Here is a 120,104-nt window from a genome sequence, read left to right as displayed (position 1 = left end):
TTCTCTTATGCAATAGTCCTTGGTACTTCTAATATCTTGGTAAGAGAAAATTTTCTGTACCAGAGTCCTCCACTGCCAGAAATACAATGCCAGTAAAATGATACGTAATACTGACCATCTGCTTGATAGACTATTTTTCTTTGGGTGGGACGTTAGCTTCTTGTTATAAAAGCTCAACTATTATAAGCAAGAACATGACACCTAGAAGAAGCACAGTTTTGAGCACAGGATGTGTAAAAAATTAACGTTTTTTGAGGTTCAAAGATCTCTTTAAACTAGATAATAAGTAGATTTATACAACTTTATTTTAGCTATGCTTGGTGCCCTGCATTTTGAAAATGAATTTTCTTGAACAAGCAGTAGATGACAGGAGACTTTTTCTTATACCTATCTGGGCACCTGCTTTGCTCAGCTGCAGCTTCACGAGTGTGCCATTTTTAATACGTGAAAGCCGTGCTAAACTCGATACAGCAGCCTGGTCAGTATGTTCGGGTGGACGTTGGCTTTGCTTAACGTAAGCCTTTTGCAGACTCAGCTGAAAGTGATCGTGTTGCTGACAGACAATAGTCCACACTTGAGCTGGCATGAGGCGTTTCAATGTTGCAGCAGCTGGAGCCAAAGACAACTGTGGTTAAGGGGGACAAAATGTGTCCTCAGCTGGGTTGGGCTGTGACTAGCGGGCATGCCAGCTTTCTGGATGGCACCTTTAACCTCTGCAGATACAGCATGCAACACCGAGCTGCAGGCCGGTCTAGTTACTGATGCAGCTAACTCCAGTCTCTCTTCAGGTGGGGCCACAGACAAGGGGACACGGCACAGACCCGCTGGGTCAGGAGCACGGTGGTTTGTGTTTTTTTGAGCCTTTGCATTTGATTCCATCTCTGGGTCTGATGCCACATGAAAGGAAGCCCAGAAATACTTACTAGGAAAGTCAACATTGAATATAACTGACACAGGAATTTATTAATGGGGATTTCTGAACCAACTCTGGAGGCTGGGGGCTAAACATTTTGCACTGTTTTTATACTTGTTTTCTGGATCCTCTTATCACCTCAGACTCAGACACAGGCCTTTTAAATGTAGATTTTGTAAATTACTGCCAGTTGTGAAAAATGATGTCCTGTGACCAAGTTGTCTAAAAGGAAAATAAAGTGCTTTCTTTGCAGAAAATATTTGGTGTTCCTTGGTGTATCTGCCCACCAGTTGCTTTAAGAACTCCCTGCTTTGGAGTTATGTTGCCTCGTTAGCTATCTAGATATTCCCACCCTATGACCCTGGCTCTAAGCTGTCGTTTTCCTGTTGGTTATTCTTCCTGTATGGGCATAAAATTGAACAGTAAAATTTCAAATCAGATATTCATGACAGTTCAGCAAGAAACAGCATCAAGATAATTATCTTTCCATCTAGGTTTTTAAAAGCCTTGCTGGCCCAATCAGAATATGGGCTGCTATAAATTTTTAGTTGGTGCTTGAAGTGAAGCAAAAGGAAAACTTAAGCTTTATAGTATCTGTTTAGGCCCCTGGTGTATTCATTTACGAAATTGATCCTTCCTTACAGTTGGGCCTGATATTAAACGAAATTGGAATTTGTTTTCTCAGTGTTTGTATCGGGCAGTATTCATCCTTTAACTGTACAGCAGATAGGTATAAACAGTGAATTCGATGGAGAGAGATGGGATATGTTACTTTTTTAGCCCTGTTCTCTCAGTGGCCTCCAGTCTTAAAACCATTCTTTTCAGATGGCTCCTGCAGAACCATATTAGAAGAAGAGCTGTGTGGGGACAGCTCATGGTGGAAGTGCGGTGCACTTCAGAATCTGTGCTATCGATCCCCAATACAGCTCAGGGAAAGGGGATCCTGGTGGGTCATCTTGCAGGGAGCAGAAGTAGGAAGCTCCTGTAGGAAGCACGAGACACTGACAGCAGCAGTCAACCTGAAGAACCCCCATGGTTTATTTTTCCAGCTCTACCAAGTAGTAGCAGTTGCCTCAGGCCCGCAAGGGGCTTCCTCATTTTATCATATACATTTATGGACTAACTGAATGTGTTCTATTAAACATTTTGTACTAAAAAATTTTTTTATAGTAGTTAATTCTGAGAACATTTCCATCAGTATTCATGACACCTTAAAGATGAAAACATTCTTTTGATTGAAGACAAGCAGCTCAGTGTCTAGATCAGACTTGAGCTGAGGACTGGAAAATAAATAGTGTGTTATTTAGAAGTTGCAATGGGGAACATGAACAGACATTTTAATGAGTTGCTGGTTTGTCTTTGATGGAGTAGCTGTTTCTGGAATTTCCTTTGGGCTCATGAAGGTACACTAACAGAAACAAACAAAAAAGTGTCTCCTAAGTCGGCATACATTGCTGCTGCCCTTCTGGGGCCTGGGTTGCCAGCAGGGCTGGGCAAAAAGGCACAGATTGGCTAGGATTCCTGCTGCTGCTGCTCAGCTCGGCTCCTTTTCTAACCGCGCACTACTTCTTCCCATTTAATTAAAGGGATGCTTGTCAACAACTCTCTTTAAGCTGTAAGGACATATTTTCTCACACAGGGTCAGGCAGGCATAAAAGTCCTTTTTAAAGCTTACTCCACTGAAAATAAATGACAATAGGATTCATTTGAGCAGTACAACCCTTAACTGTTTAGCTGACCCCACAGTGAGTGGTGGAGTGAACAGAACTAGGAGTTTGGGAGAAATCAAAGGGGCAAGGACAAATTCTCAATTCCTCTGATCCAAGTGGCATGTACATGGGAAGCGGTGGCATGCACATGTATCCCCAGCCACCAGAGATCGCTGCTGTCCTGCGCAGTGCACTGGGCCAGGTCCACTTGTCGCTGGGACAGCCAGGAATCACAGTGGTGATGGCCGCTGGAAGTCTGGCAGAATTTCGGCTACCTTTCTACGGAGGTGTTCTCGCCTTTCTTCTTTCTTCCTTTCCTCTTTCATAAATTTCACACACTTCTTCCATGTTTGAAATGTGACCTGGAGAATCCTCCTTTCAAAATAAATAGTGAAAAAATGTGAAATAGTGATGAAAAGTAGACTCTCCAATAGATGTACATTGAACACTTTGTAGAAATGGTTCTTTGGGCCAGTGTTGTGATGTATAGTGGGTAAAGCTGTTGCCTGGGACGCTGATACCCCAGGTGGGCACTGGTTTGTGTCCCTGCTGCTCCACTTCTGATCCAGCTCCTTGCTAAGTCCTGGGAGGACAGCAGAAGGTGGCCCACGTGCGTACACCCCTACTACCCACAGGGGAGAGCCAAAAGAAGCTCTTGGTCCCTGGCCCAGCCCTGGTTGTAGCCACTGGGGCGTGAACCACACCACACCATCCACCCTTCCTTCCTTCCCCCTTTTGTTCCTACTGGAAAGGAAGATGAGACTTATAGAGAAAAGGACAGACAGAAGATCCTCCATCCACTGGTTCACTTCCCAAATGGATGTAATGGCTGGGGATGAGCTTCCTCTGGGCAGGGTCCCAAGGCTTTGGACCATCCTCCATGCCATAAACAGGGAGCTGGATGGGAAGTGGAGCAGCTAAGACATAACCCAGTACCCACATGAGATCCCGGCACCTGCAATGTGAGGATTTGGCCATTGAGCCGTTGCGCTGGGCCTAGCTCTGACTTTCAAATAAGTAATCTTAAAAAAACAATTCTTACATGAATAAAACATTATATTTAAAAGTGCAGAAATTATAATTGGGATTCTGTGTGAAATGTCATGAGGAAAATAAAATGACAAGAGAGTTCCTGATAGGGTATTTTTATATTTGATTATTTTCATGCCTTGACCAGCTGAGCAAGGAAGCTCTCTCTGAGGGGCTGACGTGTGAGTAGCTGTCCCTGGTGGCCTGTGACAGTGCAGGCCACAAGATGCTCTGATCTGGCCCAGTGATGTGGCAAGAGCAGCCCTAGGCCTCAGGGCAAAGATGGCTGGGAACTGCAAGCAGAAGGTGGCACAAGTTCCGAGGAGGGCGGGAGAGAGCGTGCGGGGGAGCAGCCTGGTCTCAGGCTGCAGGGAGCAGTAGCTTAGGCTCCCAGGGCTTTCCTAGGAGAGGCCAGGTCAGCACAGCCTGGGTGGGGAATTGAGGTGAGTTCTGTAGTTGAAACAAAAGTGCACAGTAGTTTTTATAACTATAGGCAGAGATGGGATTTGTTCTGGCTCTTTAACCCTTTAATGAAGCCCTGCAGTGCATTCCAGTGCTTAATTTTATGACTGTTGGTTGGTTGTGGTGTTTTTGACACTGTTGATTTTTGTTGTTGAAAGCATTGTAAAATGAAGCCTACAAGAAGCAGAATTGCTTTGTGGCTTCTGTTTTCTATCCACTCACTCCATGTTCACTGAAGCTGTGCTGGGCCCCAGAGTCCATTCTCAGTCCTTGATCCTATCTGCTGCAGTTGGCTGCTGGTCACATCTGTCCTCTCCTGGCTACATCTGGATTTTCTGACTTCTACCTGTTAGCTCCCTCTGTGTGCCTAACTTCAAAATGCTCTGCCTGATGGGGAGGGGTCAGCCTTCCTGGACTGTCCTCATTGGCTTTCTGAATTCCCAGAGCATTTTGTCACAATCACTGATTAAATACTTCTCTCTCTCTAATCTATTATGTTTTCTACTAAATTATGAGCCAAGGACCATGTTGTTAGGTATTCTTTATGCTTGGAAAATTTCAGATTAATTACACGTAGGTATCTTAATGATTATTATGACTTAAGTTATCAAGACGAAGGTTTTAACTTGGGGTCCAGAGGTCTTAGATACTCTGTGTAAAGTTGCATATAAAATATCTGTGTGCATGATATGGGGCTCAGGCCTGGGACTTTTACCACTACTTCTTGCTGGTATTGTGGCTAGTGACCACAGTGAAAAGATAACATTAGAAATATGAGAAGTGCCCACTCAGCTGAGATGAACTGGACCAGGAGGCAGCTGAACTCTGAGGTAAAATTGCAAAATAACTGCTAATAAAAAGACATGAAGGCCTCATGACATGTATTAGTCCCACTGTGTATAAATACCAGCGACATGGAACTATACAGAAGTGGTATAGATTTGTGGAATTAAACTTAATATTCTTATTAGTCATCATCTTTCGTGATGTTATTTTATTTTAAAGAACATGCCTAAGAGAACAGAGATGTCTTCCCCTCATTCTCTTTTACCCATAGCTTTTTTTACATTTTTTTACTCACATAGGATTAAGGATTTTTAATATCAATCAAAATTTTAAATTTTGAGAGCAAGAGAAAGAGATAGATAGAGCTCCATCTTCTGGTTCACTTCTCAAATGCCAAAATGACTGGGACTTGGCTGGGGTGACAGCCACCAGTTGGGAACTCAATGCAGCTCTCCCACATGGGTGGCAGGACCCCCATGTATTTGGATCATTACTGCTTCCTTCCCGGATCAGCACTGGCACGAAGTTGGAGTTAGGACCCAAAGCCAGGAAGCAAATTCAGACACTCTACCATGGGACTTAGGCAGCTACAACACCATCATCATCATCCTCATCATGGTGAAAGGCGCAATGATAAAGAGTGAGGGAGATCCTCCATCTGCTGATTTAATCCCTAAATACCTGCAACAGCCAGGGCTAGGCCAGGCCAGAGGTAGGAGCCAGGTTCTCTTACACGTGGCAGGAACTCAAGTACTTGCGCCATCATCTGCTGCCACCCAGGTTTATCAGTAGGAATCTGGATAAGAAGCACGTGGTAGCTGAGACTTGACCCAGGCACTGATATGAGATGCGGCATTCCCAGTAATAACACTGTCTGCTCTAGCAAATGTTGGGTTAAATGCCCAATTGCTAAATATTAGTCTTAAAAAATATATTAAAGTTTATTTGAAAAGCTCTACTACTCTAAATATTAGTGTCCCTCCTGCAATAAAACCAATCTGTTGAGTCATTTAAATATTTACTGCATACCATGTACTAAGCACTGTCACGACCTGAGAGCACAGTACTGAACAAGTGGGGGCCCTTCCACTCCACTGGGAGGAGAGACAATCATCAAGCAACAGGGAATTATATACTTTGAGAGTCTTTGGGGCTGTGAAGGAGCTCTAGGTAAGCCAATGGATAGGCAGTGACTGAGGGAAAGCGGTCAGGGAGGAGACATCCGAGCAGAGCTGAACGGAGCGAGAGGCCGTGCGAATGCTCTGAAGCACAGGTGGGCCTTGTCAGAGGAGCAAGAAAGGAAGGCTCATGGCATGGGGACAAGGACAACAAGGAGCGAAGCGGGAGGAGGTGAAGTCAAAGCAATGCTTTCAAACCAAGTTGACACGAAGGAGAATTCATTTGTTGTTGACTGCATGTATCCTACGCTGTTCATAACCTCAAACCTGGAACAAAATTCCTTGCCCGAGAATGGAAACCATGGCATCTGCTCCTCCCCTGGGTTATACTGTGATCACGTGAGATGGTTTATATGAATGACCAAAATGAATCTCAGCCTGCATCAGGTGGCTGAGAAACAGAAAGAGAGCAAAAGCAGATAAAAAGAATCTTTAACAATGATACTTTCACAACGATGCTAAGCTAAAAAATATTAGCTACCATCTTTGGCCATACAGGGCTTGAGTCCCTGTATTTCCTTGTTGGGTCGTCACCACAACCCCATGTAATGGCTTGTGTTGCTACTCTAGGAGAAACAGGGATGCTTTGAAAGTCTATTTGTCCAATGTCAAATGGATACTGAGTCTTAAAGTTCAAAATCTTTGGGCCTGGCGCAGTGGCCTGGTGGCTAACGTCCTCTCCTTGAATGCACCGGGATCACACGTGGGCACCAGATCTAATGCCGGCAGCTCCACTTCCCATCCGGCTCCCTGCTTGTGGCCTGGAAAAGCAGTCGAGGATGGCCCAAGCCTTGGGACCCTGCACCCGCATGGGAGACCTGGAAGAGGCTCCAGGCTCCTGGCTTCAGATTGGCACAGCTCTGGCTGTTGTGGTCACCTGGGGAGTGAATCATCAGATGGAAGATCTTCCTGTCTTTCCAGTCTCTCCTATATCTGACTTTGCAAGAGAAATAAATCTTTTTTTTTTTTTAAAAAGGTTTAAAATCTTTAGGCTGGCATTGTGGCACAACAGGTAAAGCCATATCCTGTGATACTCGCATCCCACTGGTGGTGGTTCACATCCTGGCTACTCACGATACAGCTCTGGCTAATGGCCTGGGAGAAGCAGTGGAAGATGCCCAAGTACTTGGAACCCTGTCACCCACATGGAAGGCCTGGAAGAAGCTCCTGACTTTGGCCTGGTCCAGCCTCAGCTATTGCAACCAAGCAGGGAAACGAACCAGTGGATAGAAGATCTGTCTCTCCCTCTCTTTCAAATAAATACATAATTGGGGGGAAAAAAATTCAAACTCTAAAGAGCAAATATTTTATTAAAAGGCAAGTCCCTCATGCTCAGTGCCTGTTTGAGATAAAACTATAATCAACTTCCTTTTTTAGTTATTTGAGAAGGATGAAGAGACGGTGCTCCCCCATCTGGTCTTTCTAGATTGGCTCCCTTCCCAGATACCTGAAATGGCCAGGATGGGACCAAGGCCAAGGCCAAGGCCAAGGCCAGCTCTGTCGTCACTGCTGCCTCCCAAGGTCTGTATTCCCAGGAAGCTAGTCTTGGGGTCACCTGGGAAGTAAACATGGGTTTTCCAGTGTAGATGTAGGGCTCTTAACTACTAAGGCTAAACACTTGCTCCATAATCCACTTTCTTATCTATTTTCTCAGCCCACTGATTTCTAGTGCTGGTAAATTAAAAAGGGATGAGCAGGTTTTGCTAGAGATAGAAACCCTAATGATAACAAGAGAGGAAAACTATCATAAATGGAGATGCACAGGTACATATATAGAGAATGAAACCAAGCAACCAGAATGAATGTCAGAGTGAAAAGGAAAGAGGTACTTAACTACCTATACAAATTTTCGCACATCAGAACCCAAAGGCTTCACTTTATTATGCCTGCCACATTAACTGATGCTCTTAAAAAGTGATCTAAAAAAGACATTGTTTACTTTTAAATAAAATGTATAAAGGTAATAGCATTTCTGTGCAATAAGCCTAAAGTTAGAAAACAAAGAAAAACTTACTTGTGTGGAATATCTTAATTCCCAAATACTTTGGATTGATGTATAAATGTTTCATAAATGTTAATATGACATTGAGTATAATTTCATATATATAAAGTTCCAAACCAGGAGAAGAGTAAGTTAAAGTCCTGAAGACTACATACTTGGGAGATAAATTTAACAAGGAGAGCAAAGAGGCAAGCATCATACAAAGATGGAGAATGGTTTACCTTTAGGGGGCGCTCTGAGTGGGAAGGAGCAGCATTACCCACTGGGCTATGCTCTCATACTCCCCTGGGAGGCCTGAAACTGCAGATGGTTCCTGACCTTATGTTTTTAATCCACACATATCCATGATAAAATTTAATTCACAAATTAGGCACAGTATGAGATTAACAGGGTTAACAATATATACTATAATAAAAATGCCAGCATCACCATTCTTGCACTGATGTCACTGAAAGATGGGGGTGTGGTGGGTGGTTACTGAGTTGGTTTTTCCCACTTGTTGGCAGGTGGGTTGGAACTCCAGGTCCTGCCTGGGTCCTCTGAATGCCCTGTGCTCCTCTGGTTTCTACCTCATCTTTGCAGACACACTGTAAACAGGGCATTTTCTTGGAGTTGAAATCCTCACCTGTCGCTGTGCTTTGCGGCCGTCTTGTACTGATGCTCAGCCTCCTTCTTCGCCTCCCTGACCACGTCAAGCCATGCCCGGAAAGTCTTCTTCTGAAGGAAATGTATACAAAGTCTTCTTTCTTCTTCCTCCAGGTCATGCATGTACTGTAGATGAGGGCATGAAGGAAAGTGACACAAAGAACTGGAGCCAATAAATAACACAAATGAGAGAAGCCGAGTAGAAACAAACAAAAGAAGAAGGTCACTAAAGGCATAGAGAGAAAAGTCTAACGTGGTCAAGATAATGCCTTCTACAATCTAGAATGAAAATAACAACAACAAAAAAAACTAGTGGAATTAGCCTTCTAATCAAACCACCTCAACACTATGATAGGAAATGAGTACAGAGCAAAAGCTGATACAATGATGTGACAGCTCTTCACAAAGATCATGGATATGTGTATTACAAAGAAACCTGGCTTGGAATTCAAAATTATTCACAGCTAAATAAGCATCTTTGATCCCATTTTTCATGAACTTTGTGAAGTATCCTTGTACATTATGTTTCACAGACTTATATATCATGTGAGACGAACTAACAGAGAACTGACTTGACATTTTCAGATTCATGTCAAAACAGTGACTTGGACTGACCATTGTCCTTGAAAGCAATCGTAATGGCCATGGATGTTTTGGCTTCCATCCGGTTCTCCTCCATGGCCCTGAGCTGCTGTGATGCACTGAGAGCCCCCATCCCTGTTTCCTCACCCAGAGCCAGCTCCAGAAGACTCTCCTCAGCAACATACGGGAACAAAACTCCTCGGCCTGGGCCATCTTCCTAGCCAGGCTCTCCTGGCTCCTGTGGAACCAGGCCAACAGGCATTTCTTCTGAAGGGCCAAACGGTGGTGTTCCTCTGCCACCTGGATGGTTTTTTAAATGAGAAAAAAACAAAACGATTCCTCAGATTCTAAGTCATTCATGGAAACATGTCAGCCTAGCAAACAGTGCTACAACCAACATATAGGAATTTACTGGAACGGACTGATCTCAAGATATATACAGCCTACTTCCAGAATGCTTTGCTTATTGATCGTGTAATGCACAGGTTACAGATTCACAGCATGTGTGGCCTTTTAGTGGTTACTGCTTGAAGACCACAGTGGCTGCCTACGGGCATGGAAGGTACAATCTTCCTAGCCATCCCTTCACTTCTGCGGACAGTGGAGTGGCTGGCTGGCACCATTCTCAGGCTGCTCTCCCAGAACCTGGACAGCTACTCTGTAATACATCTCTCTTTGTCATGTACTTATCCACTGTCCAAATTGAGGAAATGCCAATACTTTCAATTAGTTACAGAATGAACTGTCCCCAGCATTAAAATTTAGATATTATCGATAAACCACAAAAACCATTGATATTAACAGGATGAATAATTTAATTTCTTACTAAATTAAAAGGTGTAGAGTGTTTAATCAAAATAAACACACAACTCACTGTTTATAGGTCTTAAAAAGTGATTCTTGTATTCTTTGAAGGGAGGAGGGTCTGGGGAGAGGAGCCCTCTCTTTTAGTCCTTTGCAGACCACTGCTCATTTTTCTAAGCCTGCCTAGCCATCGAGAATGGGGTAGCTACAAGCCAGTCTCATGCTACTGGGCAAAATGACCACCCACGGAGGTCTGTGTGGTCCTGACAATCATAGCCTGAGAGCTGAAATGCAAGACAACATTTTATCTATTTTGCACTTCTTGATCAGTTAGTGGGATGCTCTGTTCTTTGCACTGGACACAATCACTAGGGACATACTAGAAACTCCAGTGGTGTTTGGTTTCATGTATCTCTGGGCCACAAGGGCGATTACTGGTCCGTGTAACGGAATGATACACCCCATCCTTTGCTATGTGTTTGCAGTGCTTTCCAGTGCAGTGGATGGAGACTCCTCTTCAGCGCCCTTGACCTTGGCCCTGTTATTTGTCTTGGCCAATGCAATGTCATGCACATGATGCAAGCAGAAGTCATATGAGCTTACATAACTTGGTCTGGCCCTTGTGCCCCTTGCCAGGTGAAAAGCATGCCTTGGGTAGCTGCTGGGGACAAAAGGAAAGACATGGGGAGAAACCTGAGCCTAAGGCACAACTGGGCCGCAGACATGTGTCAGAAATAAATGTGTTGTAAATTACTGCTATTTTTGGACTTTTTAAATACATAACTTCACAGCAGAAATCTGATCACTGTGATGCTGTTTTGTTCTCTTTCAAAAACTCTACTTGATGTCTCTCTTCATCTTATGCCTGAGTCTCTAATCCAAAAACTCACCCTAGTTTTTTGTAATGTTGAATTATAAAAATCTTTATCAGACCAAATATAAATTTTTATGTGAAACAAAGAAACATACACACTTATTTCTGGTTTTTAAATCACCTTTCTACGTGCCTGTTATTGAATAACATTCCATTTCTAATGGGTCAGGGGCGGGGGAAGGGGATGGATGGGGGAGTTAGTAGTACGATGCTGCACCTGGATATTTTGCTTGCTTTGCATTCTGAGTCTCTTCCAAGGTTCCAGACCTTTCTTAGTTAGCAACACCTTTTTATAATGTTCTTTGGCTATTGCCTCCAACTGCTGATTTCTTTTGATTCTCTGCTGCTTCTCTAGTTCTTTCTGGAAAAAAAAGAGAAAAATATCATAACCAAAAAACTAATGAAATTCATTTAAACAAAACAGTGTGTTAGAGCTTTGGAATTAAAAAAAAAAAAAAACTCCTGAGAAGCTCAGAAGTTGGTTATAAATGCTACAAGAATCATGGCTTTGCATGTTACTGGTTTGATCAGTATCACTCACCGAAATGATTTACTTCTCACCAAGATACTAAAAAGTAAATCTCATTAGGAGAGCAATCAGAGTTTTTTGTCATTATCCTTGAAAACCCAGCAGTGCAGCTCCTTCATTGGAATTATGAGGTAGAGATGTAGATATAACGAACCCTACATAGATTAAAAACACTCCACTAAAAGTCTGGTAGCCAGCACCACGGCGTAGGGCATAGGAGGCCTGTGGTGACAGTTCAAGTCCCGGGAGCTCCATTTCCCATTCAGCTTCCTGCCAATGTCCTGGAGAAGCAGTGTTCCCTGTCCCCAAGTGGTAGACCCAGAAGAAGCTCTTGGCTGCTGACTTCAGACTGGCCCAACTCTGGCTTTTGTGGCCATTTGGGGAGTTAAACAGTGAATGGAAGATCTCTTTGGGTCTCCTACTCTCTAATAAGTTGGCCTTTTCAATCAAAATAAATAAAATCGTTTTTTAAAAAAAAGTCTGCAGTGCTTTTTTTTTTCTTTCAAAGTGATGGACAATAAGTACAGAGATAAATAACAAGTATTTGTCACCTTGAAGCAGCCTTCCCTCCACTGAGGAGAAAGATGGACTCTGGTGATACCTGCTGTGCCTCAAGGGGACATGCACCCCTGAGGGGTAAGCCTGAGACAGATGTCTGAAACTTCATGGTGCATCCTGCAGATAGCATCATTTCTTTCACTTCTTTTTAAATGAACCTAGCTTACAATAAGGGTGACAGAAAAAAAAAATCTACCTAAAAATACTGACACCTACTAATAAAGGGACAAGAGCAAAGACTACAGACATCTTCCCAGTCATCACTTAGGCAGTATAAACACAGAGACACTTTAATTTGGGTTTCCTTTTCTCTGTTTCCCATAACTTCAAAATCCTTTTGTCTAATGCTGTGGGAAAAGTACCCGAAAAGAAAAACTTTCGGATTGGGTGAGTTAGAGGAACAAAATCTCTTCCCCACCAATGTGTTTCTCACTTAAGAGATTTATTTCCAACAAGAAGCTAGAGAGATAGCAAATTAATTGCTTTTTTAAGTTTATCAGAGGCTTGAAATGGAAGCCCAAGCATTTGCTTACCTGAGGCAGATGCTACCTGATGCCAGGTGAGCCAGTCAGGCAAACCAGCCACTTTGTTTTGCTGCTGGCAGGCAGCTGAGAGTGGACTAACATGAGCAGGGTGAAGTTCTTGGGAGGTCATGGTCATGGGGTGGCTCTCACCCTTCTGCAGGCTCTTCCTCTAGGAATGCCACCAGGTATTCACAGAGGAGCCCTGGGAGCCTGCCTTCTCTTAGCAGGAAGGGGTAAGGGGTGCTCTCACCTAGCGCTGCATCGGGGAACACTAACCACTCAGGACTCTATTTTTTTTATACTTAAAAATCTGAGTAGACAACAGTGTGTGAAATCACCTGGAGTTGCTGCATATGCGTACTGCATACCACTCCTGGCTCCTCCGAAGAGGTGTGAGGGGATGGTCTTTACAGAGTGAATTGGGATACAGGGCATACAAAAGAACTGATTGGTCAAAGTAGAACAGTGGTCTTACTTAGATTATTCCACTGGAAAGTCTAGATATAGGTTAGTTGGTGGTTTCTGATTGGTTAAAGGCAGTTTAAACTAAACTGTGTTTTGCATTGCTTCTACTGAAACGCAGGGTGAAACTCTTGAGAGATACAACTGCAACAGAGTACAAAAGACTGCAGTTTTATTGTCAATGTTTAAATAACTGACAGCAGCTTTTGGCAGTTTTTACCTTGTTACAATGCATAATTAATTTATGTAAACTCAAACTGCGTGTTTTCATTGCTTTTAAATGGGATATACACATAGCTACATACCCTGGAAGACAAAAATTTAGTAAATATGTTAACAAAAGAAAACAGAAAATTCCATTTAGTAAAATTGAGATCCTTGTGAAAGCTGCACGTTAGCACCCTGAACTTCACACACATGTCCAGACACATTTTTAAAAATTTATCTATCTATCTATCTATCTATCTATCTATCTATCTATCTATCTATCTATCTATCTATCTATCTATGAGGCAGTAAGATAGGGAGTTCCCGGGGTCTCAGGACAAGGCATCTCATGCCTGGATCCCACACGACAGCCACCATGTGCACAAGGTAAGCTGTCCCCGAACTGTCAGTTTGCCATTTGGTGCCAGGCTCCACCTGATGGCCACCTGGCCAGGACCTCTGGAGTTTTGTTTCTTTGAGTCGCTGCTTAGGTAGCTTCAGGTTGAACCCATTGTGCTTCTGGGATGTGAATCAATCCTAAAGATTCCCAATGACAGTAACTCCTCCTTTGGAAAACATGTAATCACTGAATAATGCTGACCACCAAACACCAGTCCATGCAAAAGCTATGTCTCGGGGCTTGTCCAGCAGAATCATACCCTGTTACCTGACATGATGATGGATCAGGAGAAGGGTCACATTAAGCAGGGCCATTACATTAACTAGCACTCAAGAACCATATCCAGGGGTAGATTCTGTGAGGGATGTGTGGGCCAAACCCTGTGGAAATTCTAGCCCCACTGGTTAGCTCAAGAGTTGGGGTAGTGATGGACTATGCTAGGTGTGACCAAGGAGCCTGCCATCAATCAGGTAAAGGAACCAACAACAGTCTGGACTGGTCAAGGCAGCAGCACCCAAATGTGCATCCTGACTAGGGTGTGGGGTGGACCAGGCTGCAACATTCACCAGCTCATATCAGACCAAATGAAAGGCCAGACTTTCCCGCAACCTGGCCTAAACCCAATGACATGCATGAGAACAGGGTTTGGGAGTGGATCAAGTGGAGGAACTTGGGAAACTCCTTTGGCGAGTCATAGCTCCCACTGGTGATCAAGTAGTCCAGACCTGGGGGTTGGACAAGCTGGGCTAAGTAGCTCCAACAGGGCCAGACTCCAACACCCTCTGGTGTCCTGGAGGACTGGGATAGATGTGGGATGGACTAGGCAAGGTCTCAACACCTACAGACTGAGCCATATGTGAGCTGTATATGGGTATGGATGAGCCATGGCTGGGCTGAAACATCCAACAGTAAGGACCAGTTTGGGTTGAAGGCCAGTCAGGAAAAGCCACTGTTCCTGCTAGGACAGGAGTTGAACTGAGTAGGGCTGGCTCATGGACCCACTGGTATGCACAAAATCTGGCATTGGGAGAGGTTCTGATGGAGGAGTTTGGGCAACTCCTCTGGCAGGACACAGTCCCTGCAGGTAAGCACAAGAAACATGATAGGAAACAGCCCAGAACAGGCCATGGAAAGTTACCCACTGGCATACATTTGGCATGGGTCGGGGAAAGACCAGGCTGAATCAGTTCACATCATATACTGGTGAATCCAAGCACCAGAACAGTGTGGGTCGAGCCAACACTCAACCAAGATGAGGTTGCCCGTACCGGATATGACTGCAGCACCCAACCAGCATGCGTGAGAACCAGAAAGGGAGGGGGCAGAGCTGGCAGAGGGAATAAGGGGTGGTTCCTTTGCTGGATAGCTACTCCCAGTGGGGAGCGTGAGCTGGGATGGGGGCAGACCAGACTAAGCAGGCAACACCTGTACAACACTTGTACACCTCATGCTGACTAGATCAGGGAAAAGCCAGACTGAGCTGATTATTCCTACTGGTACAAACAAAATTAGAGTGGGTGAGGGTTGTCTGGGCTTTGCCAAAGCATCAGCTGGCAGAAGCTGGCACTGGGGGCTAGTTCTGTCAAATCAAACCACAGAGCTACCTGGAGAGTGCATAATCCAGAGGTGGGAGAGGCCTGGGCGGGAAATAGTGGGCTCCTCCCTCTTGGGTTACCACTTCCATGGGAGGGCACGAAAACCAGGAGGGGCTGGGGTGGATGTGAGGTAGGACAGACTGTACAAGTCTGATGCACATAATGGCAACCACAGGAACCAGGATAGTGGTCAAGCCTAGTGGGGTTATTGTAGGCTGCAGCTCCCACTGGTTTATGCAAGGGCCAAGTATAGGCTGGGAAGAACCAGGCTGGACTGCAACACCCATTGGTTCCAGTGGAAGTTGGGGCTGAAAACAGAACCAACCCAGTGATTGCAACCACCAGCTGATTGGGGTGATGGACTGTACTGAGCCCTGTATTTGCTAGTACATACAAGAATCTGGTCTGGGAATACCTCAGACAATGCTTCTTTGGAGATCTCCCCAATTGAAATGATGGACTCAGAACCCTAACCAAGAAAAGACAGAAGACAGAACAGGTCAATCAACCATCTCAGCTATATGTTGGCAGCGAAATACTGGGCAAACAGAGACTGTATGATGGACTATGTCAATTAGTGGATTCTTCAAAGACCTGATCGTGCTTGGAGTGGCAAGATTGGCAGCGATTCATAACTGGTGAACTATCAAAACCACTTGAGCAAGAACCTCGGAGCATGCCCCACATCTGGGACCTAAGATAGGTGGGAAACTGGGTGGGCTTTCTCCCTTAATACCCCCCTTTAAACATGAAAGAAACAATATGGAAGCAATAGTCTTACCCACTTTCCTATAGCCCTTGAACCTTTTTACCCTAAATAACTAAGTAAAGATTAACAACAAAAAAATTTTTTTTAATCCTCACGATAAATAAAAAGGGAGTTCCCATCTGCTGATTAAATCCTCAGACATCCTCAACAACCAGTGCTGGCCTTATCAAAGCTGGGAGAGGGGCGCTCATTCTGGTTCTCCCCTATGGGTCACAGTAATCCAGCCAGAGCCATCTCCCAGAATACCCATTCATAGGAAGCTGAAATTAGGCACACATCTAGAACTTACAGTCTGTCACCATGGCTTGTGATTGTGGGCATCTGAACCAGTAAGACTCCCAGTGATCATACATAAAGACATAAGAGTTTATCCTCCAGCGGGGAGGGCTTCAGGGTCACAAACTGGGTTTAAGGTGTACACCTGCTTTAGCTGAAAAATGGAGTGCAGGAAAAATGGGTCCATCCCTAAAGCACAGACCCAAGTGTTTTTGAGTGTCCAATTCTAGGTTTCCAAAAACGGAAACTTAACAACTTAACTCCATATTGAACACTTCCCCTTAATCAACAGCCTACCACCGCACTTGTACAAGCTTCCAGCAACAACAGTGGATTACAGCTGGGTGAACTGTAGGAGACAGAGGCTCTCAGGGGAGCAGCACAAAGGAAAGATCCAGTAGGAGAGGGGAGACAAGAACAAAGTCACCAGAGGGAATCTAAATCTCTGGTGCCCATAGCAACAAGAAATGTCAACAGTGGCAGCCATGGCAACAACAAACTTCAACCGAAGTCCAATTCCTGACTAGACCAACACAAATCTCTACACTAAAGGCCTAGTTACCTCAGTTTCTATTGCTCTGAACACAATTAGCTTTTAATAACAGGAAAAAAAATACAAGTTATACCAAAATCCAAAAAATAACAGTGTGAAAAATAAAGCAGTCTTCACAAGACCCCCAATGTAACAGACATGTTGGAACTCTGAGAGAGGGACATTTAAACAACATGATAATAATGTTAGAAGTGCTAGTGGAAAAGGTAGATGCCATTCAAGGTCAGATAAATAATTTTAGCAGACACATGAGGACTTTGAGAAACATTAAAAAGCCCCAGATATCAAATGTACACAGTAACAGAAATGAGTATTTTCAACAGGCTTACTGCTAAACAAAACAACCAAGGGGTTAGGAAACTGAGATAGGGTAATGATAAGTGTCACAACTGAAAGGAAATGGAAAAAACAGCAAAAATCAGCACATGTGAGAGATGCAGGATAACATGGACAAAACAGGAATTCCAGAATGTAAAGACAAATAATGGACAGATAGGTTAGTGAAAGAAATAACAGAGAAACTTCCCCAAATTGGTGACAAAGCACAAAACCATATACCCAAGAAGCTTAATATCACCAAGCAAAATAAAGGAACCAACCAACAAGCCGAAAATAATCAATCATATTTGAAATACTGAAAATCAAAAACAAAACTTTGGGGGCTAGAATCATGGCACTGTGTATTAAGCTGCTACCTGTAACACTGGCATCCCATATGGGTGCCATTTTGAGAATCGGCTGCTGCACTTTGCAATCCAGCTTCCTGCTAATGCTCCTGGGAAAGCAGCAGATTACCCGAGTGTTTAGGCCTCTCCTACCCATGTGAGACCTGCAAGAAGCTCCCAGGTCATGTCCTGGTTTCAGCTTGGCCAAGTCCTGGCTGTTTTGGCCATGTAGGGTGGGAATTAGAGGATGGAAGGTTCTCTCTTCAGTAATCTGCCTTTCAAATATATAAATACATCTTTTAAATAAAACAGTCTTGAAGGCTGCTCAGGGGAAGTCCACATAACCTGCTGTTTTGGACTATCTGCTTCGTGCTCTCTGAAAATTCTTGTTGAACCCTAGTCCTCAAGTGGTTATATTTGGACCTGAGGCCACTAAGGAAGTAATGAATGTTTAAGAAGCCATACAGATAGTTCCCTGACTGGACAGGAGTAATGGCCAGAGTTCTTGTGCCCTCCACCCCACTACTTCTCTCTCCCTTTCTCTCTTGATGTACACACGCCAAAGAAAAGTCATATGAGAATATACTGAGAAGGAGGTTGTTTATAAATCAGGAAGAAAGGCTTCTAAAACCCAACCATGATGGCATGAATTTTGGATTTTCCAGGGTCCACAATTGTGAGAATATAAATTTTAGTTGTGTAAGTCATGTATCTACTCTAGGGTATTTTGCTAACATACCACAAGGAAAATAGGATTTCTACAGAGGAACAAAGATAAGAGTTACAGCAGATTTCCTGCAAGAAATGTTGAATGTAACATGGCAACAGAATAACATTTTTAAACCACCAAAGAAAAAAGTCAACTGAGTTCTCTGTTCAACGAAGGATAAAGGCATTTCGAATGACTTTTTTTTTTTTAAAGATTTATGTATTTTTTATTGCAAAGGCAGATATGCAGAGAGGAGGAGAGACAGAGAGGAAGATCTTCTCTCTGATGGTTCACTCCCCAAGCAGCCGCAACTGCTGGAACTGAGCCAATCCAAAGCCAGGAGCCAGAAGCCCTTCCGGGTCTCCCACACGGGTGCAGGGTCCCAAGGCTTTTTTGGGCCGTCCTGGACTACTTTTCCAGGCCACAAGCAGGGAGCTGGATAGGAAGTAGGGCCACTGGGATTAGAACTGACACATATGGGATCCTGGTGCATGCAAGATGAGGACTTTAACCACTATGCTATCGTGCTGGGCCCCCATATGACTTTTAAGATGCCATTTGGGATGCCAAGCTTTTAGCCACCTGGACCTGTCTCCCAGCCCAAGTTGTTGCAGTATTTGGGAAATGATGGGAGATCTCTGTCCACCTTTCAAATAAAATAAAATAAATATTTAAACTTTTAAATAAAGGTGAAAGGTAAAGAAAAACTGTCTTGGTCTTTATTTCAAAGTTAATTGCCTCAAGCAAATAAAAAATATAAGAATTCACTGCTTTATGACCCTAATCTTTAAGTAATGCTCAAGTGGGCCTGGCGTGATTGCTTAATTGGCTAATCCTCTCCTTGTAAGCACCAGGATCCAGGATGGGTGCCAGTTCAATTCCCAGCTGCTCCACTTCCCATCCAGCTCCCTGTTTGTAGCCTGGGAAAGCAGTGGAGGATGGCCCAGTGCCTTGGGATCCTGCACCCGTGTAGAAGACCTGGAGGTGGTTCCTGGCTCCCACCACTTTCTGATTAGTTCCAGCTGTTGTGGACATTTGGGGAGTGAACCAGCAGATAGAAGATCTTTCTGTCTTTCATTCCCTGTAAATTTACCTTTCTAATAAAAATAAATATTTTTTTAAAAGAGAAATGTTAAAGTCCCTCAGACAGAAAAGAAAATGATACAGGTTAAAGACATAGATCTACAGAAACAAATGAAGAGCATCAGAAATGAGAGAAGGGCAGAAGTTTGGAGAAGTCTGCATCCCATATCAGAATGCCTATTTGAATTCCAGGTCCAATACCTATCCAGCTTCTTGTGACGCCCAGGCTCAGAAGCACTGATGATGGCTTAAGGAGTTGGGTCTCTACCACCATAGCTGAGCCCTAGATTGAGTTCTGAGCACCTGTCTCAATCTGACCATCACTGGCTCCTGCAGACATCTGGGTAGTGAACCCATAGATGGGAGATCTACAGCTTGTCTGTCTCTGTTTCCCTTTCTGCCTATTTGCCTCCAATTAAAATATATTTTAGGGCAGGGAAGGAATTGGGGAGGGGATAAGGGAATATGGAACTGTATCATATAATGATAGCAATAATAATAAATGTGAAAAAAAGGATTAATTAATTTATTATTTGCAAGGCAGTCACTTGGAACAATGGACATCCCATATTGGAATGTATGCTTTCAAGTTCTGTCTCTGCTCTCAGTTCTGGCTTCTTGCTAAGGCCTGCCCTGGGAAGCAGTTGGCGATGGTTCAGGACTGTGGAGAGCTTCACAGAGCTCTTAGCTCCTCCGCCTGACCTATCCCTGACGATTGCAGGAATGTGGAAAGTAAACCAGCAGATGTGAACATGCGTGCTCTCTCTCTTCCTTTAACATAATGTAACACAACATAACATAAAAATAGAAACTTGGGACTGGCATTGAGGTACAGCTGGTAAAGTCTCTTCCTTTTACACTGGAATCCCATATGGGTACTAGGTTTGTATTCTGGCTGCTCCGTTTCCTATGTAGCTCCCTACTAATGGCCTGGGCAAAGCAGTGGAAGAGGGCCCAAATGTCTGGGCCCCTGCTCCCCATGTGGGAGTCCCAGATGAAGCTCCTGGTTCCCAGCTATGGCCAAGCCCAGTGCCGGTCATTGTGGCTATCTGGGACATCAAGCAGCAAATGGAAGCTCTCTCTCTCTCTCTCTCTGGTTCTCCATCTGTCTTACTCTGACTTTCAAAATAAACAAATAAATAAATAGACAACTCCAGGAAGAGATATTTCCCTAATAAATTCTGGCAAGCATTCAAGGATAAGTAATATCAACTTTCCTTCAGAAAATATAGAGTAGTACACTTTGCCAATTTGTTTTATGAAATTATCATTTCCTAATACCACAAAAAGACAAATATAGCATCAGAAAAGAAACTACAAATATCTTTTATGAGAACAAGTACAACATTCTAAATAAATGTTAGGAAATCATATCCAGTATTTTATATGATGGATGAACTGATAAGAAAATGCAGTATGTATATACAGAATGTCACATTATTCAGGCATAAAAAGGAAAGAAATTCTGTCATTTATAACAACCTGAACGGAGCCAGAGGATATTATGTTAAATAAAATAAGACACAGAAAGACAAATACTGCCTTCATATGTGAAAGCTAAGTTCATCTCAAACAAGTAGAGATTAGAACAGTGGTTAACAGATCCTGGGGAGGGAGCAAGGGAGGAAGGGATGAAGAGAGAATTGTAAACAAGGTACAGAGAGAGTGTTGGCTAGGAGAAGTAACTCCTAATTTTCTGAAGCACAGTGGAATAAAACAATGAACAACAATTAACTGAACATTTCAAATTAGCTAATAAAGAGGATTTTTTTTTTACTAAGATTTGTTTTTTTTAATTGGACAGGTAGATTTACACCTAGGAGGCTGCAATGGCCAGAGCTGAGCCAATCCAAAGCTTTTGGGTCTCCCATGTGGGTACAGGGTCCCAAGGCTTTGGCCCATTGTCTATTACTTTCCCAGGCCACAAGCAGGGAGCTGGAAGGGAAGTGGAGCAGTCAGGATATGAACCAACACCCATACGGGATGCTGGCACATGCAAGGCGAGGACTTTAGCACTTGGTCCCAATTTTGTAGTTATAACAAGTACACCATGGTAATGTAAAAACATTTGTGGAAGCAAATAGAATGAGAAACTCTCTGTGTTACCTTGTCATTTTTCTGTAAATTGACATTATTTCAAAACCAAAAACAAAAAAAACTCCTTTAAAAACCTGTTCTGTATATAAATGGAAATGCATTGAAGAATTCTAAATGACAAGTGAATATACTTATGACAGACTCTTAGCAAAACATGTGGCTTACACACATACCTATCTAACACAAATGATCAACATATTAAAAGAGAAAGACATTAAGGAAAGACCAGAAGTAGATATATTAATATATTAAGTATGATTCCAGAATTTTGCTCAGAGATTTCTTCCATCTTTTTGTTTTGGTTAATTTTTTATAATGAAGACATAAGAGAGAACATTTTTATACTGTAAAATTTGAAAATTGTCTCACTGCAAGGCAGCAAATTGTTAGTGATGTGTTACTCAGTGTAGTATTAAAAACCAGTTATATAGATAAATGCTACTACCTGACACAGCCCCTCTTCTGGAAGCTTGGAATACTGGGAGGATTACAGATTCCGAGAAGTTAGCTGAAACTAGACTACCTTGCTTTCTTGTGTTCTTTCTTTCTTTTTTAAAGGAAGAGTTTATTTATTTTATATATATATATATTTTATTTTTTTAAAGATTTATTTTTATTACTTTTTTATTGGAAAGGCAGATGTACAGAGAGGAGAGAAAGAGAGGAAGATCTTCCGTCCAATGATTCACTCCCCAAGTGAGCACAACGGCTGATGCTATGCCAATCCGAAGCCAGGAGCCTCTTCCGGGTCTCCCACGTGGATGCAGGGTCCCAAAGCTTTGGGCTGTCCTCGACTGCCTTCCCGGGCCACAGGCGGGGAGCTGGAAGGGAAGCGGGGCTGCTGGGATAGAACCGGCGCCCATATGGGATGCCGGGCGTGCAAGGTGAGGACCTTAACCACTTGCGCCACCACGCCGGGCCCTATTTTTTATATTTTTAAGTTTTTTTTTTTTTTAATGGAAAGGCAGATTTACCAAGAAGAGAGACAGAGAGAAAAATCTTCCATCCAATGGTTCACTCCCCACATGGCCACAATGGCTGGAAGTGAGCTGATCTGAAGCTAGGAGCCAGGAGTCTCTTCCGGGTCTCCCACACAGGTGCAGGGTCTCAAGGCTTTGGGCCATCCTCCACTGCTTTCTCAGGCCACAAGCAGGGAGTCGGACAGGAAGTAGAGCAGCCAGGATACGAACTAGGGCCAATATGGGATCCCAGTGGATGCAAGGCAAGGATTTAGCCACTAGGTTATATTACCAGGCCTAAACTAGCTTTGTTTCAACCAACATTACCAAACTTATTTTGCCACAGAAAGTAAATTTTCTCAATACAACTTAATTTTTCTCAGGAACCAGTAGGATTACACAGAACGTATGTATTTCTATTTTAGAAGCTCTTCACTGTAGTTTCTAGGGGAGAAAACTGGTATGTTTTTACAGATGTTTTAGGCTTACTTATGAATTATACATATGCCTGGGAGGCCAGCATTGAGGTGCACCAAGCTAAGCCTTTACCTGTAAAGCTGGCATTCCATAGGATGGGTGCTCTCTTCTCATCCTCATCTCTACTCATGTACCTGGGAAAGCAGCAGAAGACGGTCCAAGTCCATGGGCCTTTGCTGCCCACATAGAAGACTTGGATGGCAGTCCAGGCTCCCGTAGCCACGGGAGGAGAAAACTAGTGGATAGAAATGTGTGCTCTCTCTTGTTTTTCCTTTCTTTCCTACCCCACCTCTCTGTAACTTTTCCTCTCAGGTAACACATTTTTAAAACTAACTAATTATATATGACTGGATCTTTCACTCCATAGACAAGATGGACCATTCTGTGGGTACTTGTCAGCTTGTTTTCCCCCCAGGTAGCCCTGTCATCGCCCAGTGGACTCATGAACAAAGGGGGCATGGTGGCAGGGATGGAGGCAATGCATGGTCTTAGCAATGTGGACTTCAATTCACCAGAGCCAATGAGGGTGAAGGACTGCAGAGTGCCCACACTGCCTGCAGTAAGAGAACCACTGAGGCCCTAATGTGGGACTATTTCCTGGGGAGGGGAGCAGTCAGCGCTTGGTGGAAGGTCCCTTACACTGACCACTGCTATCACAGAGAGAGCAACAATTTGTTCTTACTTGAGCTATGGATTGGTTTTCCCTTCAAAAACAGATACCATCTGTATACTTAACAGTACCACCAACATGGCATTCCAATAGCTCATTTCATTGTGCCGGACCCCAAGTGCTCATTTCTGATAAAAGACCTCATTTGACAGCAAAGAAGTATGGCTATAGGCACATGCTTAGGGAATTTACTATATCACCACGTGCTCAACCATCCAGAAACAACTGGCTTGAGAGAGAATATTGGAATAACCTTAGGAAAATTCAGCTATCCCCCAGCTATACCTGCAGGACTGGGGGAAGGTTCCCCCAGAAGGCTTACACACTCGGAATCAGCATGTAACACACGCTGCAGTTTCTTCGACCGTCATGGTTCACTGGTCCAGAAACCCAAGGCTGGAAACAGGTGTGGCACATCATTATTACCTTTAGTGACCCACCAGCAAAACATTTGCTTCCTATTCCCATGACTTACACTCTGCTGATTCTGAATGCCAAGGAGAAATGGAGCTACTATTCTACGATGGAGGAACAGACAAGTATATCCTGCTTTCTTAGCATGTCTCTTAGAATTATAATGTCCTGTGATTAGGGTCAAAGGAAAAACTGCAACAATCCAATCCAGGCAGGCAGAAACACTAACGCCTAAGACCTTTTAGGAACCAAAGTCCGGTGCACCATGCCAGATAAAGAGATGCAAGCATCTGCCATTTTTTGCTGAGGATAAAGGGAATACAGGTTGGGTATTATACCAGTTAGGACCATCTGTCCAGTGACAGAAATGAGAACTCTTGAGACTGGCTTTATGGCATAATGGCTTAAGCTGCTGCCTGTGATGGTAGGGGGCAGCATTCCATATAAGAGCAAGGGTTCCAGTTCTGGCAGCTCTACTTCTGATCCAGCTTCCTGATAACACCTTTCAGAAAGCAGCAGCAAATGGCTCACGTGCTTGGGTCCGTGCCACCTCTGTGGGAGACCTGGCCCAGTCCTAGCCATTGCAGCCATTTGAGGATAGAAGCGGAGGATGCATCTCTCTCTCTCTCTCTGTATGCGTTTTTCCCTCTCTCTCTGTAACTCTGGCTTTCAAATAAATACATCATAAAAAAATTATAAATGAGGACTTTGATAATCACAAATATTTTCTTCCTATTTTGCTATGAATACGTTGTGTCCTTTTACTGATTTCCTCCCATGCAACATAAAACAAGATGCATTCCCTTTGTATTGTAGTGTTTAAGCACTGCTAATTTTACATCATAATATTTAATTTATGTGATTTCCAGAAGAGTGATCATCCCTGAAGGACTTTACCTCCTCTTGTGAGGAAAAGGTTAGCACATTTTCAGATGTACACAGGGTGGCTGTATGATTCTGGACAGGATTAGTCTTTATTTGCAGATTATACACTATTTAAAGAGATGTGAATGGGTGCCAAGTTCACAAGGGTGGATTTGTGATAGTTAATTTTGTGTCAACTTGGCAGACAACATGAGGGGCCAGAGGAAACACTATTTCTGGATATGTGTGTGTATGGTGAGCCTTGATGAGATTAGCCTTCAAGCTGGTAGACTGTATAGAGTAGACTGCCCTCCATAATGTTGTTGGATTTCAGCCAATCTTTGGAGGGCCTGATTAGACAGAAAGAAGGAAGGCATTGCTCCTGTTTGCCTACAGTTTTCCACTTAAGCTGACAAATGGGCATTCCCCTATCCTTGGTCCAGGATTTTTTTTAAATATAAGATTTACTCATTTTTATTGCAAAATCAAATATACAGAGAAGAGGAGACACAGAGAGGAAGATCTTCTGCCCACTGATTCACTCGCCAAGTAGCTGCAATGGCTGGAACTGAGCCGATCCAAAGCCAGGAGCTAGGAGCCTCTTCCAGGTCTCCCACACGGATGCAGGGTCCCAAGGTCCCAAGGGTCCCAAGGTGTGGGCCGTCCTCAACTCTGCTCTTCCAGGCCATAAGCAGGGATTTGGATGAGAAATGGAGCTGCTGGGATTAGAACCGGGGTACCCACAGGGGATCTCGGCAAGGACTTTAGCTGCTAGGCTGCCACGCTGGGCCCTAGAGTTTTCATCACTGATACCTCCTGGTCTGTAGCCTTCAGATTCAGGCCTATTTATATCTTTAGCTTTCCTGGGTCTCCAGATAGCAGATGGCCAGCCTTGGGACCCATTCTGCTTCTTTAGAGAATTAAAATTAACAAAGTTTTTAATTAAAATTCCCTTTCTGTGAAAATACTTCTAGTTTCTCCAAAATCCTCATGGATCTTGCTTTGTATGATCTGTTGGTCTCTCTTGTTCTATGTAGCATCTTTGGGTCTAGGTACTGCGTTTGACAGGTATAAGGTTTGCTAAATTTAGAATTTTACAATCTTGAAAGTAAGAATTGGGCCCAGTGTGGTGGCCTAGTGGCTAAGGGCCTAGCCTTGACGCACCAAGATCCCATATGGGCACCAGTTCTAATCCCGACAGCTCCGCTTCTCATCCAGCTCCCTGCTTGTGGCCTGGGAAAGCAGTCAAGGATGGCCCAAAGCCTTGGGACCCTGCACCCACCTGGGAGACACAGAAGAAGCTCCTTGCTCCTGGCTTTGGATTGGCACAGCACCGGCCTTTGCAGTAACTTGGGGAGTGAATCAGTGGATGGAAGATCTTCCTCTCTGTCTCTCCTCCTCTCTGTATATCTGACTTTCCAATAAAAATAAATAAATTGTAAGAAAAAAAGATCCTTGATCATTTCTTCCATTTATCCACTTATTGATACACTCATTTATCTTGCCTGCTGAGTGTCTGGTATATTGTAGGCACCCCAAGAGCCAGTTCAGCAACACCAGACTGTCACCTTTACCGTTTTTTTTTTTAAAGATTTATTTTTATTATTTTTTATTGGAAAGGCAGATATACAGAGAGGAGAGACAGAGAGGAAGATCTTCCGTCCGATGATTCACTCCCCAAATGAGCGCAACGGCTGATGCTATGCCAATCCGAAGCCAGGAGCCTCTTCCGGGTCTCCCACGCGGGTGCAGGGTCCCAAAGCTTTGGGCTGTCTTCAACTGCTTTCCCAGGCCACAGGCAGGGAGCTGGAAGGGAAGCGGGGCTGCTGGGATTAGAACCGGCGCCCATATGGGATCCCGGGCGTGCAAGGCGAGGACCTTAACCACTTGCGCCACTGCGCCAGGCCCATGTCACCTTTACTGTTACAGAGGGTACAGTTTATTTGGGAGACAGACATGAATAAACTAACCATAAAAAAAAGCTGCATAATTATAAACACCAATATTGTTCTGAAGGAAAGAAGTTTGAGGAAAGTCAGTTGCAAATGGGTCTAACATAATCTTGAGTAGGCAGGACAGAAAAGTCTAATGCGAAGAAAGTCTAATGTTTGAGGTAAGACTGGAAGATGAGCAGAGTCTAAATAAGATGGCGCAAAGGAGTGATGATGACTCTAGAGTGTTCCAGAGTCTCTGGGAAAGGCAGACAGCGCCACAACCTGAAAGCTGTTAAGAGGTAGGTGACTACTAACCATCTTCTTCAATTTCTCCTCTTCTCGCTTTTTCTTCACTCGAGCTTCTTTTTCTTCTGCCTCCCGTATCTGACGTTCCTCCTCTTGGGCCTTTAAGAGGGCCTAGGAAAGATCAGAATGAAAATGATTAGAATTCTCGATCTATGGGTTTAGGAGTTTTCGTGCTTAGGAGAGTCAAACATCTTCCAACATATTTTGCTGTTTCTGAAAGAAGTCTGTGCTTTGTGATAAAAGTAGAAAATGCAACCAACATGCGGTAGGTTGTGTGACGTGAAAGTCTCTCCAAAAGCATCGCTTTTAGGCTTGGGGAGATGAGTCAGCATGAAAATGATCATTCATCTTTCAGCATTAAATGATTACTTGTTAGTTTTTAATTCTACCTGTAAATACTAAATCCAAATTATAAATAGTATGAAGGAGAAAATTCATTTTCTGTCATTTCACCAAAAAGATTCACAAACTGTTAACTTGATTTTTTTTTCTATGTAGGTACAGAATTTACTTCAAAGAGTTAGGTCGAAATTAATTAGTTTGGACACCCACTTATCACAAGCTAATGTTAGTTCTGTGTAAACCTCCTGATTTGCTAGCTGTCAACAAATTTTACAACATATCCTCCCTGTTATGCTCATGGTGTTGACTCTTTCTCCTTTATTTTTCCTAATATTGCCACAGATTTCAGGTCAGTAGGCCAAAATCTATTTCCAAAGTTGGTCTAACTTGTTCTTCTGCAGGCTTAACCAAGCCAAGGCTTCATAAAAAAAAAAAAAAAAGACCTAGACAAGTTTCTTTGATTGCCTCAGATTGCATTTTGAATTTATTACCAATTTCTCCTCTTCTTGTTTTTTCTTCCTCTCTGCCAAGATTCGCCTACGTTCAGCTCGTAGAATTGCTCTCTCTTCCATGGCTAGAAAATAGTAGCAGAGTTGCAATATAAAAGAATATGAGGAATATTACATAAGAGATGTCTTCATTCCATAATAAAATTTTGTGTTATTGTTTGAATTTTCTGGTAAAGTTGAATGTTCACAATGTCAGAATACAAACAGATAACAATATTGAGAATTTGTAAACTTGGTACAGATGAAAATACCTAAAATCCCATCCTTATCAATGATGAATGATCTGTGGATTATCTATGTTTTGCTTACATCTTTATGAGAATAATGTTTATCATTCTAAACAAGATAATGGTACTGAGAATAGACTTTTAGTATGTGAAATCTCAGAACCAGAATTTCTGTTCAATTACACCTTAATGACTAAAGAAAACTTTTTATCTAACAAGTACTTGAGGACAGAATCATTCCTCAAATCTCATTCAAATGAATCAGCTAATTTTTCTTAAGTCACTGTACATATGTCTGTATATGTACAACAACAACAAACAAACTAAAGTTTGGGGTCATGATGAATTCATTTCAGTCTAGTTTTCAGGCCTGGCTATCCAGATGGGCAGGAAATGGAATTGTACCAGGCGTTTGAAGAACTGGCATCTGAATGAATTTGAGTGTCAGACTCCTGTTCTTGACAGTCTATTAAATATCGATCCAAAAGAGACAAATGTGCAAGATGGTCTGATAATGTGACTCTGTAAGCAGTTGGGCCTCTTGGAAGAAGGGCAGGGCTGGGAGGAGTATCAAGTTCTGCTCATCTCAGCTAGCCAATGGTTACGTCCAACTCCCTGTGCCGTGTTGGAGAGAGGAGAATTTAAGGCCAAGTTTTAAGAATTAATAAACAAAAAACTCAGCAGATGATTTCCTGTAACTATTAAGTGCCTGCTTTGCTGCAGCACAACAGTGCTGGTTCCAGAGATGGCAGCAGGGAGATTGTCTTTAAGAGGGTGGAAAGCGACTCAAGGATTAAAGGGAGAGAGCCCTAAGAAGCTGGGTCTGGTAATACGCTCTTTCATTAAAGCCTACTTGAAAAGCAGGCTGGGATTTCAAAATAGTTACTTGATGATCAAACAACAATTTAAAAAAAAAGCTGTTACATGAAACTAGGCACTTCTGATCATCCTTAGTGCTGGACAAAGATGGCATTAACTGTTGTCCTGGCAGGCAATTGAGGCAAAGATGGTACAGTTTTGTATTAATGGGAACAGGCTGTAGGCACAGTGTTATTCAACTGTGATCACTTTTTGTTCAGGCAATAACCATAAGTTAAAGAAATCAAAAGTTATGACTACCAATAGAATCGTCAGCATGCCAACCACGACATAAAAACATACATATGGTGAGTGACTAAGTGTATAGTAAAAGCTATCTGTAGATTCATTTGCTGGGTGAGGAGTGGTCTCAAACTATTGTTTAGTCTAAATAAAAGTTATTCTATGCTCATAAAAATGTTACCAAATTATAATAATCTGATCAGTGGATTTCATTACTAAAATTCTATCATTTATAACGAGTATAACTCATTATGAAACAATGTAACAACTCGATGTGGATTTCTGTAAATTCACAAATCTTCTAACAGGAACAAAGCACAGTGATCTTTATCAGCATTTTTTTAGCCTTGAAGGTTACTCAGAGTTTTCTCGTTTACATAATTGTGTCTTGTTTTTACAACTGAAAACTCAAAGTAAAGAAATATAGTGTACCTCCCAGCAATGTGTTTGTTGTTGTTACTGCTGTTGGCTGGAAAGGCCAGAAAGGTTGAGAAATGGGGCAGGGGCCACACAGTGAACCTTCCTCGTGCATTTCTACCTCCTAGGTATACCCATCTTAGATTTGAACCAGGAACTTCCAAATCTCAAAACCCAAGAGTTGGCGGGATTCAATCCAGTCATATTCTACTCTAGGCAGCAAGGCAACCACCACCAAGGCTACCATCAAGACAGCCCTGCCTTTCAGGATGGGATGAGGAGCCGTTGTCTTTTTCAGTTTCCTTCTGGGTCCAGGAAGAGAATCTGGGGAATCATTTCTTCTGCCTTTCATCACAGGGGAAGCAACAGAAGAACTGAAGGAAAGAAAAAAGCAAATACTTCAGACTAAGACCCATTTCCTTCAGAGTTCTTTCATATGAGTAACTTGAAACATTTCAAAACTTTGACTCTTGGGCCTGGAGCAAGGTCCAGCTGTTTCACTTCCAATCCAGCACCCTGCCCGTGGCCTAGGAAAGCAGTAGAGGATGGCCTAAAGCTTTGGAACCCTACACCCACGTGGGAGACCTGGAACTCCTGGCTCCTAGCTTCGGATCAGCTTAGTTCCAGCCATTGCGGCTACATGGGGAGTAAACTAGCGGACTGAAGATCTTTCTTTGTCTCTCCCTCGCCTTGTGTAGCTGCCTTTCCAATAAAAATAAAACAAATCTTAAAAAAAAAAAAAAGCCTTTAACTCTTCTTCTCTGGCATAAATGCATGTTATTGCCTCTACTCCATAAATTGGTGTAGTGAGGTAGGAGAAGGCCGTTGAGTCTACAGTGTAAGTCACACATTCTGACTCCATCCTCATGCTGCTGCCTAAAAGGTCTTATCTCAAAGATGTTTAATTTTATCCCAAACAACTACAAATTTATGTGAAGTAATTAGGGGTGGGTGTGTGGGGAAGACATCTCATATTGGAGCACCTGAATCCAACTCCTGGCTCCAATTCAATTCCTAGCTTCCTGCTAATATACACTCTAGCGGGAAGTAGGCCACAATGCTTAGTTTGATCACTGTCACCCACACAGGAGACCTGGATGAAGTTACTGGCTCTCAGTGTGAACCCAGCCCAGTTTCAGCCACTGTAGGCATTTCAGGAAGAGATCATAGGATGGCAGCTAGCTGTCTTACTGCCTCATAGAAAAAGAGGGGAGGGGAGGGGAGGGAAGGGAAGGGAAGGGAAGGGAAGGGAAGGGAAGGGAAGGGAAGAGAAGGGAAGAGAAGGGAAGAGAAGGGAAAGAGGGAGGGTGGGAAAGAAGAGAGAAAGAAAGGGAGAGGAGGGGGGGGAGAGAGAGGGAGAGAGAGAGAGAGAGAGAGAGAGAAGCAAAAAAAGTTATTCTAAGTAACTATGCCAGGGATTGCTCCCTGTAGATCTGATGCTATCTGACCTGGCTTCTCTGCACATAATTAGAAACTCAGAAACCTAGTGAGATGAATTAAGCATTTTCCTCTCTTCTAGAACTCTATCTCCTAAAATGAAGGCAGCCATGGTACATGCTAACTGCAAAACTTGGATTCTCAGAGGCAGCCATATTTGCTTTAAATTATGTCTCTCTCTCCATCCATGCATCCATCTATCTATATAACTGTACCTTGTACCAGTGGACCTTCTCTTTTTTGAAGAATGCACAATAAAACAAAGGAAGATTATAGAGTTTAGAAGTTGGATAAAGAAGTACAGGAGCCTCTGTACTTAAAAGTAAAAAACAAACAAAACCACCAAAAAATAAAACAAAGAAGCTAATGTAATGAGTCCAGGGTGTGCTCTGACACAAAGGATATACCTCAGAAGCTTCTGGCAGGTTCCTTTTGGTTCTGCTACTCCTTTGGGGTTTGGCAGCAGGTGGCTCTGGACATCTGTGACTGCCGCAGCCTGCTCCGATGCCCACCGAGCCTCTGCCAGCCGTTGGGCCTCTTTCAGCTCGAGAATTATTTTCTGCTGTTCCTGAAGCTTCTTCTTTTGTTTCTTAATCAGCTGTTGCTGAAAGACATGGCGGTTATGGAAATGACCCAGGCAGATGGGTTCTGCTTTCTGACTGGTTCCAAGCTTTTCACTGCCAGGCTGTTGGGAGGGCTCAGTGTCCAGGGTCCTGTGCAGCTTGCTGTCAGCTATATTCTGAGAGCCAGCCTGAAGAGAATTCTGCAGATGGTCCTTTGTTCTTCCTTGCAGAGGGCTGGGCATACAACCACTGCTCTCCATGAGAGGCTTTTCCCGCAAAGAGGACCTGGCTGTCACCTGAGGGAGAAGGAATGTAACACAGTCCAGTCACATAAAGGATTGTACTGCTAAGATCCAACACTTGCCCAACCACTGTAGTTTTGATCAAGGATACAACTGTCCAGCACCCCCGCTACAGCCACCCTGTTCCCCAAGCCACCCTGTTCACCAGGCGTGGCCCTGTGAGCCACTCTTAGCATACACACTGCTTTTACTAGAGTCAAGAGAGGTTACAGCTGTGTGAACCATCCACGGGTCAGGGCATTTGCAAAAGGAAAAAGTTTCCTTGTATAAATGTCTAATTTGCACTGTTCATTTGTAAATTAGGTAAAATTCTCCAGCTATATATTTTAAGAATGTTAATTAACACATGAATTAACTGAATTTTGTCAAAATTTTAAAAATTTTGTGGTGAAAGTTATACTCTTCTTTCAAGAGGTTTGACAATTTAAGAACACCTTTTATAAACAGCAGTGCTTTTCTTTTGAAACCTCTCCTTCCACTAGTATATCAATAATTTTCCATAACATAGGGTATTTATTTCACTATCAAGTCTGAGTTAGCCATCTATAGATGTGAAATATTTGTGAGAAATATTTGGAAGCCTAGGGTTACTGAGCAAATACTTGTATTATATAAGAATAGTATCAACTAATAATATTTTACATGAGCATAGGAAGTCACAGTTTTCAGGACTTTATCATATAAAGTTCATTCAATAGATGAAGATATCAAAGGATATCAATTACAAGTTCTATATGGTTTGATTACATAGTCTGAGATCTGACCAGTTTCTGATTCTATACCTACAGTGGTGTAAAAAGAAAAAGTCTGTGAGCTATGCAATATCAGAAGCACAGCTTATGCAATATCAGCAATGTGCTAACCTCAGGTACTAAACACTTTCTCATGCTGATGCAAGTACTTTGTATAGACTTTATAGACTTAGCTGAAGTTAAAGATGTGGTATATGGGAACTCTGACATGTTAAAGACCTTTAAAAAGAATCTTTTGTTTCAGAAATGTCAGTGGACATTTATTCATAAGAACACCTGCTTGAGTAATTTAGCATCAAGCAGAGTATGTGTTTTGAACTGTTGTAAACTTTGTGGCGATGACATATCATTAACCCAGCAAGATTGTATAAAAGGCTTGAGTACAAGAACAAGATTTCTTTGGGACATGGTAACATTTTAAGGTGAAAATGAAAGAATGAGAGAAAAGCTTAATGGTACAGATTGTACTTAATAAAAACAGCAGTGAATAGTCTGGTTTAATCAGAGAAAATCACCTGTTAGATTACTGCTAATTTTGAAAAATTTCAAGGTACAATATGTACATTCTTGGCACTTGAGTTCTCATGATTGTATAATTAATGAGCATTCAACTAAAAATTTTTATGTTTCATTTACTCTACAGTCATGGAAAAAGATTATTTAGTAGCCTTCACAGTTCATTACGGCCCTCTATTTTCATTTGTTCTACATTTTCTTACAATATTATCATTTATTGATGGAATCTTTTCTTCTTGATTTCACAGACTTGGAGACTTTTCTTCTTATGAAAAAAAATATATACACACATATATGTACATCTATAGATGCAGATATAAATATAGATATACAGGTGGGGAGTTGCGGGGGAGTGATGCTGCAGACCGCCAGGGAAGCAGGTCTGGGGATGTACTGGGGTCTGAGGGCATGTTTGACAGGGGAGGAATGATTTCTGTGGTCTTTCACAGACCGGGTCACTTGCTCCTGCAGGAAGGCAAAGGGAACTGGGATGGAGTAGTTCAGGTATTACTTCTCTCTTTTTAATTTTCATTGGAAAAGCAGAACAGATTTATGGAGAGAAGGAGAGACAGAAAAAGATCTTGTGTCAGCTGGTTCACTCCCCAAGTGGTCACAATGGCTGGAGCTGAGCTGATCCGAAGCCAGGAGCTTCTTCTGGGTCTCCCACATGGGTGCAGGCTCCCAAGGCTTTGGGCAATTCTTTATTATTTTCCTAGGCTACAAGCAGGTAGCTGGCAGAAAAGTGGAGCAATATGGGATCCCAGCACTTGCAAGGTGAGGAATTAGTCATTGAGCCATTGCACTAGGCCCTAGAGTGGTTTAGAGGAGGAAAACTAGAAAACTAGAGGACATGTTTGGATCAGGCCAAAGTGCTTGCACACGTGGGAGACTTGAGCTGGGCTAAACAGCATCTACACCCACCCACTTGCGATTGCCAAAACTGGGGACAGGGACATGCCTAGTTGGGTTAGGCCACAGAACTTGCTCACAAATGTCAGAACAGGGGGTGGGCCATGTCAGACTGGGCTGCACCATTCCAGAATTCAAGAGAACCAAATCTGGGAGCAGATTCTGTAGGCTATTTGTGGGCTTGTCTTTATGGAACTGCAGCACCTACCAGTTTACACAGAGAACTAGGGCTGGTGATGAGCTGGGCTGGGCTTTCATACCTGATACCTGCCAGGAATGGGCACCAGTCATGTTGGGCTTGACTGTAATACCTCCTAGCAAGTTCAAGATCTGGGGTTAGAAGCAGGCCTGGTAGGGGAACTGTGGGAATGCCCTTGTTAGTTTGTAGCTCCTGCAGGTGAGCATGAGACCATGCTCAAGGGGCAGACCAGGCTGTTCAAGGCAGCAGCACCCATTGGTATTAGTGGGGGCCAGGTCTAGGGATGGGGTAGGGTGGGCTAGGCCCCCAGCAGATGTAGGCACATGTAAAAACTGGGGTTGGGGCCTCTTGGGGGTTATTCAGACTCGCTCTGACTAGGCCACAGCACCCATCAGTGCATGTGAGAGATGGGGCTGGGGCAGAACTGATCAGTAAACTGTATCTACCACTGTGTGTGTTGGTTGATGCAGGTGACAGACCGTACCTGAGCCTACACTTGGCTGGCATATACATACTTGTCTGTATACATACAGACAAGTCTGAGGTCACCCCAAGCGAGGGTTTTTAGGGGACTCCCTTTCTAACTAAATGGTTTGACTGAAACTCTCTCCACCACCATCATATATGCGGTTCAAGCTTGGAGTGCATGTGCTGGGCCTCTTCAGTTGCTGAAGCCTGTGCAGTGGACAGCACGTCCAGATGCACATAGGGGACATGACAGCCAGCTCATTTAGGCCAGGAGATATTGAGTGCCTTGTCAGAGCATAGAAAGCAGCACAGGCTGGACCATGCTTCTGAAAGCTACACACCATGTCCCAGGGCCTGTGGATGCACTAAGATGGACTTGGTCAGCTAACAGACCTTCAAAAGATTTTCTCAACCCTGAGGCAAAGAAAAAAACAACTTCTCAGAACTATCAAAACCTCTTAAGTAACATTCTCAGAACACTCTTCCCCACATTGGGGTTTCTAAGGTGCCATCAAATAACTGTACCCCCATGTAGTTTGACAGCAAAGAATGCACAGCTCTCCTTCCCCCACTGTGGACACAGGAGGAAAAGACTGAAATATTTGTTCCACCCATCTTCCTCCATATCTCAACCTGACCATCCTCTCCCTAACTGGAGATCCATATGGGCATGCAAACCTCTCAATTATGTAAGCAATATTAAAAATAAAATTGAAAAACATTCTGATATTAGAGGAGTTAAACAGATTTTAGCTTATGGTTCATGACAGAATACAATGCAGCCATTACAAAAGGATGACGTACAACAGTTGTCCTCAGCAAAGGATATTTATGAAATTTACCCATGGAACTTAAAAAAACTGCAGGTGTCCCACACTCAGAAATTCCAATTTCGTAGGTCTGATTCTACAACAGTCTCAGTGGTAACTACTGTGGCAGAAGTGTATGTTATCACACAGAAAATTTTCATTTTGTGAAAACTGAAAAACATTGTTTAGAAAATCAGAATTATGTTAGCATGAAGAAGAAACAATGGCTCTTCTTTTTCTGAATTATGGCAAATCAGATTTTCCCAATAACAAGTAACTGAAGAAAATTTGAAACTAAAGAAAATTTGAAACTACTAAAAGAAACAAATTTGGATATGCTCAAATGAGAGTCAACTCAATGAATGTCAGCATGCGTTTTTTTCCTTTTTTTTTTTTCTATGATTTACTCTAAGGCAAACTGATTCAATTAGTGGGCCAGTATGGTGGCGTAGTATGCTAATCTTCTGTTTGTAGAGCTGGCATCCCATATAGATGCTAGTTCAAGTCTCAGTTATTGTACTTGCAATCCAGCTTCCTGCTTATGGCCTGGAGTAGCAGCAATTGATGGCCCAAGGCCTTGGGACCCTGCACCCACATGGGACACCTCAGAGGAATTTCTGGCTCCTAGCTTCAGCCTAGCATAGCTCTGGCCATCACAACCATTTGGGGAGTGATCCAGTGGATGGAAGATCTCTCTGTCTCTCCCTCCCTCTCTCTGTAACTCTGACTACTCTTCCAAGTAAAATAAATAAATATTAAAAAAAATTTTTTTTCAAGGGTTGTCAACAGTGCTTTATATTTCTGCTCCTAAAGGTGTCTTCCACTTGGTTGTAATTTCCTCCTCTAAATTGTATCCCTAACAACTAGCAAGTATGTCAAAGTGTATATGTGATTATAAACAGAAGATGTGGTTCAAGAAAATAGATACTAAAAAGGAACCCTTATGACCATGCCCACTATACCTGAGGTTACAGAAGTATACAGCTCAGCTGCAAATGTTCAAGAAGCTGGATGACCCAACAATGGAAAACATTACCCTCTGCTTTTGTCACCTGTGGATCCATCGTGGCTGCAGCTTCCTGGAGCGGACTGCTGCCTGAGGTCCCCTTGGCACTGAGTTTCCCTAGTAATGCCGCACTCAGCAGTTCATCCATTTTCGTCCTAGTTTCCTCCTTCGCCAGAGCCAGCTCTCTCTTTAGGAACTCTGCACCGTGCCAATGCTGCCACTTTGTAAAGCAGTGTTGGAGAACTCGTTTCCGGTTAAACTCAGCAGCCAGTTGTTGTTTTCTAAGCAGAAAGGAACTCCAGTTAAAATAAAGAGGTCATGAGCAGTTTGCTAACTGACATGAGTGAAGCACAAGTACGTGAGTCCCAGAAATGCTCTACCTAACTCCAGAGTATGCTCTTATAATAAGCCATATGGAAACAGTTTATGAACCCCCGGCACAGAGTCTCCTTATAAAATGTGCTAACACCTAAGACATTATCTTCAAGAGGAGAGCCACTGTTCTATCATGTTCCAGACTTGGGAAATTTCTTTACTTCCAAACAATAGCTTCTAATAGCTTTTAGAGTGGAAGGAACAAAAAAAGATTGGTACCTAAATAACAAAAATATGAATGCACAGGACAGATTGATTCAGTTACATGTTGAAATCTGATTGAAATTTGGAGAAAAAGGGAAAGGCACAAAATACTAACTTAATAAGTGAGCTGACAAAAATTACATGTAACACATTTAAAAGTCAAATGAAACTACAAAGGTGTATCTTGTGAAAGAAGGACTTCATCAGAAAAACAATCGATAAAGAGACAGACTCATTGATAGAAACAGATGAATGAAGAAACTTGCTCATGAACTGGGAACTGTGAAAGGCAAAACAATACACTTGCTCTTCTGGCACTCATTGTTCATGTAGCCATTACTCAGCAAGAGCTCCTTTTGATTCCTAGAAACTTTATAAATATTATTCCACTTAGTGCAGTAGGCAGGTGGCATCTCTGCCAGCCACATTCCCTTTCCAATGGGCAGCTCTGTTAGGAGACACTTGGGTGGCAGTCAATCAAGAGCACAAGCTCTGTACTGATCTATAAATGAATGATTAGCATCTCTGAAAAATAAGCTATGAGACTGGAACTTATAAATGGTATCAGGGATCAGTTTTGAATGTTATATCTGGAATGGGCATTTGGCACTGCAGTTGGCAGGTTGCTTGCAACACACACACACACACAGTAGTGGAGTGACCGGGTTCAAGTCCCAGCTCTTCTCCCAATCCCCTTGCACATATCCTGGGAGGCAGCAGGTGATGGCCCAAGTAGTTGGATCCCTGCTACCCACAAGGGACACCCAGACAGAGTTACTGGTGGCTAGCTTTGGCTTGGCCTTGCCTTGACTGTGGAAGGTGTTCCGGGAGTCAATCAGCAGAAGGTGGATCTCTGTGTGTCTACCTTTTTCTCGCTGCCCTTCTAAGTAAACAAATCAAAAACAATTTGTCAGGTTTAGCCTTGTTTCAAACATATACTTGATTTTATCTTATTAAGGTGACAGAAAGGCCTCAGCAGATACCAGCATGGTACTTTTGGACTTTCTATTCTCCATAAGAAAAATGGTGAGCCAAACACCACTTTTTTTTTTTTTAAGATTTATCTAAAAATTTTTCTTATTGTAAAGTCAGATATACAGAGAGGAGGAGAGACAGAGAGGAAGATCTTCCATCTTCTCATTCACTTCCCAAGCGACCATAACAGCCAGAGCTGTGCCAATCCAAAGCCAGGTGCCACGAACCTCTTCCAGGTCTCCCACACAGGTGCTTTGGGCCATCCTTGACTGCTGTCCCAGGCCACAAGCAGGGAGCTGGATGGGAAGCAGGACCTTCTGGGATTAGAACCGGTGCCGATATGGGATCCCAGCCCATGCAAGGCAAGGACTTTAGCTGCTGAGCTACCATGCTGGGCCCCAAATACCACTTCTGTTGCTTATAAAGTATCCAATTTATAGCATTCTGTTACAGCAGTAGAAAACAGACTAAGACATATGCTAACCATGTATTTCATTGCATTTAACTGCTTCCTTCCAATACATTGATAATACATGTTCAATAAGACTTGGTGATTCACAACAGAGGACAGAGAACAGAGCAAATCGATCATCTACCCTGCCATGTGTTGGCAGTGAAAATCTGGGCAAATGGAGACTCTAAAGTAGACTATGTCAGCTGGTGGATTCTAGAGAGATTTTATTGAGCTTTGAATGGCGAGATTGGCAGCAATTCAGAGCTGTTGAACTATCAAAACCACTTGAGCAGTGCCCTCAGAGCATGCCCCATGTCAGGCACCCTGGGATGGATAGGAGGCTGGATGGGGTTTCTCTCTTTATCTCCCCCACTTGCCCCAGATACAGGGGGAAAAAAGAGGGAGAGAATGTGGAGAAAAAAAAAAAAACTGGGTGGGGTTTGTAATAAAACCCCACTGATGGGGTTTGTAATAAAAGTATATTGTGGGAAGTAATAAGCATTTTTATATAATATTTTGTTATGAAAATAAGTAACTGTGACTGAAATAAAAATTTAAGAAGAAAAAATGATAAACCAGGTATCATCAAAGGTAAGAACAAAGCTCCAGAAATGTTAGAGCATAAGTGGTGAAACAAAGAAAACACCCTATTTAATGCTTAATTCAAGTGAAGAAGAAGTCATACATTTCCTCAGGACAGAAGATGTAAACTGTACACTGCTTTCTGATTAATGTGAAATCCAATTTACAACAATCTACTCAGGAAGGTGTAGTGTGAAATTTATCTGATGTGTTAATTTCAGATTTATACAACATTAACAACCAAATGCAGCACTGAGGTTGTGACCATCAAAGAGGATCTTATTTGGACACCATGGAAAGGCAAAGAGAAAGACATCTGCAAATATACCAAGAGTAAAAATGTCATAAAATGAACTTAAAAATGCACGCTTGCTCTGATGCTTGCTGCCATTTGTTTTAGTCTGTTTTCTGTTGCTATAGTGAACTACCTGAGACTGGGCAATGTATAAAGAACAGAAGTTTGTTAAGAGCATGGTTCTGGAGGAAGGGGAATGCATGAGCGTGGCACCAGCATCTGGTGCGGGCCACCTTGCTGTGTCTTAACATGACAGAAGTCAGCAGGTGGTGAGGCAGAACAGCTGTGTTAAGCTCAGGCTCTGCTCCTCTCAGGAGACCCACACTTTGGGTTTCACCTCCAAGAGACTGGATCTCTTCCCATCCCAATTAACTCCCCAAAGCTCCAGCTCCAAGCACAATTAACACATGAGTTGGGGGAACAGGTTTATAATACATGCACTTTTAGAAGACACACTTCACACTTTCATGTCTGCAGGTTGTGGTTGAACAGCAGTCCCGAAGCCAAAGATCCTGAGGGGAGTATGTTTCTGCTCTACTATATCCTTGCAGTTTACTTCAGCACAGTGACAATATTTCAGATAAGCAGATTTCTATACTTTCTAAGGAATGACACTAGGAATACAAATATTTCTGAAAGTGAAAAAAATCATGTATGTTTCTTAAAACTTTAGTCATGTGCAATTGGCTTGGGTATGCCTACCTAAAGAAATGATTTCAGTCTCTAGATAATCATAAAAAGAAAAACAAGGCTAGGCATTTAGCCTTACCAATAAAGACGCCAGTGAAAGGGCCAGCATTGTGGCACCATGGGCTAAGGGGCCATCTGTGATGCTGGCATCCCATAAGGGTATCAGTTTGAGTCCTGACTGCTCCACTCCCAACCCAGTTCCTTAATAATGTGCATGGGAAAGCAGCAGAGGATGGCCCAAGTACTCTGTCCCCTGCCACCTGTATGGAAGATGAAGCTCCTGAGACTGCTGGCTTCACTATGGCCCGGTTGAGTTCCAGCTGTTGCTGCCACAGGAGCATGAACCAGTGGAGGGTAGTACATCCTCTCTGTGTGTCTCCCTAAGATACTTGCATCCCACATTTGAGAACATGGGATTTACACCTGGTCTGGCTGCTGATTCCAGTCTCCTGCTAATGTAGATCTTAGGAGGCAGCACTGATGGTTCAAGTACTTGAGTCCCTGCCTCTCATCTGGGAGACTTGGATTGATCCCTGAGCTCCTGAAAAAAAAAAATGGTGCCAATAAGCCCTATGCTGCATATCCTATAAAAATGTTTCTTGAGGATCCAATTTAAATTTGCTTTGTTCTGAAGATACAAAATAAAATCTACATGTAAGAATAAAATAACACTATTGTCTTGAGTTTTTAAAAAGGGATTGAGAGATGATAAATAACCACATAGCAATTATCTGAATGTGAATAGAAATCCGATGCAGAGGGTAAGAATGGCAGTGACAGGCACAGCTGCCTTTGGGAAGAGGTTTGGGAGGAATGGAAATGAAGATTGTTAATATATTCAATAATGTACCAGGTACCTCCTGTGGGTTGGGGAAAGTGGAGGGTAGCACAATTTTGTTTTAAGAGTTTAAGGCGGGCCAGACAGGGTAAGGCTAGTCCTTTTGCCTCTGAAAGACAAGCATGACCTTAACCAGCTGCAGATGCCAAGTGGCTCTGGATGCCCCCACCCCAATACCTTCTCCTTTTGAGTCCAGGGCGAAGGACAATGAACAGGACTGACACAGGCAGCCCCCAAATGGCTGCTCCGGAGACCGTACAAGTCAGGAATGCAGGAAATTGGAAATATCTGATGGTGATCTGTTTTCACGTCAGGTCTGGATTCTTCCTCCCCTGGCAGGCAAGCCTGACAGTTCACCCCCGCATGTTCCCACACAGCCTGCCTCGTAAACTGCTGGTTTACCAGTCTTCCCACAACTGAAAAAGCATGCCCTTTTCTACAAAGCCACATCCTGTCTCCGTCAGAAGGTGTGTGTGAGGGGGAGATAGGGTGCCCATGAATTTCTTATTTCTAAAAAGCCCCTCAGGGGATTTTAATACACAATAGCCAAGTCTACATCATTCCTGAGGGTTTTATCTTATGGGTACGATTTTTAACTCCTCCATCTCAACTGAAAGCTGCTAGCAGACAAAAAAATATTTAATACTTTTAGCCCTGCCCTTGGTATTGTTGAGGAGAGGGTCTAGTACAGAATAATCATCAAAAAGGCTGGTTGGCTGAATGAAGCTATTCCATCAAACAGAATGAGTATATAAAGAAATGAATGAGGGTGTTGGAACAGGTCGGGAGATGGCCGCATAGGAGCAACCGGGTAGCCGGTTAGTAGAACTGCTGGAAGCCGCCAACCTGAACGTGTGATGCCGACCGTGCCTCTGGCAGACTGAATTTTGGTCCTGACGAGAATTCCTTCTGAATGTCCTTTCCCCAACTGATCAGTGAGGGGGCGGTTTTGAACGTGAAATCAAAGAAGCAGGTGCTTCAAACGGTTAAAAAAAAAATAAAAGAAATGAATGAGGTGCGTGAGGGAGGTCATGTGGCAGCTTTTCCACTGGCCTACTATGCAGTCTCATGCCTCCGCCATTGACAACTTGGGCGTGTAGGAGTATGTTTCCTGAGTGGGATAATGAATTAGTTGAAGAGTACAGTATTAAGGAAGAGGGGCTTTTGGGACACAGGAAGAGATCAAAAGCACATCCTAGGAAGGACCCAGATCATTGTGTAAGAGCGTGGAACTGGAGATTGTGTGGAGGATAATAAACGGACAGAGGGCCTCCCAGGAAAGCTGTGATCAGGGAAACAGGACTCAGGAAGGGCTGGCGGACGATGCTGAAAATAAACTGCTTCTTCCCAGTTATGTCTAGGGCTGGCTGCAGAAGCTGGGAGGAAGTGAGAGAAGAGGAATGGAAAATCTGTTTTATAAAGTAAACATGCTAAAGAAATTGGAAAAAAAAATTCAAATTTCAGTATTACGATGACACAACAGTCTAATTGAGTGTGTGTACTAGAATTTTATGTGTGTTATTTAAGTGAATCCTAGAAACATTTATTTTTTTTAAAGATTTATTTATTTTTATTACAAAGTCAGATATACAGAGGGGAAGATCTTCTGTCCGATGATTCACTCCCCAAGTGAGCGCAACAGCCAGTGCTGCGCTGATCTGGAGCCAGGAGCCAGGAACTTCCTCCAGGTCTCCCACACGGGTGCAAGGTCCCAAGGCTTTATGCCATCCTCAACTGCTTTCCCAGGCCACAAGCAGGGAGCTGGATGGGAAGTGGAACAGCCAGGTCCATAAACATTTCTTAATGTATAAATTGTACAACAATGCAATATTGAAAGTTGTAATATTATTTCCGTAACGTCTTTTAAAAGAAAAGAGATGGGGCCTGGCGGCGTGGCCTAGCAGCTAAAGCCCTCGCCTTGAACACACTAGGATCCCATATGGGCACCAGTTCTAATCCCGGCAGCCCAGCTTCCCACCCAGCTCCCTGCATGTATCCTAGGAAAGCAGTCAAGGATGGCCCAAAGCCTTGGGACCGTGCACCCACATGAGAGACCTGGAGGAAGCTCCTGGCTTTGGACAGGCACAGCTCCAGATGTTGCGGTCACTTGGTGAGTGCTTCATCGGATAGAAGATTTTCCTCTCTCCTCTCTGTATATCTGATTTTGCAATAAAAATAAATAAATCTTTTAAGAAAAAATAAGGGACAAAACCAGAGTGATACAACTCCTATTAGGGAAAGTAAAATGCATTTCTGTAAGTAGACGAACCCTTAGAGCAGAGGTGAGACTCTGAACACAGGATCCATAAGAAAAGACAGCCACTAAATTATGAATAAGCAGAAGACAGGAACTGTTTCTCCAGTACAATAGGCAGAACAGTAGACAGAAAGGAGGGGGGAAAAATACACAACAACCCACAATCCTAGGTCCTTTATGAGAGACTGGCCAGCGGAGGAAGGGCCCCAGAAGGCAAAATCAAATATGGGCGTAGGAGCTGGAAGATGACACAGTGGACACTGAATAACATATAACCAATGATTGGAATAACATCTTAAAATTCTCCAGATTTTTCTTTTATAAGTTACTTTTGGCATGTAAATCTCACAAGCCATTATGAACTTCAACATTCCAGCTTCCACTCACATCATGTCCTCACACTGCTTCCACTTAGAATCCTCCATTTCCTCTCCTTTATCCAACAAATCCTGCCATCATCCTAACTCCTCCCACCAATTCCTTGTTGCGGGTTTTAGAAACAAACAGTGGGAGAGTTTTCTACCTCTTTTTTAAATTTTTCATTGCCGAGTTCCCCCACCCCCAGCACACTGTAAGATAAAGAAACTCACGAGGTAATATCCCTATTGAAAAAAAAAAAAAAAACAAAAAACATAAGGTTTCAACTCCATTTACCAAAGAATATCCAAACTCTTCCTCCTGGCATTCATTGTCTTTTAGAAGTTGATAAACTTGGGCCCGGCGGCGTGGCCTAGCAGCTAAAAGTCCTTGCCTTGAACATGCCACGATCCCATATGGGCACCAATTCTAATCCCAATAGCTCCACTTCCCATCCAGCTGCCTGCTTGTGGCTTGGGAAAGCAGTTGAGGACGGACCAATGCTTTGGGACCCTGCACCCGTGTGGGATACCTGGAGGAAGTTCCTGGCTCCTGGTTCCAGATTGGCACAGCACTGGCCGTTGTGGTCACTTGGGGAGTGAATCATTGGATGGAAGATCTTCCTCTCTATCTTTCCTCCTCTCTATATATCTGACTTTGTAATAAAAAAAAAAAAGTTGATGAACTTGACAACATGTTTGAGGGTCTGCTGCCAAGCTAACAGTCCACTTAGAAATATCCTATTTACCATGTAGAGCCCAGATCAACATCAAGAAGCCTCCCCTGGCATTCTTTAGGAAGATTCTGGTCACAGCGACACAGCCGTCCTTGTGTTCTCAGCAGCAGAAGGGGATGCTTTCTCAGTTTACAATGCTACTACCTCTGCACTCCGGATTTTGCTTTTCCTGTAAAATGGAGGGATCTTGGAGGACAAGGGGCCTTAAGCCAGGCTTCTACATATTCAGGACTGATGCTGTCACAGTGTTGCACAGCTCCAGGAGGTAGCAAGACCATCAACGTGATAACATTCCCACATACCATCACTGAAGTTTTCATCCTTGAATGCAGGTCAGAATTGCCAATAGAGTACTGACTACACATAAACACATGAGCCCTCCTTTCCCCCTGTAAATAAATGAATCCCTCTGTAAATTTTAAGAACACATTTAAGAAATGAGAAAATATGTAGAATTTAAGATGATAGACCAAAGAATATTTCATCCAAAGAAAATTCCTGTCTTATGCTAGCAAGAGCTGTTACAAAGGTGTCAAGAATCACCTAAAGGTGTAGAACAAAAGACAGAGGAGTGGGAGGAATCATTCTTGGCAGGATGTTCGCTCCATCCTTAGTTAATGTTCTTTGTATACATGGTAATTTTTTTCAATGATAATTACTCTGGCAAATAAACCCAACTTCCTCTTCTGACTTAAAAGATGGTCCCGGGTGTAGAGCTAGCTTCACCAGAGAGCAAGGAGAAAGCCTAAACTTACTTCTTCTGAGCAACAAAAAAATCATATTTTAATTATTAAACCTTAATAAAATGATTTTGCTTGCTCATAATTTTCAGCTAAATTTTTCAAATTTGAAATGGAACACAGAAAAACCAGGATTACCATGGTCTAGAGATGGATAAGGTGATTACAATGATCAGCATTTTTACAGTTCATTTCTATGTTCAGGCAGATGTGCTGGATAAACATACTAGAAGGATTTCAAGATATAAACAGTGGTACCTGTTTTCTTCCCTAAGATCATTTTCCAAGGCCTGTGTCTCTCGCTCAAGCTTCTGCGATCTTGTGTAGTTTCTCCAGGCCCGCAGGACCTTCAGCTGAAGTTTCCAGTCGGACAAAGTCCCAGCTTTTCCCAGCTGGATCTGATGATCAAGAATCAGCTTGTGCCAGGCAGAGAAATACCGTTTTTGACACTGCAGTGAAAACATTGTAATATAAAACCATGTATGCAAAACCAGTGAATCAAGAGCCCTCTCCCTCTGGTTTTCCAGTTCTATTCTAACAATTCTAGGAACAGCTCTCTTGATGAAAGGGGAACAAAGCACAGTTCCTTTATGTTAACAATGATGAAAAAATATTCAAGTCATACAACTAAAGAATTCTGTCTTACAACCTAAACCTAAAGTCCTAATTCTCAGTGTAAGTTGCCGGATCTCCAGAGAGCTGGAATATCAAATTTATGACAAAATGAAGGGATGTGTTTACTAGATTTGGAACCTCTGCTCCCACCAACCAACCTCCATGACAGGCTGTCTTATAGAGTGAAATGGCAATCATCAGTTCATTCCCAGCACTGACTCCACTGATGTCCTTGATAGGTGAATACCGAGATCCCTTGACTCTAAGGATGCCACCAGATAAATACTTCAGTCAAGATCCTAAGAATATCAATAAGACCATCACTATTGACATGGTCCTTGCCCCTCTCAACTATATTCACAGCAAACTTCATTTTCCTTCTAGTTCAAATTACTCATAGTTCTTGCCCTTAATACCAACCATCATTTTACATTTCCCTATTTATGTTATTATTTTAAAGAGTTATTTATTTTTATAGGAAAGGCAGATTTATAGAGAGAATGAAAGATCTTCCATCTGCTAGCTCACTCCTCAAATGCCCACAATGGCTGGAGCTGAGCCCACACAAAGCCAGGAATGAGGAGCCTCTTCCCAGTATCCCACACGGGTATAGGGCCCTAAGGCCTTTGGCCATCCTCCACTGCTTTCCCAGGTCACAAGCAGGGAGCTGGATAGGAATTGGAGCAAATGGGACAGGAACTGGTGCCTACATAGGATGTTAGCATTTGCAGGTGAAGATTAGCTAATTGAGTCATTGTGCCAGCCCCTGTATGTTCTTCTTTTCTGTCCTCTCTCTACCAATTTCAGGCGTCAGTTCTTTTGAGAAGGCCTCCTATTACCAAACCCTCTTCTCAAATTTAAGTGTTCATCTACTGTGTTCCAAGAGCAATCTCTGACTTATTGAATCAAAATACTCATCCCGCTGTATCATAATTGCCAATTTATCGACTTATTTTAGAGTGTGAGTCTCCTGAGAATAGAAAATAATTTTATTATGGGAGTGGCAAATCAGAGTTGCACAAAATATAAGGAACATTAAATCTGAGAGTAACCTCACAGAAAGGGGCTTTGTGGAAAGGACGGTGACTGATAAGCAGCTTCGAGGACTTGGCATTGCCAGCGGGACCAGCCTGTGCACTGCTTCCATCCTTATAGCAACATTTGGTTTTTACTGCTTCAGTTTTTACTAAGTACTTAGCATTGGGGCTGAATTTGAAAACTCTGAACAAAATATTTCTGACATTTTTACTTTTGAGAGGTGATGAGGAAAGGAAATAAAAATGAAAAGATTAATAACATAGGAAAATATATGCTAGAATTCTTAGAAATAGTCCGTTTGGTCAGCAGCTTTTCCTATACAGAATGCTAGTTGTATTTCCTTGTAGACAAACTACACAGTATTATTATAATTCCTCATTAGGAAAAAAACATAGCAACTCAACTAAAAACAAAACAAAGAAAACACCCAAAACTGTTCCCTTCCCATTATGTCAAATGAGAGCACATTTCCTAGACCTTTACTTTACATCCTAAGGTGTTTAGGCAGGAAGAAAGGAAGGAAGGAAGAAATAAAGGAAGGGGAATGGGGAGGAAGGAAAGTAGAACTGCTGGATATAGGATATGCTTTCAGTCAAAACAGAAGACATACAGCTGCCGGAGGTATGCTTTTCACATTATTATTAACCTATAACACAAGATACAGAATGTAAAAATATCTTCCCTGTACGCCATAGCTAAGTACACACACACACACACACACACACACACACACCTATTTACTTGGTTTGTTCAAAAGATCCCTCCTAAATGATCTGGTAAAAATACCCTGTATAACTACTCTAAATACTAAATTATAACTAATGATGAAATAGTACAAATATAATCCACATTGACAACAACAACACTATTAATGGTGTTCTTGGATTTCTATATTCCATTTCTCTGTCAAGTTAAAAGAAGTTTCCCTGTTACTATTTTATTTACTTTTTTCCCGCCCCACGAGGTTGTCTACATTGACATGCTGGTAGGTTCACAAGTCACTCCTTTAGCAGAGGATACTATGGAAATGCCAGAATGAGACAAATCCGGTGATACTCCAAAGGCAATCAAGCTCCAACCGCAAGACCAGGTCCAGCTCTTTTCCCCTAGTAAGGCCCCCGCAGATGCATTCCTACAGGAAGGCTGGTCACGGAGGAGCTGTACTCATCTTTCTGCAAGTGTTTCCTGCCCCACCTCTCTTGCCTTTAGCTATACAGAAGAAAGAGTGCTAATTGTAGCTAACTTTCATCTTTTTGTTTAAGACTTTTTTTTTTAATTGGAAAAGCAGATATACAGAAAGGAGGAGAGACAGAGAAGAAGATCTTCTACCCAATGGTTCGTTCACCAAGAGGCTGCAACAGCTGGAGCTGAGCCAATCTGAAGCCAGGAGCCAGGAGCTCTTCCAGACCACCCACACGGGTGCAGGATCCCAAGGTTTTGGGCCATCCTCGACTGCTATCCCAGGCCACAAGCAGGGAGCTGAATGGGAAGCAGGACTGCTATGATTAGAACCGGTGACCATATGGAATCCCCATGCGTGCAAGGCGAGGACTTTAATCACTAAGCTATGGTGCCGGGCTCCAGTGGCTAACTTTCATCTTAAGTTATTATTAAGTTAGGAGAAAGAGGATGTGTTGATGAAGGAATATCCTGTACAAAAGGATTCCTGAGAGGAGTGTAGGAGGACATTGTGACCCTGGAAGGTCAGGGAGTACAGGATTGCAGTTCATTGGACAGTATTTGCATGAGAACAACCAAATGGCTAGGGGAGATAATTTGTATAAGTTGAGTAAACAGCATGTAAATGAGAACACCTGGTGGAATATACAAAACAAAAGGAATTCCAATCAAGAGTAGGGAAACAGCTGATGGGCTTTGTTGATGAGCTCAATACTTCCTCCCTTACCCCATACCGACTCTCAGTGTATAAAGTCTGATGCCCCTAATAAACTTCGGCTTTGAACATCAGTCAGGGTCCATGCGTGTTATTATTGGATCTGTGCACCAAGTCCATCGCTGCGGGACAGCGACAGAGGAGGACCCAGTGGTGGGTGTTTTTTGGAGTTGAATTTAGGATGAGGGTGGATGCCCACCATCCTATTGGGTGGACTCCTTGGGTCCTAAAGTCTTCATGGTCTGGTGGGTTAGTGTGGTTCAGTGAGAATTCAGTTTTGTACTCCCCTGTTTGGGAAGTTCCCCTTGGGAATTTACATTAGTAGTATGTCTCCTTTGGGGACCACTGGTGAGTTCACATCCCTCCTCTGGGAGGTGGTGGTTTGGCAAGTCCTGCAGAATAATGTGTTCCTCCAGGAGCAGTGGTGGTCTGATATTCCTCTAGGGGTAAACTGGTGGGTCAATTTTCTTTTTATATTATTTAAAAAAAAAAAACATTTCATTTTACTTGAATGTAAGAGAGAGAGAGAGAGAATCTTTCATCTGTTGGTTCATTCTCCAAATGGTTGCAATGGCCAGATCTGGGCTAATCTGAACCCGTCTAATGGGTGTATGGGCCTAAGCACTTGGGCCATTTTCTGTACTTTATCAGGACATTACCAGGAAGCTGGATTGGATGTGAGCACCGTTTGGTGCTCATATGGGAGGCCAGCGCTGCAGGTGGAGGGTTAGGCTGCCATTCTACCATGCTGGCCCCCATACTGGTGGTTCAGTTTTCTTCTTGACAACCCCTGGAAACATAATGTTCCTCTTCAGGGGAAGCCTTGAAGGTTTGGGGTTATTCTCTTTGGGGACTGCCGTGACAAAGAAGGAATTTAGGTATTAGAGGGGTCCTCCATAACTCACTTTTTTTTTTTTAAATTGTAGGAAGTGTTTCTTGAATGTATTTCTGAAGGCTTAGAAGCCCATGATCAAGTTGCCAACAGATTCAGTATCTCATGAAGGGTCTCTGTTCCATTTAATATCTTATACATTAAGTACTTTATTAATTCTTAATTACATGCCAAAACACACTGTGTGGGCCTGTGGCTGTGTCTGTGGCACGGCAAGTTAAGCTGCGCCCTATTATGCTAACAACTCATATTGGTATGCCGCTTGGAAACCCAGATTCCCCACTTCTTATCCAGCTCCTGGCTAATTCACCTGAGAAGCAGAAGAAGGCCCAAATCCCTGGGCTCCTGCCACCCATGTGGAAAACCCTGGTGGAATTCCAGGCTCCTGGCTCTGGCCTGCCCCAGTCCTATAAGTTGTGGCCACTGGGATGAATGTAGCCACATTCCGCTACTGCCAGTGAATGAAAGGTTCTTCCATCTGCTTCTCTCTGTGTAATTCTACCTTCCAAAACAATCAAAGTTTCTAAAGATCTTATTTTTAAAAAACGTACAGACTGTGCTAGTATTGATTTAGTTTACCAAGCAGAAACTTGAAGTGTGAAAAGCTTTACTGAAAAAATAGTTAGTAGTTCACTTAAGGCTAATGCAAAATCCTGCCAACATCCTGATGACTTTCTGAAGGAAAAATTCTCCTCTTTAAAAAAAGGAAAGGATAAATTCTTTACTTCTCAGATAATCAAAGAAAACTAAATATCTAACTTGCTGTGGTAGAAAAGTACCGATACGGAACATAACTGAACTAAGGAGGGGAAAATTTCAGTTCATAAACTCTATAGTTGATACCTTTGTTTAAAATTACCTAAGTGGAGGCGCTGAAAGCAAAATGATTGATTTTACAGGTCGATATCCAGTTTTGCAAATGCAGAAGTTAACAGCAGCAGAGTGTCAGATCCCATATAGCAACTCCCTCTTAAAATCAACTTGCTATTAGTTTTTCTATTTCTGCTGTGAGAAGCAATCCCTTTAACATTTAAATTAAGAATATAGTATGAATCAAGAATAGCTGTTTAGTATTTTCTGGTTATAGCAAACATTATTCAGGTCAATAGGAATACCATACATATGTGCTTGGGAGACGAGGTTTGGGAAAGGAATATACCCTCAGTCTGCTGTTTTTATTTAGAAGGGACAAGAGTTGGCATGCTCCCCTAGACATGATTGATTCACTCTTCCCACTCCTCTCTCCCCTCAGCTAACTCCCTGCTGTTGCCATGCTGGTACTACAGTAGTGCTCCATTTCCAGGGCTTTTTGAAACAAAAATGACTATTTACAATCATAACTGGAAGAAGAATTCATTGTGTTTAAGTCAGCAGAATTTAAAATTTTCAGTGTCCAGGTAACTGACCTTCCTCCATTACTTGCCATTTCAGTTGGTTTTATATCAAGTTTTTATTTCTGATAGGTTTCTAGATTTAGTCATGCATTCCTATCTTAACTCTTACAATCTATCATAATTGCAGAAACAATTAAAGCTTGACACACGTAAATAAAATTTTGAAAATCACTGTGGGAAGGACTATTCCCAGGTGTGAGAGTGTGTGTCTGTATATGTATGTATAATTTTTTTGTATGTATAATTTCTAAAATAACATGGTACAGTATGATACATAGAAAGTTTCAAAGCATAATGTTTTCCTCTCCTCAAAATCTTCCACAAGACAGCATTTGGTTGGTAAGGACTCCACTCAAGAGAAGAAACGACAGCTCGCCATACTAAATTTATTACCTGCACTGGAGTTGCCCTCGTTTTGTTGGCAAGAAAAGCTCTTCCCTGAAGTGTAATCACACTGCTGTCACTGGGAATGATTGACATTAGGTGGAACAGCAATTTGCTATCTAATCTTCATTGTAATTCCAACCCTGTCACTAGAGATGCTTGTTCTGATTAATGAAGTGGGTAACTCATCAAAATTCCTCAGCTATTTCCCTTTTGTCAGAAAGCTCAATGATAATTGCATCAAAATTCTCCGTCATGGAAAAATAAACAAGGAATTGTAAAGAAGACAAAAAATGTCAACAAGTTTACAATTTATCTTTGGTGAATGGAACTAATTGTAGTGCAACTAGCAGTCTAGGGGAGTTGGCCAAGGTTTGAATGACAAGAAAGCTACACTTCTCCCAAAACCCCCAAATGACTCCTTGCTGCTCCTAGGTCAAAAGGAAAGGACACACTATTGCTATAAAAGGGAGCCACCATACCTAGGCAAAAGACTCCAAAGAAACTATGAAAGTTCCTGGGGACCTAGAAGAGGAAGATATTTATTACAGCTAAATACATCCTCAAGAAGTAGCAGCACTAAATAGCACTGAAATTTGCCATGGAAAAGCAGCTCTCTGCAGCCCATCCTATTCCTGATTTTCACAATTTTGTCCCACAACAAAAGAAGAAATTGCATTACCCTCCCATCTCTAACCATACACACTTCTGAAACTAATTATATTAAAGAAAAATCATTCTATTTCCAGAACACAGTGCTAGAATTCAGACTTGCTATTGATTTCCATGGAAAAACCTAGTGGCCCAAATTTTGACAATCATTGTTGTATGAAAGGCTATAGATAAAAAATTACTATAGTTATGTGCTAGAATACGTGATGCTCATTTTAGTTTTGTATTTAATTTTGTTCCCCTTCCTTTGATTTTCTTCAGAAACATTATTAGAGAAATTTAACAACTATACCCAAAACTAGAACAAAGTAATAAAAACTTTACCTCGCTTCAAAAATGATCAACATTTTGTCAATTTTGTCTTTTCTTTTCCCCACCAACTTTCCTTTCTGGAGTATTTAAAAATAGATCCCAGAAATGCAAATCAAAATGAAATATCACATCCCCCCTGTCAGAATGGCTAACATTTTTAAAAAAAGAGTAACAAATGTTGAGGAAGAGGAGCACTTATACAGTGCCGGTGGGAATGGAAACATTGTGGAGATTTCTTAAAAGATGAGAAATAGACTGACTCAGACAGACAAATACTTCATGATCTCTTAAAATGCAGGAGCTGAAATGTAAAGAACAAACACAAAAAAAGAAAAAAAAAAGAAAAAAGGTGTCTGTGTGGATCAGTATCGTGGCAAATATAGTTTCGTAAAATTTTGTATCAAACCTGTGTCAGATTAAGGATGTTATATATTCTAGTTTTAATGATCTGTGATTCCTTTATAATTTACTGTTTGTGAGCGAAATGGTCATTTTTCTATTTGGTTATTGTTCACAGCTATTGTCTGTATTCTGACTAAGGCCTTTTTGCTTTGTACCTATTAAACTTAACTGGTGAAGTATTATGTCTTTTACTGCAATGTTATATGAGATAAAATATGTTATCTCAAAAGTTAGAAAGAGAGAAGGAGGATGAGAGGGAGGGGAGGAGGGAATATCATTATGTTCTTAGAACTGTATTTACAAATCACATTGAATCTGTTAGGTACTAATTAAAAATTGAAATTAAAAAATTTCAGAATTCTGAAAAAAAAATCCCAGACATCAGACATTATATCATTTTACTCATGAATGTGTCAAAATGTGCCACTAACATGAGTACATTTTATAAACTCTTAATTCTGCCTAGAAGGTTTTTTTTTTTGAATTTTTAAAAATTTTTATTGGAAAGTCAGATTTACAAAGAGGAGAGACAGAAAGATCTTCCATCCACTGATTCACTCCCCAAGTGGCCCCAGTGGTTGGAACCAGAAGCCTCTTTCTGGCTTCCACATGGGTTCAGGGTCCTCTACTGCTTTCCCAGACCACAAACAGGGAGCTGGATGGGAAGTGGAACAGCCAGGACATACGGGATCCTGGTGCATGCAAGGCGAGGACTTTAGCCTTCACACTACTGCGCAGGGCCCAAGAAGTTTTAACGAATAACACTGCTTTATGTATCTACTAGTTCTTCTGTTTCATGGTAGAAGTTGTAGAATTTCAGGACATAATTGCTTAGTCTCAGCAATGTATTATCTATACCTGTGAAATTTCCCATTGCTCTTTCACTTGGAGATGCGTCCCTTCTCCACCAACCCTAACTCTCTGCCTGCCCCCAACAGGCACACTAAGCTGAGAACACAGCTTATCTCAGAATATATTAGACAAATGCTTTCTTCACCTTGAGGGTACTTTCACAGTGAGATGATGATGGGATATCCTTTATTCTTCTCCCACTCAACATTCTTACATTCACATGAAATGTCTACTGTTCAGGGCAAAAGATATTCTACTATATAAAATGTAGTGGAATTAACTTATGCTAAAGGCCTTCACTTTTCAAATACAAACTCAGTTATTTTTCAAAAGACAAAAAGTCATAGGTTTAAGAATAGGGCCTGCATCCCCACCAGAGTGTCTGGCTTCATTCCCAACACCAGTTCCAGATCCATGCTTTCCACCAGTGCAGATCCATGGGGACAACAGTGATGGCTCAAATAATGCATTCCACCATCCGTGACATTCCTGGGTCTCAGCTGTGGAGAGGTTTCATGGGATTGAAAACCAAAACATAAGCCTTGTATTTTGGTTAACTGGCCCTCACTGTCCCTTCTGTGAGAGTGAGAAATAAACAATCCCCTTACTAAAACTAGTAAAATTTTAGCTGGAAAATCCCTCCTAAGTGCCTGTTAAAATGTATTAAAAATATTTCTCATGACAGTCAATCTAAAAGAGTTGCATGAATCCCAATATTCTTCACATACATGCAAGTGTTTCTCTTTCTTTACAGTTTATTTGCAAATATGTTCTCCCTTCTTGCCCTCTGTAAACATAACACAACATTGTTAAGAGGCTAGTTGCCATGAGTCAGCTCAGAAACGGTTTTCCTTTAGGTGTGTAAGCAGCTAAAAAAAAAAAAATCAGATCTTTGGGAAAGGAACCATGCTATAAAAATGGAGTACTTAAAGTAGGAAACTGCAGTGTAAAAAAATCTAGGCTTCTTTCCCATCTAGCCCCACATTTCCTTGGTTTAGTTTTGGAAGGCACTTTGTCACAAGCATGTCATTATGAGTCCTCTGGGTCATGATTATCTTACTCTCTGACAGAAAACCCGACCAAACAAGCAAACAGAAAGCAACCCTGGGTTTGTATCACCCCAAGTGACTGATGATGAGTTGGCTAGGTACACAGTTTTTCCTTGTGTTCTTCAAATTTCACAAGCAGAAAAGATCACAGGATGTCTAGTCTAATTAGAACAAAACTATTTGAGAATAGGGTGAGAATTAAGAAGGGCATTTTCCAAACTGTACAAGAAACTCATAGCTAGTCCCTTGTTGCTTCTGCTAATTAGCAATGACATATAGATTGCCGAGTCTCCTCAAGGGATATGAATTGCAAGATCAAAGAAAAAACAGGAGGGAAGGGAATAGGAGGGGGAAGGTTTCTATACAGAAGCAGATGTTTTTGATAAAACAGTGGACCCTGACATGAAATATGTAGGGGAAATTCATGAACAGCGCTGTACCTAAACTTGTGTTTTGATAAGACAGCTGGCCCTGCTTCTCTTAGAAAGTCGCCTGTTCCAAATGTGGCTCAAACAACATGAGATTGTTTAGGGGAACAGATGAAACAGAATCAAGTCACAAAGGATTGCATGAATTAAAGGAACTGGACTAGAAACGTCATCTGCAGGTACGCTCTCCATCTATTACTGTTGGGTTTGTGTCACTCAGACATCTGGAGAGTGCTAACAAGAGGTTGCAGTCAGCTAGCTGCTAAGACAAAGTCAGGTAAGCGCATGCTCCCTGTTTATCCTGTGGTTGTATTCAGGCTTCTGAGTTTCCAAGTTTCATTATCTACAGCAGCCCCTGGCTAGGAATGTGGACTAGGATGAAAGAGTCCAGAGGGCCTACTCCTTTGCATTCATTCATTCATTTGTCGACTGACTCTTATGTTTTATTTTTCTTTTTAAAATTTCTTGCTATTTTTCATGATATGGTGCCAAAGGGACAAAGATCCTGCCCTCCATCCCCCATGACCTCTTATCCTTTTCCCGCATATTGTTACAATAGTACAGTCCTTCACCCTCCCGCTGCATTTAACAGAGGACTGCCATAGCCCCAGCCAAGTCCATGTGGACGCCTTAACAGTCTGCCAGGCAGATTCTGATCATGTCTCAGTTATACACACTGTAGAAATCTAAATCAGAGATTTACCAACCATACCACAAATGAAAACAGAGTCACAATGAAGGGGAAGGAAATGAAAGAAATATAATATGAAAAACATATTTCCACTGAATATCATAAGATTAAAAAAAAAAACCAACCTACAAATGCAGGTATTATGTTCTAGTTAATACATTTATTACCACAGTGGTATGGCTTAGACATTCTGAAGTCATCTTTATAGTTCACTAGGAATGAAGTAATACCTAAGTGTAATGCAGTTCATGATAACCGAGTTTCTCATGGTCAGAAAAAGAAGTTGCAAATGAAAGAGAGGCAAAGACTATACCGAACCCTATGATGCTGGATTAGCACTTACAATATCGTTGTGCACTTGTAATTATTTAATATGTCTACAGATAGATAAGGATTAAGAGAAGGGAAAAGAATGACATGATCCTTTTCTCTCATTGGAATTGGAGGTATCAACATGAACTCTTATAATTTAATATGTATAAAGATAGAGAACTATAAGGTGTGCTATGTCTGGGTAAGTTTATATGCTTATATTTTAGTATCTGCTGAGAAGACTTGGAAAGAGTGACACCGCAGTGGAAATGAGCACACCTAGCCCCCAGATTGGTTTCTAAAGATCATTCTGCTAAAAATGAACCCAGTCCCAGATCTAGGGGCATTAATATATAAGATGAACCTGCACATGTCTTGTGATGCCAGAAAGAAAAAAGTGTTAAAAAATGTTGGAAGCATGCTAAAAATCACAAAAGTGTTGACCTGAAAAATTTCCCAGTGGCAAAAGGTAGAGCAGTTTGAAGAACAAAGTATACAATATTATCTTACTACCTAGAGAATAAAATAATGAATCCAAATTGAGTAAAATGAACGATAATGTAAATATATGGGAGAAAAGGGAGACAAAATCATCATTAAGCAATACCACATAGTAACCATTGTAGGGTGGATCTGTGGCACAGTGGCTGAGCCATGACCTGAGATGCCTGCACATAAATCAGAGGGCCCGGCTTCCAAGTTTGCACTCTGCTTTGATTCCATCTTCCTGCCAATGCAGCAATCATGTCTCACGCACTTAGATTGCTGTCACCCACGTGACACCCACGTCAGGTTTCTGGCCTGGCTCTGCCCTGCTCAGCCCCAGCTATGGAGGGCATCTGAAGATTGAACTGGAGGATGGAAGATCTCTAATGGATGAAAGTTGTTTAAGGAGAAACAGGAAACTTGCACAGTCTCACAATACCTCCTGTGAGACAGCTACTACTCATGAAGGGGAAAACAGCAACTCCACATGGAAAAAGCAAGCCCAGCAGATAAAAAACTTAACCAAATAATCAATGTTAGTATCAGTCTGACATGTTACATTCTGTCTCTAAGAGAAAAAAGACATTACTGGGAAAACAGGTGATATCCTAACAGGGTCCATAGTTTAAGTAATGGCATATTTAATGATGTACCAACATTAATTTTCTAGTCTATCAAGGCCAGTGTGATGGCTCAACAAACCAATCCTCTGCCTACAAGTGCCAGCATCTCATACAGGCACTGGTTTGTGTCCTGGCTGCTCCACTTCTGATCCAGCTTCCTGCTTGGGGACTAGGAAAGCAGCAGAGGATGGCTGAAGTCCTTGGGCCCCAATATCCAGGTGGGAGACTCAGAAGAAGCTTCTAGCTCCTGGCTTTGGACAAGCTCAGCTCTGGCCATTGTAGCCAATTGGGAAGTAGGCCAGCAGATGGAGGAACTAACTCTCTCTCTCTCTCTCTTTCCTCCTCCTCTATGTAAATCTGCCTTTCAAATAGAAATAAATTAATAGAAAAATGTTTTTCTATTCTATCTGCCCCGCCACCCACTACCTGCTACATTCTAAATGGAGAGGCAGAGAGAAAGCTCCTACCTGTTGGTTCACTCCCTAAATGCAACAATGTTTGCAGCCAGGATGGGAAACTAGGAGCTGGCAGCCAGGAGTGAGGAAGTAGATTTAGTACTTCCACATGCGTGGCAGAAATCTCCTAACTGGGGCTGTCACTCCTGCCTCCCCAACAGTCTGTATTAGCAGGAAGCTGGAATAGGGAACTGGAGCCACATATGAACACAGCTAGTCTGATGTGTGGCACAGATATCTTACAGATAGATAAAGAGATATAGATAGCATATTAACTGCTAACTTAAATGCCCATCTTTTTTTTTTTTTCTTTCCAGGGGAGAGTGCGAACACAATCCCCCACTACCACAAACTATGCAGTCGAGTTCCCCACATTTGGGGAAATTGCAGGGGTCAGGACACCCAGAGTGCAATGGGTGAGCCTCGCCCTGAAAACCACCTTCATGATCATGATATTTCCCCTGCCAGGTTAGTATTAAATGCGCACCTTGACGGGTCGTGTGAAAAAAATATTTTTGTGTATTTGAAAGGCAGAGTTCCGGAGAGGATGGGAGGGGAAAGACAGAGATATTTCATCTACTGGTTCACTCTTCAGATGGCTGCAAAGGCTGGAGCTGAGCCAGGCTCAAGTCAGGAGCCCAGAGGTTCTTCTGGTCTCCCACATGAGTGCAGAGCCCAAGCACTTGGACTATCTGCTGCTGCTTTCCCAGAAACATTACCAGGGAGCTGGGATGGAAGGGGAGCAGCCGGGTCTTGAATCAATAGCTAATTACAATGCCAGTATTACAGGTGATCAATAACTATGCAGCAGCAACAGCTCCAGCTGCTTTTTAAAATCAAGTAATGTTTTAGATGGGCTGCTAATTTTGTACAATTCTGCAAGAGTGTCTAACATTCACATCCAGCAGTCCCCTGCGATCTCTTATTATATAATGGATTTTAATACAATTTCAAATTGTTTAGGGAACAAATGTCTTATTTCTCTCCTTGCTTGAGTAACATACTATGGCACTTTATTCTGCGCCTTCACAAAATGGCCTCACAAATACCCATTTCTCTCATATTTTCTCTTAGAAATCTAAACTTTCATTATAGAAGAATATAGCAATTCTATGTCTTACAAAGGACACAGAATGTTAGAGCTCCAACAAATATCCCTCAAACAATCCCAGTGACCAGTTCTGCGGTAGAGTGGTTAAAGGCAGGGCTGATATCCTACACTGGCACCAGTCCTAGTACTGGATGTTTCACCTGATCCAGCTCCCTGCTAATGTGCCTGGGAAATGAGTGGGAACTGGCTCAAGTGTGTAGGGCCCTGACACCCATTTGGGAGACCCAGATGAAATTTCTGGCTCCTAGAATAGGCCTGGCTCAGTCCTGACCTTTGAGGCATATGGGAAGTGAGGCAGCAGATCAAACACCTCTGTCAATCTGTCTCCCTCTGACTTTCAAAATAAATAAATAAATAAATAAATCATTGAAAAACATATTAATCCAAGGCTCGTGTTGTGGTTCCGTGAGTTAAACTGCTGCCTACAGTGAGAACACCTCATATGGGTACTGGTTTGGTTCCCAAATGTTCCACTTTTGATCCAGCTCCCAGCTAATGTTCCTGGGAGAGCAGGAGATGATTATTGCCCAAATCCCTGAGTCCCTGTATCCAGGTGGAAAATTCGGAAGAAGCTCTAGGTTCCTGGTTTAGCCTGGCCCAGTCATGGTTATTACAGCCACTTGGAAAATGAATCAGCAGATGGAAAATATCTTACTTTTTCTGCTTTTCCAATAAATAAATCTTTAAAAAATTAAATTACAAATCCTGAAATGTCTTTTTTGTTGTTTTGAGATATAGTTCCACAGGCTCTAGGATTTCCTGTCCCCTTCCCCAAGTCCCCTCTGCCTCCCTATTATTTGCACACTAGTATTAAAATGGGTAGTCCTTTATGAATAGTCATAAGTCCATCTTTCTGCTATTGAAATTTTTCCCAACAGGCAAGGACAATGTCAGAGAGCCCAGCATCCTATTATTAGGATATATTTGACTGTTTCACTAACAGTCCATCTTTGGTCTGCAGACATGCCTTTCTGCCTTCCTTCTTTATTCCTGAGGCCAAAATTATGACCTAATTTTGCTACTTAGTAGCTAATAGTCTGTCTGGCTTATAAAAAATTATTTATTTTTTAAAAAGATTTATTTGTTTTTAATTGAAAGGCAAGTGACAGAGAGAATCTTCGATCTGCTGGTTCATTCTCCAAACAGGCACAATGGCTGTAATTGGGCCAGTCCAAAGTCAGGATCCACAACTTCCGCTGAGAATTCTATGTAAGAGAAGGGGTTCAAGTCATTTTCTGCTGTTTTCGCAGGTGTAATAGTAGGGAGCTGGATTAAAACAGGAGCAGCTGGAACTTAACTCAGTGGCAGTATGGGATACGAGCATGACACAGAAAGGTTTAGTCTGCTATGCCATGCTCCAAATTTTTATTTTTCAAAGTGTTTCCCCATGTCTTAATCATCTTTATCACATGAAAATTCCTGTTACTGATTTCTAAGATCTTTGTAAATCTATTATCAGATTTATAAAGCTCCATGTAACATTAACATCTTTTTAGCATTTTCTTTTTTCTTTTAAGATCTATTCATTCATGTATTCATTACCTTGACTTTAAGGATGTTGTAGAATAAATAAAATACATATATGAATTCCTTCTCATCTAATCTTCTCAATTATATATCTGATATAATTTCTTTCATATAAAATGTATAAGCCCCAAATTCAGACCTTTAGCAGAACCACTTCACTGAGAAGACTGCCTAAATAATTTGAGGAGGATAGCTGTTGATCAATAAAAAAAAATCCACCATTTATTTTTACTAACAGGGAAAGTAAAAGGAAAGAAAAAGGGGTAAAATAAAATGTAGACTATTAAAAAGAGAAGGAAAGAGAATCAAGATGGCAGAATAGCATGAAGACACGTTTAAACAGATGGAGAAACATTAGCCAGGGTGAAGCAGAGAGGGCACATTCCAGGAAATAGGAGAGGACAGACTGACAGCAGAGGGGCACCTGGAGACTGCCAGACATGGGAAAACAGCAGAGACAACAGGGTGGTGTTGCAGTGACCTGACATCCCAGCAGCATTCAGCAGCAGCTATCTGAACTGCACTGGCAGCTAGAACCGCACCAGCAACCACATGGGAAGGGGAGTTCACCGAAGCTCAGGTGAACCCAAAGAACTGTTTGACCTGCTAGTTTGATTTGACCAGGAGCGAGGCAGAGCAGCAGATCCCAAACTAGCGGTACAGGAATAGGGTAGATTTCACAGCCCAGTCCCCTCCAGCCCCCAAGCTGAATTGGGTGCCATTTTGTGTCAGGAGGCCAAGGTTATGGAACAGGACTGGCATGCACTAAGATGGGAGCAAACTAATTTCTGGTTCAGTGAATTACAACAATGTGGCATCACACAGGTTCTACCCAAAACAGGTCCAGGTATCACCCAGAAATTATGGCCAGCGGATCAAGAATTCCATGCATGGCACACCAGGCACCATTTTGCACAGTGTGGCAAAGGCTTTAAGATTGCAGGGACAACAGTGAGCTGCACATGTGCTGAGCTGGGAGCAAACTCACTGAGCTCAGTGCATCGCAATGGTATCACAGGGAAAATAATACTGACTTCGGCATCTTATGACACAAAATAGATCCGTGTGGCTGTAGGACCTAATGGTCAGCAGGTTCTGGCAAGATCAGCACTGTCAACAACCTAGCTATTTAGCACTCCTGGTATCTCCCTAATCCTAAGACCTGCTCCAACTGGAAGTGGAGAAAAGTACAGACAACACTGCAACCAAAGCACAGGACCATAGGAGGTAAAGTGCTAAGGCAGGAACTGAGGCTATGGAGACCATGGTGGAAGTCTAACATAAGTGCCCAGATCTGAAACTCGCTGGAGGGAGTGGCACAAGCGACTGCAAACAAAGAAACGTGTACCAACCGCAGCAAGTAAAATTGAATTGTAAACCTGTGGGTGACACAGCTTAGACACCTGCCCTAAAAAAAAAAAAAAAAAAAAAAAAAAAATGTGCCCTAAGGAGAAGAATGAGAGGAAATACAATAACCAGAGCAAAAGAAGAGACAAAGACACAATGAACATTACTGAAAACTCTCCTGCAAAGGAGCAAGCCTTCGCCAACCTTAGAGTTAACTGGGCAAATACATCGAGAAAATGAGGGATATAGATTTCAAAACACTTGTACCAGGGCTTCATATCAATAAATGCGAAGTACATGCAGGAAATTTAAGTAATATGTCACACAGCAAATAGCAACACAGAAAGAAAATCAAACTGAATTAATGGAAATGAAGCATGCAATAGAGCAAATTGAAAATTTCAGTGGAAAGTCTCCATAATAGAATGTAGGAGGTAGAAGAAAGAATCTCAAAATTAGATATTTCGGGCCCGGCGCAGTGGCGCAAGTGGTTAAAGGTCCTTGCCTTGCACACCCGGGATCCCATATGGGCGCCGGTTCTAATCCCGGCAGCCCCGCTTCCCTTCCAGCTCCCTGCTTGTGGCCTGGGAAAGCAGTCGAGGACAGCCCAAGGCTTTGGGACCCTGCACCCTCGTGGGAGACCCGGAAGAGGCTCCTGGCTTCGGACCGGCATAGTATCGGCCCATTGCGCTCACTTGGGGAGTGAATCATTGGACGGAAGATCTTCCTCTCTGTCTCTCTGTATATCCGCCTTTCCAATGAAAAAATAATGAAAATAAATCTTTAAAAAAATTAGATATTTCTTGATACCATGGGGAAATAATCAAAAAGCTGGAATCAGAGCTCAGTAAAGCTAAAAAAAGCTTTCAAGAATTAAGAGACACTATCGAAAGTCCAAATATAGGAGTTACGGGAGTTCCTGGGATTAAGCAGAACCTGGGATTAAAGGTGTATTCAATAAAATAATAAAATTTCCCAAATCTGGAGAATGAATTTGAAAACAACATCCAGAAGGGGCACAGAACTCCCAACAGAGTTGACCAAACGCAATCTTCACCACAATACACTGATAATCAAGCATTTTCCAATCGAACATAAGGAAAAGATCCTTAAATGTGCTCATGAAAAATAAATCAACTAACATATAAAGGAGTACCAATTAAACTCACAGGAGACTTCTCACAGAAGCTACAGGCCAGAAGAGAATGAAGTGAAATATCCCAGATTCTAAAAGCAAAAATTGTCAGCCAAGGATAATGTACCCAGCAAAGCATTCCTTTGTCTTTGAAAATGAAGCAAAATTCTTCCACAGTAAAGAAAAAGTAAAAAGAATTCCAAACCTACCCTGCTAAAGACACTTAAAGGTGTTCTCTTGACAGAGAAGAGGAATAGCACCTACCAAAGCCAAAGGGAAATGCAAAGAACATCCCAGTGAAATAACAGCAGAAGACTAAAGCAATGAACAACCCATTGCTAAAATGACAGGACCAAAGTGCCACCCATTCATATTATCCTGAGTATAAATGGCTTAAACACATTAACCAAACATCATACATTTGCCGACTGGATTAAAAATCAAAACCCATCTATCTGTTGCCTACAAGAGACATATTTCACCAATAAAGATCAGCAGAAACTATATCTCATGGATGTTGATGTTTTTGTTTTTAGTTTCATTTCTTCAAAACACTTTTTTTCTAATTAAATTCTTCACTGACTGATAGGTCATACAGTAGCATCATTTTCTTCAAGAAGGTTCTTGATTTTCTTTTTCATTTCTTCAGTGACACATTAGTCATTCAGCAGCATGTTATTTAACTTCATGGTGTTATAAATTTCTTTTTTTTTCTTCCTATTGTTGATTTGTGTGGCTTTTTTATTTAAGCGGGTACATAGTAACTGTGTAATGGAGACTATCATATCCAGTGGTGTGTTGTTTAACTTCATGGCATTGTAAATTTCTGTTTTTCTTCCTGTTGCTGATTTTGTTGTGGATTTTAACTTGGGGGATTTATAGTGACTGTGTAGTGGAAACTGACATGTCCAGATGTGAGGATATGAGGCAAAGTACATCTCTACTTCTGGACTGAGGATGGACTCCTAGTGAAACTGTTAGCTATGTCTTAACAATGGGATGTTGGACTCTCTGTCATTGTCCATACCCACAATGATGGACTTAAGACTGTTTATGAGGAACTATTCTGTTGTAATGATGTCAGAGAACTGTGTGTGTGTGTGTGTGTGTGTGTGTGTGTGTGTGTGTGTGTGTGGTGGAGGAGGAGGATTTGAAGAGGGGGCAGGGGAAATCCTGCCTATGGAAGTGTATCACGAATGATAACAATAATTAAAAATGAGGATAAAAAGAGAAGGAAGGACTCCACAAAGCACTGCTTTAGAATCTGAGCTACTCATGGGAAGTACTAAAAACAGAACTTTATTTTTTGAATAGTAAAAACAGAACTGTCCTAACACCTCAAAGGAGAAGGTAAAGTTTCAAAAACTGCCAACACATTACCTTGGTAGTAAAATGCTACTCTTAAAAGGATAGTTTAAGAAGTCCCAAATTTATCCCCCAATCTCCCAAGATCCATCAGAGTATATAAAGAATAGTCCCAGAATCCAGAACATGGTCCTCCACACCATGCCAGCTAGATTACACAAAATAAATGGAATGTGTGATTTTGACACTTGTAATGTGGTTTAGAGGAGCATGGCATTTATTTTACCCCATCTCTTATAGAGCTCCTGGTCATTTATTTTATACCACAGAATGCCAAATAAGGAGATATTACAGTTCCCACCTGATGATTTTCCTTGAAAGTTTGGATCAATAACTTCTTCATTTCCCTTTTTCTTTCTCTTGCCATTTTTCCTTCATCTAGTTGAGTGTCTGCACTCTGAAATGTACTTTCTTCTGGACTCTTTCGAGAATTCTCTTCTTGCCTTGCCTTCTCTCTATTAAAAATAATATACATGTACAATAGATTTAAAAACAAGTAATTACAACCAACTATAGTGGAATCACACTGATTTTCATCAGAAAACATATATTTTTCTTTTGAAGGATTATTCCTTTATAAAATACAGATTAAGAGAAAGAAATTATCATAAAGTACCCTGAAAAGAGAAATTCCAATAGATATTTTTATCAAAGTATTTCTGTAAAGTTCAATTTGGACAAAATTTGAGAGTTAACGACGAGTAAGTATTTCCTAATATGGATTAATTTCTCTCTCTTCCTATAAGAGCTCAAGTAAGGAAGAAGTGAGATTATAACTACATGGATCTTACAAGGGTTTATGGGAAGAAACATGATAAAGCAATTAGGTGTCACTGAAGAACAAAGAGTACACAATGCCATTTATCACCATTAGGATGTTTTCCAGTGTAAAATTACTATTTTCTCCTTTGTAAAGACCATGTGTTTTGGAAGATATACTCTAAAACTATGCAATGAACAGATTTAGGATTGCTTACAAATAAGTTTTAAAAAGTCCAACCAATAGGAAAATTTTACTGATTCTTTGCAAACTATTAATGTTAATAATTACATTAGATGATTATAGGTAAATCATACTGGGCATCAAAAAAATGTAATACTGACATTATAAATCTGATTTTTTAATAAAGTGCATTAAACTACACATGCATTTTCATCTATTATGAAAGTACAATCTGGAGATGTAAAAGCCATCCACATTTCAATTCAGAAGAAACTGATGTCAGTTCTAATTTTTTTTTTATTTAATAACTTCTCCAACATTTCCTAATGTCTGTTATTATGAAGTTATTTTAATTACTTTTGAGCATAAATATTTATTTGAATTTCTGTTAATTTTCTTAGGGCAGTTTTCCTAGGACTGGAATTGTCAGGTCAAGAGATAATGCCATTCTATGGCTCTTGCTGTTTATTTCCAAATCACTTCTTGGAAAGTTTAAATCAGTTCATCCATCCAGAAGCAGAGCATATTATCTATTTCACTGCAAGCAGGGATAAGATTCTAACTTTTAAAAGAAATGACTGGTCCATGAGTTATTTGCTGAAGTGTTCTCTGTGAACACAGCATCCCGCTAACATCAAATTCACTTGCTTCACAGTTTATTTTAGGTCAGCCTAGATATTCTAGGGCTTGGGTGCAACCTAAAAAGCAAGGTTGACCTTAGAAATAGCTCACTAAAACACTGGTGATTGCTTTCTGAAAGGCATAGCATCTGGAAGAGGTCTGAACCTGGCACTTGAGGGAGTGAAAAGCAAGTCCACTGCCATGTTACTTTAAATCCAGTGGAATAAGAGCAATCAAGAACACAGGAAGGAAAGCTCTGTAGGCTGATGAGGTGGAAGGGATTATCTAACAGATGTTTCTCGCCTCTCCGTTTGAGTATTCACTTGAGTCACGGTGTTCCAGAGGACTTTCACAGTTCATGCATCAGTGCTATTTCTCAGAATAAACACGTTAGTTCTCTTACGCAGCTCATTATCTATGCGAAGATGAATAGCAGTACTACATCCTGTGAGGACTATTTCATTCTCCTTTTGTCAGATTTTTTTTTTATGTTATTTGTAGCTTGTAAGGCAATGGTGACTTTCCATATGATTATCAGAAAAACAAGACACAGACACAGCTCAGAATAGGACAAGGCACAACTGCTGAACGTGCATTATGGAATATCAAACCTTCAAATACCATTCAGCCAAAGAATTGCAAACCAATCAATAGAGTAACTATTAAAGTGTGAAACAGTGGAAATCATTATATTCCCAAGTGAAGAAAAGACTGTAGTAAATTGGCCCATTGCTGGCAATACGGTAAATAGATATAACCCATTCTAAAAGCCATTTGGCAATGTTTCAAAAGTCATATAAAGACGTATACTGTTTTACTCAGTAATTACACCCTTAAGAATTTATCCGAATAATCTAATTCAAAAGAATTAAATACTTCTATGCTTAAAGATGCTTACTACAATACTAAAATAGCTGCCATGCTTACTTGAGGGTCATTACAAAAATTACAGAAAAGAAACTTAACAGAGGGACATACAGACCTCAGGACCCTAGACAATGTGTTAGTTACCATATACAAAGAAACAAATTAAACGTTCTTCATGGTTGTAACGAAGTGTGTAAAGGGATCAAGATCAGACCAAAACATGAAAAAATGAAATTAACTTGTTAAGACAGTGGAATGCTGGGCTATTTCTCTTTTGTGTTTTGCTATTACAGTATTTGTGCATTTTTTAAACTAGAGCATTTCGAGAAAAATTCTCAACGGCTTATCATGCTGTCTTACATTTTCCAGGCTTCCTCCACAGTGCGTCTCCTCTCCACTATCTCCCTCCTCAGCTTTATCATCTCTCTCCGAAGCTCCTCCTCCTCTCTCTTGGCCTCCAGAGCCTTCCTCTTCTTTCCTTCTTGCACCAGGTACTGAGCCTCCAGGAAGGCTGACTTTTTCAGGGCCTTTTCGAGTCTCTGGAATTCCAGTTCTTTCTCGCGTCTTAAGCGATTTTCTTTTACCTGGAAGAGAAATGAACAATGGTGTAAGGTCTTTCAAGAGGAATAGAAAATGCAGAAGCTTGAAACAAATGCTCCAGTTCAGAACACAACCAGTGTGAAAGTTTCTGACCCAAGGCCCCACTGGTGAGTCAGAGGAAATCCATTTTATACACAAATTTATACGTGAAGAAAGATAAGGAAGACCTGGAAAAGTTGGGAATCTAGTAAGTCAGATCTCAAGTTCTGGATTCCTATGTATTCCTGATTTCTTATGCAAGAGGTTGTTTAAGGAGCACTGCTCCTTTTCCCTTGGTCCTATCCACATTGCAGAGGGCCCAATGCAATAGCTGAGTGGTTAAAGTCCTCACCTTGCATGTACCAGGATCCTATATGGGTGATGGTTCTAATCCCGGTGGGCTGGCTTCCCATCCAGCTCCCTGCCTGTGGCCTGGGAAAGCAGTTGAGGACGGTCCAAAGCCTTGGGACCCTTCACCTGCATGAGAGACCCGGAAGAAGCTCTGGGTTCCTGACTTTGGATCGGAGCAGTTCTAGCCATGGTGGCCGCTTGGGGAGTGAATCAATGGATGGAAGATCTTTCTCTGTCTCTCTTCCTCTCTGTGTATCTGATTTTCCAATACTAATACTAATACCAATGTTAATACTAATACTAATAGTAATAATAAAAAGAAAGAATAGGGATACTTTTTAGAGCATACATTGTGAAGGATAGAACAGTGACTTATTACCTTAAGGTTCATCACAACTTTATTCATTTCTATCATTATTTAAATATGTGATTATGTGGTCAACACAGTAGCTCAACAAGCTAGTCCTCCACCTTCAGCACCAGCATCCCATATGGGGACAGGTTCTAGGCACAGATGTTCCACTTCCCATCCAGCTCCCTGCTTGTGGCCTGGGAAAGCAGCAGAGAATGGCCCAAGTCTTTGGGCCCCTGTACCCATGTGGGAGACTTGGAAGAAGCTCCTGGCTTCTGATAGCTCAGATCCAGCCATTATGTGGCCATCTGGGGAATGAACTAGCAGATGGAAGATTTCCCTCTCTCTTTGTGTATTTTCTTCTCTGTGAATCGGCCTTTCACAAAACAAAACAACAAACCCCACTGATTCTGGGTCCTATCTGGAAATTAAAGACATGAGCATTTTGAATAAAGCACATTCACTTTTTTAAAAATTTATTTATTTATATTTATTTTTTTTCTCTTAAATTTTGCTTATTTGAAAGGCAGAGCAATTATACACACGCACACGCAGATATATATACAGAGAGAGACTGATCTTCCATCTGCTGATTCATTCCAACTGTAACAGCCTGGCTAGGTCTGAGTTAAAGACAGGATCCAAGACTCTACCCTGGTTCATCATGTGGGTGGCAGGGGCCTCAGTACTTGGGAATCTTCCACTGCTTTCCCAGGTGCACTAGCAGAGAACTGGGTTGAGTGTGATACAGTTGGCACTCTAGCAGGGAGTTATATGGGATGACAGTATTGTAGGCAGCAGCTAAATCCACTGTGCTACAACACTAGCCCCACAACTTCTCATTCCTCCATTTTTTTAAAAAATAAGTATTTATTTAAAAGGCAAGGAGTGTGTATGTGTGTATGTGTGAGGGAGAGAAAGAGACAGACAGAGATATCTTCCATCTGCCGGTTCATTTCCCAAATGGCCACAATGGCTTGGGTTGGACCAAGCTGAAGCCAGGAGCCAGGAACTCCACTGGGGTCTTCCATATGGGTGGCAGGGGCACAGGTACTTAAGCATTCTCCCCTACCTTAGCAGGAGCCTTTGTACGCAGCTTGATTGGAAGAGGAGAAGTCAGGTGCTCTAATATGGGAATGTGGGCATCAGAGGCAGTGGCTTAGCCTGCAGTGCACAGTCCTGGCCCCCAAACCTGTTATTGCTTCACAGATTTGAAAGGCTCTGAGCTAAGGAGTGATACCTGCTCCCCTGCTGCTCTTTAACTTTACCCTTATCTTACTCTCTAGCTGTGGTAAGTTTTCTTGACAACAGTTATGTATCTTATGGGCCATTCTCTCTTCTTTCTTGTCATAATTCCAAGCCAGGATGATACTTCCACCCATTTTTGTAACACTGCCAATGCTGAGTAGGCGTATCTTAGTGGTATAAGCAATGATTTTCAAATTTGGCAATCAAAAATTGGGAAAGTACATGTATAGGTGAATGATTCCAGTTCATTCTTAGCTCTGGACATATGGCAAAGCCTAGGTCATTCTGATTCCCTGAAGCTCCCTTTAAAAGTGTTGAGAGCCCAGGCTTTTTGTTTTTTGTTTTTTTTTCTTTTTCTATGACCCACAGTTCCCTTTGGAGAAGAGTGTTCCCACATGCCTTGTAATTCAAAGCAGCTGAACTAGATTTAATTCAGATCTGTCCTCCTTTTCAAATGATAATCACAAAATGAGTGTTTCAGTTGTCTAACAGAGAATTACAACATTCACCAGAATATTCATGATATTAATATATTAAGGTCACAATACAAAACCAAATTTAAGACAATGCTACCTACATTTATAACAAGAAGTAATATGTTCAAACTAATAAAGTTCAGTTGAACACTATTGGTGAAGATCAATTATTCTTTTTTTTCCAGTTATTTCCTAATCTCAGATTATGAGAATTATTTTCCTTCTGAAGTTCTTATATTTTATCTTTATTCTTTCTAACCAAATCACAGATGGCATCCTTTTTCATAATAAAGCCTAAATCTTTATTTAAGCTTATTAAATGTGTTACACAAAGACTGTTTCCTGTTATCCATTTTAATTTTGTTTTTCCCTCCCACCTGCTTATGTCTCATCTCCATGGTAAGACGAGGATCCTTCTGCTGCTTCTTGTCTTGGTTTTCCTTCATTCCAAGATCTTCCAGTATCCCAGAATTCACCACTTCTTTATGGAGCAGATGGTCTAAGAATTTTTGAACAGTGGTACTTTCCTCTTCTTCCTCCAAATAACCACAAAAATCTGAGGGAAAGAAAAAAAATGGAAGAAGGGTTAATAACTTCTAATTTTGGTATAAGATTTATAGTTATATAAAGAATTCCGATATAAAAAAAATAGAAAGCTCTGGATCCACAATCCTCATCCTGATTGTGCCAAATGGATGTGTAAAAGCCCTTAGTGACTACCTCCAGCTAAGAGGAAACAAAAATTTGCTAAGTCACTAAAGATAACTGCCAATTCTAAAAGTCAACCTAGAGAAGTGGACTGCTTTAAAAACAAAAAGATTGGGGCTGGTGTGACTGCTCAATTGGCTAATGCTCCACCTTTTTTTTTTTAAATTGGAAAGGCAGACATACAGAGGAGGAGAGACAGAGAGGAAGATCTTTTGTCTGATGGTTCACTCCCCAAGTGACCGCAATGGCCGATGCGATGCCAATCTGTAGCTGGAGCCAGGAACCTTCTTCAGGTCTCCCACGCAGGTGCAGGGTCCCAAGGCTCTGGGCCATCCTCAACTGCCTTCCCAGGCCACAAGCAGGGAGCTGGATTGGAAGCCAGGCCACCAGGACTAGAACCGGGATCCTGGCGCGTGCAAGGTGAGGACTTTAACCACTATACTATCCTGCCGGGCCCAATGTTCCTGTTTGTCCCAGCTGCTCTACTTCACGCCATTTTTGTCCCAGCTGCCCTGCTTCCTATCCAGTTCCCTGCTTATGGCCTAGGAAAAACAGTAGAGGATGGGCCAAAGCCTTGGGACACTGCACCCATGTGGGACACCTGATGTCAGATTGGCTCAGCTTTGGCTGGAGCAGCCATTTGGGGAGTGAACCAATGGATGGAAGAGCTTTGTCTCTCCTTCTCTCTGAAATCTGCCCTTCTAATAAAAATACTGGCGATGGCAGGATAGGATGATGGACCTATGACTGCTTATGAAGGAATGTACTATTATTATAATATAGGGGAAATCAGTGCAGGGGTGGAGGGAATTTGGGGCGGGCATAAGGAAATCTCAGAGTTTATGGAATTGTCTCATTAAAACACACAAACACACACCCCAAATGTTTAAGTCTATAATATATTTTGTCACATGCTTATGAGAGTAAAACCATCCCTATAGTAATAATAGTGAATGTCTGTCAATTCCAAAATTGTCCTTGTGGTCATCTGACTCTCCTTCTCTCACTCCTTCACATCTTCTATCCTGCTCCAAGCAAGCACAGACCTGCTTTCTGCCACTATAGATTGGTTTGTACTTTCTAGAATTTCATATAAATTAAATCACACCTTCTATACTCTGGTCTGACTTCTTTTAGCAGCATAATTATTTTGAGAGCTATCAATGTTGCGTCTATCAGTAGATTATTGTTTTGGATTGCTGTTGACCATAGTATTCACTGTATGGACATACCACAATCTAGTTATTCCCTCAACTGTTGATGGACATTTTGATTTTGTACACATTTTGATTATTTAAAAAAACTGTTGTAAACAATTATGTACAAGTCTTTACACATAACATGCTTTATTTTCTTCTTGAAAAATGCCTAGCAGTGGATTGGCTGATTTACACAGAAATTCTGTGTTCAAATTTTTAAGAAGTAAACTGTTTTCCAAAATGGGTTTACAGTTTCATATATCCACCAGCAGTATGGCAATATGCCAGTTTCTCCATGTTCTTACCAATACTGGCATGGTCAATCTTTCAAGTTTAAAGCCATTTAAAGAGATATGCAGTAGTAATACATCAGAGTTTCAATTTTCATTTTCCTGACAAGCAATGATATTGAACATTTTCTTTATTGATGTCTAAGTCATTCAATATTTAACAAGGTACAATGGCATGCAAGCAACTAAGCAAGACAATGTGGGATGCCGTTGATTAAGGGCACAACAAAACTCCCACTACTCACACTTCAGCAGACCTCATTATACTTACAGAAATGTTGCGATTTCTTAACACAGTGCATTACATCTTTTAGATTCCAGCCAAATATTAATTTTACTCATGTTAAGATCATGTCAGTTTTCAACATGGTTTTTGAGAAACTTCACTGACATCTGAGACTTATATTAAACACATCTTGTGTGCTGGTGTTGTGGTATAGTAGGTAAAACCATCCAATGAGATGATGGCATCCTATACGGGCACCATTCCTGCCCTGGCTGCTCCAACTGGTGGGCTGGGAAAAGCTGCAGAAGACATCTCAAGTATTTGGGCAGCCCATGTGGGAGACTCAGATGAAACTCCTAGCTCCTGGCTTCAGCCTGGCCATTGCAGCCATCTGGGGAGTGAACTAGCAGATGGAAGATATTTCTGTTTCTCTCTCTTTCTCTGTAACTTGGCTTTCAAACAAATAAATAAATCCAAAAAAAATTATCTTGCTCTTTGAACTCTTGACCAGTTTCAGTGAGGTGTGAAGGCCTGAGCCCGTCTCCAATCTTGAAGTGCTCTTTGTCATCTCCTTCCAAGAAGTTTTCCCATTTCAGTTGCTTAAAAATCCTGAACTGTCGGGTCTGTAGCAGTAGCCCAGTGGCTAAAGGGCTCGCACTGAATATGCTGGGATCCCATACGGATGCTGGTTCTAATCCCGATGGCTCCACTTCCCACCCAGCTCCCTGCATGTGGCCTGGGAAAGCAGTTGAGGACGGCCCAAGGCCTTGGGACCCTGTACCTGCATGGGAGACCCAGAAGAGGCTCGTGACTCACAGCTCCTGGCTTCAGATTGTCTCAAATGCAGGAATTGCAGCCACTGGAGAGTGAGTTAACAGGTGGAAGATCTTCTTCTCTATCTCTCCTCCTGTCTCTATATCTGACTTTGCAATAAAAATAAATCTTTAAAAAAATAAGCTTGGGGCCCGGCGGTGTGACCTAGTGGCTAAAGTCGTTGCCTTGAACGTGCTGGGATCCATCATATGCGCACCAGGTCTAATCCCGGCTGCTCCACTTCCTGTCCAGCTCCCTGCATGTGGCCTGGGTAAAGCAGTCGAGGACGACCCAAGGCTTTGGGACCCTGCACGCATATGGAAGACACAGAAGAAGTTCCTGGATACTGGCTTCGAATCGGCATAGCATGGGCCGTTGCACTCACTTGGGGAGTGAATCATTGGACGGAAGATCTTCCTCTCCGTCTCTCCTCTCTATATATCTGACTTTCCAATAAATAAATAAATCTTTTAAAAATATTTATTTTTTTTATTGCAAAGTCATATACAGAGAAAGGAGAAACAGAGAGGAAGATCTTCCGTCCAATGATTCACTCCCCAGGTGACCTCAATGGATGGTTTTGCACCAATGCAAAGCCAGGAGCCAGGAACTTCCTCCAGGTCTTCCACATGGGTACAGGGTCCCAAGGCTTTGGGCCAGCCTTGACTGCTTTCCCAGGACACAGGCAGGGAGCTGGACAGGAAGTGGAGCTGCTGGGATTTTAGAACTGGCACTCATATGGGATCCCAGAGCGTTCAAGGCAAGGACTTTGGCCTCTAGGCCATGGTGCCGGGCCCAAAATAAATAAATCTTTAAAAAAAATGCTGAACTGTCTTTACTTGGGAAAATGATAGCTTCTTTTTTTTTTAAAGATTTATTTTTATTATGTTTTTATTGGAAAGGCGGATATACAGAGAGGAGAGACAGAGAGGAAGATCTTCCATCCGATGATTCACTCCCCAAGTGAGCCGCAACGGCCCATGCTATGCCAATCCGATGCCAGGAGCCTCTTCCGGGTCTCCCACATGGGTGCAGGGTCCCAAGGCTTTGGGCTGTCCTCGACTGCCTTCCCGGGCCACAGGCAGGGAGCTGGAAGGGAAGCGGGGCAGCTGGGATAGAACCGGTGCCCACATGGGAACCCCGGGCGTGTAAGGCGAGGACCTTAACCACTGCGCCACTGCGCCGGGCCCGGAAAATGATAGCTTCTTACATGTTCATCTGCTACATCCTTATTCCACTGGTGGAATAAATTTTACTTTATCCTCAAATGCTGTTTTCATTATTCTGACTTGGCACCATCAACAAAGACCAGACTGTTGGTGACCTATGGAATACTGAAGTCTCTGCTTACTATTATTGAACTTATCTTTCCAATTTTGTCAGTTTTGTCTTACTCTATTTTTGGGCTCTTTCGTTTGTATATTTATAATAGTTGCATCTTCTACAGAGTTTTTTGTCTTAGCACAGTCTGTTTTTGTCCTAAAGTCTATTTTTTCTGATCGTGTCATCATTCCTACTCTCTTTTGGTTATTTAATAAATGAATCTTTAAAAAAAAGGCAAGCTTTTATAACTTTGTGACTCTTCCAATTGAGCATTTTGTAGTCATAAACAAAGAATGTTACCTGGTGGATTCTCCGAGTACATTTCAGCCGATTTTCAACACATTTACCTCAAAAATCACAGACTTTGAGAACATTTAAGAAAACCTCATTGGATTGATGTTATGGTGTGGCATGTGAAATCACAACCTGTAAAGCTTGGCATTCTGTATGGGAACTGATTCATGTCATAGCAGCCCTGCTTCCAACCCAGCTAATGGCCTGGGAAAAGCAGCATAAGATGGTCCAAGCACTTGTGCTCCTGCCACCAATGTGGAGATCCGGATGAAACTCCTGGCTCCTGGCTTCAGCATGGCCTAGCCCCAGCTATAGTGGCTGTTTGGGGAGTGAATCAGGGGATGGAAGACCTCTCTCTCTCCCTCTCTCCCCTGCAATTCAATCAAAATATATGACTCTTAAAGAAAGAAAAAAGAAAACCTCACAAGTTACCTATGTCTGATACTAGCTCTGCACTCAATTGTGTTACCTCTTTCATCTTTCAGGAAATAATTAGGAAGGTAATAACCTCCCTTGTAAATGACAACTGATAAAAATATAAGAAGCATTTTGTAAAAGAAAATGGGCCATGAATATTTTCGCAGAATATTCTCCACTGAAATAGTTACCCAATGATAGATGGGGAAGAGGTGCTCTTAAGCAACATTAATTGCAATTACAGTCATAAACAGAAATACAAATAATAAAGTTATATTTATTTATGTATTTAACTGAGAGGCAGACAGAGAAAATGACAGAAATAGGGAAATCTTCCATTTGCTGGTTTCAATCCTAAGTGCCTATGATAACCAGGCCTGGGTCAGGCTGAAGCCAGAACCCTAGAACTCATTCTGGACCTCCCATATCAATGACAGGGACCAAAGTACTTAAGCCCTCACTTGCAGCTTTCCTGGCTGTGCATTAGCAGGAATGTTGGAATTGGAAGCAGATCTGGGATCCAACCCAGGTACTCTGGCATGGGGCACAGGCTTCCAAGTAATATCTTAACCACCATGTCAAACACCACATAAAACACCACAAATTTATACTCAAATAATTTTCATTCAATTAATAACACCTAAAACCAATAACAAAAGTAAGTAAACACAGAAGTCAAATACTACATCATTTATCATTCAAAACAACTAAAAACAAGGGGATGGGGATCCATACACACAAAGGGGAATCCTTGTGTGTACAGAACCCTATCATAGAAACCAATAATGATTTTTAAAAGTCAAGAGAAAAACAAACAACTAAAAACATTTTTTAGAACCATTCATTAGATGGTGGAGCTTAGAACAGTCAGATACATTCTTACCATCAAACTTGTCATACTTCCAGTGACTTCTGGCTTCTTCCGTAGGAGTGACACTGAACACCGTGCTTTCAGCATCACCTTCTCCATCACTGGTTAATTCTTGCTTAAGTTTGGTGTCTAACCAGTCATTGACTAGCTCCTGAGCTATCAATAAAAGAAAAACATCTTTTAAGTATTTCAATTACTTAAGAGACTGTCTTCATTTATTAGTTTCATTGATTCAATACATAATGAATATCTTTCATGCATCACATACAGTTCTAGACTCTGGGAATATAGCTGTGAACAAAATTGGAAAAATAAACCCCCACTATCACCAAGTTTATATTGTAATTGAGAAAGAGAGATAATCATCATCATCATCACAAATAAGACAGGGCTGGCATTGTGGCCAAGCAGTTAAAAGCCATCATCAGCAATGCCATCAACCCACATGGCTCATGATCCAGCTACTCCAGTTCTGATCCAGCTCCCTACCAATGGACCTGGGAAAAACAATGGCACACAGCCTAAGTGCTTGGGTCCCTGCTACCCTCACAGGAGACTTGGAGGAAGTTCCTGGCTCCTGGCTTTGGTCTGGCTCAGCACTGATTGGTGTGGCCATCTGGAGAATGAACCAAAAGAATGTTTCTCTCTACCTCTCCCTTCTCAATCTCTCTGTAACTCTTTCAAATAAACAAATAAAAAAATGTTTCAAAAAATAAATAAGAAAAAAAAAGCAAAGCATGGAAAGGTGAACAAAGTACAGTACAGAAGATAGGGGTTAAGTTTTAAATTCAGCGGCCAAAGAAGGGTTCACGGAGAAGGATGTGATGTCGAAAGCCACCTGGATACATAAAGGGACATCCTTCCATGCAGCGGGAAAGTAAATGCGAAAGCCTTCGGGCAGGAATATTTACCACGTTAAGGAAACAGAAAGAGGCCAATGTTGCTGAAGAGGAGAGGAGAACAGCAGGAGATGAGGGGAAATAGGTAACACATGGATCAGGTTCAGGGTGGCAATCATCAAATTAACCCCACAGTGGACAAATGGCAATGTCTGGAGTAATTTTTTAAAGACATCTTCACTTACTTAAGCGATGGAGAGATGGAAAATGCCCATCTGCTGCTTCACTCTCTAAATGCCTACAATAGGCTTGGACTGGGCCAGGCTGGAAATCAAAGCAAGAATACAAGAATCCCGTGTAGGTCTTCTACACGGGTGGTAGGCACTCAGTCAGTTGAGTCATCACCACTACCTCCCAGGATCTACATTAGCTGGAAGCTGGAGCTTGAAGTTAGAGTTGGGTACCGTAGCCCAGTGCTCGGAGGGAAAAAATAAATGAATCTTAAACACTCCAATATGTGACACGGGCATCTTATTGAGAGCCTTAATCACAAGGCCAAATGCCCACGCAGATCGCATTTTTTGTCCGTCACAACTGTGGAAATGATACTGGTATCTAGTATGGAGCGGCCAGGGCCAGTGTTAAACATCCCATACTCACAAGGACAGACCCTCGCAATAAAAACTCTTTAGCCTCAAACAAACCAACCCCCCTCCCCCAAAAAAGACAAAAAGGTAAAAAACTGCACATGCTGAATAAATGAAAAAGCAAACTAAGTGACTGGAGACATAAATGACCCAAACGGGAGTTGGTTTGTGGGATGATCTTTCCTGCACCACAGTGGCCTCTTCCTTTCCATATTGATAATTTCTCCTGATCCTTTTAAATCTCTAAGTGGCAGCGTTCTTTGGAGCATCAGTATCTAAATTAACGGAATTCTAAAAAGCAAGTGCTTTTAGAAGATAGAGATGGCTTCAGGTTTTCTTCCTAAGGAATAAAACTGTTCTTACGAAATAGTGGTCAAATTATTTGTGCAATGCCAGACCAACTTAACGTTTTCCAATCTCCACAACAGGCTAACACTGTGCAACAACTGACTAGTTAACGGGGAGTCAAGCAGCCTCGGGAGGTGGTGGATTTTGTCTCAGAACAAAACTGGCTTTTCGTGTGTTACTTGTCTACACTGGAGCTAACCCCACAGCAAATGAGCTTCAGGGCAGTTGGACAAAGCAAAAATTAAGAACAAGAGTAAAAAAATTTCCATTCTGCATTTTCAAACACATCATGCGTTATATTTTAAAAGCAGTTAACATCACAGTGGGGGGGAAAAAGCCTTCTCTCACCTTCCGCATACACTTCATCATGATAACCTATTTGTTCAGTTATTTCCAAATCTGGGATTTGGCCCCAACGCTTTCTGGGTAAATCTGGATTTCTGGCAGAAAATGCTTCTGAAACTGCAAATTCTGAAGCCTCCTCCACTTTCTGCAACACAAAAAAAAATTCCATTAAGGTGACAATGACTTTGTTTAGTTAAAGAATTTAACTCCTATGCAAGAATCTGATTTTCTACCAAGATTCTTTCTTCTTCTTTTTTCATTTTTCATTTTTGAAATAATTCTGAGGTTTAAAAAACCCACCCCAAATAATTGTCTGGTATCTTATACATGAGGGTACTTCAAAAGACTAATGGAAAAAATGAAAATCAAAATGTTTTTTATTCAAATTAAATAATGAAATTTTTTAAAATTAAATTAAAATCTCAGAGCTATCAAAACCACTCAGGCAACACCACTGAAATACTCTTCTCCACCGTGAGTTTCTACAGCATCATCAGAGGATTGTCCCCCATCACAAGGTACTGATGTAATTTTGGGCCCAGTGCAGTGGCCTAGCAGCTGAAGTCCTTACCTTGAACGTGCTGGGATCCCTTATGACGCCGGTTCGTGTCCCAGCGGCCTCGCTTCCTGTCCAGCTCCCTGCTTGTGGCCTGGAAATCAGCTGAGGACGGCCCAGAGCCTTGGGATCCTGCACCCGTGTGGGAGACACAGAAGAAGGTCCTTGCTCCTGGCTTTGGATCGGCACTGCTCCAGCCTTTGCAGTAATTTGGGGAGTGAATCATCGTATGGAAGATCTTCCTCTCTGTCTCTCCTCCTCTCTGGATATCTGACTTTCCAATAAAAATTTAAAAATCTAAAAACAAAACAAAAGAAACAAAACAAAAAAAAACCCCGAAATATTTCTGCCCCTACTTTCCTCCATTCCTGACTTTCTCCACCCTCATCAGGGGCCCACATGGGCGTGCATCCCTCTCAACTATGTAAACACTATTAAAAATAAAATATAAAAAAAAGTTGGTTTTGGTAGAAAAAAATACTTGAAATTCAGGCATAATTTTTTTTAAAGATTTATTTTTTTATTATTTTTTTTTATTGGAAAGGCGGATATACAGAGAGGAGAGACAGAGAGGAAGATCTTCCGTCCACTGATTCACTCCCCAAGTGAGCGCAACAGCCGATACTATGCCAATCCGAACCCAGGAGCCTCTTCCGGGTCTCCCACGCGGGTGCAGGTTCCCAAAGCTTTGGGCCGTCCTCGACTGCTTTCCCAGGTCACAGGCAGGGAGCTGGAAGGGAAGCGGGGCTGCTGGGATTAGAACCAGCGCCCGTATGGGATCCCGGGCGTGCAAGGCGAGGACCTTAACCACTGAGCCACCACACCGGGCCCCAGGCATAATTTTTTTTAAAAAGATTTATTTATTTATTGGAAAGTCAGATATACAGAGAGGAGGAGAGACAGAGAGGAAGATCTTCTGTCCAATGATTCACTCCCCAAGTGACCACTATGGCCCATGCTATGCCGATCCAAAGCCAGGATCCAGGAACTTCTTCTGTGTCTCCCACACGGGTGCAGGGTCCCAAGGCTTTGGGCCGTCCTCGACTGCTTTCCCAGGCCACAAGCTGGGAGCTGGACAGGTAGTGGAGCAGCCGGGATTAGACCTGGCGCCCATATGGGATCCTGACACGTTCCAGGCGAGGACTTCAGCTGCTAGGCCATGCTGCCGGGCCCCAGGCATACTTTTTGACGATATACATTTCCCATGAATTTTTTGCTCATATTAAGCAAATTGCAGTATTTTACTCAGTTCTAACATGTTTATAATGTCTGTATTTGGATAAAAGGTTATTCAGGCTTTAGATGACTTTTATTTTGGAATACTCATATTGGTTCCTGAGAGCTGGATATTTTATTTCAAATAAAAATATAATATTTTTGTTACTTTCCACGCCACTAAGGACTTGCACATAAATGAACTACAGGCAGAGTAAATACAATTTTCTCCAAGTCCTACCACTGGAAGAAGCATCCCATCAGATAGTAGGAAAACTACCGATTCAGTAAACTTGTAATAAACACTAAATGAACTGGAATGTTTTATTTAAAACTAAATGAGTCTAATAAAAAAATGACCAAATTTCTGGGAATGGAGAAAGAGAACTGGAGATGAGACGTCAGCCTTGGCATTCTAACTTATTTTACAAGAACTCTTTGTCCCCACCCGTGCTTTTCCCTGCAGGCTTGCTGTTTCCAACCTTCTAACACAGGTAGTGCGAGCTGTGATCACACTGCATCCCCACCCGCAGGCAGTGTACAACCTGTCAGGAGACACACTGCCTGAATCTCCAAAATATATCCAGAATCTGTTCCTTTTCCATCACCTCCACTGCCACCCCCTCAGTCCAGAGCACATCCGAATAGGCTCCTGTCACAGCATCTCTTGACAATGAAAGCCATTTCACATCCCAGCTCCACTCGGTTCTTCAGTGGTTCTCTATCTTGAACAAAGCAGAAGGTCCTGGCCACCAGGCCCCAGGAGACTCAGCCTCCTTACTGCTGCCCTTCCCTTGCTCACTCTCGTCTTAGCCACACTGGACCCGTTGCTCGGCCCTCCAAGGATCTCCCGCATGTGCTCCATGCTCACAGCCCTTCTGTTCCCTTCCCGCTTTCTGGAATACTCTCCTACAGACGTCCACTCAAACGTTTCTTTCTCAATGAGGCCTTTTCCAGTCAATCTATGAAACAGTCACCACCCTCTTCCTGCCCCCGCATTCCCCATCCTCTGCTCCTTCTCTAGAGCACTCATTCCCTTACAATAGGAGGAGATTCCAAAAGATTCATGGAAAGTAGAATAAAAAGGTGTTTGTTTTGATACGAAAGCTATCTGAATCGAAGCGTACAACAATATATTTAGAAAAGAAGATTGGAAACAATTGTTTCACCCACTTTCTCCATTCCTGGACCCTCTCCACCCTAATCAGTGGTCCACATGAGCATGCATTCTTAACTATGTAAGCATCACCAAAAATAAATTTACTGTAAAAATAAATAAATAAATAAAAGGTTCATGGAATTATAAAACATCATGCATCAATTTCAAAACATTTTGTCACTGAAATATATTTACCTTTTAATCCTGCTTTTCAACAAAATTTTTAAAGGACCCTTATACATTTACTGTCTGCCCCCAAGCAGAATGTTAGCAGGCATTACTGATTTCGTCACAAGTGAACCCCAGTACCTAGAACAGTGTTCCCACTTTTATAAACTTTTTTTTTCAGTTCCTCTAGGATATTTTATTTAGGAAATGATACACAAAAATCTAAGTTTTACAAAGAAAGTTGGTATAAGCTTTAGTTAATGCTGAGGCGAGTTAATGGCAGAGTGTGGCCATGGCAAACTCATTTATAAAAATACAAAGCAATTCGTAAAGAAAGGAAGTAAAAGACATGACCTGATAGTATTAAATAAGTTTTTTTCTTCTGTTTCCCTCAAATAATACAAAATCATTTAAAGTTTTATTTATATTCAATGGTATGTATATCATTAACACAATCTTTTAAATTATATCTATGTCTATGTCTATGTCTATATCTATATCTATGTCTATATCTATATTGTAGGATACAATTCTAGAGGCTCTGGGATTTCCTTTCTTCAAATTCCCTTCCCTTCCCATGGGTTTCCCTTATATTTTTGCAATAGTCTATTCCTTCATAAGCAGTCATAAGTCCATCACTCTGCTATTTAAGCGCTTCCTGACATTGTAGGTATGGACAGTAGCAGAGCATCCTATTTTCAATATATATTTATCGGTTTCTTTGGGAGTCAATCTTTGATTTGGAAGTAGAGATACATACTGCATTATATCTTCACATCTGGATATGACAGTCTCTATTATACAGCAAATACATTCCCTTAAATGAAAAGTCATAAAACAAAATCAACAACAGAAATAAAGTTTAAAAATTTACAACAACATGAAGTTAGATAACATTTTACTGAATGATCTATGCATCCCTGAAGAAATGAAAAAAACCTTCTTGGAGAAAATGATGCTACTGAACAACCTATGAGTCAGTAAAGAATTTAATAAGACTAAAGAAACATTTCGAAGAAATGAAAATTCAAACAAAAATATCAAAACACATGAGTTGCAGCAGAAATAGTATTGAAAGGGCTATTGAGCTTATACTTTGCATGAAATTTGCCTTATGTCAGAGAGAACATGTATTTGTCCTTTTGGGTTTAACTTATTTCCCCGACCATAATGGTCTCTTGAACTATTTTTTTCTCAAGGTTTATTTATTTCCACTGGACAGAGAGATCTATAGAGAGGAGATACAGAGAAAAAGACCTTCTGTTCATTGGTTCACTCCCCAAGTAGCCACAACAGCCGGGGGTGAGCCGAACCAAAGCCAGAAGCCAGGAGCTTCTTCCAGGTTTCCCACACAGGTGCAGGGTCCCAATGCTTTGGGCCATCCTCGACTGCTTTCCCAGGCAACAGCAGGTAGCTAGATGGGAAATGGAGCAGCTAGGACACAAATCAGCATCCAAATGGGATCCCAGCACATACAAGGCGAGGATTTAGCCACTATGTTACTGTGCCAGGCCTAGTGCTTCACACTTTTAACAAGTTAGCCATTTGCTACACAAACAAACAAAGAAAGGCTTATTCAAAGGCTTATTTGTATTGTCATCTGACCTGCTTTGAAAATGACTTTTCCTAGGGCTAGCTCTGTGGCGAAGTGAGTTAAGTCTGTGGAGCACAAAAACTGTGGTAGGAAGTAGCCAAGTCCAGGCCAGGGCATGGTACTCGTGGGCATATATTAGGTGCAGGTCGGGGGGTGAACCAGGCTGGGCCAGTTCATATCACCCACTGGCGAATCTGAGTACCAGAATGCAGTGTGGGTGTTGTGCCCAGATTTTGAGATCCCCAGAAATCACCAGGAGTCTGAAGTAAATCCAAGTGCACAAAGATGGTTTATTCAAGCTCAGCACATCTGAGCCCAGGTTCTTGGTTGAGAGCAGGCAGAGCTGGCTGACGACCCAGCCAGTCAGGAACAACACCCCTTACCAGAGTGTGGCCCAGAACAGCACATTTATAGGGTTTTTTTTTTTTTTAAAGATTTATTTTTATTATTTTTTCATTGGAAAGGCAGATATACAGAGAGGAGAGACAGAGAGGAAGATCTTCCATCCGATGTTTCACTCCCCAAGTGAGCGCAACGGTCGATGCTATGCCAGTCCGAAGCCAGGAGCCTCTTCCGGGTCTCCCACGCGGGTGCAGGGTCCCAAAGCTTTGGGCCGTCCTCGACTGCTTTCCCAGGCCACAGGCAGGGAGCTGGAAGGGAAGCTGGAAGGGAAGCGGGGCTGCCGGGATTAGAACCGGCGCCCATATGGGATCCCGGGCGTGCTAGGCGAGGACCGTAACCACTTGCGCCACTGCGCCGGGCCCCATTTATAGGGTTTTTATAGGGGCAGTCCACAATAGCTTGGAAAGGGACAATTCACAATAGCCTGCAAGGTGAGGGGAAATACCACACATTCCCTACCTATCTCAGCTGGACAGCCCATGCCTCCAGCAACGAAAGTAAGCACCCAATTAATTACTTGGAGCCACCTGTGAGATAACCAGACTTAGGTGGGCCTTGATTTCATAAGAATCAGTGCTAAAGGTCACAAAGGCCTGCAAACTCACACAGTTTCTTAGTAGCAATGAGCTATGAGCAAATGGTTGGGATTTTGATACAGAGGTTCTTCAAGTGTTGGGCCAAGTTGGGTCACAACACACGTCAGTTCACATGAGGACCAGGAGTAGGGGCCAGCTAGACTGGGCTAGGCTGTAGCCCTCACCAGCATGAGCTGAACTGCGAGTAGGCCAGGCCTGGCCAAGATACAGCACCCACTGGCAAATGCCGAGGTGAGGCGGGCCATGCCAGACTGGGCCATAGCACCCAACCAGCACACATGAGACTCTAGGGGAGAGGGGACAAAGCTGGTAGGATGGCTGCACGGTGCTCCCCTGCTGGATCACCACTCCCACTGGTGAGTGTGAGAGTTGGGATGGGGGCAGATTAGGCTAGACATGGCTATAACCCTGTTGGCCTCACGTGAACTGGATCAGGGAAAAGCCAGGCTGGGTTAACTGTTCCTCCTGGTACATGCACAAGCCACAGTGGGATTGGGCTGGTTGGGCTTTGCAGCAGCATCAGCTGGCAGATGCTGGCACTGGGGGCTAATTCTGTCAAGTTAAACTGCAGAACCACCTGAGGAGTGCAGGATCCAGGGTAGGAGTGGGTCCACGAGGGAAACAGTGGCACCTCCCTCCTGGCTTGCCACTCTGACTGGTGAACATAAGAACCAGGACTGGGGCAGGCGTGGCTAGACAGAGAATGGTACCCACTGGCTCGTGTGTGAACTGGATAGTGGGGTTGGTTGAATTGAACTAGGCTTCAAGGCCCACTGACCCATATGAGACCTGAATGGGATGTGGCACGAACTGGACCAGTTGGCTGTACATACTGGCAATCACAGGAAGCAGGGCAGGGGGCAGGCCTAGAGGGGGTTAATGCAGGTTTCTCCAACTAGGCTGCAGCTTCCACTGGTGTACATGAATGCCGAGTGTGTGGTGAGCAGGATTGGGCTGGGCTGCAATATGTTGTTTGTGTCACAGACAGGGCTGAAGGCAGAACTGACTCGACAATTACAACCACCAGCATATGCATAAACTGATGGGGCAGCGGGCTGTGCCAGACCCTGTATTAGCAGGCACACATGAAGAGTTAGATCTGAGATCACCTCAGATGAAGTTTCTTCAGGGATTCCCCCAGCTGAACCCCAACCATGGAAAGAATTCTGGGTTCCGTGGTCTGACCGTGGAGTGCATGTATCAGCGCTGGGCCTTCTCAGGGGCTTAGACAGAGCAGTGGACAGTATCTCTGGGTGCACATGGAGGATATGGCAATACATTGGAGTCTACAGAGGACACTTGGTACCACAATAGAAGACGGTGGACAAAACAAATTGATCAACTACCCCAGCCAAGTTTTGGCAGTGAATATCTGGGCAAACAGAGACTCTAAGGTGGACAAACTATGTCACCCAGTGGATTCTGGAGAGATTTCATTGTGCTTGGAGTGGCAAGTTCGGCAGTAATTCAGAACTATTGAACTATCGAAACCTCTTGAGCAGGACCCCCAGAGTGTGCCCCACATCAGGGACCCTGGAATGGATGGGAGGCTTATTTCCCTCTTTTCCCCAGGTACAGGAAAGAAAAAAAGAGAATGTGGAAATGGTGATCTCACCCACCTTCCTGTAGTCCTTTACTCTTATGACCCAAGTATGTATAAATCACCAAAAATAAAATTAAAATTAAAAAAAAAACACCAGTCACTTGGCATATACCCAGTTGAAAACATAATAGTTTTGCAAATAACATTATTTTTAAAGTGCCTATTTTTTTTTTTATTTAAAAGAGAGAGAGAGAGACACATCTTCCATTTACTGGTTCATTCCCTAAATATCCACAAACAGCCAGGGCCATGTCAGGCCAAAGCCAGGAGCCCATAAGTCACTCTGGATTCTCCATGTAAGTGATAGAGATGCAAGTACTTGAGCCATCACCTGCTACCTTCCAGGGTGCACATTAGCAAGTAGCTGGATGGAAAGCGGAGTAACTGGTACAAGGACCATGTGGTGACTTAATTACTGCACCAAATGCCTTCCTCTGGCCAATTCTCTTGAATCACTCTATATAACAGTAAATGCTTGACGTTCTATCTGCCTATACGAACAATAGAATAATTGTAAGAGAGTCCTGGTAAATGGGATCAGGAGTTTAGGATGGGCAAAGAGGATCTGTTCACTGGGGAGGTATCTCAAGACAAACTGAAAGGAAAGGATTTGGATTAGCCACTGAGAGAATCAGAATTCCAGACTGAGGATTAGTCCAACATTAGTCAAAGCCAAGTGAACACTGATCCTATTGATGAAGGGAAGGAAACTGTATTCACAGGAGATACACCCTATTAGTTAAAGGGCTATGAGGGGTGCACTGATCCTATAAATTGATTGACAGAGACATACAGAAACACTAAGGATTCCAGAGGAGAGAACTGACTTGATGAGAATGCCTGGAAAGCTCAGTAATGCAGCAGTATGCACTTGGATGAGTCATTCCCTCAGGTCAGGACAAGGATGATTTGTAAATTGTGGTGGACTGTTGCATTTCAAGTGAACTGCCACAGGACTCCTAATTCTACTCAAGCACCTGATGTGAAGTGGTTTCTACATCCATGACTCACCAGCATCTCAGGTTCAGGGTTTGTCTGATATTCCAGTAGTCCAGCAGCCTATTACTGGCATGCTCATTCTGAACCATGTCACATAGAGTTTTCCATCACTCAACACAAACTCTGATAACTTCTCTCCAATATCCGTCACCTATTTATCTCCAAGCTTTACTTCCCCTACTCTCACCCTCCTCCCTCAACCTATGAGTCCTTTAAAAGCTTCCTTCTCTTTTCCAGCAAGGGTGGGTATTCAACTATGATCTTACATTATCCTCAAATATCTCATTCCTTTGCTTTTACAATGAACATATGCAAGCCTAGAGCAAATTGATTTGTGAATTTTTGATCTCAGGAGAAACTATGGTTACATTATTTCAGCAAGGTCTCAACTTATGTTGAACAATCTTCATCTGCTTTCTTTTTGTTGAATATTTATTTACTTTCCTATTTGAAAGGCAGAGATACAGAGAAAGGGGAAAGAGAGAGAGAGATCTTAGAACTGTTAGTTCACTCCCAAAGTGGCTAAAATGGCTAGGGTTGGACCAGGCTAAAGCCTGGATCCCCTTTGGGTTTTTCAAGTGGGTGACAGGGCCCCAGGTACCTCTGTTGTCTTCCCAGGAACATTATCAGGAAGCTGGAACAAAAAGTGGTGCAGGTCGGATTGAAAGGAAACTCATATGTAATATTGGTATCACAGATGGCAGCTTAAGTAGCTGTGCCACAGTGTCAGCCTCCAATCTTTTCAGTTCAGAAGAGAGAACTTTCTTAACTGCATAATCCATGCTTGTTCCATATAACAAAATCTTAGTTGATTTTGAGAAGATTGTCTACCGAAGTAGATTTGGAAGCCTTTGATATAGAGGTTATATCTCTTTAGGGTACACCCACAATCAGGATATGTTAGGGAGCAAAACCACTCTGTATGAATAGAAGACAAAGAAGTGAAGATAGAGAGCAGGAGAAAACAGTGCTAACAGAATGAAGTGAAGGAGAGAATTTCAACAACACAGGAAGTAGTAACTATCAAATATAATCTGCAAAAGTTTGAGGACTGTCAGGAGGAAATAACTAAATTTGGCCAGGAGGTCATTTATAACAATCTCTGTGAAATGGTAAAAATCAGAAACCAAGGAAAAATAACAGTGGGCAGTGGAGGATAATAAAAATACAAAGGCAAGGGCCCGGCACGACAATGCAGTAGTTAAGGTCTTCGCCTTGCAAGCCTGGGATCCCATATGGGCGCCAGTTCTAATCCCAGCAGCCCCGCTTCCCATCCAGCTTCCTGCCTGTGGCCTGGGAAAGCAGTCGAGGACAGCCCAAAGCTTTGGGACCCTGCACCCACGTGGGAGACCCGGAAGAGGCTCCTGGCTTCAGATTGGCATAGCATGGGCCGTTGCGCTCACTTGGGGAGTGAATCATTGGATGGAAGATCTTCCTCTTTGTCTCTCCTCTCTGTAAATCCTCCTTTCCAATAAAGATAAAATATATCTTGGGCCCAGCGCGGTGGCGCAAGTGGTTAAGGTCCTCGCCTAGCACACCCCGGATCCCATATGGGCGCCGGTTCTATCCCAGCAGCCCCACTTTCCTTCCAACTCCCTGCCTGTGACCCGGGAGAGCAGTCGAAGACAGCCCAAGGCTTTGGGACCCTGCACCCACGTGGGAGACCCGGAAGAGGCTCCTGGGTTCGGATTGGCATAGTATCGGCCCGTTGCGCTCACTTGGGGAGTGAATCATTGGACGGAAGATCTTCCTCTCTGTCTCTCTTCTCTGTATATCTGCCTTTCCAATTAAAGAAAAAAAAAAGATAAAATATATCTTTAAAAAAAAAAATACAAAGGCAAGGAGTCCAGGGTATATATCGAAGACACTGGAGAAGCAAAAGAAGTTGTGCAGCTATCAGAATGGACTACAGGGTCAAATAAGGACTTTTTTTTTTCCGAAGATGGGAGATTTGAGAGTATAGTGGGGAAAAGAAGTCACAGTCATGCTGGCCAACAATGGTATGAAGGAGAAAAATGGTGTAAGTCAGCATGCTGGTTTCCCTACATCTTCCTCTCGGGAAGGGATGGTAATCAATTACTGTGCCTAAGCCCTGCAGGGATGTGGCTCTGGGCTTCCCACCCCTGACATGCAGGAGGAGAGGGCTTCTCAGAAGCTAGTCTCCCTAACAGTAGGTCAATTTCAGTTGTCTTTCATGTCAGGCCTTCTGCAGTACTTAAGAAACCTTCCTGGGCTCCACGTACCTCTTCAATTGCCGCTTCATCAGTGGACAAGTTGCTTATCCTTCCACTGGACTATGAAGTTTTGAAGGGTGATATTTTACCTCCTCTGTCCTGTTTTAGTTCTACTGCCCAAGACAGTGTGTTAGTACTTAGTAGGCACTTAACGCCAGGTACCCATGATGCAGTACGTCAATTTAGATAAAATCTCTTTAAAATACTATCTGGCAGAAAAATATTTTCCCAGGAAAGGAGTGCATGATTCTGAAATATACGCTACCCAGAGTATGGAAAGTTGCCAAACTGACCTTCAGAGGTGTGTACCTGAAGGGCTTTGGTGGCATTCACATTTTAAATGGTACCTGGACTTAGAAACAAATCTCAGAAGTTATTTACTCCAATCTCCTATGCACTGAAAGCTCATGCTCTTCATCCCAACATTAAGTGATCCTTTATAGTCCACTTGAGTACTTCCAGTGATCGAAGACATTTCTGGGGACCAGTGCCATGGTGTAGCAGGCAAAGCCACCTCATGTAGTACCAGCATTCCATATGGGTGCTGGTTCGAGTCCCAGCTGCTTCTCTTCTGATCCTGGTCCCTGCAGGTGGGCTAGAAAAGCAGCAGACGATGGCCCATGTCCTTGGGTCCCTGCACCCACATGGGACTCCCATTAGAAGCTCCTGGCTCCTGGCTATGCTCAACTCTAACCATTGTAGCTATCTGGGAAGTAAACTAGCAGAAGAAGTTACCCCTCTCTTATTCTCTTCTTCTCACTCTGTAAATTTGCCTTTCAAATAAAGAAATCTTTTAAAACACAAGTGCACATACCTGTCTTAAAGAATGCTCACTTCATTTATGGACCACTCTAATAATTAGAAAACTCTTTCTTTTGATACTCACATAGCCTGTCAGTTCTATTTGTCAATGTAATTACATTACAGACCTTCCACCAGTAGAAGTAGGGCACTACAATGTTTTTCAAGGCTTGTCCCTCCCTGTTCTGTTTATCTCTACTACATTTGTTCATGTCATACTCAGAACGTTTGAAAAGGCATGTCTACACACTACTTTTCTTACATTCATGCTGAACTGTTTCCAGAAGAAGCAACAAAATCACTGAAAAATGGAAATAAAGTTATAGTACATAATAATGCATACATAGTAATACATATACAGTAATACAGGAATAAAAATAACCAAGTGTAAGCAAAATAGAGACCCTTACATTTCTTTTCAATCTGATAATGCCTCTTAATTTCCTTTTTAACCTCATGTTGAAATACCCTTACCTTAATCCAGAGCTTCACGTCATCAGGGTAAAAAGCAGGCTGCAGACAACATACACAGTATATTAACATACTCAGTATTAACATACAGTAATATCTTACTCAACTTTAACATAGAAGGTATCCTTTATTTAACATTTAACAATAAAGCGCCCTTTATTTAACACTGAAAGTGTCCTTTATTCTTCCTCCAAAGCATTTCATTAGAAAGTTGAGTGCTAATAAGTAATAAAAAGCACACAGAATAACAGTATGAATAAATAGGAAGTCTTCTCTTGCTCATTGCCTCTTTTTATTTCTTGTCTAGGACCATCTTAAAGTTCAGATTGAACTGGGCTAAGGTAGGGGCCAGGAATTACAATTTTTGTTAAAAAAAAAAAAAGATTTATTTATCTATTTGAATGACAGAGTTATAGAGACTTCTATCTTCTGGTTCACTCACCAATGGTCACAAAGGCCAGGAGTGGGCCAAGAGGAAACCAGGTCTTCTCACATGGGTGTCAGGGGCCCAAGGATGTGAGCCATCTTCCTCTGCTTCACCCAAGCCGTTATTAGCAGGGATTTGGATCAGAAGGGGCGCAGCTGGGACATGAATTGGCACCCACAGAGGGTATGTTGGCATCCAAGCCTTACAGCCAACTTCACTCACTGCCTACAAAGCTGGCCATGGCATCATGACTCTATAAAAGCTACTCAGGGTTAAGGGCCAAGACAACTTCGTAGGCTAGGCATAACATTTCTCATAAAAATCCAACACAGCACTGGGAAAAGGGTGTGCCCCTCTGCTCTCTTTAGGAGAACATTGCAGCAAGATCAGAGACACAGTTTGGTACAGGAAGTACCAGGGATTGGAGTAAGAATTACTCAATCCAACTTCTACCATTTTCAAAGCAGAAAGTGATGAATGGTTAATATCCACGCAGATCAGTCAGACGTGATTAGAAATCAGACCATTAGGCTGCACTCTCAGGAACTCGTGTTTCCTGAAATAGTAAACAAATGGAGGCATTTGTTTTGCTAAAAATTCAGGACATCTAAATTAGCACACGGGCAAGAGAGCTGGGAAAGGTATGTTCTCATTTACCTAATACTTCAACTTTAAAATATCTTCCAGAGAGTGAATTCATGCAGCTGTACTGCTGAATAATTTTTCAAGTTCTCGGGTTTTTACCTTTTTATACTGTAGGCAACAACAGGGTAACAAGCACCAGCAGCCAAACATCCTTCCTCTTTCCACGCATCTACAGAATATTCTTCCAGCAATGCTTAACTGAAGGGTGACAACAGCTGGTGAAACGGCTCAGTAGCTTAAAGCTCAGAAGCCTCTGCATTTTCGCATCCTCATTTACACTTACAGCATTTCTTTTGGGGACTGCTAACAAGGTAGTCTGTGGAAAGCACACACTGTGTGATTGTGACTTTGCACATGTTATGGACAGATGCTGAAATGTAAGATGTGAAATGGGGTTATCATGGGGTTTTTTGTTTGTTTGTTTTTGGTCTTTAGGTAGCACAGCACATTCAGCCTCCTTTGGGAAGCCAGAGAGCAAGGAATTGATTCCTGGCCTCACCCCACCTCCCTCATCTGTCACCTCCCATCCAGGGACCTGTTATTGTGTACCCTGGGAGGTAGCACTCAGGTCCACGTGGCAGCCCAGCTAGGGCTCCATGCCTCTGGTTAGGACCTGGCTCAGTCCTTCTGTTACTGGCATTTGGGGAGTGGAGTAGAGGGAAAACTCCTCTGTTTCTACTTCATAGTTTGCCTTTCAAAGAAATCAAAATAGAATAAATACTTAAAGAGATAACACATGAAAAGGATCTATCCCTTGAATATCAGTTAAATCTGCTACTCAAGTATTCCTATATTCAATATCCATTTGTAATCCCGAGTTCATTTTATATATTTAATGAGAAACTGGAAGTGGAGGGGGCTGTGGCAGAGCATTTAAAGGGAATATCATGCCAACAAACACATATTTAAGTGTCCTGAAGGTAGAGGGACAAGGTTTGAGATTCCTCCCATCCTGCTGGACACGGGCAAGCTCTCCAGTTTGAGAACAGTGTTCAGTAGCAACAGTTTCTTCACGGCTGCCCACCAGAGCCCTAAAAAAGTCATAACCCAAAACTTTCAGGACATTTCACTAAAGGCAGCTGCACAGGTCTCCTAACGATGTCCCTCCGAGGAAGATGTAGGAACTGCAGGAGGGGCTGCGACTGTCTTGGGACACGGAATCTCCCTGAACCACTCCCCGCCCCATTAGCCCAAAGCTTCTTCCTGGGATCACCTTGGGACTTGGCCTCTTCGTGAACCGTTTCCAGCGACTCAGTTCCAGCCTCTTCTTTGAGGAGGGCCTCTCCTGGGGCGCCAGCAACATTTTCCTGGTTCACGCCCCGTATCCCACCAAAGGTGTAACAACAGCTCCTCCGCCTAGGCTGCTTCCGGGACGCACTGGGAGTTGTAGTTCTTCCAACCAGCAAAGGCAGCTAGCGTCAGGCACCACCGAACCACAACTCCCAGGAAGACTTTGCGCAAGCGAAGCCCAGTTACCACGGCAACTGCAGCGGTCCCTCGGCTTGACTTTAGTGTCGCCTTTGCTTAGTTATGGTCCCTGGTGATGACGCAGTTCCCTTTGATTGGTTCTAAGGCAGAGGCGGTGCTTTAGGGGGTCGAGAATTCTGCTACCCGGACACGTGTGGTGAACCGCGGGCGTTTGAGCGTTCTTAAGGCCAGAAGAGTTAGGAATTTACAGGTAAGTGCCCATGTCCCTTGCTGGTGTAGGAACGGCTAAACGTGAGTGAGTCGCGTTGTGCCCAAGTGCTTCCTGGTTGTGCTACGGTATCCCCGCCATATCTGTTCCTTTGCTGAGTGTTCTAGTGGGTCCTGCTTGCTGAGAATCCTGATTCTCCAAAGTGACTTCTCTGAGAAAAGGGCACCTTTTTGGCCGGCTACTAGTCAAGTGGCAAGTTCCCAGCCGGAAATGGGCACTCGGCTGCCCAGGGTTCTAAAATGGTTGGAGGGTTCACTCCCCTAATAGCTGCAATGGCTAGCCAGAGCTGGGGCACTCCGAAGCCAAAAGTCTGGAGCTTCTGCGTCTCCCTCGTAAGTGCAGGAGCCCAAGCAATTGGGCCGTCTTCTGATTTCCCAGGAGCATCATCAGGAAACTGTACTAGAAGTGGAAACAGCCAGGACTTTAACTGGCATCAAGATGGGTGCCAGCACCACAGTTCGTTGCATTTAGCGCACAATGCCACAGTACTGGCCTCAGTTTTTCTTTTCCTAAAATACTGAATCTTGATGCGAGTTGTGCTTGAGGAAACGTAGTAATTTGCAAACCTTGATGGGACAGTTTTATTTCTTTTCACTTAGGTTGCTTATTTGAAAGAAAGACAGAAACAAAGTGAGGACAAAGAGACAGATCTTCCATCCACTGATTCACAGATAGCTGCAACAGCCAGGGCTGGGTGAGATGAAACAAGGTGACAGGAAGTCCATCTGTGTCTCATGTAGGAGTCGGATCCCAAGTACATGGGCCATTCTCTGCCTCTTTCGCAGGTGCATTAACAGGGAGCTGGGGAGAAAACAGCAACCAGGAATTGAACTCACCTGGGATGCCAGAGCCACAAGCAGCAGCTTAACCGGCTTTGCCACAATGCTCTCTTTTTCTGTATCCTCCTCCATCCTTCTCCAGCGGGTTTGGAAATTATGTATTGTGTCATTAATTTTTAATCTTTTGATTAAAATCTTTCTAGCATTTTAACTACACATGCTTAACAAAGTATAATGTTGCTCAGTACTTTCTTCAAATAGCACTTTTAGAATACGATGCCATGGTTTCCTTGTCATCTTCTTGTTACTCTTCTGTACAATTTTAGTTTCTATCATTCCTGTGACATTTCCAAGTCAGTGTACCACGTTGTCCAGACATTTTTTCGACTGCTTTTTTGGCAGGTGTGTTCCTTGTTTCTGTAGAGGTGAGGGGATGTGTGCAATATAGACTTTTCCCTTCCTGAAGAATGTGGCCACTTGGGCTTGAGTTTTTCCCCTGAACACATTCTAGACAGCTTTCCATGCTGTTAGGCAGCAAACTCATAGAAGACATGTTAAAAAATCCCTATCCCCTATTAGGTGAGAGGTGGAGAACACAGGAAATTTTTATTGCTCACAGAGGTGCCAAGTCCACGGAGGACCTGTCATTTATCCCGACACTCCAGTGGCTTTCCCTTAAGGCTTTTCCAGTGGCCCTATTTGTAGTTGGCAACTGTAAACTTTTGAATATTTAGGAAAAGCACAGCAGAAACGCAGGCAAAGAAAACTGTTCAGGAGAGTGAGAAAGGGAGTTGTGAGACCTACCAATACAGTTGAGTAGATGACCAATCACACTTGAGGCTCTTTGTTAAAGATGGGGGATCTTAGAACATACCATGTTCATTCACATAGTTTCTCCTGAGAGGAAGGTGGATTTTGGGAGCCAGGAGTCTGAAGTTGCAGATCTAGCTGCCTCTGTATTCTTTTTTTTCAAAATTTATTTCTTCTTATTGGAAAGTCAGATGTACAGAGAGGAAGATTATCCGTCCACTGATTCACTCCCCAAGTGGCTGCAATGGCCAGAGTTGAGCTGATTCAAAGCCGAGAGCTCGGAGCCTCTTCTAGGTCTCCCATGTGGGTGCAGGGTCCCAAGGCCCTGGTCCTTCCTCAGCTGCTTTCCCTGGCCAAAAGTGGGGCAGCCGGGATATGAATCGACACCCTTATGGGATCCCAGCGTGCGCAAGGTGAGGACTTTAGCTGCTAGGCTACCACACCAGGCCCTCTGTATTTTTATAATGTCCTTGTGTCCAATCTTGGAGATTCTGAGTCTGGTTTTATCAAGAAGAAGAGTGGGTTTCCTTTCTGAGGTCATACATATAAATATTGCTCCTTATGCTTCCTATTCCAAGTGTATGTTAACCCAACATTATATTTGGTATCCTGGTGGCATTCTGTAGTGGAAGAATGCATCAACTGGTCCATTTGCCCTTTATTTTGTTCTCAGAGCAATAATTGTGCCCTGATTTTCTTGTTCACTCTATTTTGGTTTGTTTGAGCCTGCCACTGTGTGCTGGGTGTATAGGCAAGATCAAGCTCAGAGCTTGCCTGACAGAAGGCCACATCCTCAGAGAGTGGCCAGCCCACCAACAGTAGGAGCCTGTGAGGCCCGTGTGGAAACAGCAGGCGGCCATTCTGAGAATGCCATTGTGTTGGCATAGGCAGAAAGCTGTGAGAATTACTTTTAGGACTTTCCTCTGTGTGCTTGAGAGGTGGAGGGAAACAGCGTTTCACCCATGACGTCAGCAGGATGTTCTGAACACGTGTCAGAGTGCATCGGGTAGCATCTTAGAGCTACTGTCACTTGAAAGGCCTATTGGAGAGAGAGCTTATTGGAAAAGTCTATTGGAAGGAGGCCCAGCCAAAATTAGTCTTGTTGAACCTCAGATTTGCTATTGTTTCATAGGAGGAATTGTTTCAAAGCTGGGGGTCTTTAGTTGTAATGAAACTTTAATAACTTTCTAGCATTTTTTAAAGATTTATTTATTTTTATTACAAAGTCAGATATATAGAGAGGAGGAGAGACAGAGAGGAAGATCTTCTGTGCAATGATTCACTCCCCATGTAAGCACAATGGCCGGTGCTGTGCCGATCCAAAGCCAGGAGCCAGAAACATCCTTCAGGTCTCCCACACAGGTGCAGGGTCCCAAGGCTTTGGGCCATCCTGGACTGCTTTCCCAGGCCACAAGCATGGAGCTGGATGGGAAGTGGAGCTGCCAGGATTAGAACTGGCGCCCATATGGGATCCCGGAATGTTCAAGGCGAGGACTTCAGCCACTAGGCCACGCCGCTGGGCCCCTAGCATTTTTTTAAAAAAAGATTTATTTATTTTTATTGTAAAGGCAGATTTACAGAGAGAAAGAGATACAGAGAGAAACATCTTACATCTACTGACTTACTCCCCAAGTGGCTGCTATGGCCAAAGCTGAGCTGATCCGAAGACAATAGCCAGGGGCTTCTTCCGGGTCTCCCACTCCAGGGCAGGGTCTCAAGGCTTTATGCCGTCCTCGACTGCTTTCCCAGGCCACAAGCAGGGAGCTGGAAGGGAAGTGGAGCTGCCGGGTCATGAACTAGCACCCATATAGGATCCCTGTGCGTGCAAGGTAAGGACTTTAGCCACTAGGCTATTGTTCCAGGTCCTCTTTCTAGACTTTGTCTCCTTCAAAGTCTAATGACAATTTATATATTACTTGGGATATTAAGCATAGATTTACTGAAGCATTGTAGATTATTTTTATCTATACTTGAATTAGCATACAAAAACAGCTTATCATGCTCATCATAAACTTTGATTATTGGTCATGTCATTTATTAGTAAACTAGAAAAATAATGTTTCCATTTACTTGTTTAGGAGATGGCCCGTTGCCGTAGCCTAGTGGCTAAAGTCCTCACCTTGAATGTGCCATGATCCCATATGGGTGCTGGTTCTAATCCCGGCAGCCTTGCTTCCCATCCAGCTCCCTGCTGTGGCCCGGGAGAGCCAGGTCCAAAGCCTTGGGACTCTGCACCCGCGTGAGAGTCCTGGAAGAAGCTCCTGGCTCCTGGCTTCAGATCCGCTCAGCTCCTGCTGTTGCAGTCACTTGGACAGATCTTCTTTTCTATCTCTTCTGTCTATGTATCTGACTTTGCAATAAAAATAAATTAATAAAAAAAAAAAAAGAAAACAAAGAGATGAAGATATAGTAAAAACTGGCAACATTCTAGAATCCTTAACATTTTTATAATATACTAGTTTAACCTATAAAGTCCCTCTTAACTCTTATGTGAATTTAATAAATATATATATATATATATATATATATCACATGCATTTACATGTAAGAGCTTTACAAAGCTAAGCAGCTCAGAAGAGAGAATTTCTGGGGTAAAGGAAATGTCAGCGTGTGTTTGTCTCCAACCTTTTCTGGAATCTCTCTGGACATTGCCCTGTTTTCCAGTCTGTAGATGAATAAATAAAAATTATACTCTTTGCTTTTTGTCTTAATTGGTATGGAATCCAATAATAGTTGCTTTTAAGTGACCAGGCTTTCCTCAGACACACTAGTTTTTATAATTTGTGTTTAACATGAAGTCTTTTGTTGGGCAGTGCAGAAATGAATTATTATACCTCAAGTTCTAATGACTGTGATGGCTGCCTTGCTTAAGCATGAGAGTGTTTGTCTCCTAAAAACATACCGTTTGCATTGCTGAGCGTCTGTGGTAGTAGTTCATGCTGATGCATCTGACAGCATCCTGAACAAGGGTTGATTTTCATAGTAGAGGAAGATCTTAAGAAGATAAGATCTAAGGTTGGGCACTCTCAACCTTAGATATATAGCCTTAATAATTCATTAATAAAATGGGAGCTGAGCCAAGTGGGAGTAGGAATTCCTAAAAGTGTGATACTTGATGTGGAGATACACTGAGGAATCTGTCATATTGCGCTTGTTTTACAAAAGGTGTGTCATACATGCTTATCAAGTTCTGTCATACATTTGAAAAGTGCAACTTGGGGTTTGATAACATCTTCTGTTTTCATTCTCCTGTTGTATCTATGGAAGTTATAAGTTACATTTATTTTTAATGAATATTTGTATTTCACAGTTACGAAATCAATGACATTTTGCTGATGAATCGTATGAATGCTCTACAGTTGTTTTTTTTTTTTATCTCTTAGAGATAAAGACCAAACTGGAAGACAGGTCGGCCTGAGTGATAATCTCCACTTCTCTCATGATGTCTATTCTTCCGTATACTTTAGTAAATACTGGAATGCTATTATAGAAACTGTTCACTGCACACACCGTTAAGAAAAATACTACATTATGCATAGCATCTCAAAAAGTAAAGAATGAAAAAAAAATGCGTCGACTCAGTCATCAGTGTGACCTAAGCCTGTGCCATTTCACCGTACATGTTTGCGAGGCTGAGAGTGAACCGTGGCTTCCTGGCCTCTTCCAGAGATTAGTATTTCTACTTCTATCCTTCCATTTGTTTGGCTTCTTTCAGCAGGGAAAAAAATTCCATGGCTCAATTGAAAAGTAGTTGAGACCCTCTGAGACCCTGGGGAAGGTATCATCTTTTCTCTGTGCCTTTGCCCATTATGCTGTTCCTGATGCCTCTGAAAAATCGTGGCCTGGGAATATTAATAAACATGCTGTCATTAATTTTTCCACAGGCTGCTTTCTTTGCAGAACGTTGTGATGCTGCTTCTAAATTGAATGCTCTTTTCTTACCAGGACCTAGAGGAATCCATTGTGATGAAGCTGAGTCTTACCAAGATAGTTAATGGCTGTCGCCTAGGGCAAATACAAAACCTGGGCAAAACAGGGGACCTCGCCATGGATATCCCAGGATGCCTTCTGTACACCAAGACCGGCTCTGCTCCTCACCTCACCCATCAAACACTGCATAATGTCCACGGGGTTCCCGCCATGGCTCAGATTACACTGGCATCGCTGTAAGTGTTGGAACAGTCATTCAAGGATCACTTTGCTGGCAGCGTAATTATCTTCATTGATTTTATTTTTATTGAAAAGGCAGCATGACGGAGAGGAGAGACAGAAAGATCTTCCATCCTTTGATTTACCCCACAAATGGCCACAGTGGCCGGAGCTGGGACCAGAAGCTTCCTCCAAGTCCCCCACCTGGGTACAGAATCCCAAGGCCTTGAGCATCCACTGCTGCTTTCCCAGGCCATAAGCAGGGAGCTGGATAGGAAGTAGAGCATCTGGAACAGGAACCAGTGCCCGTGAGGGATGCTGGTGCTGCAGGTGGAGGCCTAACCTTCACCATGGCACCAGCCCCAGTTATCTTAATTTGATGCAACAAAAGAAAAGACTGTTTTATAAAGTTATATATGTGTGTGTGTGTGTGTATGTGTATAATTTGTAGGTTTTTAGAATGATATCAGATAATAAATATCAGATCTTGTATATCTGGCCTTAATTATGGAAACAACAGGCCAATCTTGTGTATTATTTCTGCCTCAGTTTCCTCCAATCCTAGTTCTATACTGCCCTCATTGCCACTGCTTCTCACAGTAATAGGGCTGGTACTCCCTAAGAGAACTGAATGCTTTTGTGCTCCGGTGTCAAAGTTACTTCTGCCTCTGCAGTTGGACTTGCTGGTAGCACTTTATGGAAACAGAAGGAACGGCATTAGATCATTCTGTGTAAGGTGCCGAGCGACTTCATGGTTACTTGAGGAGCCTATGATGTTATCAGATAAGTCTGCCTTGTGTTAATAACCATGATTTTAAATGGAGAAAAGGGGGAAGAAAATCAAAATGTTCTGAAGCAGTGGATCTTTGCCAACTCCTCTTTTCACAGAAACACTTGTAATTTGAAGATCTTTATTTTGACTAAGAACCTACTGTAGTTAGTTGGGACTCTTGAGTGACATTAGATGTATTTTGCTGTTCAAGACTACATTCATTGCCCAGATAGAGGAGTAGTTTCTTTGGGTGAGAAGAGAAGTTCAGGTGTTGAATAGTGTCCATAGATTCATTGGTTGTTGTGTGATGGATTCTTCTGTTTTGCTTACAGGGCAGAGCATCATGAAGTCTTGGCAGAATACAAGGAAGGAGTTGGAAAGTTTATAGGTAAAAATTAAGTGATTAGTGTCTTCTAAGGTGTTAATTTGGAGTTTGGAGGTACTGTTGACTCTTGTTTTTCATTCATACCTTTATTTGTTCATTATTTTAATAAGCATTTTTTTTTTTTTAAAGATTTATTTTTATTATTTTTTCATTGGAAAGGCAGATATACAGAGAGGAGAGACAGAGAGGAAGATCTTCCGTCCGATGATTCACTCCCCAAGTGAGCGCAACGGGCCGATACTATGCCGATCCGAAGCCAGGAGCCTCTTCCGGGTCTCCGGGCCACAGGCAGGGAGCTGGAAGGGAAGCGGGGCTGCCGGGATTAGAACTGGCGCCCATATGGGATCCCGGGCGTGCAAGGCAAGGACCTTTAACCACTTGCGCCACCGGGCCGGGCCCTTAATAAGCATTTTTTGAGAATCTTAAGAACCAGGCATTGGTGATTCAAAATTGGATAGCGAGAGTTAGCTCCATGTTCCAATTGGCTAATCTTGCACCTGCAAGCAGCAGCATCTCACGTGGGCACTGGTTTGTGTCTCTACTGCTTTACTTCTACTCCAGCTCCCTGCTTATGACCTGGGAAAGTAGTAGAAGATGGTCCAAAACCTTGGGAACCTGCATCAGTGTGGGAGACCTGGAAGAAGCTCCTGGCTTCAGATCAGCTAAATCTGGCCATTATGGCCATTTGGGGAGTTATGGAAGATCTTTCTTTGTCTCTCCTCTCTGTAAATCTGCTTCTAATGGAAATAAGTTGTTCTTTAAAAAAAAAAAGAAAGAAAGAAAAATTGAGTTGGAAACAGTTGCTGCTCTCCTAGAACTCACAGCTTAGCTGGCTTAAAGATAAATAAATGTATCATGTTACAGTGTAGTGACTACTTTGCAGAGTTAGGGAAAAATACGTGTATCATAATAGCGCAGATAGAGGAGCTCTCAACTTCCTCTGGGTTCATTTGGAAGGCAATCAGAATAAAGAAAGTGTTCTCAAGAGAGAAGTAAGGGAGCATCATAGCTGGGTCAGAAAAGAGCAGGTAGTAACAGCACCAGGAGTGGGCACGGACATAGTGGTAGACAGATATGGGCAGACTGGTCACTGCGCAAAGACCAGAGGTGAGAACTTCCATAGGACCTGAGATCCAACGTAGTCTCATGCTAGAGCCTTAGACATAAAGCAGAGGATGAAGAGTTTATGTACAGTTATATTCCAATTATTTAGTATCATCCTTTGTTCCAGATACTGGATTTTATATGCAGATGTGACCACTGATCTGTAGGAAAGCTTAAATGGTAACAGCTAAAGAACCACATCTTCTGTGGACCATTTTCTCCAGAAGTTTTTTCTCAATGTGTGAAACTCAGTGAACCAAAATCCTATCTCTGTGAGTAACAGCCCCTCTGATTTTGGGAGAACTGCCTGAATGACTTGTTGGTTTTTCAGGGCCCTCTGTTTAGGTGGAAGGGTTTATGCACCACTCTTGTTGATCTGAAGTCAACTCGCTAAAGCACACAAGCATACAGTTAAGTGAAAATGCTAACATATGCTTTCTAGAGATGACTGTGATACCTGAAATTATGCAAAATGAGTAGGGGCACTGCAGAGGTTTTTCACTTGTGTCATTTATTTTGTCTCTTTTTAGCAGTTCCTGTTTTTTCCTTATGAAAAAAGATGGAATAGCATATGAAATTTAAACACATGTGACTTGGCAATCTTTTTATTATTTATCTTTTATTGGAAAGTCAGATATACAGAGAGAAGGAAAGACAGAGAAGAAGATCTTCCATCCGATGATTCACTCCTAAGTGACCACAACAGTTATATCTGAGTGGATCTGAAGCCAGGAACCGGGAGATTCTTCTGCATCTCCCACACGAGTGCAGAGTCCCAAGGCTTTGGACTGTCCTCAACTGCTTTCCCACGCCACAAGTAGGGAGCTGGTCAGGAAAATGGAGCTGCCTGGATACAAACTGGTACCAGTATAGGATTCTGGTGCATGCAAGGCGAGAACTTTAGCCGCTAGGCTGCCGCACTGGGCCCTATTTTCAATGATTGTCTTTTTGACTAACTAACCTAAGGAACCAATATTGTGATACACTCAAATGTACCAACAGCAAGGTCCATTTGCAGTGTCCCAGGACATCCCTATAATTCTGTCCCAGGGGCCTATGATTATAATGAATAAGATTTACTGTTAATGAGATTATCTTTGGCTTTATTATTTCTTCTTTGCAAAAGTTAGTTTCCCCAGGTACTGCCTAGAATGAGCATATTTGGTATTACACCTTTTAAATCAAGTTGAGTGAGATCAGCGTGTCAATATATACTTCACTGTTCTTTGTACTTTATGATGTCTCTTTCCTTTGTAGCAGCTCACTGCATCATTAGAAATGAACCTTTACATTTAATTCTTTTGGGTTAGTAAGTTTGAAAGAATTATCTTGTATTATGTTGATAGGCATTCTACAATGCCAAGAGCACGTACTGTTTACTGTGAGTAGAGTTCTGCCACTGGACATTGTGAAGCTGTTCCCTATTCTAATACAATGCGGTTGTTGGTACAAGCATCATTTTGTTTGCATGTTTTTACAGGAATGCCAGAATCACTGTTATACTGCTCCCTGCATGATCCAGTCAGCCCCTGCCCAGCTGGATATGTCACAAACAAGGTGTGCTATCCCGCAGGCCTCCAGGACTGCAGTCTTATCCTTAGAATTTCCCTTGGATACTGGAATCCCAGTCTCTGGGATAAATTCCTTTATGCCTTCTCTTTGCCTGAGGGACTAAAGTGGGATGAGATGGTTCATAAGAGAGTTGGGCTACCTAAGATTGAGTTTAAGGGAAGAAAAATATCCTCAGCATCTTCATTGTTGCAAAAAAATGGGGGATAGAAGAGGGTCATGTGCATGCCAAAAAAAGAAATTGCTGGGATGGGAGAAAACAGTAGTCTTTTGGTTCTGTGCTTTATTTGCAGTTTTAACAAGTTCAAGAAGAGTGGGGAAAGTTGCTGATGAGGGGTGTCACGTGTACAACTATATATAGTAGAACCTCAGTATAATACTGCTTGCTGGTAAAACAGAATTTGCAAAAACTGGGTCCATAGTCTGAAATTTTAGCTAATGAAGAACAGAATCAAAAAACCTTCATTAGGAAGTTTTCACCTGAGAGGTGACCCCGTTTGCATTATCCCAAGGATGGCCTTTCTGTGTCATGTTGCTGCCTTAAAGAAGCCTTTCCTTGCCCTCACCGTGCTGGTTCAACAGTAATGTTCATTATATCTAAGAACATTGTTTTTGGTTATTTTGCTTTAAGCTGCTTTTTATGTTGTAAAATGTATTCAAAAGGAAATATTTTTGCCGGAGTTGTCTATCCCGTTTGTAAAGGAGAGGACTCGTTGAAAGCCGTATTTATGTTTTTGCACATAATTCTGTGTGTAACTGTGTACTGTATGGTACCCAAGACTGAAATCAAGCATGAGCATTTACAGTCAAATAAATAAGAGAGTACTTCAAAATGTTCACGGAAAATGGAATTTAAAGATGTCCATTTGGGGGTGACATTTTAAATTCATGCATAGTTTCTTTTTCATAATACACGTTTTTATGAACTTTTTTGAGACATGAATTTCTTTTGTTTATTTTTAAGGCAGAGAAACAGGGCAACAGAGCTTCCTTGCACTGATTAATTTCCCTTATGGCTGCGGTAGCTCCAAGTGGGGGCCAAAGCTAGGAATTAGGAACTCAGTCTGGTTCTTGTGTGTGATGGCAGGAACCCAGTTACTCAAGCCCCGATCCTTATCTCCCAGGTCTGTAGCTGCAAGAATGAAGAGTAAGGAGTAGAACTGGGCATTGAACCTGGGTATTCTAATGTGGGACACAGGTGTCTTTAGTGTCTTAATTAGCCAACTTAAACTCACACCTTTCCATGAACTTCTTGAAAACTCTTCACATATATGAATGTCAGATTTTTTTTTTTGCCTCAAAATAAATCGCCTTTTAATCCCATCTTCTGTGGATATTTTGAAGTATCTTTATGTACAATGGTGTTATGAGTGCTATCTTTTCGATAGAAGCAGTAAGTACAAATTGCTGTAGGAACTTGGAGGAGTGAAAGATTGCCTGGGAAGGTTTGAATAGTATGTTAAGAGTTGGTGACATATGAACTCAGTGTCTTAAAGATTGTATAACACATTTGCCAGGCAAAGAAGTAGGAGAGTATTTCAGTTAAAAGGAACAGTGTGCATAAAAGCAGAGAAGAATTAAGTACAGCATTTATTCAGGAACACCGGGTGGGGTAGGATGATAGAGATAGGGGAGAATAGAAGATTATCGGAGAACAGTGTAACAAAGAATACTTGCCACTGGCTGAGAGGTTGACATCCCGAAGGATGCTCTGTGAGCTAGAAATTCTATAGAGAATTAGAAATTTATTTGAATTCTTTTACTGGCCATATGTAGGCCATTGAATTATTACCATCTTTCCAGTTGTAAAGGCAAATTACTGTTTTATCATTTTATTACGTTATTTGTCTTTTATTCCTGCTAACTACTTATTGTCTTCCTCTATGACAGTCAGTGTCTGTGTGGGGTGTTGGAGGACGAGTGGAAATGACTGCTGCCAAGTTCATGGCAATCCAGGAGGCCCTTCAACCTGATTGGTTCCAGTGCCTCTCCGATGGAGAAGCAGCCTGTGAAGAGGTCACTTCCTTGAAAAGGACCAGGAAGTCTGTTGACCGATCTCTTCTGTTCCTGGATAGCTGCCTGCGACTGCAGGAAAAGTCAGAGGTAGGGCTGCCATGCCAACCACTCTCTCAAAACTTGCCTTCTCTACCCTCTATGAAAACAGCTTTTCTCTTACTCCTGCTTCTCTCTTCCTCACACTTTGCTTTGTTTTTGTTTTTGTTAATATTTATTTATTTCAGAGGCAGAGCGAAAGAGACATCTTCTGTCTACCTCTGCCTGTTCACTCCTCAAATGGCTACTACTACCAGGACTTTCCCAGCTGAAGCCAGGAGCCTGATACTCCATCCAGGTCTCCCACGTAACCATGAGTTACACTGTCTCCCAAGGCACATTAGCAGGGAACTGCATGAAAGCAGGACAGCCACACTAGAAATTGGCACTCTGATAAGGGATGCCAATCCTGCAGGAAGCAGCTTGGCTGACTGTGCCACAGTGCCAGGCTCACATCTTAGTTTTTAATATTTTACTTTTTTATAGTTTTCCCACTGTCTCTTAAATTTTACTGATTCTCTAAGGTTCAAACTTAGACTTTCTTTCATCACCCTCTGTGTACTTCCCTGGGCAACCTTCCCTCCATGTCAATTGCTGAATAATTCCAAAACTAGCAAATTCACCCCAATTACATAAACTCTTGGGCTCTAGGTAGGTTGTAGTCCTCAAACTCAGAGGTTATGGGACTCATTATCTCATTTCTTCCAAGCTGTGCTTCCTTTTCTCTCCCTCATTATTTTATCTCAGTTTGTGATATCTGCCTGCTTCCTCAGGCCAAAAGCTTGAGCTTTGCTAGATGCCTGTCACCCATCCTTAATGTCCATCCGATTGTTCACTGTTCCTGGATTCCATATCTCGCTGTGCTGAGTGTGCCTACTCTGTTGTTACTGCCTCAGCTTGAAGCGTCATCATCTCTTGTGCAGTGACTTGTAAATTGTTCTTCCAGATTCCATTTTTATTTGTGTGCAATTCATCATTAGTCCTGCTATCCAAGAGTTTGCAGGTGTGACTACGAACCCATTGTCCCCTTCCCTTTAAGAATTTACTGATCCATTTGTTCCATCCGTGCCTCCAGCTTACTGTGAGCTGCTGCTTCCTCGTGTGGCCGCAAGCTGAGCTCCTGAGTTATTTGCAGTTCCTTGGTCCTATTTCATTCCGGTACACCTTATAGACTTTCTTCTGGACCATTTCTTTTGTGCTTATCCCAGCCATGTGTCTTCTCCTGCTTCCAGATTGAATTTATTTCATTCCACTCATCATTCTATGAAACTGGTCCCTGACACTTCCAGAAAGTCGTAGTCATCTTCTGCTACCTCTTCAGTTTGTAAATGCTTGTGTTATACCTCCTTTCACATTGTATTGCAGTGATTTTTTCTTATGCATTTGTCTCAAAATATGACCTCCTTAAGTTCAGTTTCTGTGTGTATTTTTTTCTTCATTGTGTGACGGAATACCTGACACATATACTAAGCGCTCAGTGTATGTTTGCTGGTGGTGAATGGTTGTGGTGGAGGAAAGAAGATCACACTGTAGTTGTAAATAATGGAACTTAAATTGCTGAGATTGGAGAAGAACATGCTAACTAAGAGAGAGCTGACGAGTTAAGAGAGCAAACAGTGAGCAGAGGAGGAGAATTTCAGTGTCTGAGATCATTTGTATAGAATAATCCTAAGCACTAATAAAGTCACACTATCACAATGTTTATTTTAAATATTTGTAAAAGATTATTTATTTAAAGGCAGAGTTATAGAGAGAGGGAGATACACAGAATGAGGAACCTTTCCATCTGCTAAGTCACTCCCCAAATGGCCTCAACTGCTGGGGCTGAGCTAGGTTGAAGCCAAAAGCCAAGAACTTCATCCACATCTCCCATGTGGTGGTAGAGGCCCAAGCACTTGGGTTATCTTATGCTGCTTTACCAGGCACTTTAGCAGGGAGATGGATTGGAAGCAGAGCAGCCAGGACTCAAACCTATGCCCTATGGGAAGTCAATATTGTAGGTGATGGCTTAATGTAGTACACCACAACACAGGTGCAACAAACTTTATCAGTAAGAATATAATTTAGTTAATGAAGCTAATATATGTGTCAGAATTAGAGGAAACACTTGTCATTCTTAGTAAAATGCACATCTGCAGGAGGAGTTTGGTATGGAGATGTTGCTGAGTATATGTATTCCTATGAGAATAATAACATTTGAATTAAGTCGAAGGCAGGTCAGGGAATATAGTAAAGATAATAATTAGGACAGGTTAGCCTAAGGTGATTCCTCTGATGTCATTGCAATCAGCTTCATCATTTCTCCTTCCTCCTGTGTATTGGTCAAGTGCTGGGGCCCCTCTCTGCATCCCTTACACTTACACAGTTGTCTTGATATGATTATTAATGCAGCCTCCCTTTGATGTTAACTGTTGCATTTTAGGTAATAAATTGTCTAAATGGATAAATCATATTTCCATTCATGCACGGGAGTTTCCAAGATAGAGCTGTGCTAATCACAGCCTGTGTAACACGTCTGTTACTGCATACATCTTTTCCTTTTCCCGTAATTCCTTCCCCATCTTATTTGCTGAATCCTCTTATTTGCTCTTCACATATTCCCAGGAAAGGAAATAGCACACAAGTTTCATCTGAGGTGCTTGGAGCTGCTTGCAGGATCAGCAGAAGAGCGTTCTCTATTAGCTAGATCTGCATGGAGACAGGAGTGGTGTGATAGCATCACAGCAAGCATCTACCATTCTGGTCAAATCTCATTGCATCACTAATGCCCATACTTTTTAAGTCCACATCTTCAGTGACTGGATTTATATTGTGTTTGCCTCTCCCTCTAATACCCCAGACTCAGAATGCACAGAGCAGATCCTGTGTTTCCCAGATGGAACCCAGGCATCATTCCAGTCTTTACCCTCTCCCCAGTTGCATGTGTGCATCCTACCTCCCAGTGAAGGTTCAGTGTTACCTTTCCTCTTTTTACCCACTCCCACTGCCTTGGTCCACATCATCTTGCCCCTGTCACCTAGATTAAGTTTTTTGTTACTCCAGATGTTAGCTGTATTCACCCTTAATTTATCTCTACATAGCAACTAAAGTATCCCTTTCTAGAGGAATAGTCTAATTGTGTCCCTCCTGCTTAAACTAAAGAGTGAAATTCCCTCTCCACATCATTCAGGCTTCTCCCAATAGCCTCTGTTCTACCAGAGAGCCACTATTGATTTGTGTATGTCCTTGCAAACTTTAACTTTTTTCAGTCATATCTATGTGAAAGTGTGTTGATAATGCATGCCTATAATATGGTCATATGTTGAGCAATTTGTTTTTGCTTAAGAATATCTTAAAATTCTTTTTCTATCAATGCATATATTACTATATACTCTGTTCTTTTAAAAATAGCTAAAAAGAAGCCATAGTTCGAATATGTCATAATTTATTTAAGCATCTAGTGATGGATGTTTAGGTTGTTTCCAGTTTCTTATGATTCTAAATATATCTGTAAATATACTGTGACACAAAGGAGTGAATATTTTTGATGGCAAGATTGTTAGAAGTGAAATTTTAGCATCTAAAGATAAAAGCATTGACATTTTGGTAAGCATTATCTGCTTACTCTACTAAAAGCCTGAACAAATTGTTATTCTCTTTGGTTATCAGGGTATGTAAGTGCCATTTCCCTTACACTTTCACCTCCTCTATGTTATTTTAACTTTCTTATCTTAATGGCTAAAAAGTAGTATCTGATTATTTACAGTTTGCATTCCCTTCTTGGTGAGGTTTAGTAGCATTCCATGTGAATCAAGCGTTCATATTTATGTTTCTGAATTTTATATTCACATTTTCTACCTAGATTTCTGTGTGGTTGTCATTTTCTTAGAGTTTGTTGGAGCTTCTTTTATGGCAAAGATATTTTATCTATTCTCCAGAGAGTAATTTCTCCTTTGCCTTTATTTATGATCGGTTTTACTGGAAAAATTTTAGTGTTTTTAGTATATTTAACTAATCTTTTCCTCTAGCTTCTAGTTTACCTAGGATGGCATTCCTTACTCGAAGTATATAGTCAGTATGTTCTTCTGATTCTTGTAACAATTACTAGGTCCATGAAGGGTAATGTGCAGTAACGGACTTTATTCTGTCCCACATGGTTAGCCAGTTGTCTCAACTAAATGGTTTCTAAGTTCCTATGGTTTCTAAGTTCCTAAGGTAGGCCTGTAGTCATTAAAACACATTAAACTTCTCCTTTCCCTCCTGTGTATGTTTACTTTAATCTGAGCCGGGACATGACAGCAGCTGTTGACTGCCTCAGTCTTTCTTAGTCTTTTCATGCCTCTTTGGTGTTTTTCAAAGTGTGTCCTTGCAGCCATAAAGGCTGTCAGGAAGGAGGGAGCACTGTTCCCCTTTCAGAGAACACTGCAGTCACTGCTCACACATCTCTGTCCATTGGGCTCCCATGTGTGGTTCATCCAAAGGTCTGTATTGCTAAAAGTGGTTGGAAACATTCGATGCTTTCTTACTTTAGGTCCTTCAGAAAAGTCTGATCATCGGGGTGATTGAAGGTGGAGACGTTTTGGAGGAAAGGCTGAGGTCGGCAAGAGAGACAGCCAAACGGCCTGTGGGTGGCTTCCTTCTGGATGGCTTTCATGGGAATCCAGCCACCCTGGAGACAAGATTGCACCTGCTGTCATCCGTCACTGCCGAACTGCCAGACAACAAACCCAGGCGAGTGCTTAGAGTGCAGGGCAGCTTCCTGGGACAAGGGGTAGCAGTACTGATCAACTGTGTGTTACACAAAGTCTGTATGCACATGGGCATGCCGCTTCGATATTGTGGTCCTGTCCTTTCTAGGCTGTGTGGGCTAAGGCAGATTTGGGAGAGGAGTTGCCATCATGTCTTGCCCTCAATTCCAGTTTGTTAAAGCACAGGATAATTGCCACATGGTTTATTTCATTTGATCCTCACCAGTGACGGCAAGTGGCACACAATTCCTTCTTGTTCTTGTGTCAAATACAAACACAGTTCTTTGCTCATTAAACCTGAGGACAAATATAAAGTCATATGGAACTCTAGTTTAAACTGAGGACATATCTAGAGTGCCTACTCAAATGAAGATGTGGTCTCCCACAAGGGTGCAGAGTCCCAAGGCTTTGGGCCATCCTAATTGCTTTCCTGGGCCACAAGCAGGAAGCTGGATGGGAAGCCAGGCCACCAGGACTAGAACCAGTGCCCATATGGGATCCTGGTGCGTTCAAGGCGAGGACTTCAGTTGGTATGCCACCACGTCAGGCCCAGAAGTACTTAAATCTTTTTTTTTTTTTTTTTTTTTAAAGATTTATTTTTATTATTTTTTCATTCGAAAGGCGGATATACAGAGAGGAGAGACAGAGAGGAAGATCTTCCGTCCGATGATTCACTCCCCAAGTGAGCGCAACAGGCCGATACTATGCCGATCCGAAGCCAGGAGCCTCTTCCGGGTCTCCCACGCGGGTGCAGGTTCCCAAAGCTTTGGGCCGTCCTCAACTGCTTTCCCAGGCCACAGGCAGGGAGCTGGAAGGGAAGCGGGGCTGCCGGGATTAGAACCGGCGCCCATATGGGATCCCGGGCGTGCAAGGCGAGGACTTAACCACTTGCGCCACCGAGCCGGGCCCAGAAGTACTTAAATCTTAACAATGAATTATGATACATGTATGTGCTTGTATAAACATCAAAAACAAGATATTTCCATGACCCCAGTCAACCTTTGTTTTCCTAATTTTAACTGGCTTTGTTGTATTCTTTGGTCCCCATCCTATACTTGTTTCATTCTAATGCAGATAATAATTTGGTAATGATACTGGGATGCCTCAGAAAGTTCACGGAAAAATGAAATTGAGAAATAAGCATATCTTGGTGCAAAATAATTTTGAGATCTGTGCATATGAGAGACCTTCAAAAAATTCATGATAATGCCTATTGTGAAAAAGCTGCATTGATTTCAAAACATTTTTTTATAACAAAATAAGCTTTTCTGTTAATTCTGTTTTCCAGGAAGTTTCTCAAGTGTCCTCATGTTTCTAGTCATTTTCTGGACTCCTTTGCGTTAAGTGTTCACAGATGTCTGTTGCTGAATTTGAAAGCTGGGATTGTTTTTCTTTGTGTTAGTGTGTAGAAATGCCAAGCTGCAGTGGGAGAGGACTTCTCAAGCACTGTGTTACTTAAAAGAAACTGTAGTAGGAAAACTAGCATCTATTTAAAGGTTCTGCTTCAATATTACATAAGCTTTTTTTTTTTTGGACGTCTCTTAGAAATCAGGAAGTCTGTAAGCTCTCTGCCAGTTCACGAAAAGGGCTGTGGGTAGAAAAGTAAATATACAAAATCGCCCGAGCCAGCCTACTGAGACGCATCTCTGCATCATACTTTAGGGGCAGGAGCTGGTCCAGTATTACTAACATCCCCCAGAATGCTTTCCTCATCCTTTGTCTTGGAAAATACCATCTCTTTCCACAGTGCAATCTTTCTTTGTAGTGGAAAAATACAAAGAAGGCCAACTGCATTCTTGGATCCTATGACTAGAGTTATAATTCAGAGAGCCAAGATTGCTGTGTGAGCGAACCTATGAGGAATTTAGAATTTTTGGTGTTTTTTTTTTTTAAGATTTATTTATTTATTTGAAAGGCAGAGAGTAACAGAGAGAAAGGAAAAGGGGGACCCTGTGTCTGCTGGTTCACTCACCAAATGCCTGCAACTGCCAAATCTGGGCCAGGCTGAAGCCAGGAACCTGAAACTCGATGTGGGTCTCCGACATGCATGGTTGGAGCCCAGGCATCAGAGCTGTCCACTGCTGATTGCCTAGGAGTGTTAACCAAAGAGCTGGATAGAAAGTGGAGCAGGTAGAACTTGAATTGATGCTCCTTTACAGGATTCTAGCATGACAGTCAGCAGCTTAACCTGTTGTGCCGCCAACACTAGCCCTCCAGTATCTCATTAATCCTCACAATTATTTTGTGGCATTGTATAGTATTGCTGTTGTTTCTAAAGTGAAGAAAAAATTCTCAGAGAGATTAAGAAATGTTCTCAAATTAACCCAGCTAGTAAATATAAATAGCAGAGCCAGGACCCAGGGCTGTTTCCCTCCAAACTCCATGTTTTAACATACCTCTTGCCATCCATTGTGTACCATATTAACCATGGTTTTTGTCTTTATTATTGTTATTATTTTTAGTGTCCTGTTCATTGGATAGGCTCTCTGATTTCAAACCCAGCAGGATTCTCTTACCACTGTTACTGTTTTTTATTTTGTAGGCTCATCTCTGGTGTTAGTCGGCCAGATGAGGTGCTCGAGTGTATTGAAAGAGGAGTGGACTTATTTGAGAGCTTTTTTCCTTATCAGGTGACGGAGCGGGGCTGTGCCTTAACTTTCAGCTTTGATTACGAGCCAAATCCTGAAGAAACATGTACGTTTTTTGAAGTAGATCTTATCCTAAAGTGTCTTGTATTTCCTATTAATGCTTGACTTGAATCACAAGATAGAAATATGTACATTACATAAAGCCAGTCTTTTATAGAACTACAACTTGGTTTCTTATCCATACTCCCTGGTGTGTTGGCACACAAAACCAGATACTTAATGCTATCCATGTATTTCATCAATATTAGGATGGGATTTTATAGTGAGCGGAACCAAGGAAAACAAAACCTCTTCTGTGAACCTGAAAAATAAACATTCAGAATGAATTGTGATGAAAATCTAAGAAACCCTTTGAGCTGTTTGGTAAAAGTTAATTCATTTTTCACAAAAGAGTTCTTGTATGCTTTAGTGAACTGCATGCTCTTAAAATACAGGAAGACTTACCGCTCTCTGATCTTACTATTTACTTTTGGCCTTTTTTAAGCTATTTTTTTTTTTGACACACTGAGACGTGAAAATTCTTTTCCTCTGCTAATGTTGCTTTGAAGCCCTGCCATTTTCTTTTATTGTTTAGAAGTATAGCAAATCAGTTTTAGAGTCTAATATTTAACAGACAGAAGAAAGAGACTGTGGGTGCAGACTTCGGCTGAGTTCCCTTGGAGCGATTTTTTTTTTATTGGAAAGGCAGATATACAGAGAGGAGAGACTGAAAGAAATGTCTTCTGTCTACTGGTTCACTCCCCAAGTGGCTGCAATGGCCTGAGTTGAGCAGATCTGAAGCCAGGAGCTTCTTCCAGGTCTCCCACACAGGTGCTGGTCCTAAGGCTTTGGACCATTCTCGACTGCTTTCCCAAGGCCACAGACAGGGAGCTGAAAGGAAAGTGGAGCAGCCCAGACATGAGCCAGTACCCTTATGGGATCCCTGTTTGTGCAAGGCGAGGATTTAACCACCAGGCTGTTGTATTGGGCCCAAAGTAATTCTTGAAAAGAGTTTTGCATGTCATTCATCCCTGTTGCCTTCAGAGATGGACTTTTTTTGGTCTTTTCTTGCTGCCCTGTGAATTCTTCCTTTATCACAGCCCATCTTATGTTTGAATAGGGTCCAAGATGACTATCTTAATTTCATTTACTTATTTGGCAAGGCAAATAAGAGAGAGACAAAGACAGAGATCCCCCTTGTGCTAGCTGCAGGACTAGGCCAGGAGCCAGGAACTCAGTGCAGGTCTCCCACATGATGGCTGGGAGCCAAGTCCTTTAGTCATCACCTGCTTGCTCCCAGGGAGCACATTAGGATGCGGTAACCAGAGCAGAGCCAGGATCTGAACCTGGGCACTGTGATATGGGATGCAGGCATCCCAGATAGCATCCTAACTATGAGGCCAAGTAGCTGCTCCCTCAAGACTTCTTTAAAAGGGTCATTTTATTCCCCATAAATGATGATAATTTCACTTAGGAGATGTTATATTTTTGTAAAGCAACTTACGCTATTAATCTAAATTGGATTACTTCTGGAAACAGATCATGGTGAATGAATTCTTAGGTAAAGGAGACAACTTTTACTATGCTTTTAGATAGAACAGAACATAATCTATGTGGATAGGTATACTATTAACCCCATACATTTTCATGATTTCATTTACAAACTAAATTATTTCCACTAGAGGGAATTGTTAGTCATTCAATATCATGAATATGCAAAATTCAAAAAAGAATCTGATACTGAGTTCTCTATAATGAACAAGATCAGTTTTTGGTTAAAGAAATCCCAGTATTTTCATGATTCAGGAAATTGAATTAGTTTGAACACTTTTTAAAAAGATTTATTTGTTTATTTGCAAGGCAGATTTACAGAGAGGAGGAGGCAGAAAAAGATGTCCCAACTGCTGGTTCACTCCCCAAGTGGCTGCAGTGGCCAGGGCTGAGCCAAGCCAAGGCCAGGAGTCAGGAGCTTCATCCAGGTCTTCCACATGGATGCAAAGGCCCAAACACTTTGATTACCTTCTACTGCTTTCACAGATCATTACCAGGAAGCTGGACTAGAAATGAAGCAATTAGGACTTTAACTGTTGACCATATGGTATGCCAGTGCTATGGATGGAGTCTTAACCCACTATGGCACAGCACCGGCCCCACTCTGAACATTTTTATTAAAGTATTATTGACTATATGCGTGTGGTTTCATATGTAAGCCCTTTAACAAATAATGAAAACTCCAAAGTAATAATAATTACTCCATGAAATGGTAGGAGTGCTTCAAAATGTCAGGACTTTATTATGGCTTCTCACATCAATACAGAAATTCACAAAAACAAAACAGGTCACTTCTCTTCTGCCCTTGACCTTGACAAAAGTTACCTTATCAGGATCATCTGCCGATTCTTGTTGGCCAACAATGAGATTATTGTTCATTTCCCTTGATGAATAATATCTGCTTGCCCCTGCTTAATGGTAAAGGGCTTTGTGTAGAGTCGCTGGGGGGTTGTTTTGCAGCTATTTTACTTACTTTTTAGAGCAAAAAGTTCAAAGGAACAATTGAAGTTCCCATTTAATTCTGGATAGTCTAGGTTTCCTAGAATGCTAAAGTCTCCAGAGAATACATAAATTAAAACCATGTACTACTTAAATCTATTTAGAATATAGGTATGTCCTTATATTTTGTGATAAAGCATAGACTTACACCCAACACATACACACACACACACACACACACACACACACACACACATCATTTTAAAATTATCCTTGATGGCAAGTTAATGAGTTACATGCTAATAGCTTTAATTGGCTTAGGGACTTTTTAAATTTCTAAATTGTTTTGCTGTAGGTAATATATAAGTGATTATTTTGGATCATATTGCACTTTTTCTTGTGTGATTTCTTTATGATAAAACCTTATTACTGAGATTATAGGGTCAAAGATCATGGAATAATAGCTAAAGTAAAATTCTTGCAATGGCTGTTTATTATCTGATCTTTATTCAAGACTTTTTATGGTTTGTTCTTCAGTGTTACAACAGAATGGGATTCAAGTAGACATAAAATATGTGGATCAAACAAAGAAAATTGAAACAAGTAATTGCGACCAAGAAATGACATCATTTGAAATTAACCTGAAGGAAAAAAAGTAAGAATTTTTTTTTAAGCTTAGATTTTGATTTCTGATTTTTCAATTTCAGTCTGTTTTCCAGGCTTATATAACTGTTCCCTTTTAGGTTTATGGCTTCATAAAATATTTATAGTTGAATATTAGTTTGATCTTCTTAAATTTGGTTCCAGAAAAATTCTTATTTTTTCTGCAGATGAGTTTGTTTACTTTGTTTTGTCAGAAAACAGACAAGATAACTATTACTATAGAAAAGCTGTCAGAGAAGGTTAAATGCATTGTTCGGTTTCTTTTACTCATTCTGATTGCTTTAAATAATGACAATGAAATAAGGATTTCAAGATAAAACACAACAAAGTTTTTAAATTGTGAGTCATCGTGGCCATATTCTGGTTATAAGTCTTAAATAAACCATTTGCCTCTATGAAGAGGGAGCGAAGATCTGTTGTAATTTTGTATTTGGCCAGAAGGGATGGTGGTCAGCCTGCAGGTGGTATCCTGTGCTGTGCGTGCCCTCACTGTAGCACTGGGTGTGTTCGGGTGTCTCGGAGAGACATGCTGCAGATTCTCACTTGTTTATGTCTGCTAGTGATTGTGCAGACTTGAAAACTGATTAAAGTGTGAAAATCCCATTTCTTATCTATCTATATGTATTTAAGGTTATTTATTTGAAAGGCTGAGTTAAAGAGAGAGACAGAGATATCTCTATCCACTGGTTCACTCCCCAAATGGCTGTAACAGCTAGAGAGGGGCTGGCCAGAATCTAGGAGCTTCTTGCCACATGGATGGCAGGGACCCAAGCCCTTGGGCCAACTTCTGCTGTTTTACCAGGAACATTAACAGGGAGCTGGATCAGGTAGGCAGCAGCCAGGATTTGAACCAGCACCCATATGGAATAATAGCATCACAGGTCATGGCTTTAGCTGCTATGCCACAACTCTGGCCTCTCTTACCCATACTGTTGGAGCTTCTTGATTTTAGGACTGAAATGGTAATATCTACTTCATTTAATTTGTTACACATTAAAAATAACCAGAGATTAATTTCTTTTATATTGTTAGAGTGATATTAATGGTTATTACTAAAACTCCCTTTACATTGAAGATTCAGTTAGAAGTTATATTGGCTTTATTAGCATTGGGCTTGAAGTTTTGCAAACCTGAAAACAGATTCTAGCTTCACTCTTGACTTTGATCTTGGTGAAGTCACCTAACTTTGAGTTGTTAACTGATGAAAGATAATGTCTATATAGTGCTTACACATGTGGCCAGCAGCATTTGAACTGTCTTGCTCTATTAAGTCATTTAATCCTCACAGCGACTCTGAATTTGGCAGCATAAATACCTGGGAAACAAAAGCACGGAGGGAAGTTAAGTGGCTTGCCCAAGTGACTGTAAGCCAGGACTCAAATGTAAGGCAGAGTAGCTCCAGAGTGCTCCCTCTTAATCTTCATCTAGAGAGCAAGATTGGAGACAAAGATTCAGTGAGGCCTTGTAGGTGGAAATGCCCTTGAAAATTTGGAAAGATCTATGGAAAAAGGTCATACCACGTCTTTTGTTAGTTCTGGTGGTGAGTGGGAACAAAATGCCCTTCACCAGAGTAATATTTTCTAACATTGTGTGCCTTTCTAATGTGACTAATAATGCCTGACGTGAGTAAGTGACCATGTGGGTTTCTTAAGCCCCCATCTTGAAGGCTGTGTCTATCAGAGGAGAACCCCTGCATCTCCCTAACTTGGAATATTCTTTGCTATGCTTTAACCACATTCCCAGCTTAAGCCTTTCGCCAGTGCTGATCCCTTACCAATGGTAGTCTCAGGTGCTGATAATCCCTTCAGCACACTAGCAAACTTAGATTGTGGATTTCTTGGATACTTCACTTTCTGAATGACCCTGTGACTTTCTTTCTAAGGTACCAGGAGGACTTTAACCCACTAGTGAGAGGATGTTCCTGTTACTGCTGTAAGAACCACACCCGTGCATACATCCACCATCTACTGGTGACCAATGAGCTGCTGGCTGGAGTCTTGCTTATGATGCACAACTTTGAACACTATTTTGGATTTTTTCAGTCCATCCGTGAAGCACTAGGAAGGGATAAGCTGGGACAATTGAAAGAACTCATCTGTAGGCAAGCTCCTTGAAACCTCAGAAAAATACAAATTTGACTCTTCACATGAAGCCTGTAGCACCATTACAGCATGGGAAGAAGTGAAGAAACTGTTTTAGTTTTAACCATTCATTTATGAGAATAAGACTTGTTAAAATGAAGAACATCTGAACCACATTTGATGTGTCCACATAAGATTAAAGAAATGTTTTCTAAGGACCTAGTTTGTGGGTTGGTGTTATGGCATAGCAGGTACAGTAGCCACCTGCAGCACCAGCATCTCATATAGGTGCCGTTCCGAATCCTGGCTGCTCCTCTTCCCAACTAGCTCCCTCCTAATATACCTGGGAACGCAGTGGAAGTGCTTGGGCTCCTGCACCAATGTTGGACACCCAGAAGAAGCTTTTGGCTCCTGGCTTCAGATCAGCTCAGCTCTTGCTGTTACAGTCATTCAGGGAATGACTGGAAGATCTCTTCCTTTCTCTCCCTCTGCCTCTCTAACTCTGTCTTTCAAATAAATAAGTAAATTTTTTTTCTTAAGAGGGCTTTTCAGAAGAGGAAAAGACATAGCTTGAATTGATGGGGATTGACCTAGGTTGATAAGAAAGAAGTAGAGCCTTTAAAATCTCTAAGCTGATGCTTTAGTCAACAGAGGTTCTCTTAGTCAGACAGAAGCTATGAATGTGAGAGGACTGCCTGGACCACTGAGTTGGACTTGGGACCTGAGGGGAGAGAACTGTGCAGAAGCAGATAGACACATGCCTGTTGACTGGAGAAACAATCTAGCTGACTTAAGGGTTTTCTATATTTTGACTCTCATATTCACAAGGGCTCCTTTGGATGATTTTGTCTGCCATGCTGCCCTGATGGTATAGTTGACCAGAAATAGTTCTTGTGACTTAACCACCTTCATGCCTCCCTGGAATGTGGGGCTCAAACATTGCTCCTGTAGTCACCTGACCCAGACAGTATGCCTTCCTTTGATCACCTTGTCTGTGACTTTCTGTGCAGTTGCCCAGCAGGCTCACCAAAAACCTGATAAGCACAGTCGCCCCATCACTTAGAGACTTATTCATACTATGTTCACTTAGAAGCAGTGCTGGTGTAGCAATTCATTCAGTCATAATGTGGTTTCCTGGAGAAATCACTCAGCTTCTTCATGGAATAAATCATAGTGGATAAATCTAAATGAATTTCTGAAATGTTGTCCAACTTTAAACTTTCAGAAACAAAGAAAGCGGAAGGTAGAATTCTAGCCTCATTTGTCATCTTTGTTTAGTCATCAGAGACATGCAGCAGTGTCGGGCATCAGGCTCCAGGATTAATGCTGGAGAGCCTGAACAGCTTTGGCCTGTGGATTTTGGAGTAGTTGGTCAATTGGCATCAGAAGATCTGAGAGAGGTGGGGGTTCCTCCTTAGTTTGTCTCTGATTCTATGATTTTGTTTGGATCTTACTGAAGGAGTAGCATTTTTGTTGATGTTTAGAAGACATTTTTATTTTCTCTTTGCATTTCTTTTTTTTTAAAGATTTCATTTATTTTTATTAGAAAGGCAGATCAAATTTACACAGAGAAGGAGAGGAAGAATGATATTCCATCCATTGGTTCACTCACCAAATGGCCATAATGGGGCCAGAGCTGAGCCAATCTGAAGCCAGAAGCCAGGAGCTTCCTGCAGGTGTCCCACATGGTGCAAGGTCCTAAGCCTTTGGGCCATCCTCTACTGCTTTCTCAGACCACAAGTGCGAGCTGGATGGGAAGTGGAGCAGCTAGGACATGAACTGGCATCCATATGGGATCCTGTACTTGGAAGGTGAGGATTTGGCTACTGAGCCATTGTACCGGGCCCTGACTCCTTTTGTTTTATACTGTATTTTGCTATTCAACATTTAGTGGGCATTACTGAGCTTCCTTTCTAATTATGTGGTTACTGTATTTTTATGTGATGGGAGTTCATCTGTATGGCTGTCTTTAGTAGTATAGAAATATCAGTGATTTTCAAATATTCATGGCATTGCTATAATTCGTTCGTGAACAGCAAAGGTCCAGTTTCTGTTTTCAAGGACTTGACTGTTTTGAAATGCATTAGATTAGAGTAGTTCATGTGTTCATATTCCTGTTCAATGTCAAACCCATTGTTGGAGAAGCATCAATAAGTATCTCAGGAACCATACAACATTCATGAGTTTCCTTGATGTCCAGAACATTGAAAGTTCCATTCAACATTGTCAGTTTCCTGGGTCTTTTTCTTATTAAAATCTTTGAGAAGTAAGTTTCTTTTCATGTAGTAAGTCAGATTATGGCAATAAATATTTTTAATTAAAAAAATTACTGCGTATGGCCTGTGAATGGTAATGAGTCTGTTAAACAAAGAATTAAATGTCCATGGTATCAGAAATGTTCTAGAGATTTTTTTATTGTAAAGAAATATTTTTTCTGTATTCCATCTGAATTCATTGTTCTAAGAGCACTTGAATGCAGAGTCCAAAAAAGGAGTTATTCTTCATTAATACCCAACATAAAGATTCTCTGTTTCTTTAAATGATATAAGTAGGGACTTTCAAGGCTACGCTAACCATAAGAAAAATAACCACTACCTTCTGTGGAGCGTTTTCAGTGGCATTTTTATTAAATGTTTTTTATACATTTCTCATTGACCCTCAGAACATTGCTGGGAAGTGTTGATATTACTATTCTTCTATTGAGAACTGGGTTTTAAGAAGGTTGAGTATCCTGCCAGATGGCTTGCAAGAAATTTCTGGAAGGTTGAGTAGTTTGCCAAAGGGCTTGTCACTACTCTGTTTCCAGTTTAAAGTCAAACCTTGGTTAAGTCCCAACAGTTAACCTTTGCACTAAACAGATTTTTCCTTATTTTAACTTTCTACTAGGTGTAAGGCGCCAAGAGAATCAAGGACTGACTGGAAGGGTGTTTTGGCCTGAGATGTTGGTTGCTTTAGGAGCTTTGCTGCCTCTCTGATGGGGAATAGTTGGCATTGGCTCTTGAAACACGGTGCCATGCTGGCCCTGGATGTGTTCACGTTGCCTTGCCACTGCTTGTCCCCAGTTTCCCTGAACTTTCCCAGGTTGGAACTATAAACACTGCATGTTGTTGAAAGACTCTGGAGGTTGTGACTAATTCAAGACTCAAATAATGAAGATTTCCTATGTATCTTGGGAGTAGCATAGTTGTTATTCTATGGAATGACACATTAAAGGAAAAATATAGTTCTAGAACATTTTTAAATTCAATATTTGTTTAATTAAAACATTTTGATTTAAAACAATTTCAACAAAGAGCATCAAAGGGTCACAGCTCAAGTGTGAAGCAACTATCTTATTCAGGATGTTTTCTGTAGAAGCAGCTTGGAGCTCACTAAGAAACCACAGAGTTAAATCATTGTTCCGCACCTTCCTGATTAGGAACAGGCTGCTGTGTGTAGTTTGATTAATCTTGCTTGTAGCTACGGGATTACAGCTTATTAAAAGTGATGGTGCT

At 42.0% G+C, this 120,104-nt stretch overlaps 2 protein-coding genes and 1 non-coding gene across 7 annotated transcripts; 1 reads left to right on the top strand and 2 right to left on the bottom strand.

Moving 5' to 3' along the window:
* Positions 1-2,385: 2,385 nt before the first annotated feature.
* On the bottom strand, positions 2,386-92,152 carry CCDC191 (coiled-coil domain containing 191). Of its 2 annotated transcripts, XM_040980453.1 has the most exons (17): positions 91,920-92,152; positions 89,638-89,676; positions 77,840-77,981; positions 75,670-75,813; positions 69,894-70,072; positions 66,871-67,094; positions 64,381-64,534; positions 45,354-45,544; positions 36,618-36,873; positions 31,476-31,927; positions 29,893-30,005; positions 27,869-27,951; positions 27,045-27,146; positions 11,202-11,345; positions 9,454-9,606; positions 8,705-8,850; positions 2,386-2,997 (listed from the first exon to the last, which is right to left on the bottom strand). In XM_040980453.1, exons 1-17 carry the CDS (start codon positions 92,007-92,009, stop codon positions 2,853-2,855), a joined length of 2,757 nt encoding a protein of 918 aa, XP_040836387.1. In that variant the 5' UTR covers positions 92,010-92,152; the 3' UTR covers positions 2,386-2,852. The 2 variants fall into 2 exon arrangements, with proteins under 2 accessions (XP_040836387.1, XP_040836388.1); XM_040980454.1 differs by lacking the exon at positions 89,638-89,676 and having other exon boundaries at positions 91,920-92,071.
* LOC121156952 lies at positions 57,909-58,070 on the bottom strand. Its single transcript, XR_005883942.1, has one exon. It is a non-coding gene; the product is annotated as a U1 spliceosomal RNA (small nuclear RNA).
* A 127-nt stretch (positions 92,153-92,279) lies between the features above and the next one.
* On the top strand, positions 92,280-119,836 carry QTRT2 (queuine tRNA-ribosyltransferase accessory subunit 2). Of its 4 annotated transcripts, XM_040980450.1 has the most exons (9): positions 92,280-92,384; positions 97,937-98,157; positions 99,245-99,300; positions 101,882-101,958; positions 103,861-104,073; positions 108,533-108,732; positions 111,292-111,443; positions 114,404-114,521; positions 116,412-116,918. In XM_040980450.1, exons 2-9 carry the CDS (start codon positions 97,958-97,960, stop codon positions 116,641-116,643), a joined length of 1,248 nt encoding a protein of 415 aa, XP_040836384.1. In that variant the 5' UTR covers positions 92,280-92,384; positions 97,937-97,957; the 3' UTR covers positions 116,644-116,918. The 4 variants fall into 4 exon arrangements, with proteins under 4 accessions (XP_040836384.1, XP_040836385.1, XP_040836383.1 ...); XM_040980451.1 differs by lacking the exons at positions 92,280-92,384; positions 116,412-116,918 and adding an exon at positions 119,497-119,836 and having other exon boundaries at positions 97,558-98,157; XM_040980449.1 differs by lacking the exon at positions 92,280-92,384 and having other exon boundaries at positions 97,558-98,157.
* The last annotated feature ends 268 nt before the right edge of the window (positions 119,837-120,104 follow it).

The sequence above is a fragment of the Ochotona curzoniae genome, unplaced genomic scaffold (genome assembly GCF_017591425.1).
Source record: "Ochotona curzoniae isolate NIBS_2020 unplaced genomic scaffold, NIBS_Ocur_1.0 contig_3498, whole genome shotgun sequence".
Classification (NCBI taxonomy): domain Eukaryota; kingdom Metazoa; phylum Chordata; class Mammalia; order Lagomorpha; family Ochotonidae; genus Ochotona; species Ochotona curzoniae.
This window is presented reverse-complemented; position numbering and strand designations above follow the sequence as displayed.

Excerpts from the sequence above, each read along its gene's own strand:
- QTRT2 (XM_040980449.1), top strand. The coding sequence starts at position 97,919 with ATGCTCTTTTCTTACCAGGACCTAGAGGAATCCATTGTGATGAAGCTG. Across the intron at positions 101,959-103,860 it reads CTGGATATGTCACAAACAAG|TCAGTGTCTGTGTGGGGTGT; the intron begins GTGTGCTATCCC and ends CCTCTATGACAG. Across the intron at positions 114,522-116,411 it reads ATTAACCTGAAGGAAAAAAA|GTACCAGGAGGACTTTAACC; the intron begins GTAAGAATTTTT and ends TTTCTTTCTAAG.
- CCDC191 (XM_040980453.1), bottom strand. The coding sequence starts at position 92,009 with ATGTTGCTGGCGCCCCAGGAGAGGCCCTCCTCAAAGAAGAGGCTGGAA. Across the intron at positions 11,346-27,044 it reads AGGAGAAATTGAAGAAGATG|AAAGAACTAGAGAAGCAGCA; the intron begins GTTAGTAGTCAC and ends TTTTTTTTCCAG. Across the intron at positions 9,607-11,201 it reads AAAGCAAGCAAAATATCCAG|GTGGCAGAGGAACACCACCG; the intron begins GTGCAGCATCGT and ends AAAACCATCCAG.